The sequence below is a fragment of the Chenopodium quinoa genome, unplaced genomic scaffold (genome assembly GCF_001683475.1).
Source record: "Chenopodium quinoa cultivar QQ74 unplaced genomic scaffold, ASM168347v1, whole genome shotgun sequence".
Taxonomy (NCBI): Eukaryota; Viridiplantae; Streptophyta; class Magnoliopsida; order Caryophyllales; family Amaranthaceae; genus Chenopodium; species Chenopodium quinoa.
The window spans coordinates 3,270,963-3,415,141 of NW_018743691.1; the positions used below are offsets into that span (position 1 = coordinate 3,270,963).

Sequence of the window (144,179 nt, forward strand, 5' to 3'; positions counted from 1 at the left end):
TTCCTGGTATGTCAATGAATTTGAGTATTGGTTTGCAACTATTAGTAATATTTATATGATTCATTATTATGCACATTGAGGAGGACGAAGGCGTTCATTCTTTTAGGTAGCCTCCAGATGATTGTAGATACATTTGTTCCCTTCTTGCTACCCATGTTGTTGCCTTGAATTTTTGTTGTTTTATTAGCCACATTACAAGCCTATTTTGCCCCATTGGTTACTAGTCCCAAGCTTGGCTTGGGGGAGCTATTAGTGAGTGAGGTGAGGGAGTTTGTAGTGTGCTTATTATTTGCACAATTTGGGTGGGTTTTTGAGAAGTAGTTTTGAGAAAAAATAAAGCATGATGTTATGAAAAAAGAGAAGTTCAAGGAAAAAAAATGAAAAAGGAAAAAATAAGTGAACTTCAATAGGAAAAAAAAAGCAAAAAAAAAAAGAAAATAATGTGCAATGTTCAAATGTTCTAGCTGGAGGTTGATTCAAAAGAAAAAAAAAAAAAAGAACTTCAATGAAAAATTCAAGTTTGGAAATAAAGTTTGTTTATTCACTCCACTTCTTCATTATTATATTTTTATGAGTGATATGTAAGTGTTGGGATTGTTTATTATGATTGGAGTATGTTTGGTGGATTTTTGTTAGAGTTGGTTATGTAGGAGATGTTGATCATTATTTATTTTGATCATGGGTTTTATTAGGATTTGCTCCCTTAATGTAGGGAATATTTCAAGCGTTAATCCCCTAGCTTGAACCCCATTGTGATCATACATTAAAGTACCGTGGCGTCCAATGGGAAAGAAGATAGAGCAAAAGAGTCGCCAACAAGTTTTAGGAACTTGTAAACCGTTCACGAGGTGAAGGTTACACCCCTTAACGATCCAAGAGATCGTCAACTCCATAAGGTCTTGAACCAAATAAGGGTTCGGGGATGAAGGTACAAATCCAACCTAAAAGAGATTGAACCTGCCCTAATAATAGGCCTCTACTTTATTCTGATCGTATTCATGTGCGCTTTCTGACTAACATACAATCAATAGGATTACCCTAAACCTGTTTATCTATGTTGGTTGAATTTAATGCACAAATAAACTATTATTGGCGATCACTTGAATTATAATCAAATTAACCCTAACAAGATTATTAATTATCTTATTAAGCGTGATTACAAGTACCAATTCCCTTTAAACATGCATAAAAGGTGTGATCAAGCAATAAAAATAAATAAACATCAAGCAACATAATAATAATCATCATATTCATTATAACAATTATAATCATAATTAACATAATCATGTTAAAGCATAATAATAGCAAGATCCTAGGCATGATACTAACAAGATTAATAACAAATCAAAGCTTTAATGTCACTAAGCAATAAAAATCAAAGCTTTAACCCTAGCAGGATACTAACAATCATAAATATTAGGAAAAACATAAAAGGCATCATAATAATCATACTTGATATTAAAATTACCCTAGACATGATACTAGGAATATCATAAAAACAACCTAAACATGATTTCTATATCTTAACCTCAATAAAAATCATCAAAATACTTACTTTGATGCCTCGTACCTCTTTCTAATAACAAAATACACACGTTAGTAACTTCAAGGAAAATAATAAAACAACAATTAAATTAAATAATAATTGAAATAAAGATTTGGGAAGGCAACTTCGAATATGGCTAGGTGTATCTAAGTCTTGCGAATGCGGAATTTTTATATTTGAGAGAAGCTAGTTTAGAAAAGAGAGAGAGAGAATAAGAGTAATCAAGAAAATCTTGATGAGAGTTGGTAGATTGTAGATGAAAACTGATGATTGTTTATTGATGAAAATTGGTAGATTGTAGATGAAAACTGATGATTGTGGATGAATGAAAACGGAGTTTTTAATACGTTATTTATAAAGAAAATCAGCCAAAAAGATAAAATGTCAAAACAGAGTTCTGGCACAGATAAAATCTGATTAGCGCCAACCCTGGCTATTGGCGCCAGACGCCAACATTAGCGCCAGGCGCCAATGCTAGCGCCAGGCGCTACAGCTGGCGTTTAGCGCTGATTCAGAAATTCACGCGTTTTCTTAAAATCAGATAAAAATTGCCGTACAGGAGGATAAAATCATATCTTTCCTCAAAAAATGTCCTTTGATTTTAATTAAAGCTCTGAAAAGTCAACAAAAGTCAATTTATCAATGCTAATTAAATTAGGAATGAAAAGAACCTTCTAGAAGAATCTAGAAGACTAAAACCATTCCTAATTGCATTAGGAATGATAAATCTATATTAGGCCCTCCCCTAGATCATTGGGCTGCATATAAGGCTCAAACCAGACCCAGTTTAGTAAATTGGCCATAACTTCCTCAATATTCATCGGAATTGGGCTTATAATATATCGTCGGAAAGCTCTTGTCAAGCCCCATCCAAATACACTACTATTGACCCATATCATGCACCAACCAAACTGGATTTGCTGTTTCCTTAAAATAAGTTTTCAAAAACAGAGAGAAGAGAAAAGAAATTAAAACTATCTGCAACACTAAACTTTCCACACTTTCGCTTCATTCTATTATGATTCGACGTGAAAGGTACTCATCACCGGGTTTGGTTTTGGGGAGACACAAATGGGTGTCTACACTTAAGCATAGCTTTTCTCTCACTTGTTCACAAATGATTCCTACCCTTTACCCTAGCCTTACATTACAAGCTTTAAAGACCTTCCGACCTTTGTGCATAGAATTGTATGAATGTGAAAGTGTTGTTTATCAATGCAAGTTATGATTTGACATATTTCGAGTCGACTAGTAGGATTGAGCGTTCGTTGTTTTATACACACGAGAGTGTGAGTTGGGAGGGCATTGTTCACATAAAGGGGTTGGATGGAGAGCGATCGAGTACATCTTTTACTCGCCACAAAAATGAGAGTTGAGTGTGTGAGCACTAGTCTTGAATTCTATATGCTCTTGTGGTTTGCTCTGTTTGACAATTGTTAAGGAGGAAAGATAACTGTCTGGATTTGATTGGTTGATTTTGAAGCATGTTTATTTGATTTACCCTGAATCATTTGTGCTTGATTTTTACTTTTTGGGGTGAAGCATATTTATTGATTCATTGATGAGATCTTTGCTTAGGGACAAGCAAAGGTTTGGCTTGGGGGAGTTTGATGTGTCTATTTTATATATTATTTTACCCCCGTCCCTTGGTCATAATTAGTAGTGTTTTTGGCTCTTTAGAGTCACTTTTATTACTAATTGGTGTTTTCTAGTGTTTTCGTAGATTTGGTTGACTTTTGCAGGGATTTACAATTTTGGAGTATTTTCCCGAGATATTTTGGAGCAATCACGAGGATTGGAGAAGCACGACCAGACTTTATAGCCCAGGATCGGTTAGAGCCATCGAACCGGTGATTAAGGGCTCGGTATAAGTGATACCGGGGCATTTGGACCGAGTAATCAAGACCCGAGGAGGAAACCCAGATTGACCCGAAGAATTGGAGCCCAATCGTAGTTCAATTAGTGGCCCAAGAGAGCCGCCCGGCCAAAAAGGCTGGCGCCCGGAGGCGCGCCCGGCCGGGTGGGAGAAGCAATGGTCGGCGACCGGTGACGCGCCCGGCCGGGCGCGAGATTCAACTTGAAGAGCAAAAAGGCGCGCCTGATCGGGCGGTGCCTCGCCTGATCGTGCGCGTGTAATTATTAGGAGACGATTAGCGTCGTTTTAGTTTGTTTTAGTTTAGGATTTGTACGGAGTATAAATACTCTTCCGTAATACGATTTTAGGATCTCTCTCTCTCACTCTCTCTTTACTCTTTCTTTACTCTCTTAATTGTTTTCATAGATTTTCTCTCTATTAAACCTTTGTTCTTAATCCATTCTTAATTCCAGATTCGTTTGGTAACTATTTCTCTTCCCTTAATATTAGTTGTTTATTTTATTCCTTTAATTATGTCTTGCTTTATTGCTTTGATTTGTTTAGTTTTTATTATGTGTGAGTAGTTTTATTTCTAGGGTTTATGGGGATCCATAAATAATATGAAGGGGTAATTTATTGTTGTTAATTATCAATGCTAGATTAATTTCCTATTGATTGATTTAATGCTCTGTGACTAGATTAGGCCTGATCTTTTATGCATGAGTTTGACAATATTGATTCGAGATTCGACATATGAGAATTGATGTTTAGGTCTAGTTTCAATAGGCAGGTTAATTTATAAATGGTTAGGTCGAGATTCGAAAGATGAGATTTAATACCGGTAAATTAATTGTGTGATTATAATACGTAGCGAAAGCCCTTTGTAATCTGATAATATATGCATTGATGAATTATTATTATATTCTACCCTGAAATATTATTTATTGGTGAACCTATGCCCCAAATCCTTTTATATATTATTTTCTTCCTATTCTTGATCTCCGTAGTTTAGTTTATTACTCTAAATATAAATATTGGTTACTTCATAATCTAGATTATATTAGTTAATTAGGAATAGAAAGACTTGTTTCCCTGTGGAGTTCGACTCTACTTCCCTATCTACTTTAGTTAGAGGACTTATGTAATTACTTTTGATTAGGGGATACGACTTTACCCTGTCATTTGCTCAACTCCGAGTTTGATCTTTGAATGTGTTATTAAGAATCTGATTTGAGTGAGGAGCGAAAATATAAAAGTTGAGGCATGGCATTAATATACAGTATTGCTGCAAGACAGATTGCCCAGCCTTCAGTGTTCATTGTTGGTATGCCTAACCAACTGAAGAAACAAATGTATTCTTCTATATTTTCCATGGTACATAAAACAGCGAGTGGTTTGGTGGGGAATATGCATGCCAAAAAATTGACTTAGATTATGGATATAAACTCCCCAAAAAATTTAAAAATCAGTAAAAGTTAATTTTACGCGAGAGAAATACTCCATAATTTTGTTAACAAGAGTAAAAAAAACTCGACAAGTCAAACTAAGCTTCATAATACTATCAAAAACACATGCCAACAAATCAACATCACTTTTTTTCCCTCTTTTTTTTTTGTACTAGTATTAGTGAAAGTTCGTTTTCGTTTTTTTTGGAAACCGAACCACATATTTCGTTTCTTATTTTGCAAACCACACCGCACCACTTTCTTTGAAACCAACCGAACCAAACCACCTAAATTTCGGTTTCTTAAAAAAACCAAACCGCACCGAATTTTCCTATCAAGCCTCATGAACATCAAATTTTGCAAAAAACCGAACCGAACCAAACCAATTAAAACCGAACCAAACAAAACCAAACCAATCCAGGTATTAATTATTACCATCCCACCTTATCACCACCAACACCCACCCACCACCCATCACCCTGACCACCTAAAACCCACCCACCACCCACCCTAACCTACCAAAACCACCGAAACTCACCACCCATCCCCCAAAACCACCCGAAACCCACCCGCCATCCACCCTAACCCATCAAAAACCACCCGAAACCCACTCATCATGCATCAACCCGAATCCATCAAAAACCACCCCTCCACCCACCAAAAACTAAAGAAACCCACCATCCATCCTGACCACCCGAAACCCACCCAAAACTACCTACCACCACCACAATTCAATCATACACCACCATAAAAATAAAAAACTCAAACCAAATTAAAAGAAAGAAAAAGAGGACATACCTCACATTCCACCGAAAAACCTCGAATTTGGGTTTTAAAGGTCAAATTCGACCATGAAAACACTAGATCTAGTGTTTTCATGGTCGAATTTGACCTTTAAAACCTTTAGAATGTGAACACTGGTGCCCAGGTGGTCGTCCTTGCCTCCTTGGTCGTACTGTCGAAGAGGAGAAGAGAGTGAAAGTGGAGAAGAGATCGAAGAGGAGAGAGAAAGGACAGAGTAGAGAACTAGAGATTGGAGAAGATAAGAAGAGGAAAGGAGAAAGAGAGAACCGAGAGGGAGAAAGCTCACAAATGGAGAAAAAGAAGAGAAGAAAGGGCGAAAGAGAAGAGGAGAGATGAGAGGCTGAGAAGAGTGATTAGGTTTTTTTTTTTTGCTTATATAGTATGGCGAAATTCGTTCGGTTCGTTTCATTTCCGAAACCGAAACCGAACCATACAATTCGGTTCTTGATTTTACAAACGAAACGAACCACTTAAGAAAAAAACCGAACCATATTCCTAATTCGGTTCGGTTTTCGTTCGTTTGTTTTAAACCAAATTTTTTCATACTATATATTACAATAATGCTGTCATTCATGAAAAAGCAACAATTAATTATATCATTTTGTCTTTAATCAAATAGCTAAAGACAAATTAAAGTTCGTAATTACTATATTAACTAATATATAGATGGTGGTCTGTGACATAATTTGGCCATACTTACTGACATTGTGATGTATAATACTTGAATGAGAATATAACTAAACTGCGTGTACTGAGTTGGTGGCGCGAAAACAAAACCTTATCTGAAGATCTGAGGTCTACTGTGAAAAGGGATGTCAGCAGTTACAATAAACAGCGTTGCGACATTATTTCTTAGCAGCAACCAGCTATAATTTGAACTTCTTAAACTAAAGGCCAAAGCAATAGCTAGCACAGCAATCGTAGCAACACACCAAGCCTAAAGTATAACATGAATGCAGAGAACTAGTAAAACCCTAGAAAATTCATATCAAAAACCCATAAAATTCAAAAACTAGAAATCAAAAAATTCATATCAAAAACAATAAAATTCAAAGCCTATAAAATTCATATCAAAAACCCATAAAATTCCAAACTAATACCCTAAAATTCGCCATAAAAATCATAACAAAAACCAAAAAACTACTGACAAAAATTTAAAAAAAAAACATGGAAACCATGGATTTGAAAACAGAATTCACGAAAAAAACAACATAAAAAGAAATTAAATTATCTAATTAAGGGCAAAAAATTTCCTCGCAATAAGAGATCGATTCTTGTTCTACACCAACTCAAAATCGAAGACATGCAAAGAATAATGCCCAATATAAATGAAATTTAGAGAATTGTGAGTTATTAGGGTACCAAAAACGATAGTTATATACCTAGCAACAATATTGTATAGCAAATTGTAAGTTGATACCTGAAATTATTGAAAGCGACGAGCAAAAAACCCACAAATTCCTTGAAGTTTAGCAAGAAAAATTGTGAAAATTCTTTTGTCACTGATCGATGAAGGAGTCGTGGGTTTAGAGGAGATGAGCAATTGAGCAGAATGTGGGCGGTTTAATTGGGAATTTGGGGAAAATACAACCCGCTATTATTTTCATTAATAATTTCGAAATTGCGAAAACAATAACTCACGTGCATAGCACATGATTTTCCCGAGCTTTTATGTGTCGGGACAATCTTCGACCTTAAAAAGCGTCGAGAAAAGGCAGTACCAAAAATCATACGCTAACGCCACATCAACAGCGTCGAACCAAAAGCGTCCAAAAAGTACGCTTTTTGTAGTAGTGGATGGTTGTCAATAAGAGTGGGGGTTATAGGCAGCGGCTCGAATAGGGAGGGGGAGGGGGAAGGGGTGGATGGTGGTGGTTTTTGTTTGGTTATATATATATATATATATATATATATAGTTAAATGAGAGTTAAAAGTGTAATTGAAATTATAGGTTAGGAATGTCAATTAGGGGTTTTTGGTTGTCCTTAACAAAAAAAAATTTACAATTTGATTTTTATTTGCCAAAATAAATTTATAATGTTTTTTTCCAACAAAAAAAGTTGTTATAAATGGTTTTTTTTGACAAAATTTCCTAAAAAATATAGAACAAAGATAATACTACTCCCTTCGTGTTTTTTAAAGTGTTACAGTTTGACCGGCACATGGTTTTAGGCAATTTAATTAACTTAAATAAAATAAGAGGTAAGTGAGGTAGTTAGAGTATTAAAAAATTATAAAAGAAAGATAATGGAATTAATAATTTATTGAAAAGTAATAATAAATGTGATATGAAAGATATAATAAAAAGGGAAATTCTCATTGGTAGCCTCGTACTTTTGCTTATTTCCATTGGTAGCCACTTTTTATATGAATTATCTTTGGTAGCCTCGAACTTTTAAAATTTTACTTTCGTAGCCATATTTAGCTAAAACTGCTAAGTCACTGTTAAGTTTAACTGAGATTAGTTTTATAATAATTAAAAATACTTAACTAAAGTTAGTTATTTCATAATTGAATTAATGTTAAATAAATAAAAATAAAAAACAATTTCCCCTAACCAGCCCAGCCATCCCCTCCCGTCTCCACCTCCACTGCCGACGACAGCGCCGGTGCCCAAGCTTCCCCTCCTATCGGTGCCCAATTCCCGACAACCCAACCCTAATTCACAACACCCCAACCCCAATTCCCGATACCTCAATCCTGATTCTCGAAAACCCCAGGCCCAATTTCCGAACACCTCAGCCCCTCCTCTCTTGCACACTAAACCGGCAAACCCCTCAACACTAGCCAGCCAGCAAAAACCAAGGTTTTTTAATGTTAACTGAGTGACTGATGGAGATGGTTGGTGAGGACGAATGGTGATGGTTGAATGAGGTAAGATCGTGAGCAGCCAAAGAAAGGAAAGAGGAACATGGTTGGTTGGTTTTGAGGGTTTTCATAGTAAGTGGGAAAGAGAAAAAAATGTGATTTTGTGGTGTATTGGAGGTTGTGGTGGATTAAGGGGGATGGGAGGGACGACTGAGGGTGGGGAGGGTAGCGGCGGCGCCGGAAGAGGAGGATAGATGAAGATGGGACCAGGTGAGGGAGATGGTCAGATGGATAGGGCCTAGTGCGTGACTGCGTGGGGAGAAGGGGTGATTAAAAAAAAAAAATTAAAACCAAAAAAATTAAATTAAAATTACTTTAGTTAAATTTTAACACCCATTTAACAGTTTATAGTAAATATGGCTACGGAAGTAAAATTTTAAAAGTTTGAGGCTACCAAAGATAATTAATATAAAAATTAGCTACCAATGAAAATAAGCAAAAGTACGAGGCTACCAATGAGAATTTCCCTAATAAAAAAGTAGTAGTAGGTTTGGGTGGGAACCATGAGAGGAGAGATTTATAATATTTTAATGTAGCTTTTTGTCAAAAAAAAAGTGTAACACTTAAAAAAACACAGCCACAAATGAAAAGTGTAGCACTTAAAAAAAAAACACAAAGAGAGTATATGCTTAATTAAAAAATTTATATGTATCCAATTTGCATACCAATTATTCAGACTGCAAGTATGTACGGAGATCAGGGGATGAAAACAACTTCACAATTTTTGTGGGTTACATAAGTTTGGAAATAATAAATGCATTTTTATCTTTTTTCACAAAAATGCATTGACTGTACGAGTACTTATTTGTCATAGTGTAGTTTGACAAGGAAGTACTAATGTAGGTTTGATATGTATGTGCAAATACATATCAAACATTAAAATATTGAAAAGTATTGTAAAGCACATGGGGGTGGGAGAAAAGGGGGAGAGAGATGGGCATGTGAGACCAGTTTTAAATGTACCACTGAAAGCTTATATAATATCATTGATTATGTAGTGATTCTATTTGTACACGTAGTTAGTACCACTGAATGAATATATAGTACCATTGAATGAATATATAGTACCATTGAATGTTCAATGATACTATTTGATCATCTAGTGATACTATTAATCACCCAGTGATACACTTAAATTCAGCACATGGGGGTGAGAGAAAGGAGGAGAGAGATGGGTAAATTTCATGCGAAATGTCTCTTATACCCCTTGATATGTATGTCCAGGTACCTATCAAACCTCCCTTTGGAAGGTCTCGTAGTTTAACTAGTTTCTATATACACAAAAGTTAAAAAAAAATGCAGGTTTACAATAATTTAATGAATGGCGGTATTGAGCATGTGAAAATTCTACGAATACTACAGTTTCTATTTTTCTCAAACCTTATTGGTTTCTATTTGATATTTTGTTTCTGCTCTTCTTCTCTCTCCTCTAAACTTGTTCTTCTCTCTTTCTCTCTCCTTTGTTCTTCAATTTCCTTCTTTTTTTTTTGACAATTTATCTTGATTTTGTAACATAATTTTCCTGTTTTGATTAATGATTCATCTTTCTACATCCAATTTCTAGGTATGTATGTTCATCTAATTTTTCACCCACTACGGAATCTACCGCCGCCGCCACCATTGCCGCGAGCTTGAGCCTCGTTAACGCAGAAATTGAATAGAAATTGATAGTTTATCTTTCACAACAGATCAAGTAACAATAGTAGCAATAATAACATATCAAAGTAGTAGAAAATTCGAATCAAAGTAACAGAATATGGGTTACTTTTGAAAAAACAAAAAAAAAAAACTAGTGAGATTTTGATACTTTGTTTTGCAAGTTGCATGCGTAACTTAATTATTTTTGTGATAAAAAGGGTCACTTTTGTGGAAAAAAAATGTCACTTTTGTGAAAAAAGGTCATTTTTGTAAAAAAAAAAAAAAAAAAAAAAGGTCACTTTTATAAGAAAAAGAAATTACTTTTTGCAAAATCTTCGATATACAATAAAATTTTTATAAACCGGGAACATGCAAAAGGTTTTGTTCTATATATACCTTGGCTCTTCCACATACAAAGTATTGCCCAAAAAAATCCTACAATATGAAGGTAAGAAAAGCTTGCGAAGCTTTGTAGTCTTTTAATTTCTAAATTTAAGTTGCTCAATTTGCCAATTTCTTTTACTTGCCTCAATACTTTTTTTGTTATTATTATTTTTGTTTGAGGTTTTAGAAATAAATAATTGAAAACAAGTAATAATTGAAGCAAATTAACTAAGACAAAGAGGATATCATGCTTATTGCTTTAGTATATTGCCATGTTTCTTTCAAGTTTTAATATTACAAGATTTACAATGTATATGGCAGGAGAGTAACAACGAAGAAAATCAAGATCAGGACTCTATCTTCAAAGGGGTAAGGACAACTTCTAAGTATGATAGCTTTACAGTTTTTTTTTTTTTTTTTTTTTTTTTTTTTCATTGCCTACCCTCAAACAGAAAATTAGGCAAAAGAAGTTTTGCAAAAGACAATAAGTATATAGAGTATTGCAGATATAAGTGCTTTCCACTTGATTATAGACAATATTCTAGAGTTATGCTACTATAGTTTTGATGATAGTGCTTGATCTTTTGTTAAGCATATTGACTAGAAATTTCTATAGTGCCCGTTTGAAATATGAGTACCGTAATGTTTTAAGGATTATGTAATTCATAATTGACATATTTTTCTCCAAGTAATTAATTACTTTATTTTAATTTTGCTATAAAATAATATTATCAACATTTTTTTAATTATCAAAATTTTAATTTATGTAATTTTAATTCTTATTTTATAGTTTTTCAAAAAATATTTATTTTATGTTGGATTACAATTTTCAAAAATTATATTTGCATTGTAGATATTAGAATACTGATTGTGTCCAATTTATAGTGTAAAAAAAAAAATTGATTGCTCATATTGTTTATCATTAAAATAATATGGTAGTTATACTCCCTCCGTTTTTAAATACTTGCTCCATTTCTATTTTTTGCACTATTCATTTGTTCTACTTTGACTAATGTTTGTGATTTATACACAAGAAAAAATATAACCTTGTGGGTATTTGTTGGAATCATCTCAATGAATAGAGTATTAATTTTCAATTGTTAGAATTTATACTTATTGGTAATTAAAGATATTAGTGATCAAAGATTAACATCGGCATGCGTGTCCAAGAGAAATAAAGTAAAAACGGAGTGAGTATTTTAAACGACTGTGGTAGAAAGACCAATATATCATCACTAATATACCACCATGAACACTAACTTCATCAGATCACCCAACAATCAAGAACTAACAAGAATGGGAGACAAAAGAAAGAGAGAAGAGGATAGATGAGAGGGAAATAAAAAGAAGGTTATAAAGAGGGGGAAAATGAGGATTTTGGTAATAGAAAATATTTACTAATGGTATTGCTTTCCTCCTCTTCACAAACCAAATTAAAATCATAAAATATTTTAAATCAGACCACACAAGGACAGAATCTAGTAATGCATTTATTGTAATATTGACACATATGTTTTTATACTTCCTCCGTCCCTAAAAAAACAACCCTTTTGGGGAGTTTTTTACGGGTATTAAAAAACTTAAGTTGGAAGTGTAAGTGTATAGGAAAACTAATAAATGTAAATTGAAAAGATAAATTTATATTGGGTTTGCAAAAAAGTAGATAGAGAAATTTGTAGAAGTTTATGGAAATAGAAAAATTTACAAGGGAAAGCTAATTTTACACAAATATTATTGCAAATTGGAGAATATTTTTATGCAAATGGGATGAATATTTTGGGACTAAAATATAGCCATAAGAATCGTTCTTTTAGGGACGGAGGGAGTACTATTTTTGAAGAAAGTCAGACTTAATTAGGGTCTGTTTTGATTAACTGAAATGAGCTAAACTGAATTGAACTGAATTTATTTGAGCTAAACTGAACTGAACTTATTAGAGCTGAACTGAATTGAACTCAACATATTAGAGCTGAACTGAACTGAACCGAACTGAATATTTTATAAGAGAAGGAAATTAGGAGCTAAACTATATTTATTAGAGCTGAAGTGAACTGAAAATAATCGTATGAGAACAATCCCTTAACTATTAGGTTTCAGTCTTGAGGAACTCTTTCCTAACTTTGTTTCTTTCTTATTTAAAAAAAAAAAAATTAACAGTATTATCGCGTCAAGGATTCCAAATGGGAAAAGTCCCCTCCATTATTAGTGAATGCATTGAAAGCAGCAGCAGAACAACAAAACGTAGCAACATTTCACTTTCCTGGACACAATAGAGGTCAAGCAGCACCATTGTCATTGATTCAACTAATTGGTGATAGACCTTTTCTTCATGACTTACCTGAGTTAGATAACCTTTCGACTCCAAAAGGGCCTATTTTGGAAGCACAAAACCAAGCAGCGGAGGTTTTTGGGGCGTCGAAAACATGGTTTCTTGTAGGAGGTACAACTTGTGGCATCCATGCTGCTATAATGGGTACTTGTAGTCCCGGAGATGCCCTGATTCTACCCCGCAATTCTCACATTTCAGCAACATCAGCCATGGTTTTATCTGGATTGGTTCCGAAGTATATATTTCCTGAGTATGATTTTGATTGGGATTTACCTACTACAGTCTCTCCATCTCAGGTAAGCTTATACTTTTTTTTTTTTAATTTTTTTTTTACTTGATTCGCTTTGACTTTTACATTATTCACCAGTCCACCTTTAACCTTTATAATTTTTATTTATGAAAAATTAAAGTTATTGATAATTAAAGTTATGTATTGACAAGTGTGATAAATGAAACAGATTAAGTAAAAGAAAAAATAATAAAGAGAAAGTAATATTTTCACTTTTTTTTTATATGTACATTGTTACTATAAATTGTTGTATGTTTCTAGAGAAGATAACATATAATAAGAACTTAGATAAAGTTGAGTGAGGTTAAAGAACAAAATAAAAGTATGAAAAAAGTGGACAAAATAAAAGATCAAGTGAGCAAATGTGTAAAAATTGGGAGTTAAAGGGGTTAAGATATTCCAAAAATCGTAGTTATTTAACTACAATTATTCAAAAGCCTAATCCTCAAATCACATTCATTATTTAGCTTTTTTTGTTTAATATCTAATTTAATAACTTCAACTTCTCACTTTTTTAAAAAAATAATTTCCACCTTTTTTTTTTTCTTTCTAAATATACATGCTACGTATAATATGTCATGTGAAAGCATGGATACACTCTAATTAAGTAAATTGAGAAGTAGGATCATAAAAAATGATTAAGGAAAATTTGTCGGAAAAAGTCTTTTAAAGCAATCTTTTTGTTGGAAAAAACCTTTTAAACTTTTTTTTGGCAATCTAAAACCTGATTCTAATTTTTTTTTGTTGAAGCAACCAAAAACTCTAATTACCCTTATTATCCTCTAATTTTCCTTTATTACCCTTTTATCTCTCAATTAATTATTTAAAAATTATATTAATTAAAATAACATAAAACACCAAAACCCCCACCACACCACCAGCCAGACACCCCTCCCCTGCAACAGCCTTAAAGGCCAAATTACTGTTTGCGAGGCAAAGAATATCTTGATTTATGGTTTCAAATGTGCTCCACCAATCAATTAGGTCCTGATCCGGATGTTGTTCAAATCCAAACTTTACCGGTGGCCTTGGTGGCGTATTGCGTCAGATTTGGGGGTTTTTTGGTTGCGAATTTGAGGAGGGGAGGTTAGATTTTTGGGGCGTTGTATTGGGTGAGGCATTGGAGCGAGGATGATAGTTTTCGGCGGGGATGGGGGAAGCTGCTAGGCGTCGCCGACCGCCAGGGGTGTCTAGATCGGGGATCAGAGGCTGGCTGGATCAATTTTTATTTTAATTAATATATTTTTAGAATAATTTTTAAATAATTGAGAGTTAAAAGGATAATTAGGAATTAGAGGATAATTAGGAAAAATTAGAAGATAATTAGGAAAAATTAGAAGATAATTAGGGTAATTAGAGTTTTTGGTTGTCTTCAACAAAAAAAATTTAGAATCAAGTTTTAGATTGCCAAAAAAAAATTTAAAAGGGTTTTTACAACAAAGGGACTGGTTTAAAAGGTTATTTCCAACAAATTTTCCTTTCTTTAATATACACTAGGTTAATTCCGTGCGATGCACGGTTTTATAATAAGAATTGAATTCTAAACTTTTAACACATATTGAAATAAAATAACTACTTCCTCCGTTTTCCTAGTTAATTTTTGATTAAATATGAATATACAATTCTCAAAGGTGCATAATTTTCATATTTAATTAGGAAATTTCAATTAAATTATATTATTAACTATTGTTAACAAATCATAAATAACTAAATAACATAATATCTATAGAAAACTAAAAATTTAAAATTCAAATGGAATTTAATTTTCAAAGCAATGTTAAATAGGGTAGCTTGTAAAGGAAAAATATGACATCATTCATGTATTTTGAAGGGAAAAAATAAAATAAGAAAGTGACACGTAGGCAGTAATGATATCACCGGTTGTTACTTTAGTGTATATATATATATATATATAGATAGATTGCATCAATTGTTTACTTATTATATTTCATTTTTTATTTTTGTGTGTGTACATTTATTCATTTTTTCTTTATATGTAGAATTAATTTACCAACTATTGATTAATTTGTATTGGGCAATGGGCATACATAATTTTTTTAGCTGTAATAGAATGCAATATTTCATGATAGGTAAAGAAAGCAATTGAAGAATTGGAATCAGAAGGCCTCAATCCAGGTGCAGTTTTTATCACATCCCCTACATATCATGGGATATGCAGCAACCTAAAGGAGATCTCTACACTATGTCACATCCATAGCATTCCACTTATCGTCGACGAGGCTCACGGCGCTCACTTTGGCTTTCACCCATCGCTTCCGTTACCGGCCCTCCAACAAGGTGCCGATGTAGTTGTACAATCAACACATAAAGTGCTACTCTCTCTAACTCAGTCATCTATGTTACATGTATCGAGAAATAGCATCATAGACCAAGATAAAATCAGCAAATGCCTTCAAACCCTTCAAACAACTAGTCCAAATTCTTTACTTTTAGCTTCACTAGATGCAACTACAGCTCAACTGAAAGAAAACCCATCAACTATTTTCGACAATGCTATTAATTTAGCAATTGAGGCTAAACACACAATCAAACAAATCCCAGGATTCGTCGTCCTTGATTATCCGTTCATTGACCCTTTAAGAGTTACTATTGGAGTCTTTAATCTCGGTTTTACTGGCTATGAAATTGACGACTTCTTATATAAGGAGCAAAGAGTGTTATCTGAGCTCCCTGGATCACGCTTTATCACATTTCCATTCGCTCCAGGAACATGTAAAGAACATGTAGATAGGCTAATTTTGGGGTTTAAGAGCTTTATATTGTCACCAACGTTCATCCAGCGTCATCATCAAAGGTCTCATACTCTCTCACATTCAATTATTAATCGCGTAAACCTTGAACAATGGAGTGATGTTAAGATTAAACTCACTCCACGAGATGCTTTCTTTGCAAAGAAGAGATATGTGGGTATCAAAGACGTCGTTGGAAAGATATGTGGGGAATCGATATGTCCATTTCCACCCGGTGTTCCGATAATTACACCGGGTGAAGTGATCTCTGAAAGGGTTGTACAAATTTTACAGCAATATAAAGCTGATAGTACTACACTAGTTGGAGCTTCTGATCCTCTTTTGTCTTCAATGCTTATTTGTGATGTTTAACTGTATGATTTAGCTTACATAGTATCTTTTATATGATATTTATTTATTAAAGATGATAGTGAGCTAGAGTTAAGAACAGACATGTATTTTTAGATATCTTTAGTTGTTTTATTGTAAGATTTTGTTCTTCAATGTTATTTCATCGCATTGCTCATCCAAAAAATGGTGGTGGTAAACATGTTGCTCATACATATTCATTTCGATTAGGATAAAGCTATATAGGTCGTATTTTGGTGGTGATATAATTTTTCTAGTTTGATTTGCGTGAGTGTGTTTTTTGGGTGAGGACAGTGCTCGTATTATGAGGGAGAATGTCGCCTGAGATAATTTTATTTATCAAATTGTCGCTTAGGAATAACTTTTTTTATCAAATTGTCGCCTGAGTTAATTTGTTTACCAAATTGTCCCTAAAGGGTTTTTATATTTACCAATTTGGTCAATTGGCCGGGAGAATGTTAAATAAATCTATCATAAAATGAGATTTCCTCTGTTCTCTCTCTAAAACCCTAGCCTCCATTGTTGAATTTTGAAGGGGCTTTTATCGGATTTACTGGTGGAAAGCCCCAATCGTTGTTTCTTTTGTGCCTTTTCTCTTGCTTTAGGTTTATAATAATTCTTCCTCTTCGAGGAGGAATATTTCTCCCTTGAAAGACAGGGTTTTTCTTCCTCTTTAAGAGGATTTGGCTCCTTCGAAAGACTGGGTTTTTCTTCTCTCTTTTGAGGGAGGATTTGCTTTTTTATTTCATGGATTGCTATTGAGTTGTTTCATTGGTAAAATTTTGTGCGGGATTGAAAAAGAGATTAATATTTCAACAACAATCGAACGAATCAGACGGAAATTTTCTGCACGGCTACAACAGATCGATAGTCCCCCTCGCCGAAGAAGGCTGTGAATCACAGCGATATGAAAGAGGGTATGAAGAATATACGATTTGCAACAACGATCGTAGCTTTGCTTACATAATGTTTTTATTTGATTCAATTATTATGTATTTGTTAGATCTAAATCTCTTTGTAGATATCGTATGAATTATTTATGAATCAATTTTATTTAAAAAAAAATGAGATTAGTGAAATTTAACTTTTAGCTATACGTTTGAAAGGACTAAAGCTAACATACTATTCTAAATTTAAGACTATCATATTAGTAAATCAATTGTATACTGGGTGTGGTAAAACTAATTATATGATTGCTGTTGATTTGCCTATCTAAACTTGCATCAAAGAATAATATGGGATATGAGTATATGACTGACCTATGACCCTAATATTACAAGGCTTAAAACTCTTAAGTGGTAAAGTTCTTCTTTGATGTGGGCTTGGTTTAGCCCAATGAAGAGTTTCATGATATCCTAGCAAGTTATATATGCTCCTAGCCATTATAGAAGTCCCAAGTCCCAATAGGAAGAGTAGAGATTTTGCAGTGTGCGATTCCTACAGGCGTGGATACCTTACATCGTACCATTGTTTTCGCAAAAAGAATATATTATATAAATGTAAAGAATATATAACTGTAGAGAAAAGAACATACTATTATAATGTAAAGAACATATACCTAAAGTAAAAAAAAAAAACATATTTGCACCTAAAAAGAGTGAATAGAACATATGTCCATGTTCTTTGATTGTTAGTGTAATGAACTTTTATTTGTGATATAATGTTCATTGCTTATTGTGAAATGTTCGTTGAATTTTGTCTTAAAATTATGGTAGAGATATATATATAAATGATGTTCATTACATAATATCTTCATGTTTTTTTCATTTTTTTTTTACAAAGTAATATCTTCATGCTCTTTATTAATATTATATTACAGATATTCTTTAGATATACAAAAAAAAAAAAAAACATAAAATTGGATTTTTTTTTTACAAAACTGATATATGCTCTTTAAAAAACAATAGTATGATCGATACAAAACAGCTACATGTTCTTTCCACACTTTTTGTTTGTACCATGCAAGGTACAGGCTGCTGTACCTTAGAATTTTCAGATATTTTGAAGATTAGTTTGGAAGTAAAGACCAACAAAACTGACCTTATGTTAGTACTCCCTCCGTATTTAATTTAAATAAATGAAACGTTTTGCCTTTTACGGAGTTTTAGAAAGTTAGATGAATCTATTTAAATAATAGGTAGTAGGGTATAAGTTTGAAAAGATAGAAAAAAGGAAGAAGTTTTGTAGGACCATTAATTAGTACGGAGTAGAATATTATTATAAAAAAAAGAAGAATATTATTAAAAAAAATAAAGAGGAGTTACTAAAGAAAGAAACTATATTTAAACATGTTTGAAAGTGGAAAACGTTTTGTTTATTTAAACACGGAAGGAGTAGTTCAAAAGTACAGAAGAAGGTTCAATGAAGGTGAAAATAAAAGGAAAGGTAATTGTCCATACTGTCCTAATCCAATACTTAATTTGAATGATACCGTAAGCTTATACTTCCTATAATAGAGATTTATAGTCTATAATACTCTCTAGGAAATTTTGTGTAGAATTACCCAAAAGATAGGATCATTTGTGAATGACTAACCTTTAACATAGATTTATAGTCTATAATACTCGGCCCCTTAACATAGATTAAGTCTTGGCGTATACCACCTATTGATTTCAGCGCATATAGGATGACAATTTTGCAATTAAAAAGTACTATCCAGATAACTTATATTTTAGTGGTACATTATACATGTATAATGGTATATAATGATACATTATAATGTACCCTAGAGAGGTTAGCTTTTTCTAGAAGTTGAAACTTATAGGATGGTAAAAAGTACCACTATACTCGTAATAGTCCTCAAAAAGTATTATTCGGACAACTTATACTTTAGTGGTACATTATACATGCATAATGGTACATTATAACATACTATTAGAGAATCAACTTTTTCTAAAAGCAAAAATTAAATCAGCGGAAATCACTTCCTTACCCTCCTATTTACATAGCTCGCCCAGACTCACTCCTTATGTTAACATAACCCCACAACTCCACAAGGCCACAACCACAGGCCATAGGATACGGGGCTCTGGGAAACAGATAGATAACAAAGCGACCTCCTTTTTTTATTTTATTTTTTTTGAATATCACAAAGCGACCTTGCTAAGCTAACACAAAGGTGCTGCAATGGCTTCCACTTCCTCGTCTTTCCCCCACTTCGTAAGCCTTCTCTATCCCTCTTTCTCTCTCCATTGATTTACTGCTTTTAATTTCTGATACTCATTTTCTCAACAGAATTTCTCTTTCAAATTCTGCTCCAACAACTCTTCAGCAAGCCGTTCAACTGTAAAAATACATTCTAATTCCAAGGCAAGTTGTCATTTTTCATCATTTTCACTACTTTAATCGCATAATTACTTGCTTTCTTATTAAATTATTATCTCAGTATTTGAAATTGGGCTCTGTAATTTGTGGGTGTAAATTATAGTGTTCTGGGTATTAACATGTGTTCTGGGTATTGATTAGAATTTAGGCTTTTTTATTGGTACTATTACACTTGTTTTGTAGTCAATTGTACCAAAAACACTCTAATTAGTACCGATACGAGTCGATTTTTAGACTTCTTATGTGACATTTTGGGTGTATAGAATAATAAGCATTATAATCTGTCAAGTACGAATTTAACCATGTGTAACAACAATTCAGTCTTTGAGGCTTGTGACATTAGCAAGATTGGAAATGTGGTTTTAGGCTTTTAGCTTAGGTTGTTGATACTCCTCAATGAACTTAAAATAATACATACAATAGTACCCATGTTCTATGTATATTGGCTGTACAACTACTCGTACTCGTGAAAATTTTAAGATTGAACTTTTTTTTTTTGGAAGAATTTTAAGATTGAATTTAATTCGAATACTAAACGAGCCAAACTCCAACTCAATGATTGTTAGAGATATGAGATATTTATATTGGAAAATATATGTTTAACATAAATAAACCTAATTATATTATTCTCTGAATGATATCTACGGAAAATATATTTTTCGATATCTCATATCTCTAACAATGATCCACCTGAACTCGTTGATCCTAATAACAATGATACATGCTTTATGACATAAATAGCGGAAATGGCTGGTTTTGATGTAGCCATTCTTCCACGGCCTTGGCAAAGTAACTTCTTGGTTAGTAAAGTGGTTTTATATTAGCATTTTTAGGGGAATGCAGCTTCCCTGAGCCCCTGATGGTGTTACCTGTATGTGAATCAAATTTAAAGTTTGCTGAAATATGTCAAGAGTATTAAGTAGAGTTCCGTGCAAGTGAACTATATTGATTTACATGTATCCTTGACCTCAAGTGTAACTTGCAACAGGCTTTTTTATAATTGCAGATGCTTTATCTATCTTTAGGCTTATTAAAGCTTAAGAGAGTTTAAAATCATGGACTAGTTTGCTGAAACAAGTCTAATAACTTATTCAGATAATGCAGTGAGAAACTGCATGATTAAAGGAGAACAATATTTGGCGTAGAACTTAGGTTTAAGACTGTTAGATGGAGACAAAGTAAAGCTGTTATTTTCGATTATTGATGCAGTCCTTCCTTTTATTTCATCCAGAAGCTCAAAGTTACTTATCTGTTATTATCTTGCAGGAAAGTATCATCCTTGAGCAAGAGAGTAAGCAAGTTGAGTTCAAACATGGAGAAGTACGGACAACAACAAACAATGACTCGATGGTTTACCATCCTCGTATGGGTCACCAGCAAAAGCTGCCCCCACTAGTTACTGCCTTAGAAGATGCTGCTGCAGAGGATGCTGCAAGTTTTCATTTTCCTGGACACAACAGAGGCAGAGCAGCTCCATCCTCATTGACTAAGCTCATCGGTCAAAGACCCTTCCTTCATGACTTACCTGAACTACCTGAGCTTGACAATCTATTTGCTCCGGAAGGTCCTATTCTAGAAGCACAGAAGCAAGCGGCTGAAATCTTTGGGGCATCAGAGACTTGGTTTCTTGTTGGAGGTACAACCTGTGGAATTCAAGCAGCTATCATGGCTACCTGCAGCCCTGGAGATACACTGATTCTTCCTCGGAATTCCCACATTTCTGCAATATCTGCAATGGTCTTAAGTGGAGTGGTACCGAAGTATATATTTCCTTACTATGATTGTGATTGGGACATTGCTTCCGCGGTTTCTCCATCAGAGGCAAGTTCAAACTGGTGCTAGGAACTTTCCTGGTAGGATTTGAAGTAGTTCAACTGCATCTTTCTTTTTTTAAAGGTTGATTATTTTTTAACAAGATGCTGTTTTTATGACAGGTTGAGAAAGCAATCAAGGAATTGGAATTGGAAGGTCAAAAACCAGCAGCTGTATTTGTCACTTCCCCTACTTATCATGGGATATGTAGCAAATTAAAGGAGATCTCTGATCTGTGTCATTCACGGGATATTCCTCTGATTGTAGATGAGGCTCATGGAGCCCACTTTGGTTTTCACCCACAGCTTCCTCTTTCAGCCCTCCAACAAGGGGCTGATCTGGCTGTTCAATCCACTCATAAAGTGTTGTGCTCTCTTACTCAGTCATCAATGTTACATCTATCTGGAAAACTTGTTGATAGGGAAAAACTCTGCAGATGCCTTCAGACCCTTCAGAGTACTAGCCCAAGTTACCTGCTTTTAGCCTCACTGGATGCCGCTGCAGCTCAACTAAGAGAGAACCCATCAACGGTTTTTGACAATGCAATCCATCTGGCAATCGAGGCCAGAAAAACGATGGAACAGATCCCAGGCATCTCGGTCCTTAAATTTCCTAATTATGCTGAGTTTCCTGCCATTGATCCATTACGGTTGACTCTTGGCTTCTATGACCTTGGTCTCAGTGGCTATGAAGCTGATGACTTCTTGTTCAAGGATCAAAGAATAATTTCTGAGCTCACCGGGTCTCATTCCATTACATTTCCATTTACTCCAGGAACTTGTAATGAGCATGTCAACAGGCTAGTCTTAGGGGTCAAGAATTTATCATCATCTTCCCTCTTGCGTTGGAGGAAGAAGCAGGGAATGAAGCACACTGATCTGAAGCCCTATAATGATATCATAATGCAATTGAATCCACGTGAAGCCTTCTTTGCCAAGAAAACACGGGTGAATATCAAGGACACTGTTGGAAAGATATGTGGAGAGTTGATATGCCCGTATCCACCTGGTATTCCAATAATGATTCCTGGTGAACTGGTCACGGAAGGATCTTTAAATCTCCTACTGCAAGCTAAAACTTTAGGCGCTACATTAAGTGGAGCTTCTGATCCTGGTCTTACATCAATGGTTATCTGTGATGTTTAAAGCAGGCCTTGACTCACTTCTCAGATGCAAAGTTAAGTAAAATATTCTACTGTTACGGTAGACAAAGTTCAGTTCAAATTGAGTTATTGTAGCGTCTTCTGCAAAATAGAAAGCTATGCATAGTTGTACAAAGAGAAGTTATGTGGTGCACTGGAGCAACTGGATGGAACTTACAGCTCGAGAAGCAATTTGAGTCCCTGTCGTTATCAGCTGTGTAGATTATAGACAAAGTATACATTAGTTAATGGCATGTAGCAGGGTTACATCAAAGTGACCTAGATGATCTGGTATGGTAATGTCGCTTACTGATTACAGGACCTATTTGGACAAGCATCTGCACACTCTCCGTCAGGGACAGTCATATTGGCTCTAAATGTCAAATGTAGTAATCACAGCTCAGAGCTGATTTTTCAAGTTGTGTTGATTTACAAGATTCTTTGAATCCTTGCTAAAGTTCTCTCAATGCTGCATAGTTCTATAGAGTTGGTTTTGTGCACAAGATGCATACGAATCTTCTCTTAGATCTTTCCCTTAGCTAGACTTGACCAAAACCAATTTGTATCCATTTACAGACGTAAACTAAACTGTACCTAAATTCGAAATGTAAATTTGGAAGTTCATGCCTTGATGTTGTCTTGAGCCAATCTTGGCCATGTGACCTACATTGTCTTTATAGTAAAAGTTTTGAATACTCCTCATTTTTCTTGGCAGTTTTTTCTGTTACCTTGATTATATTGAAATAGAAACTCCCTTCTCTGTTTTTGTCATAAAAAAAATCTGTCTCAGCTCTCTTGTAAGAATTACTCTAGTCCATAAGTGGTTGTAGTTGCTTACAGTCAATTTTAACATCTTATAAACTTATTCATGTCAGTTTCCGGTTAATCTGAGTATGCAAGATAGCCGACAGCAATCTGAAAACAAATCAAAAAAAAATATTTACATTTTCATATCTACATTCCTTTATACTTGTACATTTAGTATTTTACAAACCCCTTCTCCCGAGAAAAAAAAACATTCCATTTCCACCGTTAGTTCTAATACAAATATTACTATACATGAGAGGAACAAAGTGACAGAAAAATTTTGAATTCTGTTTAGCATTTCATGTCTATTATACACTCGTGACTTGAGAAGCAGCAAGTTTTAAAAATATTCATTGGACTTAAGTTCATTGCTGCTCTGAGGATACAGATTCTACAACTGGGGCAGAACAAAATATTCTCTTGAGCTGGAAAAAAGAATGGAATGTAGACAAGAAGTCTACATCCCAGACAGTTGTTTTTTTGTACCTATCACACCACTCTGCATATCTTTGTCTAGGAGTGTTTCTAGTGACCTAGAATATCTTCTTCTCGCTTTCCCTGCTTCTTTCAGTAATTCTGCCAACCTCCGCTTTTCCTCATCCACAATAGGATCAGCTGTTCCGAGCTTCTCTTCTCTCATCACCACCACGAATTCTAATAGCTCAATTGCATCATCACATCTGTTTTACATCCAGGAAAATGTCAGAGAAATTACATATTGAAGTTTAATTCAAATGTAGATAGAAGCTATTAATGAAAAGAATGTTTTGAAAAAAAAAAAAAAAAAAAAAAAATTAATTCCCTTAGAGATGAGAAAGCCATTATCATACTTCTTTTTGTGGTGCTTTATTAACTAGAATCCTTGAAAATATAATGGTAGTTACCTGCTGCTTCAATCCTATAGTTTAACAATACGTCTACTACGAGTCTGTGAACCATATATATAATGGCTGATAACTTGTTTCATTCTTGCTGATTCTAGTGTCAGCATAATTGAAATGTCATTTTTAGATGGAAACTTCAATGGCATTAGAGAATGATTGCCAAGGTGAAACTACTTTTACAATGACAGAACACTAAAGTGAAGAAATACAGGTTACTAAAGCGAAATTTGTCTTACCTATGGGCTCTAGCAACTACAATGGAAATTTTCCCGAATAAATCTAAAAATAAAAACCAATGTTGTATAGTATGCAGGAGAGGGAGGATCGATACATACCTACCAAGGGCATCATAAGTGCCTGCAAGATTACTGTAAACCCCTAGAGTATCAGGGTGAAACAATCCATATTCTTGCTCTAAAATACTCATGGCTTTGTCGAAGAGCTCAGCAGCCTCAGAAATTAGACTGAGCTGTACACAGGTAAGGCCTAGTTGATTCAAAGTGATCGCGTAAAGGGAAGACTTCTTTTCCCCTGAATCCTCAAACTTCAAAACAGAACTTTTAAGGAAATTATATGAATCGGAGTAATTCCCTAGCATATAATTTAACACCCCCATTTGAGCTTCAATTCCTGCAATCTTGCTCTTCTGTGATGCCTCATCACTGTGTAGTTCTAGTGCCTTTTTCAGTAGTTTAATGGACATATCAAGCTCATTCATTGACTCATATATAGCAGAAAGATCCGTCAAACCATTTGCAATATCCTCCACATCGGTTCCCTTGGGTGGTGGCTTAGAATATATCTCAAGGGCTCTTTCACAATATGATACTGACTCACTGAATTTCCCTATCTTACAGTAAAGCTCTCCCAAACGAACAAAGACTGAAGCAACTGTTGGATGGCTCTTGCCTTTGCTAGACGCGAAAGCATTAAGTGCTTTTTTGTAAGTGAAAATTGCATCATCATATCGAGCCAAGGCTAAATATGCATCTCCAATGTTACAGTCAACAGCTGCAACATCTGATTCCTGCCCATTGCAATGCATAGCCATGCTTGCTAATACATAATGTTCTAGGGCAGCTTCATAGTCGCCCTTTGAATCACAAATTAAGCCCATCAATCTTCTGTCTGCAGCTTCTTTGATTGAAGGGGGACAGCCATTTTCTTTATGGATATCCAGAGCCAGTTTACAAAGCTTCCCGGCCTCATCAAATTCAAGTATTTGAAGATAAGCCTCTGCCACATACCGACAAGTCTCTCCAAACCGGGGGTCCTTAACTCCAAGAACAGTTCTCTGAATCTCTAAACCAACTTTATAGAGATTAATTGCCTCCTCTATTTGACCCATCATTGCATAAACGTCACCCAACTGCATACACCCCACAAATTTAGCAAGGGCATAGCTTTGGCCTAGCTCAATGTTAGGAATTTCTATGGATTGTTCTAGAAGAGGAATGGCTTCCTTGTGTTTTCCTGCAGCACAATGCATTGAAGCCAACATTTGCAAACAACTTACATAATCCAAACTCGGCCTCTTATCAGAACTAGCACAACTTTCAAATGATTTCTTTGCTCGAAGGGCAAACTCAAATGCCCTTTTCGGGTTGTCTCCCAATGTATTTATATCCCGAGCTTTCTTCAGTAAATATGGCCCTAAATCCGGGTTGTCAATTCCTTTCTCCACATCTCCTCGACCAGTTCCATTATGATTCTTAAAAAACTTATCTTCACCTGAAGAGCCTGATATCGATCTTCTTGAGGCATTCCTCTTGCCACTAGGAGGCTTCTCACTAATTATTTCAACATCATTATCCTTCCACTCCACTTTCCTTCCCTTATTAGCCTTCTTCGGCTTCTTCTTCTTCTTCACACTTTGTGGTGTTTTATCATGTTGCTCTTCCACAACAACCTCCTTTATATCCTCCTCAGTATCCACAACATTATCAGCTCCCACAAGATGTCGAAGCTCAGAATCAATCCTCGATTCATTACCATAGCTTGTCACGCTATGAGTTGATTGGGATTCATCAGAGCTCTCCATATCACAGATATTTTGATACAACTGTTCTATTGAGTTGTCAACAACATTAAGAATTGCTAGATCAATTGAACCAATACTAGCAGAACCAGGACTCAGAGGACTTATTGGTGATGCATGTTGGTTCTTATGGCTTCTTTTGAAGTTATATAAGCTCCCATTGTGGCTCGAATTCTTCTCTATATCATCATTCATATCCGATCCAGGCATTCCTATTTCGAAAAATCGTGTCAATTCACATTCTAATATACAATGTGCAATTAAATTCAAGAAATACCAAAACACTTACCTTAAAAATGAAAATTCTACCCACATTTTGTTCCTAAATGAAGGTCTTGTTTTACTCAATAGTCATAATCCATATCAAAATCTCATTTAGTTTATTCATTCACTAATAATTTATCAAACATGGTTTTTATATCATTCATTTTTAATCAATCAAACCTCACTTTAATTAAAAATTTAATTTGCCTTTCTTTCAAAAAAAAAAAATAATTTGCCTTTAACCAACCAAACCCACTAATTTCATATCTTATACACCTTTCATAAATGTTTACAAAAGACAAATGAAATTTTATTAGATATCAAAGGAAGTACAACATTTCTCTTTTCTCCTTTCAAAATAGAAAATCAATGAAACAGAGCATATACAGAGTTCTATTATGCAAAATCCAAAATTACAAATTTCTGTCCACCAACACTTAAAAAAACACGAATTCCACAATGGAAAAGTCCTAAAAACATATGGAAATGTATATAATTTATTTAAACAAACAATGAACCAACACAAATTCAATAAAAATCTACAAATATAAAACAAACAACAAAAAATCATATACATTATGCAAAAATAACAAAAACACCCACATTGCTTACAAAAACATGAAAATAAAAACAATTACACACCTTAATTAATAAGAAATCTTCCAAAAGCTTCCCTCGAATGCAAGAATGAATCTTTTTTCTGACCCAGAAAAAAAAATTAATTTGAAGAGGAAATGTAGGTATGAAAATGAACCAAAAAAATGTAAAATTTTGAAAATAGAAATATAATGGGTAATTTATATTGCTAATAATATTATTTAAAAAGAGGTTAGCAGAAGAAAGGGATGGAAGGGTAATTAAATTTTGAAGCAAAACAAAGAAGGTGACCTTTCTCCCACCACCATTTGCAATTTTTTTTTTTTTTTTGGTTAATTTAATTTTCTATTTTGAAGGAAATAATTAAAATGAATATTTTGGGTGGTTTGCTTAGATTACAGGTTGGCGCGAATAACGAAATTGTAAGTGTGGGAAAATGGAAGGACATTCATTCTTGTTGAGTGTGAGAGTTTCAAAGTCTCTGTATGTGCGCTTGTATGCACATGGACGGACATTACTTGTAGATTTTATCATCTCTTTGAGGTTTGTTTTGCTATGTTTTCGGTTCGCCCATGTGTCATCCACTTGGATTTGCTTCGTCTTGGGACTTGTGAGCTCGAGGTGAATGAATATTTAATGCAAAAATTCCAGAAGATAGAAGAGTAGTCTCTTAAAATTTGGCCCACAATTATTTTTAGGGGTTGTTTGGTTAGTGTATTTTTTGGTTTGAAGGTATGGTAACAATTACTTCTTCCGTGTTTTTTAAGTGTTAAAGTTTGATCGGTACATAGTTTTAAAATATCGTTATTGTGTGTTTGGTTTGAAGGTATGGTAACAATTACTCCTTCCATGTTTTTTTAAGTGTTACAGTTTGATCGGTACATAGTTTTAGGAAATTTAATTGACTTAAATAAAATAAAAGGTAAGTGGGGTAGTTCAAGTATTAAAAAATTGTAAAATAAAATATAGTGGAGTTAATAGTTTATTGAAAAGTAATGAATGTGAAAGGAGAGATATAATAAATTAAAAAAAAAAGTAGTAGTGGGTTTGGGTGGGGAACATAAGAGAAGAGAGATATAATATTTTAATGTAGTTTTTTACCAAAAAAAATGTATAACACTTGAACATGCCAATAATTCATAAAAGCCGGTGTGAGTTGGAGGAAAACTTACATAGATCAGGAATATGGATGAAAAGAGCTTTGATTTGCAACAAATTAAGCGAATTCGGTTGAGAAACGAATGAGCAACGATCATTTGAAGTTTCGACTTCTTTCGAGCAGCGTTCGCAACAAACCAGAGCACGAAATGAACTGAAAACGGGAATTTAAAGTGATTCCCGTGCTGGCGCCAGTCCCTAGGCATTGGCGTCACATTCTGTGCTTGGCGCCAGACGCCAATTTCAGCGCATGGCGCTAATGCCTTTCAGCGACGCCAAAGCAGCCAGCCACCTTTTGGGGTTGTGCTAGCCTTCTGCAATATATTCTGGGTTCCTTGGTACGCCAGTTAGCCCCTCTAAGAAATTTGACATGATTAGGTAATCGGCTTGATTACATAAAGTGATCGACCTAATGAAAAGATCGTCTCACTAAGCTTAAAAGCGCCTAAGCATTGGCTCATTAGCAAAAAGCATCGACAAACAGGTTCATTAGCAAAAGGCACCGACATATAGGTTCAAGAGCAAAGAGCGCCGACGTACAGGCATAGCAAAAGGCAAGTTCAAGCGAACTTTTATAGATCGACGGGCGTGGATCTTTGGTATTTTCCTTTGGGAGATTATCGCATCAAATGAGGATGACTTCAAGAGAAGATGTCTTCGACATCATTCCCTAGCTTGCGGAAAGTTATCACAAACAATTGAAGGTAATTTCAGGCGAAATTTTCTTCGATCATAGTTCCTGAGGCATGGAAGATGATCATAATGCGGATGAAAATTATTTCAAGAGAAATAATTTTCGATGATATTCCCTTGGACGTGGAATATTATCACAGCGGAGAGGATAGTTTCAGGCGAAGCAATCTTCTAATTTGGAAGCAGTTACAAGGTGTAGCGGTTTTCAAGCGGGATGGCATTCTCTAGCTTGCAGGAGGTTATCAAAACAAATCGGTTACTTTCAGAGACGTGTGCTCGACGGTGCAAGATACGCGTTTCTTAACTCTTCTATCTGTTTAACTAATGCTAGTTTTGCAGGTATCGACATTATAAGATTGATTTAGGATCGCATAACGTTGTGAATCATTCTCCGTCCCTATCGATACTTTGACTTTCGTTTTCAAAACTTGCGTTTCTCCAAACTCAGTTAAAGTGGGGGCTTCTGTAGACACCCATTTGTGTCTCCCCAAAACCAAACCCGGTGATGAGTACCTTTCACGTCGAATTATAATCGAATGAAACGAAAGTGTGGAAAGGTCTAATGTTGCGGAAAGTTTTATTTCTTTTCTTTTCTCTTCTCCCTGTTTTTGAAAACTTTATTTTAAGAAAACAGCCAATCCAGTTTGGTTGGCCATGATATGGGTCCAATAGTGGTGTAGTTGGATGGGGCTTGCAATGATCTTTCGAACGATATATTATAAGCCCAATTCCGATGAATATTGAGGAATTTATGGCCAATTTACTAAACTGGGCCCGGTTTGAGTTTTAAGTACGGCCCAATGATCTAAGGGAGGGCCTAATATGATTTATCATTCCTAATGTAATTAGGAATGGTTTTGGTCTTCTAGAACATTATAGAAGGTTTTATCATTCTTAATTCAATTAGGATTCTTCAGTGTTTTAATTAGATCAAATAACATTTTCGACTGAAATTATATTATTTTATCTTCCAGTACATTATCGGATTTTCGAAAACGCGTTAAAATCCGGTTTGGCGTCCAACCCCAGGCCTTGGCGCCTGGAATCAGGATTGGCGTTAGACGCCATCCATTGGCGCCTGGCGCTAGCCACTGGTCCTAGCGCCAATGAGCCAGGGCTGGCGCCAAATTAGTTTTTCGATCTTCAGACTCTGTTTTGATAAATTATCTTTTTTGGATGTTTTTCTCTATAAATATCGTATCAAAAACTCCGTTTTCATTCACGGATTATCAATATTTATTCATCATCTTCATCTATCGTTCACCAATTTTTTTTATTCTCAAGTTTTAATAAACTCCGTTTTCAATCCTCTTCATTCATCTTCAACATTCATACATTCTTTCTGAACTTTGCTCTTTAATACAAAATTCCGCATTCACAAGATCTTGATACACCTATCCATATTCGAAGTTGCCTTCGCCCTAGACGTGAAAGGTTTTAATTTCTGAGGGTTTGGTCCCAAATCTCTCTTTCAATTATTTAATTTAATCGCTTTGTTTATTTTTTTCCTTGAAGTTACTAACGTGTGTATTTTGTAATTAGAAAGAGGTACGAGGCATCCAAGTAAGTACTTTAATGGTTTAATTGATTTATAATGTAGATATCATGCTTAGATTGTTATTTATGATTCCTAGTATCATGTCTAGGGTATCTTTAATATTAAGTATGATTTAAAGTATGATGCTTCCTATGTTCTTTCTAATGTTTATGATTATTTATGATTTATTATTATTGTTTATTATGTTGCTTGATATGCATGTTATTTCGTATTGTTATTGCTTGATCACCTTTATTGCAGGTTAAAGGGAATTTGTATTTCCAATCACGCTTAATAAGATAATTAATAATCTTGTTAGGTTAATTGTGATTATAATTCAAGTGATCGCTAATAATAGTTTATTTCTGCATTAATGTTCAACCAACATAGATTAAACAGGTTTAGGGTTGATCCTATTGATTGTATGTTAGTCAAAAAGCGCACATGAATACGAGCAGAATAAAGTAGAGGCCTATTATTAGGGCAGGTTCAGTCTCTTTTAGGTTGGATTTGTACCATCATCCCCGAACCCTTATTTGGTTCATGACCTTATGGAGTTGACGATCTCTTGGATCGTTAAGGGGTGTAACCTTCACCTCGTGAACGGTTTACAAGTTCCTTAAAAACTTGTTGGCGACTCTTTTGCTCTATCTTCTTCCCTTTTGGACGCCACCGTACTTTAGTGTATGATCACAGTGGGGTTCAAGCTAGTGGGATTTTTAAAGGCTTGAAAATTTTCCCTACAATTGGTGTGAGTTTTGAGTGGTTATATTACACATTGATGAAGTGTTTTGTTGTTAGTTACCCTTTATAATGGTTATCACTTATCAACAAGTAAATTTTTTTTATTTTCCCTCTATAATCATTAAACGCCCAATGCAAGGAGTCAAGAGTTGGTTCATACTGAATTTCCAGCACCCAAACTTTAAAGGTTAAAATCTGAAAACCCATTGTCCTCGTTCTACACATATGATTTAGTTACCTCAATTTAATCTTTCTCTAATTGCATTCATAAATATTAAAGCACTACAATTCACTTTAATGGATACTCCACCAAAAGTATTGATGAGCAATTTCGTGTCTATGTTCTCAGCTTGCTTTAATATATGTATGTATTTTTTCTGCATTTTCAATTTCCTAAAGGTTTTGAATTTACAGTCAAGTAGAGCATATTTCCCCCCATTTTCTGAACTTAACCCCCCCCCCGTTTTTTTCTTTTTAATCAGTGTGATTATCCAATCTTTTGTGTACTTCTGTATTATTAAGTCCAAAGTATTATTTTCTAATTTCTTTGAAAGACCTAATAAAGACAAAGACATACTTTCCTTATCTCTAGAAGTTCTTCCAGTTTTGACTTCTGATTGTGTGACAATCACTGTCCAAGTAAGAAGAACCTTTAGAGACAAAGGGAATATCTTATTGGGACTATTATGGGTTGATGAATGAACTTATAATTCTTCATGTCAATGGTATTTCTTATTGAAATCATTGTGGTCCTGAGTGGTAAAAAAATTTAGCAGCAAACTTGTTAGAGAATATGTTTCATTTCCAAATATGCTTTTTACATCTTGTCCAACGTCTAGCAATTGGTTCTGCGCGGTAACTGCCATGTATTTCATTCAGCACTAATAAAGAGATCAAGATTGATAATGCTGGGCCTAATGGACACCTATTGCATCTGTAAATATATTGTTTAAGCTGTAAACACGTTCAATTTGCTCATGCTTTACTTAAGATCATAATGGCCAGATTCGTTAATGTTAAATGTATGATCATTAGGATCTGGTACAGTCTTGTGCTATTTTGATCTTAAAGGGGCTCTTTTTAAAATCATTTGCTTTTTATGCAGTTGCCAAAATTTTGTTTCTGGATTTTCCTGCTTGAATTGGCTTTTCATATTTCGACACTACATCTGATTTGCTATCTCATGGAGACAAAAGAACAGGTATTACTCTGTCTTTAACATATACGACGTGGAATTTTATATTTTTTAAAAATAGAATCATTTATGGTTATACACTGTTCTTTCTATGTATTTCAGCTTAGGAATCCTTGAAGTTTCTGCTGGAGTGGATCAAACGGTTCCTACACTATAAGCGGAGAGAATTTACATTTTAGGAGAGAGCTATGGAGGTATTCCTTAAATTAGGGCTTATTTGCACCGTTATTGTTGAATTCGGTTTGGAATTTTGTTTATTATTATGTATTCTTTTGTTAAATCAACTTAAGCAACTTCTGAACTTCTCTCTCCATTGAAGCAGCTTGACAGGTAATTTGTTGATTCTCCGATGCCGTTATCTCTGATCTCCGGGTATAATTTTCTCTCCTTTCACTTTTGTGCTCTAATTTTAATTAGTATTATTAATTTGGTTGGGGGGGGGGGGGTGGTTGATTGATCTGAGTTTAGTGTGATTATGACTAATTTTATAGTTGTAATAAGATTGAGTTAGTGATGCTTGTGTTATTTTAGATTTCTTTCTTACATTCAATAGTATTGATAATTAGTGGCCTATTTTAAATTCGGTTGAAAATTTGCTATTTTTTTTATTACCTTTTGTTCTTCTGACATTGGGTTATTGTTCTAGAAAATAGGAATATACATGTCAATGAATAAGTGAAATGTTAAAGTTTGAATCTATTTGATTGTTGTGTTTGTAGGATTTTGTATAGTTTGTATGCAAATGGCTTTTAAATTTTTTATGCACAGTTGCTCAAATCTGTCAGCCCAGCCCTGATACAACTGAGTTGTAGTTCTCAGTGTCTCGCCTGCTCGCCCTGCTTCGTTGAGTTCTAGGGGAAAAAGAGGAGGAGATCGAGAAGATCAAAGATAATCTCAGAGAAGTTCTCAAGCACTCTGTGCTTTTAGAGCTCCGAACTTCATAAGTATCTTGAACTCTTTGAGTGACTTCTTGCTTTTATGCGAAATAGAAATGTTACCAGAAACCTAATTTTAATAATTGTGATCCCGCCTAGACGATTTTTTGGCTAATCAATGTATTTGAGATCCAATGTATTGATCATTCTTTATATTCATTTGTGGTTGTTGGATTAATGTTAATTTGTTTTCTATTGTGCAACTTAACAATGATAAGAGCCCTTTTCAGAGAACATTTGTGATTCAGGTACCTTTTAAATGCCTAGGTAGCTTTTTTGTTTTTGTGTATGTACTTTAGAAGGCTTCTTTTAAGTAATGCTCAAGCGGCTAAGCTTATGAAAAGATGCAAGAAGCAAGGAGCTGTCTACTTGGGGGGACTTTTCCTTTTAAGCTTATTCTAGGCATTGATAGTTGAAAATGAATTCAAATTTGTCATCCCCACTTCTCTAATTATCATTTGTGGCTATGTGTTACATAGTATGTTTATATACCCTTGTTTTATGATTTACAAACCTCCTTTATTATATTTACTTATTTATTTTCTATTGCGAAGAAGGGAAGGAATAAGATAACAAGGTATAGTGCTGAGAGGACCATCCCAAAATTTCATTGGCTAGGCCTATAGCAAAAAAAAAAAAAAAAAAAAAAAAAAAAAAAAAAAAAAAAAAAAAAAAATTAACGATTGCAATGTGTATTTGATTAAGAAATCTAATCCTAGAGTAAAAAAGAACATATTTTATTTCAATTTTATATAATATATTTGTGTAAATATCTTTTAGAATAGGGATTATCCTCATTTCAGTTTCCTAAAATTTTCTTTATTTGTCTGCTATATGCATGCCTTGAGAGGCTGAGATTCATACCCTATGACTGACTAACATAGATTTCAGGCTACTGTTCTTTCAAATTTCTAATATAGACACAAATGGTATTTCATATGATTGAATTATGATTGCACGTGAAGCAATGTGCAAAGATGTCAAGATAAATAGGCAAAACGAGGTTAGATGTAATGTTACTACATTCCTAGATAAGTCACACAATCACACTTGGTTTGGAGATTAAGGACATTTTGTTCATCGTGAATTAAATTTTTAGAAATGGGTGTAGACTATAGAAACAAACGAAAGGGATAAAGCACATAGAAGGTTGATGATATAGGGCGAGAAGAGGAGAAAATAGAAGTGTGACTGTGTGAAGATTATATTGGGTCTTACATATTAAATCAAATATTACAAGTATCCTTATTAAGCTTAAAGAAAGAATTTATAGACTTGCATATTTCAGAACATTTAGACTAATATGAATGCTATAATAATTAACTTTGTTTTTTCCTTCATTGTTTCATGAAGATGGTTGGGCTTTATAGTTACTTTGATGCATGTCCTTAACAATAAAATTAAAGCTATAGAAAAATGAAGTTAATTACTTCTATCTTTATTCATGTTGAGATAATTTTTAGTATAGTCATGCGCAGGAAATCTTTGGAGTGCCAAGATGCTTCTCTGGCTCTTTATAAATTCCTATCCCCTTTTTTATTTTTTTTCCCAATTCTAGAATAATGATGTTAGTGGGTTTTATGGATTGGTTTTGGGTTTATTTCTTAAGATATACTGCTTTGGTAAAACCTCTCATCTTCTTATGCTTTGCTTTATACAGTACATTTATATTTAGATTAGAGAAATTGGCAGCACATTATTCTTTTCAGCAAACATGATAGATAATGAACTTGGTTATTGCTTGTATATGTTAAGCCTTTTTGGTTAGTTATTGACATGCATTTTTTTATGGCTGCTCGCACAGGCTCTCATGGGAAGACCCACAATTTTCTATAGAATGCTTATTGTGTGATTTCTTATAGTGTGCTACAGTTGTCTTTTGGAACATTTAGATGTCTGGATATGCTCTACTTATAATTGTCTTGCAGCTGGTTGTATTAATGTGATTAATATTTTAACCGGAAAATGTATCTATAGTGGTTAACATCAGTATTATCCAAAGAGGAAATTAATATTGGAGGTCGTATAGGATATCGACAAAGAAAGTTCAACAATACAAATTTTTGGTTAGAATGTATGCTTTTTTAAAAAAAAAATTATTTATTTTTTTGTGAATCCACTTGTAGCTCCACCACTTGGCCCTGGTATCCATTCTTTAGTGGATGGGGTTGGTCACTGTTTTCATTTTTTATCTCAGGGCCAAGTGTAGCAGTTGGCATTGGTGGTGGATTTGACCTCCTTGTCTTGTTCATGGTTATTGGAGCGGTTTCAGCTGTTGTTTGGAGGTTACTTAGACCCAGCTGTTGTTTGTAGATGATTATTAGAGCAGAAGATAGCCAACCAAAGGACTCTGTGAAGTTAATGTATTTGTGTCTAACTGATGTTTTGCTACTCAAATAGGCAAATTACATTGTATGTAGGTGTAATTATTCCTGAAATCCGATTATTATCCAAAGATTATAAAATACGAGTATTGTTTTAATTCCACTGTTTTGACTTTTATTGCTTTGAGATGAGCTCCTAAAAGGAGATTATAGACGTACAAATCCATACCTTTTGCAAGGAACTTCCAATGCGCTCATATATTCTTATTTTCGTTTTTCCCTTGCATACATATTTTCCATGCAACTTTTCTTATTTGTAAAAATGCTTATACCTACTTATAACACAAGTAATCCTATTATAATTTTTTTAAAAAAACAAGTAATCCTATTATAAATAGTAATATAAAAACAAAATAGAAGTCATATAAATAAGGATTTGAGAGTCAATTTGGACCTTTGAGGGTTTAGTTTTTAGTCAAAATTTGCATAAAATTAACAAAAATCTTCAGCTTGCATAATAAAAATATCTCATGTGTTGAATAGTTCTACCCATAAAATAAAAGTTAGAGAGGAGGAAATGGGAGTAAGAAGGTAGTGGTGATAAGGATAAGTTTAAATTTTAAATATGCCTTTTGGAATTCCTTGACTTTATAGTATTTTTTAAGAGTAACATTTTAGGGATATTATTACAAAGAAAAGTATTAAAGGTATAGAGTAGCATCCACTGTATGTCTGTATCCACTACATAGGTTAGATGAAACTACTAACCTTATTAATCAAATTTCAAATGCTCTTTCATCTATCAAATTACATGATCAAATTAATAAGATTGATGTGATTAGTTATTTGATATAATCATCTAAGCTACTTAGATGACTAGATGTGATCAACCTAACATATATAGTATGGTTATATCATGTTTCTTAAATGGAATTTTTTTTTTTAATTTGCATCAGGATTACAAAAACTAAGAAGTTTTTCACCAGAGTTCTATTCAACGTATCCTTTCACAGTTTTTATCAAGGCTTATTATATAATTGTCTGATATTATTATTGTAAAACTATTTAAAATTAAGGTTGATTATTGTCTCAATATTTGACTTCAACTTAGGGCCTGTTCTCTTACGTTGAAATTCAATTCAGTTCAGTTCAGCTCAGTTCAGTTCAGTTTAATTTAGTTCAGTTCAGCTCCTAATTTCCTTCTCTTATAAAATAATCATTTCAGTTTAGTTAAGCTCAGTTCAATTCAGTTCAGCTTAGTTCAGTTTAGTTCAGTTCAGCTGATTTCAGTCAATGAGAACAGGCCCTTAATCATAATTTTTTCTTGTAAGCACACCATAAACAAGTAAGATGGAGAGATGAGTCAAAAGAAAACATATACAGTATATTTTGTTATAAATTTATAATCATATATAGTATATTTTGTTTTAAATTTAATCATATATATTTTATTTTTAAAAATTTATAATGTTGTCGTCTTTAAGTAAGATGTTCAAAAGAAGACAACATACAATTCAATAATGACCCTAACACCTTGATTATATGTATATATGTTTAAATTTTGATAAATTAGTATGTTTTGATTAAATATTTAAACAATTACAATAACTAGGGGCACCACCAAAATAACTTAATATTTGTAGCACTACATAGTACACAAGCATTTTACAAGGATCATGCTAGATCCATCAATAAGTGCTCTTTAAAAAAAAAAAATTGTCTGTATAACCATAGTATGTAATTAGCTTTAAAAAGAGATGGGGGATGGAGGGAGATGGGAAGAAAGAATGATAGGGAGAAAAAAAAAAGAAAAGGAGAAGGAGAGTATAAGAGAGGGATGGAGAGAGAAAAGGGAGAAATAGAAGTGAGGGAGAGAGGGGGGAAGGAACCCGGGAAAAGAAGGGTCAAGAGATAGAACCCGGGCGGAAAAAATGACAGAGCGTGTCAGAAGAAAGAGCGAAAGGGAGGACTAGAGAGAGGAGGTCTAGAAGACAGTGAAAGAAAGTAGAGCCATGAGAGAGGAGTTAGGAGAAAAGAGAAAGAGAGTGAGAGTGAGAGTGAGAGAAAAAGAGAAAGAGGGCTAAAAGAGGGAAAGATGAGTCAAAAGAGGAAGCAGTAGCACAAAAATAGATAAAGGGGCCTAGAGAGAGTGGGGAGGTGGGAGAGAAAAAGAAATACGAGGGGCCGAAATTAAGAGAGAGATCGAGAAAAGCTAAGAAAGATAAAGAGGCCAAGGGTAGAAGGAGAGCAAGTGCAATACTTTGTATAATTTTTCAAAGCCTTTTTAAAGATAGAATAAGGACAAGAGAGATTACAAAAGAAAGAGAGATTAAGAGAAAGAGTTTCGGCTAAAAGAAGAAATGAGTGAGACGAAATAAGGAGATAAGGCCAAGGGAAGGGAAATAGAGGACGGGCTGAAAAAGTGATAGAGCAAGTCGAGAGGGAAGGGGAGAGCAAAAGGGAGGACGAGATAGAGGAGGTCCAACAGAGAGAAAAAGAAAGAGGGACTATGAGATAAGAGTAAAGAGAAAAGAGAGAGAGAGACAAGGGCCTAAGAGAGAAAGAAAGAACGAGAAAGAGGACTAAGAGAGGGAAGGAGGGGTCAAAAGAGAAAGAAATAGAACGATAAGAGACAAAGGGGGCCTTGAGAGAAAAAAGAGAGGGGGGGCTAGGAGAGAAAAAGAGAGGTGGAGGCAAAAAGAAAGAGAGATGAAGAAAACTGGGAAAGATAAAGAGGTTGGGAAGAGAAGGAGGATTGAGATGGAGAGAGAAAATGCAACCTTTAATTTTCAAAGCCTTTTTAAATATGGAACATGAACAAAAGAGATTAGAAAAGAAATAAAGATGTGAGAAAAAGATTTTCGGCCAATAATAAAAGGAATGAGTAAAAGGGGAGAAAATGCGGCCTACATATTTCAAAGCCATTAAAAATAAAACATTAATAAAGTGGAAACGAAGAGACAAGACCAAGGGAAGAGAGGGAGAGAGAGAGAGAGAGAGAGAGAGAGAGAGAGAGTATAGTCTCACTTCATTTCAAAACAACTTAACTCATCTCGCTCTCACTTGATTCTTTTCTTTTCTTCCTCATTAACATCTTTTCGTAATCTCTAACTAATACTTTGAACATCATTCATCAACTTTTGCTAGCCATGATCGATTAAGATACCGATCCAACCAATCTAGATGAATGTTGTACTTAATCATTGCCCTGTCTTTGCAACTAATAACCTTGATGTTAGAAGAACACCCTTCAATATTGTCTTCCATGAATAAATTAAAGTCAAGAATGAGAAAAATAGTTGCAATGTACAACTTACACAGATTTTTGTGCTTAATAATGTGCTTAATAATGAACGCTAAAACAGAATTATGTATAGAAATGTTTGTCAATGAAACAAGAGCTAAATAGCATACAAACTTATGTATTTTGTGAAGGGTCTTTCGATTCTCCTAAATTCCTCATCTTCAACTTTAAAAGCAATATATTTTGAAACAGTCAACACATTGATCTATTTGCTAAATGAGTGCCTTCTCATAAACTACATTTTCAAAACAACAATACAATTCTATATCTTTTACATTTAATTCATTTTACATAACCTTAATATTTAATATTACATTTTCTTATTACTACTCCTTTTTATCACAGTCATTTTAAAACAAAGTTATTCGATAATTATTTAGGTAATAAGAAACCGTATTGCGTTTTAAAATAATATCTTAAACAATGGTTTAATTTAATTCAAATCTTTAGATTCTAACAAATTCTAGATAACCTCACTTTTAATAATTGTTTTTTCATAGATATTTCCCCATAGAAAACTTATTACTACTCCTTGTTATCACTTACAAATTCATGTATCCTTGCAATTATAAAACCCGAACGCAATCACGAATATTACAAAACCCAAGTACTACCACGATATTTATATATCTTACCGTCGGGGGGCACGCGCGTAGCGCGTGCTCCAACGACTATTAAAAAAAGTATTCATTCTTTTATGGCGCTAAACAAAGAGGACGGAGTGAGTATGGGTCAATCGCTAACTTAACTCAAAATAAAGCGAATGAATCTAAAGTGACTTGAGTCATAATTTGCTTTCCATAGGATATAGATTGCTAGTTGGCCGGATTCGACTTGGCACAACTGGTGATCACCGGCTTTGGACCCGATTCGACTTGGCACAACTGGGGGTCATGTATGGTTGTTTTGTGGGTCCAAATTTTCCATTCCAACTCATTTGGACCCAAACCACATAACCCGGTACAAACTATCACAACCCACTCAACCGCAAACCCACGACCCGTATGACCCACTGAGCACACAATGGTACAATACACAACTTATTAGCGAAGTATTTATCGTATCAATAATTGTTGCAGGGCTTTTTGTCATGACAGCCTTATCCTCTTTAAAGGCCCAATCATCATTGTCATGATAGATCTTTTTCTTTGATGGTCCAATCCTATTTGTCAAGCGTATTCACCTTTTATGGTTATTTCAATTAGAGCTCAAAACGGAAAGCCATTTTTGCACCCTAACATGCCGTAAATTTTACTGAAGTGAAATTATTTTTGATGAACTGAAATTAAATAAATGACAATACATATAGAGTTATAGACTATTATTGTCTATGCCGTAAATTTTATCTCATGGAAAATTAGGCCTCGTTCACTACATCTTATTTTTTATGAAATGAAATTATTTTTACTGAAAAAAAATTATATTTGCTGAACTTAAATTATATATACTCAACTTAAATTAATTTTACTGAAGTGAAATTATTTTTGATGAACTGAAATTATTTTTACTGATTTTCTATTATAATTCTTCTTTAAGAAAACTGAATTTTACTGAATTGAACTTATTTTTACTGAACCGAATTTATTTTTACTGAACTGAATTTATTTTTACTTAATATTATTTTTTTAAGGTGAAGTGAACCGGGCCTTAGATGTAAAACAATTACTCGATCAATTATAACATATTGTGATACATCAAATATCACCATATTTTTACCATCTTTAGAAAACATAGTTTTGATTTTAACTATTACTCTGTAATACTCTTTTTTCATAAATTAAAATCTTTTTTCATATATTAAATAATTAATAAACAAAAATCAAAGAAAATTTTGAAAAATACCACCAGCAATTATACTTATTTTTTATAAAACCACCAACAATTTAATTTAATCTTTTTTTATTTTTACCACCAACTATTTTTTAAACCTTAAAAAAATACGACCTCTTTCCCAAACCCACTAACATGATGTCACCGTGGGCCCCACTAAGTACTTTCTCCTTAATTTCCCTCCTTTTCCATCTTTATTCTCACAATTCTCTCCCCTGTTCTCCCCATTACTTCCCTCTCTCCTCATTTAACAAACACGTACTGTTGAATTCTCACCATCCAAATTGAATGTGAAACACTACATTCATCACTTCTTTTTTCATTCTCTCTCCTTTTTCTTTCTAATATTAGGGTTTCGGTACTTTTCTCTGTAAAACAATTGCAATGGAGGGACCAAAAGTGCAGCCAAAACAACTTCATTGGTGTGGGGGAGGGGCAAGGGTTTAAATTTTGGTGTTGAAAGTCAGCGAGGGAAAGGACAAAATCGAGGTAATTTTTTTTAACTGATTATAGAAAACCCTAAAACAAATGATTCAAACAAAAAGGAATGAACGGGGAACTATATTTTTACAAGACTTCCAAAAATGCAAAATCGAGTGAATAATCGTGTTATCAGAAATGTATATTCGATTAGGGTTTTTGAAATCAATTTGGGGTTCATTATACTCCAATGACATTGAAACAACTACCACAATAATAATAATAATAATCTCAATATAGATGAAACAACGATAGATGCATATTTGCGATGAGATTTCAGCAGACGTCAGCGCAGCTACAGCCGCGACCTTGAGAAACCCTCCCAGCTCCGTCACATGGATAACGTCCGGGTGTATATGAGTGTAATATGCTTCTATAGCATTTTACAGCTTCTTGTTCGTTAGTTTCCTCTTGGCAACGATTCTTAGTTTTACGCAAATATTTCTTTGCACATTCAATAAAAGCAGCAGAGTTGAATGTAGGGGGTCGATCTTTGCAAACTCCACCTAGCGTGCGCTCAGCCTTGCATTCTTGGTCACATTTGTTGTTGTCGTTGCATTCTCCTTCAAAATTCTTACTTGTCTTGGAGCACACCGTTGCTGTTGAAATTATAAATGTAGAGATGAGAGAGGGGAAATAAGAAGAACTTATTAGTTGCAACTTTAAAATATTTTATCTCCTATAAATATTACCTAAAGTTGTAATTCACTCTTGCAACTAATATGCAACAAAGGTAGTATATTCAATTTAATTTATAAAGTGACTGTAACTAACTCTAAATAGACCAACAATCCTATAATAATGATTGTTATATTTAGAAGACGGTTAAAATTGACATTAGTATTGCCAAATTTGAACTATCTTCTCAATATAATAATGATATCAACTTTTAATTAATATGGAATAATCTTAATCTTTATAGTATCTTCTTAAATTAATTTGATTTTTGTTTTTCTTTTACGCAATTGTCCCAACTTGGAACACCGCCAAAGCATAAAAAAATATATGCTATGTTTGGTCACCTTATTTTTTCTTATCCAATCTGGTATAAACTTATTTTTTCAATTTTGTTCTGAACATTTGATTTGATTGCCTAATGTGAACAAACTTTGAACTTATGTATATGCTAATCTATAAGGAAAAAATATATCAAACGAGGCCTTACTTAATTTTTATATCTGTGTGCTTTGTACTTTTTATAATGTTTTCATTACGAAATTAAAAATATTTAGCACTAAAATCGAATATAGAACAATAAAATAGATATTGCATGAATTTATTTTTTAAAAATCTAATCTTTAACTTATTTTTTATAGATCTAATTTGAAATGTAAGAATTAGAAATAGTCTAAAAGTTCAGATTATTTTGAGGAGGTTGCCCTTAAAGTTGACATTATATGGAATTAAATATAATTGGTATTATTGAAAAGATGAGTAAAAGTTGGGATATTCTTGTCAAATTTTCCTAATATGGAGTATTAATTAAGATTTATATACAACACTGGCTAATTTATAATAAATATTGTTATTACTTGTGAAATTGTATAGCACCAAAAATGTTGAATATGTGTGCCTATAGATCGATTTATGTGATTATTTTTTTTAAAAAAAAAATTGATAAAAATAATCTCAACTTTCACGTAGTCGCTTTAATCAATCTCAACTTGGATCATTTTCAATACAACTAAACTTAGGGTGTCATTCGCTTTTTTGGTCCCACTTGACTGGTAACCTATTATATATGTGGGTATTTTTTTTTTACCAGTTTGACCCCAAGTTGACCTCTTAGCTTTTCAAAAGTCCTTCCCCTTTCCCTTCCCGTCCTCCTCCTCCCTGCACTTAGCCAAAAAATCTACAGTTGTCCCTTCCTTTTCTTTTCCCAACCAACACCTTTCCCTCCTTTGTTTCGCTATCACCTCTCCTCATGTCTCCACTGTTTTGATTGAGGCCTGAGCGGGAGGGAAGGGGAATGGTTTTTTGCGGTGGAGGAAGGGAGGAGGGAGGGTTTCGTTGGTTCGATGGGGAAGGGAGGGTTTCATTGGTTCGGTGGTGGTTGTGTGGGGATAGGGGTGGTTTGAGTGATTAGTGTGGGGAGGGGTACGTTTGTTTCGGTGACTTGTGTGAGAAGGGGTGATTTTTAGTGGTGAATTGGTGCTTGTGGAGCATGGAGTGGTCGACGGTGGGGAAAGTAAGGGGAAAGGGTTTTGATGGTGGGTGAGGAAAGGTTGGTCGACAGTAGTTGTTATGATGAGACAATGGTGGCGGTGATGGCTCGAGAAAGGGTGGGGGTGGTGGCTGGGTTAGGGAGGTTTTACAGTTTTTTTTGGACCAATCAGGTGATGATAAATGTCCAAGTAATATATTATAACATGTTGATAATCGATTGAGATCAAAGTAAGCAAATGACCCCAAACTTCGGATTATTTAAAATAATCTGAAGTTGGGATTATTTGTGAATGGGTGAAAGTTGGGACTTGGGAGTATTTGCAAATGGGGAGAAAGTTGGGATTAGTTTTAATTAATTTAATAATGTTCCAAGATTCTTTCATAATGTATGTAGTGGTACTCAATCAAAACATGAAATTAAAACTGTTGTTTACACATATAATATGAATGTAAAAACCCTTAAATGATACTGTTCACATAATTACCATAGTTTGTTAGTAGGAAAATTATAAATAAATAAATAAATAAATAATAATAAAAAAAAGAAGTCCGAGAGAAACTGCAAACAAAACCTGGAGGATGTGCTTATACATTACCTTGTGAAGCCACAATGACCAAAAGAAGTCCGAGAGAAACTGCAAACAAAAGGGTACTAGGGACAAATTTAGCCATTGCTCTCTCGAAAACCTAATTGTTTACCTTTGATGTATGTTAAATGATTTGTTTGTGACTTTGCTTAACTTCATTTTTCTATATTTATACACACTTTTATGCCGCCTTGTCGGCCTTAATTACATACATGAGAATATGAGATTAGAGGCCAGCATAGACTCATCACGATTAATGGACAGGCCGGACATATTATTTAATAAATCCAAGGAATTTTTTTTATAAGACTACTTTATTTTATAAAGACAGAAACTAGTGAGTGTTTTCGAGACTTTAGATAAAAGAATTAAAAGTAAAAATATTAAATTAAATAAACATAAATTGTACTGATTGACGTGTGATTTTAACTTACATTTCAAACTTAATACAATTTTAAATTAGATAATATATTAATTAGTTATTTAAGTAATTTAACGCCTAAGAACATCTGCTAGCAAGATCCATATAAAAATCATAAAGAATTATTTTCAAAAATAAAATTTACCTGGAGCTAATTTGTGTATCATTTAATTGATTTAATTGGTAAATTTTTAACGACGATCTTCAATTAATTGAGTCGATAGTAATAAGTTGATCATTTATAATCATCATGTGAGGAGTGCATTTTCAGAAAATTTGGTAACATAAAGCACTGTCTCCATTTTCTTTTGATGTAATCATGTTTTTTCATACTTTTCAATACCTTTTTAAATCGTATACTACATCTCCAATTTTTTTATTACAAAAAAATTATAAATAAATTACTTTTTGAATGCGTCTATAAGACGATTTTTACAAGACCCTACATATTATTTTCACCTTACCTCCTACTCCCTATGTTTTTGTTTAGGTACATTGGTTTGCTTGACACCAAAGGTAAAGCCAGGAATTTAAAAGTAAGAGAGCTGACTCTTACATATTATTAAACAAAATCATTAAAAAATTACTTTATTCTCCTTCTATCCCTTAATTAGATGCCTACTTATTTTTATTATGCGAGTAACGGATACTATAAATAGGCATTTAATAAAGGGACGGAGAAAATATCAATTTTTTTTAAAAAAATAATATACTGTAAAATTTTAGATATTAGTATTATCAACACTCATATGCTCATTAATTTAAACAATTAATACACAACTTTATTCCTTTTTTTTTTCTTTAACCACTACTCCATATTATGAAAAAATATACAAATATTAGAAAATTTTAAATACATGGCGTCCGGCTAAGATTTGAAACTCATATATATGCTCATTAATTTAAGAAATAACTATAGTGTGACTCGGGCATTGTCCCAAGATTTTACTTCGCTTAGAGTAATCTCCTTTTTTCGTAAAGGATTTGGTTTTTTTTTTTTTATATTATTAAAATATATAGAGGACAACAATAAATTTGTAAAATATATTTGAAATATAATGTTAAATAGCTAAGAAAAATTAAAAGTTTTATGATTTTCATTTGTTTTTAGTTTATTGGAAGGTTTTGTTGTACATATAAATATATTTAATTAGGTGGATAGCATTCTTTTCAAGGAAATGTGGATAGCATAGTTTAATTTCTAGCCATGATGGCAAGAAGTGCAATTTTCATTTATTGATAATGTTAGGAGTTAAAAGCTCTTTTTATACGTTTTTAATGAACATCGACATAGATTATTAGATGGTGATGTGGCACAATTATAATGCAAGAAGCATACGCATGACACAAAGCCTTCTTAGAAATGTTTGTAATACGTATATAAAAGAAAAATTATATATAAATTACTTTATATTATGAGATTTTGCTATACACGTTATACCCTTCAATAAGTTTGAAAACATTTAAACATCAAATGAAGGACAAAATATTCTAATAAAACGTTACGAGTAATACAAAAACGTGCAGGCGACCTGTATCCTAAACTTGTCCGTAGATTAATGCTACCTGGCTGCCAGCAATTCATTCGTTCAGTCGTTCCTGTAAATTTGGAACCCACGAGAGAATTATTTTTTTTTAAATTTTTTTATTTTTTTATTTTTTTTTTTTGCAAAAACTTAGCTCAATTTGGATACTTTAGAGCCAAGATAACCCCTAAAACATTTTAAGGAACAATATTTTAAGCACGAAATCGGGAAAAAATAAAATAGATGTAAAGTTGGCTCCACTAACGACAACATGTAACGGAGGGTTAATGGCAAGGTTACAACGTAGTCAATAAATGGACCTTTAGGTTACAACGTGGAACTTATAAAAGGAGGGGGCCGGGCACAGCGTAGAAAAGTGAACACCTGAGGGTTATTGTATAGAATTTCCCTTTTTTTAGACGGTAAGATATGGAGTGTCCTTTCTATCACAGAAGGGAAAGGGTTAGGATCGTACCCCGGGATGTTATTGTCTCTGCGCATTATTGACACATTTTTAAATCTAATATTTTAGGGTCCTTTATCTATTCTTAAATGGAAAATTTGTCTAGAATTACCCTATAGATAGGGTCATTTGTGAATAACTACTTGTTTTATTTATTCATTTATTTATTTGTTTGTTTGGAACCATCCGCAAGTTATGAAACGTTTGGGTATCACTACCTGATATTGTTTTCTGTCCAACCAAACACTTTATAACGCTAAAGGGCTAAATCTCCTATAGCCACATATTTGTGATGAAACCTCCTTTGAACTTTTGAAGTGGATTATCTCTCTTGGTTTACGGGTGCAGCTCAGACCCGTATTTAACATTATGACAGTCTTATACTCTTTATAGGTCCAGTCATCATCATTGTCTTGATAGACGTTTTCTCTTTGACGGCCCAATCCTTTTTGTCAACCGAGCATATTCACCTTTTATGGCTATTCTAATAAGAGCTCAAAATGGAAAGCCAATTTTGCACCAAAACAAACCAAAATGTAAAAGTGAAAATAAATTATAGTACATGTAAATTGTAAATATCTATGCCATAAATTTGATCTTATGAAAAGTTAGACCTATAAGAATTATAAAATCATGTCCACAAAATCTCGTTTAATTGATTCATAAAATACCAACGGTCAAGGGATTACTCTTATTGCCATATAATTTTAGGATGAAAACTTCTTTAATATTGTGAAGTAAACCTCTTTTGTGTCGTTAACAGATGCCAAACCCGTATATAAATACGTAACATGCTTAAACATCATATATAAGCATTGAAGACAGAAGAGGATCACAACTCCCAATTATTTTAGCACCATCAACTATAGATTGTTGCAAAATATCTACAACTCTTTGTGATATAACTTCACCAAGAGTTATAATGGGAAATCCAGGTGGATATGGACATATTAACTCACCACATATTTTTCCAGTTGCATCTTTTATATCTACCTTCTTTTTCTTTGCAAAGAAGGCCTCTCTTGGTGTAAGTTTCATCTTGATATCACTCCAAGGCTCAAGATCAACACCCACTCTTCCGTTCATTGAATTAAATTTGATAAACGACGATGATGAAGATGATGATGACAAGTTCTTAAACGCCAAGATTAACCTATTAACATGCTCTCTACATGTTCCGGGAGAAAATGGCAATGTTATAAATCGCGATCCAGAGAGCTCAGACACTACCCTTTGATCCATATATATGAAGTCATCAGCTTCATATCCTGAAACACCGAGATCATGAACTCCAACAGTGACTCGTAAAGGGTCCATGTAAGGATGATCCAAGACGGCGATACCAGGGATTTGTTTGAGTGTGTTTTTAGCCTCAATTGCTAGATTTATAGCATTGTCAAAAATACTTGAAGGGTTTTCCTTCATTTGAGTTGTAGTAGCATCTAATGAAGCTAAAAGTAGTGAACTTGGACTAGTTGTTTGAAGGGTTTGATGGCATTTACTGATTTTATCCTCGTCGATAATGTTATTTTTAGATGAATGTAACATAGAGGATTGAGTAAGAGAGAGTAGAACTTTATGTGTGGATTGAACCACCAAATCGCCCCCCTGCTGGAGGGCCGGTAAAGGAAGGGATGGATGAAATCCGAAGTGAGCACCGTGAGCCTCGTCTACAATAAGAGGGATGTTGTGTAGGTGACAGTGTGGAGATCTCTTTTAAGTTGCTGCATATACCTTGATAAGTAGGGGAAGTTATGAAAACTGCACCTGGTTTGATGCCTTCTACTTCTGATTCTTCAATTGCCTTTTCTTACCTGGGATTGAATTAAATTATATTAGCATACAATTATCCAACCATGAAAAAATGTTGAGCATAATTCATTATAGCATATTGTGATACATCAAATATTACCTCCTACCCAAAAAAAAAAAAAAAAAAAAAAAAGAAAAAGAAAGAGCTTATATAATGGAAAATTTGTCAAAAAAACTTATATGTTCATTTTTTTTTTTTTGTGAGGAATGATCTTATAGGTTCAAAGTGGTAAAAAAATTCCTTATAAGTTATTTGTGTTGTAAGGAGGACTTTGATGCTGAAATTTGATCGTTGACTTCTGATGTGTCTATTTTATATAGTATTCTACCCCCATCCCTTGGTCATAATTAGTAGTGTTTTTGGCTCTTTAGAGCCGCTTTTATTACTAATTGGTGTTTTCTAGTGTTTTCGTAGATTTGGTTGACTTTTGCAGGGATTTGCACTTTTGGAGCATTTTCTCGAGATATTATGGAGCAATTACGAGCATTGGAAAAGCACGACCAGTTTCTATAGCCCAGGGCCGGTTAGAGCCATTGAACCGGTGATTAAGGGCTCGGTATATGTGATACCGGGGCATTTGGACCGAGTATTCAAGACCCAAAGAGGAAACCCAGATTGGCCCGCAGAATTGGAGTCCAATCGTAGTCCAGTTAGTGGACCAAGAGAGCCGCGCGGCCGGGCGAGAGAAGCAAAGGTTGGCGCCCGAAGACGCGCCTGGCCGGGCGCGAGAAATGTACCTGATGGAAAAAGGCGCGCCCTATCGGGCGGTGCCTCGACCGATCGGGCGCGTGTTAATATTAGGAGTTAATTTTGACGTTTAAGTTTGTTTTAGTTTAGGATTCTTACGGAGTATAAATACTTCTCCGTAAAACAAGTTTAGTACCTTTCTTTTAGCTTCTTTTACTCTTTCTTAATTATTTCTTAGATTTTCTCTCTCTACTTAGCTTTTAGATTAGTTTCTCTCTCTTATACTTTGTTATTAACTCTATTCTTAATTCCAGATTTATTTGGTAACAATTTCTCCTCTTAATCTTAGTTATTTATTTTATTCCTTTGATCATGTCTTGTTTTATTGCTTTGATTAGTTTAGTTTTTATTATGTGTGAGTAATTCTATTTCTAGGGTTTTTGGGGATCCATAAATAATATGAAGGGGTAATTTATTGTTGTTGATTATCAATGCTAGATTAATTTCCTATTGATTGATTTAATGCTCTGTGACTAGATTTGCGCAGATATTTTATGCATGAGTTTAACAATATTGATTCAAGATTCGAAAGATGAGAATTAATGTTTAGGTCTAGTTTCAATAGGCAGGTTAATTTATAAATGGTTAAGTCGAGATTCGAGAGATGAGATTTAATACCGGTAAATTAATTGTGTGATTGTAATACGTAGCGAAAGCCCTTTATTATCTGATTAATGTATGCATTGATGATTGATTATTATGTTTTACCCTGGAATATTATTTATTGGTGAACCTATGCCCTAGATCCTTTTAATCATTGTTTTCTCCTTATTTTTAATCTTCGTAGTTTAGTTCCTTTTGATTATAATATATTGGTTACTTCATAATCTAGATTATATTAGTTAATTAGGAATAGAAAGACTCGTTTCTCTGTGGATTCGACCCTACTTCCCTATCTACATTAGCTAGAGGATTTAGGAATTACTTTTGATTAGGGGATACGACTTTACCCTGTCAAAATTTGGCGCCGTTGCAGGGGAAACGGTTTTATTTTTATTTCTGATTTTTTTTTTTGTAGTCTAGGTTATTTCTTTTTTTGTCTCAGAGAACGTTAGTTCTTTGAGGCAAGTCTCATATTTGCTTGTAGTTTTTTGTTTATGCCTAGGTGTTCCAGATCAGGGTACATCCCATTTGATTCTGAGATCGAACGATCCTTCCATAGACAGAAGAATTTTTACAAGCAAATTCTGGCGGATTCTGGTGATAATAATAATCACCGAGATCCTCCAACTGGTTCTAGCGATTCAGAGGTATCATCAGATCCAGAATAAGAGATGACGGCTCCAAAGAAGCTTAGTGATTACTCACAACCAAAGCTTACAGATTTTCCACATCTCACTCCCACTCCGGCTCTTGATGAGGTACAATTTGATATTAAACCCCAATTTATAACGATGATAGAGAGGAAGCAATTTAGTGGAGCTAAGGGTGAAGACCCAAATCTTCACATTGCAGAATATTGTCAGTATTGTAATACCATCAGGCAAGCCAAGGTCACACAAGACCAAATCAGGGAGATTCTCTTTCCTTTCTCTTTAACTGGAAAAGCCAAATTATGGTTTAATGGTTTAAATAGAACTGCACTTGGTATAACTGACTGGGAAACTCGTGTTTTGAATTTTTATAATAAGTACTATCCTGCAGAGAGAACAGCCGTACTACGGAGTGCAATTCAGAACTTTGCCTAAGAAGCCGACGAAACTTTATATGAGGCTTGGGAGAGGTTCAAGGATCTACAAAGAGAATGCCCCCACCATAATTTGGCACAATGGCAGTTAATCCAAGCCTTTTACAATGGCATTGGAAATTCATCTAGAATAATTTTAGATTCTACAGCTAGTGGGAGGTTTATGAATCTTAATGTTGATGATGCAGGTCAGGTTATTGAAGATATGGCGATAAATAATTCCCAATATGGGAATCCTAGAGGATTTGCTAACAAGGGGAAGCATAGTGTTGACTCTGTATCCTTTTTGCAAGCTCAATTAACCTCTATCTGCTAAAAATTAGATAATCTTAGCACTGCTCATGTAGCTAATGTTTCTGCAATTAATAATAATGCTAATGAGGCTTTCTGTGAAAATTGTGGAATTTTAGGTCATTGGAAACAAGATTGCAGGAGTTCCGTAGAGCAAGTTAATGCCTTTCAAGCTTATAGGCAAAACAACCCATACTCCAACACCTATAATCCTGGGTACCAGAATCATCCATACCTTTCCTATCGGAGCACTAATGTTCAAAATCCACCACCACAAGAACCACATGCGCCACAACAACAACAGCAGAAATATTACCACCCCAATGATGGCCAGAAGAACCAACCACAACAACCCTCCTCATCTTCCGACCCTGCTTTGGTAGAAATTAGAGCGATGTTGGTTAATATGCAGTAGCACATGGAGAGTAGAGATGCACAAATTTATTCAATTCTAGCACATAATAAAATTGTAGATAATCAAATTGCGCAACTTTCCGCTACTCTACAAGCCCGCCAATAGGGAGCTCTGCCAGCACAACCGACCAGGCCTACGGATCAAGCCTATGCAATTACTCTAAGGAGTGGTTCAAACTATGAATGGCACCCCCTATGCCCAGAGTTGATGAACCTGTTTTGATAAATAATGCTAATCTTGATTCCTTAAACCAGACAATGCAGCTAAAACCCTGCAGAGCTAAAGCATAGTACTAATATATCTGATTCTACATTGCAGGGTACGACTCCAGAGAAGGTGGCCACTCCAGATAAGAGCAATAATGCTCCAAAGCCAGTTATCAAACTTCCATTCCCCAATCGTCAATTGAAAACAAATTTGGATAAGTAGTTTGGTAAGTTTCTGGAGATGGTAAAAGATTTGAAGGTAACAGTTCCCTTCACTGAATTAATCACACAAATTCCTGCATACGCAAAATTTATGAAAGAAATATTGACAAGAAAAAGGTCTATTAGTGAGGTACAGACAGTAGCTTTCACTGTAGAGTGTAGTGCCGTACTTCAAAATAAATCTCCACCTAAATTAAAAGATCTGGGTAGTTTTTCCATCCCTTGTCATATTGGCAATCTAATGATTGATAATGCATTGTGTGGTTTGGGTGCTAGCGTTAGTGTTATGCCATTATCTGTGTGTTCCAAGTTGAATATGTGTAAATTAAAAGCTACTAATATTACTCTACAAATGGTCGACCGTTCTTTCAAATACCCCTTAGGTGTTTTAGAGGATGTTTCCGTTAGAGTAGGTAAATTTTATATACCTGTTGATTTTGTTGTTCTTGATATGGATGATGATATGCAAACCCCAATCATTTTGGGTAGACCGTTCCTTAACACCGCAGGAGCAATTATAGATGTGAGAAGTGGTAAATTAACACTATCAGTAGGAGACGATAAAATTATTTTTAATCTTAATAATACCCCTAAAAGCCCCATGACAGAAGGGAGAAGTGCTTTAGTGTTAATGTGGTTCATAATTATTCTAACAAGCCCCAAGCTCTTGAAAAAGATCCCTTGGAGGCGGTATCTTGTGTTGAAAAAGAGCCCTCTACACCTATCGGTCTTGATTTTGAGGACGAAAAAGTGGAATCAATCAAGCAAGTTGTGGAAATTGAGCCTACGGTGAGTGTTCCGCCAGATCGAGTTGCAAGTGCTAAATGCAATGACAATTTGAAGCAACCCTCGATCAAAGTGGGATCTTTAGTGCGTAGCATTGAAGAACCCCCATTCCAAGTCAAGGAGGATCCACCAGATAAGGTGAATTGGCGTCCCACAGGGTATGTTAGGAAGCCGCGTCGTAGCCAAAACAATGCTCGACCGGGTGAGAAACCGCCCGAACAAGCGTTAGGCCAAGGGTCCTAGTTCTTAAACTTGGTAAGAAGGTCGTGCGGGACCTAGATAAACCAGCGCTTTACGGGAGGCAACCCGTATTTTAATGCTTTTTTAGACTAGTTTTTTTTTCATTTTTTTTTCTTATGAGAGGAGAGATGAGGGAATTTAATGAGTTTTATGAGTTTTTATACAGGTTTGAAAGAAAGAGTTAGCCAAAAATTGAAGAAAAGAAAAAAGCAAAAAAATTCGTTAATTAGCCTCGGGCCCGACCGGGCGCGAGAGTTGGGTTAAAAAAATCGAGTGTTTTCGCCCGACCGGGCAACTGCCGCCCGACAGGGCGCGAAACTCGTCGTATACGGACATTTTTGATCGCCCAACCGGGCGCGAGAAGAGACGAAAATTTCAGCATCAGATTGCCCGATCGGGCGAAGGGCGCCTGATCAGGCGCGAGAGTAGACGAATTCGGTCACTTAGATCGCCCGACCGGGTGAAGTGCCATCTAACCGGGCGCGAGAACGTAGCAGAAAATTAAATCAGATCGCCCGACCGGGCGCGACTGACATCCGACTTCATTTTTTTTTCTCTTTTTTTTCTCATTTCTACCTCTTTCCTCCATAACTTTCTCTCTCTAAAAACTTAAAACCTCTACCTTCTCTCTAAGTTTTCTTCTCTATATCTCAACTAAATCCAAATATTTTTACATTTTATTAATCCTCTCTTCATCCTCTACAATTCTATATAAAAATTTTCGAATTTCATTCAAATCAATTTTCATACCCATTTTTACCATGGCTTCAAAGAGGGCTCGATCTATTTTCGGTAGGATTTCTAGCTCGAGGGAGGAGTACGACCCGGATTCACAACTCCCGTACTAGCCAACGATCCGTATTGCTATCCAGGAGCAAAAGGAGTGGCTAACACCTAGTCGGGCGCGAGGTAATTCCTTCACAGTGGTTACACCGCCCTACTTTAGAATCGTATGGTTTGTTTGATTTTGTTAAACGATTTTTAAATGACATAGGCATGAGAAAATTCGTTGATATGCATTATCCTACATACCGTGAATTAACTTGTGAATTCTTGACTTCTTTAAAAGTTGTAAACAGTAGAAATGGTCCGAATTTAATTTTTAGGTTGAACAATAGAAATATTAGTTTAACATATGTGGAATTTTGTAAATTGTTTGAATTAAATTCTGAATTACAATACCAATGGCATGCTGATTACAAAATGGATTACATTTATCATGCTCTTACCATACCAATGGCATACTGGTTTGCCTACCCCCGACCCCCAAAATGCTAGTACCAAACCTATTCATCACCCTATCCCAAAAATTTGACAAAGATTTGCGGGTTTGTGTTTTCTGGGTAGGAATGAGCCCCATAACACCCAAACCATCGAACTAGCTGTTATAGGACACTATGTGTTTGGGTTTGGGAAACTGAACATGGGTAGGTACATAATCCACCATTTGATCAGAGATGCCACATCCAGTACCCAGTCTCGCACCCCCATTTGTATAGGAGGCCTTATCACTAGAATAGCAGTGAAAAAGGTCGGTTTTGTTGAGGGTGGACCCACCAACTGACCAACTGTGGACCGGATACCTATATGACTGCTAGGTATTTTGAGGAGTTGGAGTGGGTACGACTGGACAGTGAGAAGACACCCCACTGGTGTATTAGGACTGGGATCGAGCAGCCTTTGCCCATTTTTTCCCTACCTAGTCCTGACTTGACCGCTTTTCCCCCGGGCAACCATCCTACACGTATGACCTTTTAGTTTCCAACGCTAGGGGGCAAGCACCACCAGTACCACCACCCCAGCCTCAGCCCGAGGTAGCGTTTTCTCCACCTCGCATGTCTTACCCCGTCCCTTATGTTGACTCTGACTTAGTTTGGGACCTTCAGAGTATAAGTCAGGCTTTAGGCAGTATCGAGCATTCCCACACTGACCTTAGGAGGATGGTAGGCTCCATTGACCAGAGGTTAGGGTACTTGGAGAGGAACCAGGGTAGATCTCTCTACCCTATGTACGATGATTATACTCGTCGTGGCAACATTCCCGATGACGCTATTTGCCCTGACTGGTTTCAGCCTCCACGCTAGGGATACGATAGGGATCCCACGGCCAGGACATTCCTTTCGGGGGACCGGAGGGGGGGAGTTTTTATGCTGACTATTTTGGTGGTAGCTCTTCTGGTGCAGGTGGTGCAGGTGGCAGTGGAGGTGCAGGGTTTGGCTCCATGGATGAGGATGATCAGGACTAGCTATGCTGGGCTAGTTCCCGAGCCAATGAAGACATTGTCTGATTCTGGCTTGGGGGAGATTTTGGATTTGGTATCTTTCTTTTTCTTTTTCTCTTTTCTTTTATTTTTGGTGTGTTTTCTTAGTTTAGATTTATTGCTTTCTAGGTTAGTTTATTTTCTTTCTTATATATGAAAAATACAAAAAAATTGAAAAAAAAAATCCAAAAATACGTTCCAATGAATTATAAATCATGCTTCCCTGTGCCCCATACTTGAGAAAATTTGTTTTGATTCTTGGTATATGATGATAAGAATTGTGGATTATTTGATCATGATTTAATGTTTGATCGCCTTGGAACCTTAACATGAGTCAATTTTGCAAACTATTTGTGAATATAGTGCTTGACTAGTTGATTTGGTTAGGAATGTGTGATAGTTCCTGGTATGTCAATGAATTTGAGTATTAGTTTGCAACTATAATTAATGTTTATATGATTCATTATTATGCACATAGTGGAGGACGAAGGCGTTCATTCTTTTAGGTAGCCTTCAGATGATTGTATATACATTTGTTCCCTTCTTGCTACCCATGTTGTTGCCTTGATTTTTTGTTGTTTATTAGCCACATTACAAGCCTATTTTGCCCTATTGGTTACTAGTCCCAAGCTTGGCTTGGGGGAGCTATTAGTGAGTGAGGTGAGGGAGTTTGTAGTGTGCTCATTATTTGCACAATGTGGGTGGGTTTTGAGAAGTTATTTTATTCTTGATCATGTTTATTTTTGATGAGTTTGAGAGTTATATTTTCTTGAAAAAATAAAGGATGATGTTATGAAAGAAAAAAAAAAGAGAGAAGTTCAAAAAAAAAAAAGTGAAAAAAATATAAGTGAACTTCAAAAGAAAAAAAAAGAAAAAAAAGTGTTCAATGTTCAAATGCTCTAGTTGGAGGTTAATCAAAAGGAAAAAAAAAATAGAGCTTCAATGAAAAATTCAAGTTTGGAAAATAAAGTTTGTTTATTCACTCCACTTCTTCATTATTATATCTTATGAGTGAAATTGTAAGTGTTGGGATTGTTTATATTGTTTGGAGTTGTATTTGGTGGATTTTTGTTAGAGTTGGTTATGTAGGAGATGTTGATCATTATTTATTTTGATCTTGGGTTTTACTAGGATTTTCTTCCTTAAGCATAGCTTTTCTCTCACTTGTTCTCAAATGATTCCTACCCTTTACCCTAGCCTTACATTACAAGCTTTAAAGACCTTCTGACCTTTGTGCATAGAGTTGTATGAATGTGAAAGTGTTTTTTATCAATGCAAGTTATGATTTGACATATTTCGAGTCGACTAGTAGGTTTAGTGTTCATTGCTTTATACACACGAGAGTGTGAGTTGGGACGGCATTGTTCACATAAAGGGGTTGGTTGGAGAGCGATCAAGTACATCTTTTACTCGCCACATAAATGAGAGTTGAGTGTGTGAGCACTAGTCTTGAATTCTATATGCTCATGTGGTTTGCTCTATTGTTAGGGAGGAAGGGTGATCGGACGGATTTGATTGGTTGATTTTGAAGCATGTTTATTTGATTTACCCTGAATTGTTTGTGCTTGATTTTTACTGAAACATATTTATTTATTCATTGATGAGATCTTTTCTTAGGGACAAGCAAAGGTTTGGCTTGGGGGAGTTTAATGTGTCTATTTTATATAGTATTCTACCCCCGTCCCTTGGTCATAATTAGTAATGTTTTTGGCTCTTTAGAGCCGCTTTTATTACTAATTGGTGTTTTCTAGTGTTTTCAATTCGTAGATTTGGTTGACTTTTGTAGGGATTTGCACTTTTGGAGCATTTTCCCGAGATATTATGGAGCAATTACGAGCATTGGAAAAGCACGACCAGTTCCTATAGCCCAGGGCCGGTTAGAGCCATCGAACCGGTGATTAAGGGCTCGGTATATGTGATACCGGGGCATTTGGACCGAGTATTGAAGACCCGAAGAGGAAACCCAGATTGGCACGAAGAATTGGAGTCCAATCGCAGACTAGTTAGTGACCCAAGAGAGCTGCCCGGCCAAAAAGGCTGGCGCTTGGAGGCGCGCCTGGCCGAGCGAGGGAAGCATAGGCATGCGCCCGAAGACGCGCGAGAAATGTACCTGATGGAAAAAGGCGCGCCCGATCGGGCGGTGCCTCGCCCGATCGGGCACGTGTTATTATTAGGAGTTAATTTTGACGTTTAAGTTTGTTTTAGTTTAGGACTCTTACGGAGTATAAATACTTCTCCGTAAAACAAGTTTAGTACCTTTCTTTTAGCTTCTTTTACTCTTTCTTAATTATTTCTTAGATTTTCTCTCTCTACTTAGCTTTTAGATTAGTTTCTCTCTCTTATACTTTGTTATTAACTCTATTCTTAATTCCAGATTTATTTGGTAACAATTTCTCTTCTCTTAATCTTAGTTATTTATTTTATTCCTTTGATCATGTCTTGTTTTATTGCTTTGATTAGTTTAGTTTTTATTATGTGTGAGTAATTCTATTTCTAGGGTTTTTGGGGATCCATAAATAATATGAAGGGGTAATTTATTGTTGTTGATTATCAATGCTAGATTAATTTCCTATTGATTGATTTAATGCTCTGTGACTAGATTTGCGCAGATCTTTTATGCATGATTTTAACAATATTGATTCAAGATTCGAAAGATGAGAATTAATGTTTAGGTCTAGTTTCAATAGGCAGGTTAATTTATAAATGGTTAAGTCGAGATTCGAGAGATGAGATTTAATACCGGTAAATTAATTGTGTGATTGTAATACGTAGCGAAAGCCCTTTATGATCTGATTAATGTATGCATTGATGAATGATTATTATGTTTTACCCTGGAATATTATTTATTGGTGAACCTATTCCCTAGATCCTTTTATTCATTGTTTTTTCCTTATTTTTAATCTTCGTAGTTAAGTTCCTTTTGATTATAATATATTGTTTACTTCATAATCTAGATTATATTAGTTAATTAGGAATAGAAAGACTCGTTTCTCTGTGGATTCGACCCTACTTCCCTATCTACATAAGTTAGAGGATTTAGGAATTACTTTTGATTAGGGGATACGACTTTACCCTGTCAACTTCATTTCTCTGGCGTTGACTAGGGGTGAGCATGAGACGGGTACCCGTACCGTTGGTACTAACGGTTCGGGTTCCCGATAACCAAAATCACTAAAAGTGATATCCATATCCCGAACCGATAAGTTCAAGTACCCGGACTTCGGGTACCCGGATTTTCGGATCTGTTATCGGGTACCCAATAAGATATCCAATAATGATAATTAAACTTAATTATGTAGTTATTATGATATAATTTACAAATAATTAAAAACAATACCATATGATCTTGACCAAATTATTAATAATATTACTAATCATTGATATTATAAAGTGATTATGAAGTAAAGTAAAAGTTTAGATTTATATTCATAGATTTAACTTGGGAAAAAAAGCAAAAAAAAAAAAAATGCTTATTGGATCGGTTCGGGTAACCGTTAATTTTAAAATGATACTCATAACCTTACCCGATAACAAATTATCGAAACGGGTACCCAAACCGTTATGGTTATCGGATCGGGTACCTTAATTTTCGGAACGGTTACGGATCGGTTTTTCGGATTTTCCGTTTTTCAGATTTTCGGTTTTGCTCAGCCCTAGCGTTGACCATTATGTTTGTGGCACGTGATATTAAAAAATGTCTTTTCCTTAATTTTTTTTCCCACATTTTCATTTATGGTCTTCTTCTATCCCCAAATTTTTAAATACTTAAAAATTGAATTGAGATTTTACAGGTGGTATAAAAATTCCTAATCTACAACTAATACTAAAATAGAAGCCATTGACCTTATCATTGTTCAAACTATTGATAGCTTTTCATTAATTCTTTATCTTCCATTTAAATAAATTTATACTCTATTTTACTCTGTATTTTTATTCAAAATACTTATGACTCTACACTTTTCCGATCCACACACATTTATTGCAAAATTTCTACAAGTAATTTCCAAACACTCTCAAGTGATTTTGCTTATTTAATCAATACTTCCTCTATATATTCCGAAAATTCCGTATAATAAATATAGTAGTTGTAAATTACTCCTTCCGTCCTTTTATTAGAGTTCCATTTCTCATTTATTTTTTTACGAGAATTAAGGCTTTTTCAGATTCCATAAATCGTGTGATTGGAAATACAGAGTATAAAGTACATTAAGTACATTAAATAACAAGTGGGAGGAAAAGAAAAAAGTGGTTAATAAATGCCAAAAAGAAGAAGTACCTAGAAAGAAGAAGAAGAAGAATGAGGAGAGAAAACATATGTTGGTGGATTAATAAATGTCAAAAATATTTAGCACCAAAAATTAGTAAAAATTGAGGATAATTTGAGGATTAAATTACGAGAATGAGGTTAAAATTGTAAAAAACCACTTACTAAAACGGGAAAGATTATAACAATGGGACTTTAATTTTGATTTGCCAAAAAAGGAATAGTGGACACTAAGATAAGAACGGAGGGAGTAAATTCAATTTATAAACAGAGTTAGGGCCTGTTCTCATTGACTGAACTAAGCTGAACTGAACTGAACTGAATTGAGCTGAACTGAACTGAACTGAACTGAGTTGAGTTGAGCTGAACAGAACTGAAATGAATATTTTATAAGAGAAGGAAATTAGGAGCTGAGCTGAACTGAACTGAACTGAACTGAACTGAACTGAATTTCAACGTAAGAGAACAGGCCCTTAGTTTAAACATTGTTTTTATCTTAAAGTAAATATACTTAAGTAAAAGATCTACTGTAAAAAACACAAGTGAAAAAGACTCAAAAGAGTGGATGATTCTATGGTGTCATTTTTACAAAAATGACACCATAACATGACGAGGTGTCATGTTATGACTGATCGATTTTTGATTTTTTTTAAATACTTAAATATACTATACATGTATATATAATTGTTAATACGTGTATTTTTTTTATAGAATACGTAATTATAGTTTTTTAAAATCTATTTTAAACTTAATAAAATCATTTTCAAAAATTATATTAGAATTACAATTTAGCAAACAAAAAATCATCCACTAGGTGAAATAACAAAATTGGCACCGCCCTAAGGCCACCGGTTCTTAAGAACCGGTGAGGAAAAAAGTGGGAAAAAACAAGGGAAGGGAATTGCCACCGGTTCAAAGAGAACCGGTGGGTAAAATACTAAACCCACCGGTTCAAACCAGTAGCTTTACTATTTTTTTTTAAAAAAACCGCCCCATAAATACCCAAATAAACCCTACTCTCCTCAGCTGCTCTACTTCTCTTTCTCTCTCCTCATTCTCTTTCTCTCTCCTTCTCTCTCTTCTCTGTTCGTCTCCTTCTTTCTCTTTCGATCTCATCTCCTTCTTTCTCCTGTTCTTCTCCTTTGTTCTCATCTCCTTCTCTCTCTTTTTCTCTTTCGTTCTTCCCCGATTCTCGTCCAGTTAATTGAATACCACCTTCGATCTCATCCCCTTCTTGTTCGATCTACATCAACATCAATAGCAATTTCTGGGTATTTTTCGAGGTCAGGGTTTAATTTTTGGGTTTAATTCGATTTTGTACTTTTTAGGGTTTAATATAATTGATTTTCGAAATTGCTTTGAGCAATTGATTATTCTGGGTTAGATAGGTTCAAATCGATTTTCTTGGATTTTAGGTGATTTCTGGGTTGTTTTATTTTTAAATTGCTTTCGATCTCATCTCCTATTGAAGATGATGAAGATTTTGAAGGTGTATTTATTAACTTTGCCTTTTTTGAATTTTATTTGAAATGTTCTGAATAATATTCTGAATTAAGTTGTTGTTTCTGTACATTTGTTTGTATGAAATTTGGTTAGTATGTCTATTTAAAGATATAATCTTTATGCTTCTTGCATTTATTTGAAGGTGGAAATCTTATATTGTTTGATTTATTGTGAATAATATTCTGAATTAAGCTTGTTTTTGGTCTTATGTTATTTGATTTATTGTGAAATTGGCTTCATTGTCATTGGATTGAGCATGCATATCGAAGTGGAGTATTGGCAGAAACTATCTTAGATCATTAATTTGATAGAGTGAACAATTGAAGCTTTAATGATTAATTGAATAGTTTCAGTTTCTGTCATATCTGATTTGGATATTGAAATTTGATTGTGGTGGATATTGGAGCCAATTCTCTACCGAAGCTGTAGGAAGTTAAAGTAATATTAGAATATTAGCAGATTGAGAATGTAATTGACAGATTGAGGTTGAGCATGTCAGTAGAATGCTATATTGATTCTTTTTAGTTTCATGCATCCATATGCTTCTTGACTCAAATTATTGCTTGCTTGAATGTGTTGCACTTTCTCTTTGTGCAGTTTGGAGACTACTTTGAGAAATTATTTATGCTTGACCTCTAGAGACAACATCATGGTGGCATATAAAAACAAGAAGTATTACGTTGACATTATTGAAACAAAGCCCTCTCATGCAATCAGTATAATCGAGACAGACTGTGAGGTGGACTTTGCCCCTCTTCTTGATTATAAAGAGCCTGAAAGACCTGCAATATCTGCTCTTGGCAAGGCACAGCTCAAGGTTTGCACAATAACTTTACTCTCTTTTCCTTAGTTAGGTATCAAATAGTTCTTCATGTTTTGTCCAGTAATTAGAAATGCATAAATAAATTGAACTATTAGCCAATGGTAGGAGCTACTTGATGAGAATCATGAAACAGCAGTAATGCCATTGAAGCAATTATTTTGTATTATTTGGTTAACATATTGTGAATGAGCTTGGTCCCTTTAAAATTTTCCTAATAACAATGATTTTGTTGTTAATCTATACAAGTAGCTTAAAACAATATCAAATCTCTTTGCTGTTATCTTCTTGATTTTCTTTGAGAAACTTATAGCTTAAGCGAATTTGGTTAACATATGGTGAATATTGGTTTATTTCTTTTCTTTATGTTAGGATTATTAATTCTATTTTTAAAGAAAGAGGAATTAAGGTTACAAATACCCCTGTTGTTTTGATTGATGATGTTGCAGATTTGTCGATTGGGCTTAGCTTGTTGTATTGCTTTGCTTTGGTGTTAATTCTATGATTGTTGGGTTATTAATTCTATGATTGTGTTGAAGTGGGAATGATTTGCTTTGGTGTAATTTGAGTAGAAAGGAACTAATTTCAAAGTGGATTTTAAAATAGGTTTTGATTATATTGTTTGGGGGTGGTAATTTGAGTAGAAAGGGATCCAGTATCACATTGAATTGTTATGCTTGGTGTAATTTGACTCTCTTGAAATTGAATTGGTTATGCTTTGGTATAATTTGAGTTGAGTAAATGCCAATATCACATTCAATTTGGGCTATCATTTTATTGTTATTTACATGTGTTAATGATGCATTTTGAAATTCTGTTAGCTCTGTTGATTTTTCTATTGAGTTTTGTAGAAATTACTGTAATTTGAGATAAGATACTAATTCTTGCTACTTCAGTTTTTGGTAAAAAAAAATAAATAAAAATTATTTTGCTGAATTCGCTAAAATCATTGGGTGAATTTGCTGACTTAGCTACTGTCGCCCTGCCGAGGCTACCGTTGCAGCTGGCCTGGAAAGGTTGTAGCTACTGCTGCCCTGCCGAGCCTGCTGCTGCAGCTGGCCTAACAAGGTTGCAGCTACTGCAGCCCTGCTGAAGCTGCTGCTGCTGGCCTCGAAAGATTGCAGCTACTGCTGCCTTGCCAAGGCTGCTGTTGCAGCATCCCTAGCAAGGCTGCAACTGCTACTACTCTGCCAAGGCTACTTGTTATGCTTGATTATTAATCTATAACCTTTGAGGAAAGCAAAGTAATGGATGGAGGAGGAGGAGGTGGGTTATAGGAGAGGCTGAATAAAAAATTAGGTTGGTCATTTCTCCATGTTAAGAATCTTTTAGAATATGAAAATGTATTTTCCAAGGCTTTTCTTCTCGGTCTTCCTCACTGCATGTATATATGGTTGAATTTAAGGTAGTATTGCTCTGCTTGTTGTCTTTGATTAATACACACTTCGAGATCTCTTATCTTTGTTTGTTGATGCAGGTGGCTGTCGGAAGATGTTATCTATACGCAAGGCTGTTGCTGCCTCGCCAAGGCTCGCTGCTGCAGTTGCTGCCTCGCGAGGTGTTACATTGGTGATTTGGTGTGACTTTGTATTTAACAGTGACTTGTATTTTTTTTTTGGACCAAAATTGTAATATTACGACCTTTTTTTAATGAAAATATGTAAGTTTATATATATGTTAGTGTTTATATATCAGTTTAATTGAAAAAATGCAAAAAAAAAAAAAAAAATGGCCATTATTGGCACCGGTTTTGAACAGGAACCGATGCCAAAAACCCCTTTAAAAAAAGCAGGAATGGGTTTTTGCCACCGGTTAACTGGTGGCAAAAATAATTATTGCCACTGGTTAACCGGTGGCAATACTAGTTATTGCCACCAGTTTTAAACTGGTGGCTTTGCATCTGACTATTGCGACCCCCAAATGCCCACCGGTTCAAAACCGGTGGCATAGGGGGGTTTTGAACCGGTGGCCAAATGCTATTTTCGCCTAGTGATCATTGTTCTTCGTTGTTCTTCATTCCGTCTACAATTCCGACCAAAATTCCGAACACAATTCTGACCACAATTCCAACCACAATTCCGACTAATTTCCGACCAAATTCTGACCAAAATTCTGTCCAACCCCATCCAAATTCGGGTACAAATTTCATTTAGGATTTGATGATGATTTTGATTGATGTAAAAATCAATTTATTTGATAGTTTTGAGAATGGAAAAAGCCTTAATCGTGTGTAATATGATGATGTGAAATGCTTAATTTTCATTTTTTTAACGTCATTGGATAACAAGAGTTTGCTCTTCAATTTAAAATTCGAGTTTTTTTTTCGAACTGTTTGATCCAAAATTGTCGTTTACGATTTTTGTTATATGTTTGTGATTAGGTAATTACCTGTATGTAGTTAGGTCACTACCTTTATTTATGTAGGTCATTACCTTAAAGTTTTAGCTATAATTAATTAGGTTATTATTTGTAGTTGGAATATGCTTGTGTGTAAGGCATTCATTATTACTCGTTAGTTTTGGTCATTAATTAAAAAATTAAGTTTTATGTTTTAATTGGAATCTGCTCGTTCTCAAGACATTTATATGAATTACCTAACAGTGCGTTTAGTAATCATAATTTTATGCTAATCATATAAAAAAAATAAAATTGATTTAAGGAATTTTTATCTTATCATTTTTGCAAAAAAATATTTATGGTATCATTATCATATTGTATTTTAAAAATAATATTTTTGAAAATTTTATCATAACATTTTAGCAAAAAAAAATTTATGGGATTATTATCTTATTATATTTTGGAAACAATATTTTTGAAATATTGGGCATATAAATTAGTGGCTATAATTTTGGGATATTCCTAAAGTATATTGTTCTTTATCAAATCCTGCCACGTTCATAAGTAGAGTTTTACTTATTTTTCTTTTTTCACGTTCAATTGTAGAATCATAAGTCCTTCGATCGAAGTTGGTACTGCTGAATTTCAATCATGGTCAAGAACGCATATGTAAGTGTGCTCACCTAACTGACTTTTTACGTTATTAAAAAAATTTACATAATCATACTTGCAATTTCATTTAAAACATGATTTTTAAATATAAAAGTAATTGATTCCTAAGGGTTGGGTAATAGACAAACTACATAATCATACTTGCAATTGCATCCAGAAGTCTTCAATGAGACTACCATGACTGAGTTCGAGACAACGCGAAATCTCAGATTGACAATGCCTCTGATGTTCATGACCTAGGTAAAGGTATTCTTCGAATTTTGATATTGAATTGCTCAACTGTTTTGATCTAATAAAATTATCGTTTAATGGATTAACTCTGTTTTGATCTTGAATAACACTGATTTTAAATGGAATTGTCCTTTTATTGTTCAGGTTACTACCTATTACTTTTTATAATAGTACAGACAACTATCTTATTTACTTTGTAGTTGACCTTTTAGTGTTAAGATTATTATCTATTAAATTCTATAAAAAAAAATTCAAACAAGTCTCTATTTACCTTTAAATAACGTTTTACTGTTAAGGTCATTACCTTTGAAGTTTTTATCTAATACTAACAAGTATTTGTTTTACTTTGGAATTGACTTGTTATTGTCAAGGTCATTACCTGTTTCTTCTTTCTATAATCCAGAAAATGCTTTTGTTTTATTTTGGAGTAACCTGTTACTATTAAGCTCATTACATGATGTTATATATTTCTGAACAACAGTTACATCCCAGATTAGTGCGGGAATTGACCTTGTGTCTTATGGAATATTACCAATTGCATTTTTGTTTTGTATGTTTTATAAAGTATATGTTTGCATATCCTACATATACTTTTATAAAAATTGATTGTCTTTTAAAATTGGTGAAGATATTGGCAATAACAATGATGAAACAAGCAGCCGTAGCATTCCCGAAGATGGGTATCAGTCTGGACGTAAAGAATTCAATGATTAAGATAATTAGAAGATATAATATATGTGTTTAAATGACTTAATTTGTAATTACCTTTTAAATCCTTTCTTATTATGGTTTGACTTTTGCAACTTATCTAAACAACATTGAACATCCCACATAAATACCTTGGTTTGTTTTTTTTTTTTTTTTCTTGCTTGAACTCAGTTTGTTTAGCTATGCTTTTGACAGGTATTAAAGACGCTATAAATTTTTTGGATATATCCATTTTATATAGTAATTTACCCCCGTCCCTTGGTCATAATTAGTAGTGTTTTAGGCTCTTTAGAGCCACTTTTATTACTAATTTGTGTTTTCTAGTGTTTTCGTAGTCTTTGTTGAGTTTTGTAGGAAATTGCGCCTTTGGAGCATTTTCTCGGGTTTTTCATGGAGCGACTACGGGAATTAGAAGTGCACGACCATCTTTGAAGCCCAAGGCCGGTTAGAGTCATCGAGCCGGTGATTAAGGGCTTGGTAATTGGGATCCCGAGGCATTTGGACCGAGTATTCAAGACCCGAAGAGGAAATCCGGATTGGGCCGAGAAATCAAGCCCAATCGAAGTCCGAGCCTCAAAGTGAAGCAAGGGCCCGATCAGGCAAGAGGTTGCACGATCGGGCGTGGCGCGACGTTGGTGCTGTGCGTGCTTATAGCGCGCCCGATCGTGCGAGCGTCTAGCACGATCGGGTGATGCTGCGGAGAAGGAACGCGAAGAAAAAGGCGGGCCCGATCGGGCGCGTGTTTTTATGAAGCCTGATTAGTTTAGTTTTAATTTTTGTTTTAGAAAACGTTTAAGTACGATTTTATACGGAATTGAGATTACCTTCTTTCTTAGACTTTCTCTCTCTACTTAGAATATTTCTCTCTCTTAAATTCTCTCTCAACTTTTGTTCTTAATTATTTCCATTAATCCAGATTTCTTTTTGGTAACAATTTCTTCTCTTTTAATTTCAGCTATTTTACTTCTTTGTTTATGCTTTTATTTATTTATTTAATTAATTTAGTTATGATGATGTGTGAGTAGTTTTATTTCTAGGGTTTATGGGGATCTAATAAATGATATGAAGGGGTAATTTTGTGATTGTTAATTATCAATGCTTGGTTGATTTCCTATTGGTTGATTTAATGCTATGCAATTAGGTTCGGCCAGATTTAATTGTATGAGTTTAGCAATATTAATTCGAGATTCGGCAGATGAGAATTGATGTTTAGGTTTAGTTTCAATAGGCGGATTAATTTATAAACGGTTAAGTCGAGATTCGACAGATGAGATTTAATACCGGTAAATTAACTCTGTGATTATAATACGTAGCGAAAGCCCTTTATAATCTGATTAACCAATGCTTGATGATTGCTTATTATGATTTGCCCTGGAATATTGTTTATTAGTGAACCTTTGCCCTAGGCCTTTTAATATTTTATTTTCTCCCTACTTTATTCCTTTCGACCTTATTCTCCGTAGTTTAGATTTTATTCACAAAAAATTTAGTTACTTAGATAATTTGGACTATAATAATTAATTAGGAATAGAAAGACCTGTTTCCCTGTGGAGTTCGACCCTACTTCCCTATCTACTTTAGTTAAAGGACTTAGGTAATTACTTTTGATTTGGGGATACGACTTTACCCTGTCAAAATTTGGGCCGTTGCCGGGGAGACGGTTTTATTTTTGTTTTTAGATTTTATTTTTGTAGTCAAGATTATCCCCCTTTGCCTCAGAGAACGTTAGTTATTTGAGGCAATTCTCATATTTGTCTTTTAGTTCTTTGTTTATGCCCAGGTGTTCCAGATCAGGTTACATCCCATTCAACCCTGAGATCGAGCGCTCTTTTCATAGGCAAATGAAACTCTATAGACAAATTCTGGCGGGTTCTGAGGAGGACAACAGTCGAAGAGATCCTCCCTCTGATTCTAGTGATACATATATTCCTTTAGATTAAGAATCAGAGATGATGGCCCAGAAGAAACTCAGTGACTACTCGCAACCGAAGCTCACAGATTTCCCGCACCTTACTCCCACTCCGGCTCTAGATGGAGTTCAATTTGAGATCAATTATCACTATGATAGAGAGGAAGCAATTCAGTGGAGCTAAGGGTGAAGATCCTAATCTTCACATCGCAGACTTCTGCCAATATTGTAACACCATTAGACAAACCGGGGTCACGCAAGACCAAATCAGGGAGATTCTTTTTCCTTTTTCATTATGTGGCAAAGCTAAATTATGGTTTATTGGTTTGAATAGAACTGCACTTGGTATTACTGACTGGGAAACTCTTGCTTTGAATTTCTATAATAAATACTATCCTGCAGAGAGAACAACGGTGCTAAGGAGTGCTATTCAGAACTTCGTTCAAGAGGCCGACGAAACGTTATATGAGGCTTGGGAGAGGTTCAAGGATCTACAGAGAGAGTGCCCTCACCACAATCTAGCACAATGGCAATTGATCCAAGCATTCTATAATGGTATTGGAAATTCTTCTAGATCAGTGCTAGATTCGGCAGCTAGTGGGAGGTTCATAAATTTAAATTAAATATGGACGACGCAGGACAGGTTATCGAAGACATGGAAATACACAATTCCCAATATGGGAATCCGAGAGGGTTTGCAAATAAAGGAAAACATAATGTCGATTCTGTATCCTTTTTGCAAGCTCAATTAACGTCTATTTGTCAAAAATTAGATAATCTTACTGCTGCTCCTAACTCTGTAGCTAATGTTTCTGCTGTTGCTAACAATGAAGTTTTTTATGAAAATTGTGGAATTGTAGGTCATTGGGAGAAAGATTGTAGGAGCTCTATGGAACAAGTTAATGCCTTTCAAACCTATAGGCAGAATAATCCCTATTCCAATTCTTACAATGCCGGTTATAAAAATCTTCCTTATCTTTCATACCGGAGCACCAATGTACAAAACCCTCCACCTCCACAACAACCACAACAGCAAACCCCACCACAGCAAAAATATTATCATCCTAATTCTGATAAATTGTTATTTGGTATGATTTTAGGGTACTTTTGAACCTTGTTTTCGTGATTATTCGACATCAAAGTTCATTATTTATCCTATTTTTATACAAATTTTGTACCATCCATGCTTCACGGGTTGTTTGTGTTTTTGATGTAATGTAGCTATTTTTAGCACTATATATGGACGTGATCAAGCATGAGTGAACAAGGAGAAGGGAAAGCTTAGTTGATAGAGAAATTAAGGAAGAAGGATGAGTGCCTTAAAGAGAAATGAAAAGCTTTTGGAAAGTTTTGGGAGGATTTTTGCACTAAGGTAAAATTCAACTGACCATAACTTTTGTTCCACTCAAAATTTTGAAGTGATTCAAATTGGAGATTAAATTTCATCTTAAGATCTTTCCAACGACTGGTCACATTCCTTATTCCGATGAGTAACGAAGAAGTTATGACCTTCCGAAAATAAGTTGTTTCGCCAGAAAAGAGCTGCACGTCTGTGCCAATAAGTGGCACGTCTGTGCAAGTCACTGCACGTCTGTGCCAATAAGTGGCACGTCTGTGCAAGTCACTGCACGTCCGTGCCAAATGAAGCACGTTCGTGCAAGGTCAGGCAGTAGCTACTGGTAGTATTTTAACAGGTCTGCACGTCCGTGCAACCTTTGGCACGTCTGTGCCGACCTGTAGACGGGTTGTTTCCTCGTGTTCTCCGTCCTTTTACTTGGGGGTTATATAATACCTCTTTGGCTTCATTTGTAAATGAGGATCTTCTTAGTGTAGTTTTAGCTTAGGTTAGGTTTTTAGAGAGAGAAACTCTCAATTTATAGAGAGAGAAAGTGGGAAAAACTTGTTGAAAGCTTGGAATATGAAGAATTGAAGGAAGGAGACTTGAAGATTTGATTATTTCTTGCATTATCAATGAGAATTTCTTACTCTCTCTCTTATTTTATTGCTTTAATTGCTTATTTTTGTATCTTTTCTTGTTTTATTACTTGTTTATGTTAAATTAGTGTTTGATTTAATGTTCTTAGTTGTTAGTTATTCATTTAGTTTTGCAATTTATTATGATGTGAGTAGTTCTTTTACTTGGGATGGTTGAAACCATTGATAAATTCACACATACTTGTTTGCATGTGTTGATTTAGCTAATGTGGGATGTTAATTAGTTAAGTTTAAGTGGTTTCATTGTTAGTTCTTGTAAGTGGCCATTGCTAGAACTATTTACCTAAGCTTTCTCGACGAAGGATCGAGAGATGAACTTGAGTTAGCTCCCTTATGCTTAATTGACTTGAAATGCCATGAGAATAGGAATTTCTAGTTAAGGGAATGTTTATGTCATCGTGATAATGCTTTAACACTTGTTTTATGCTTTGTAACCACGAGAGTAGGTTGTATTCATAAGTCAAGTAATCCCTCTAGCTTGATAGAGTAGCTGGGTGCCTTAGATGACTTCCCCTAATTTATCCCCAAATTGCTATGTTTTATATGTGAAATTGTAGTTTGTGAATGACTTAATTGGTGGATACCTTCCCAAGATCCTTTTTATTATTGTTTGTAGTTTTTCATTATAACTCAAAACCCAAAAAGACTTTATTTAGGTTATCACAAATCGATACTTGTTAGTGCTCCCCTTAGTCCTTGTGGGATCGACCCTTACTTGCCCTTTCTACCCATTAGAGAGACTAAGTTAGGTTTTTATATTTGGTAGGCTCAACGACGGCCTATCAAATTCAGGCCAGAAAAGCTAAGCATCACCCTCATCATCTTTCGACCCTGCCATGACAGAAATTAGAGCAATACTTGCCAATATGCAAAAGCACATGGAGAGTAGGGATGCATAAATTGATTCTATCCTAGCCCATAATAAAATCATGGACAATCAAATTCACAACTTTCATCTACCCTACAATCTCGTCAGCAGGGGGCTCTACCATCACAACCTATCCATCCTACAGATCATGCCAATGCAATCACTTTAAGGAGTGGTTCATATTATGATGGACCTCCTATGCCAAAGGAAGATTGACCAGTTCCTGATCTAGATTCCTCTATACCAAACGCTAATCTTGCTAGCCCTGCAGGGCTACAAATAGATACTAACCCTACTAATGTTTCTGTGCAGGGTAAATCGCAGGATAAGGGAGGAGATGCGCAGAGCCCGGTTATCAAACTTCCATTCCCTAATAGACAACTGAAGAGTAAGTTTGATAAACAATTCGGTAAGTTTTTAGAGGTTGTGAAAAACCTGCAGGTAACAGTTCCTTTCACTGACTTAATCACTCAAGTTTCTGCTCATGCTAAATTTATGAAAGACATTCTGACTAGGAAAAGGCCCTTTAATGAAGTAGAAACTGTAGCTTTCACAGAGGAGTGTAGCGCTTTATTGCAAAACAAATCCCCTCCTAAATTAAAGGATCCCGGTAGTTTTTCTATCCCTTGTCATATTGGGAATGTTTTTATTGATAAAGCTTTATGTGATTTGGGTGCTAGTGTCAGTGTCATGCCATCGTCTGTCTGCGCTAAACTTAATATGGGGGAATTAAAAGTTACTAATACAACTTTGCAAATGGCAGATCGTTCAATAAAATACCCCTTAGGTATTTTAGAGGAGTACCTGTCAAAGTTGGTAAATTTTTTATTCCTGTTGATTTTGTTGTTTTAGACATGGCAGAGGATACACAAATACCCATTATATTAGGTAGGCCTTTTCTCCATACTGCAGGAGCAATCATTGATGTTAAAAATGGTAAACTAACCCTTTCTGTAGGTGACGATAATGTTACTTTTAATTTAGGGAAGGTTTTGAAAGGGCCTATGTTAGAGGAAAATTGTTGCTACATTGATATAATTGATATAATGGATGATATTTGTGATGATAGCTTGCCACAGGTTCTTGCGAAAGATCCCCTAGAGGAAGTTCTCTGCGGGAATTTATCTAGAGACAATGCAAGCGCTTGGGGTAATGAGGTACAAGATATTGAAAAGGCTCTTTCCTTAAAAGAGTTAAGCCCCAAGGAAACAATGAAGGTAGTAAATTTAGTTCAGGAATCAAAACCTGCATAGGTCAAGAAACCTGAGCTAAAACCTCTCCCTTCTCATTTAAAATATATTTTTCTGGATGAACAGGAACTACACCCCGTGATCATCAGTACTGCACTTACTGACCTACAAACTTCCCAACTTCTAGGGGTTCTCAAAACCCATAAGAAGGCTATTGGGTACAGTATTGATGATCTCAAGGGTATTAGCCCTGACTTTTGTATGCACAGGATACATCTAGAGGAAAATTACAAGCCCTGCATTCAACCCCAACGAAGATTAAATCCCAACATTCAGGAAGTAGTCAAGAAGGAGGTTATGAAATTACTTGATGCAGGTATTATCTATCCTATTTCTGACTCCAAATGGGTAAGTCCTGTGCAGGTAGTGCCAAAGAAGGGTGGGATGACTGTGATAACAAATGACAAGAATGAATTAATTCCCACCAGAACTGTAACAGGGTGGCGTATGTGCATTGACTATCGTAGGTTAAATATCGCCACTAAAAAGGACCACTTCCCTCTTCCATTTAAAGATCAAATGCTTAAGAGGTTAGCCAATCATAAATTCTTTTTCTATTTGGATGGGTATTCGGGATTTTTCCAAATTCTGATTCACCCTGAAGATCAGGAAAAGACTACTTTTACATGCCCTTATGGCACCTTTGCATATCGTAGAATGCCTTTTGGTTTATGTAATGCACCCGCTACCTTTCAACGTTGTATGATGAGTATTTTTTCTGATTTCATAGAGTCTATTATGGAGGCTTTATGGATGATTTTAGTGTATATGGTTCTTCATTTGATTCATGCTTAATTAACCTTGCTAAAATTTTGAAAAGATGTGAAGAGTGCAACTTAGTTCTTAATTGGGAAAAATGTCACTTTATGGTGACAGAGGGAGTAGTCCTAGGTCATATTGTATCTGATAAGGGCATACAAGTAGACAAGGCTAAAATATCAGTGATTGAGCAATTACCTCCCCAGTTAATGTTAAGGGAGTTAGAAGTTTATTGGGTCATTCGGGGTTTTATCGTCGCTTTATCAAAGATTTTTCTAAAATTGCTAAACCACTGACGCAACTTTTGCTCAAGGATGCCCCTTTTATTTTTACTGACGAGTGTTTTGAGGCTTTCAATAGGATTAAGCAGGCTTTGATATTGGCACCCATCATATGTGCTCCCGATTGGAACCTTCCTTTCGAGATCATGTGTGATGCAAGTGACTTTGCGCTTGGAGCCGTGCTTGGACAGAGAAAGAACAAGGTTTTGCATGCTATTTATTATGCTAGAAAAACTTTGGATGAAGCCCAAGTCAACTATGCCACTACGGAAAAGGAGTTTCTTGCTGTTATTTATGCTTTAGAAAAATTTAGATCATATCTTGTTGGTTCTAAAGTTATTGTTTTTACTGACCATGCAGCATTGAAATATTTGATAGCTAAGGCGGAATCAAAGCCAAGGCTACTCCGATGGGTTCTTTTGCTCCAAGATTTCAACATAGAAATAAAAGATAAAAAGGGACCAGAGAACGTAGTGGCAGACCACTTGTCACGTATCAGGTATGATGAGGGTAAGGATTCTCTACCTATAGATGATTCTTTCCCTGATGACAACCTTTATGCAGTTGTAGAGCAATACCCATGGTATGCGGATTTTGCTAATTATTTAGTGGGTGGTACTCTACCTCTTGACTTGTCCTACCAACAAAAAAAGAAATTCCTTTCTGATGTTAAACATTATTTTTGGGATGATCCTTTTTTTGTTTCGTGAGTGTGCAGACGGATTGTTTCGCAGGTGTGTTCCCGAATGGGAAGTCCACGGTGTGCTTACTAGTTTCCACACCTCACCATATGGAGGACATCATGGCCCCACTAAAACAGTGGCCAAGATTAATGAGTCAGGTTTTTATTGGCCTACGATGTTTAAGGATGCTAACATTTTTGTGCAGGCTTGTGACTCTTGCCAGAGGACTGGTAACATCTCGCGGAGGCATGAGATGCCCTAAAAAAGAATTTTAGAAGTTGAAATTTTTGATGTTTGGGGTGTTGATTATATGGGACCGTTCCCTTTTCAAAAGGGAACCGTTATATTCTTGTCGCCGTAGATTATGTGTCCAAGTGGGTTGAGGCCATCGCCAATCCTACCAATGACGCCAAGGTCGTCCACAAACTTTTTAAGAAGACTATCTTTCCAAGATTTGGTGTACCTAGAGCTATAATAAGTGACGGAGGATCTCACTTTCATGAACGGAAGTTGGACACCCTCCTCAAAAAGTATGGTGTCTACCATAGGACAGGTTTAGCCTACCACCCCCAAACTAGTGGCCAAGTTGAGGTTTCGAACCGTGAGATCAAGGCCATTCTAGAGAAGGTGGTGGCAAAGTCAAGGAAAGATTGGAGCGACAAGTTGGACGACACTCTTTGGGCATACAGAACTGCATTCAAGACCCCTATAGGTACTACTCCGTATAGACTCATGTACGGAAAAGCATGTCATCTCCCGGTCAAATTGGAATGTAAGGCATATTGGGCTATTAAGGAGCTCAATCTAGATGCCAAACTAGCGGGAGAAAAGAGGTTACTTCAACTTAATCAACTCGATGAGTTTAGGTTGACGGCCTATGATAGTGCTCGAGTCTACAAAGAGAAGACGAAGAAGTAGCACGACAAGATGATCCTTCCGAGAGAATTCAAGGAGGGTGATAAGGTGTTACTATTCAACTCACGACTTAAACTTTTTCCCAAGAAAGTTAAGGTCAAGGTGGTCGGGTACTTTTATCGTAAAAAAGGCCAACAAATTCGGTTCTGTGGAAGTTTTCGACGAACATGGTAACGAGTTCAAGGTTAATGGCCAAAGACTCGAGCTATATCATGAGGGGGCTACAATTGATGCAGTTGATATACTTCACCTAAGTGGTTCCGATTCACCCTGAGTTTCACTATGGTAAGAGGGTCGTGCGGGACTTAGATAAACCAGCGCTTTACGGGAGGCAACCCGTATTTCTTGCTTTCTACACTAGTTTTCATTTTTCTTTATTTTTATTTTTTATTTTTTATTTTAGAGAGGCGAGGAGAGCGAAATTTTACCGTTTATAAATGTTTTTGTACAGGTATAGGTTTAAGAGGTCAAAAGACTTAGAAAAATTTGAAGACGAAGAAAAAGCTAAGGCCATTTGACTGGGCACGGGCCCAATCAGGCGAAGCTCGCCCGATCGGGCACGCAACCAAGGGAAAATTTTAGCTTTAATTTCGCCCGATCGGGCGTGGCTGCCCGATCGGGCGCAAAAGGAGAGTTCGCGCCCGATCGAGCAGAGCTCGCCCGATCGGGCGCGCAACTAAGGTTTGGAAATCAGCATAATTCGCCCGATCGGGCGCGCCTAATTTTGGCCGACCTTTAATTCTTTTCCCCTTCTTTCTTTCCTCACTTTCTTCTTCTTTCATCTTTTTCACCATTACTTTCTCTCTCTACAACCTCCATTTTTACACCTTTAAACTCACTTATTCTCAAGATCTTCTCCAATCCTTCCAACAAAACTCAAAAATTTTTGCATATTTTTAATCCTTTCATCTTTCTCTACAATCTACACCTAATTTCTACCACTTTCTCTCAATTTTCTCTAAACCCTAAGAGAGAGAAAGTCTTCAATTCCCATATTTTCTAATCACAATGGCTCTCAAGAGATCAAGAACCGTAAGGGGGGAAAGCTCAAGGCAACAAGAGGCCAGAATTGACCAGGATTTGCATGTTCCGGGATGGGAGAGGGTGGTCATCACCACCCAAGAGAAAAAACAAAGGATGATCAACCTCACTTCGAGGCAGGTAATTCCCACTCGTTTTATTCATCACCCCACCCTTATTAGATTAGGAATTGATAAGCATGTAGAAAAATTGATCAAGGGAGTTGGCATGAGCGGTTTCTTTAACATGCATTACGATGTTTATTATTACTTAACCTTAGAATCCGTTTCTAGTTTTAATGTCATAAAATCTAATGCTTTAATTTCTCATGTTCAATTTCGATTATTCAATAATGATGTTAGATTGACATTGAAAGAATTTGGTAAACTTTTTGAGTTAAACTCGGATAGGTCACTTGAACCGCCCCAAGACAACATTGTCGTTGTCTATCAATCCCTTATGGGGGATCCTAATGTAAACCTCCAACATGCCAAGGCACTTGGATACAACATCCCGTGCCAAAGCTTTGGCAACGGTTTGTTGGCCTTACCATTTTTGGAAGGCATGAACCCGCTAATGTGAGGCGGGATGAGCTTGAATTGCTAGGGTCATACATGATCCCTAGAGTGAAAAGCTCAACATAGTCCACAAAATGGCCAACCACTTCCAACGGGTGGCCAATGCGGCCGAGGCAGGTAGGTCTAGGGTACCCATTTATTTTGGTGGCCTAGTTACACACATAGCGGTCAAGCACCTTAACTTTGTCCCTAACGATGACGGTAAGGTATCCGGCCCAACTATTATGGACCTACCCTATTTAGGTGGCCTTAATTGGATTAATGTCATGGGAGGAGAGACTTTGTGGGGGATCCAACGGGAATCGGGTAGGAGGGATAATTCTTTCACATTACCCAACCCCACCTTGACCAAATTTGAGAAGGGGAAGTCTTCTTACACTTTCGAGATCAACGGTCAAGGTGAGGTTCAACCACCTCACCCTTCACCTTAACCTCACCAATCTCCCATAGACCACTCACCTCATCACCATTTACCACCTCCACCCTTTACATATGATATTCCCACTTCCTCAACCAACTACAACATTGACCCCAACGCCCCTTATGACTTCTCGGCTTTTAGGAGCCAATTAGATAGGATTGAGAGGGGGAAAGGGAGAGTTGAGGGTATGGTTAGGGACTTGGACACTAGAGTAGGGTCTCTAGATAGAAGGGTGGGTATGTGGAGATGAACCTAGGGAGGGGTTTATACCCCATGTATGATGATTACGCCCGTCGGGGGGCTATTCCCCCCGATTCACTTGTTCCCGATTGGTTCCAATATCCGCAAGGTGGATATACGAACCCAAGTGCCTACGGTACCTATGTCTACTACTCATCGGTCCATGGTTATGGGACCGATGTACCTTTTGGTGGGCTTGGGGGGAATGTGGACCCTAACTACTTTGCAGGTGGTTCGGGTTATGGAGGTGGTGGCTCTAGCCATGGAGGAGCCGATTCTAGCCACGGAGGGGGCTATTCAAGGATGGATGAGGATGAAAAGTAGGCTACACTCCCAAGTCAATGAGGGCATTGCTTGATTTGGCTTGGGGGGTGTTCTTTCTCTTGGTAATTCTCTTCCTTTTCTCTTTCTATTTGCTTTCTAGTATAGTTTTTATTGCTTTCCTAGTGTAGTTTTTATTGCTTTCTTATATATGAAAAATACAAAAAAATTGAAAAATAAAAAAAAATTCTAAAATACGTTCCAATGAATTGTAAATCATGCTTCCCTGTGCCCCATACTTGAGAAAATTTGTTTTGATTCTTGGTTATTGATAATGAGCATTGTAGATTTGTTAGTCATGATTTGAAGTTTAATTGCTTGGATTCCTAAACATGAGTCAATTTTGCCAACTATTTGTGAATATAGTGCTTGACTAGTTGATTTGGTTAGGAAATGTGTGATAGTTCCATAATTCCTGGTATGTCAATGAATTTGAGTATTGATTTGCAACTACGAGTAGTGTTTCATGACTTATTATTATGCACATGAGGAGGACGAAGGCGTTCATTCTTTTAGGTAGCCTTCAGAGTTTTAGATACATTTGTTCCCTTCTTGTTACCCATGTTGTTGCTTGTGCCCTTTTATTGTTATTTAGCCACATTACAAGCCTATATGAGCCCCATTGGTTACTAGTCCCAAGCTTGGCTTGGGGGAGCTATTAGTTGGTGAGGTGAGGGAGTTGTAGTGTGCACATTATTTGCACAATGTGGGAATAAAAGAAGAGTTATTGTTCTTTGATTTTTGATTGGAAAATATTGATGTTGTGTTTCAAAGTTGAAATTTCCAATATGAGTTAAAAAGAAAAAAAAAAGAGCAAAAGAAAAATTTTTATGCTCAAATTTTCTCTTTGAAGGTTGTTCAAGAAAAAAAATTCAAGTTGAAAAAGAAAAAAAAAGGGAATGAATTCAAAGTTTGTTTTTCACTCAAAGGTCTACATTATCATATTTTTATGAGTGATTATTATAAGTGTTGGGATTGCTTATGATGATTAGAGTTGTATTTGGTGGTTTTTGTTGGAGTTAGTTATGTTGATGGAGATGTATGATCATAATTTATTAGGATTTGGCTCCCTTAATGCATAGCTTTTCTCTCACATAATCCCAAATTTATCCTACCGTTTACCCTAGCCTTACATTACAAGCTTTAAAGACCTTCCGACCTTGTGCATAGAAGTTATGTAAATGTGAAAGTGTTGTTTGTCAATGCAAGTTATGACTTGGCATATTTCGAGTCGACTAGTAGGTTGAGCGTTCATTGTTCTTATACACACGAGAGTGTGAGTTGGGAGGGCATTGTTCACATTAAAGGGGTTGGTTGGAGAGCGATCGAGTACATCTTTTACTCGCCACATAAATGCAACTTATCTAAACAACATTGAACATCCCACATAAATATTTTGGTTTGTTTTTTTATTTTCTTGCTTGAACTCAGTTTGTTTAGCTATGCTTTTGACAGGTATTAAAGACGCTATATAAATTTTTGATATGTCCATTTTATATAGTAATTTACCCCGTCCTTGGTCATAATTAGTAGTGTTTTTGGCTCTTTCGAGCCACTTTTATCACTACTTTGTGTTTTCGTAGTCTTTGTTGAGTTTTGTAGGAAATTGCGCCTTTGGAGCATTTTCTCGGGTTTTTCATGGAGCGACTACGGGAATTAGAAGTGCACGACCATCTTTGAAGCCCAAGGCCGGTTAGAGTCATTGAGCCGGTGATTAAGGGCTTGGTAATTGGGATCCTGGGGCATTTGGACCGAGTATTCAAGACCCGAAGAGGAAATACGGATTGGGCCGAGAAATCAAACCCAATCGAAGTCCGAGCCTCAAAGTGAATCAAGGGCCCGATCGGGCAAGAGGTTGCACGATCGGGCATGGCGCGACGTTGGTGCTGTGCATGTTTATAGCGCGCCCGATCGTGCGAGCGTCTAGCACGATCGCACGATCGGGCGATGCTGCGGAAAAGGGACGCGAAGAAAAAGGCGGGCCCAATCGGGCGCGTGTTTTTATGAAGCCTGATTAGTTTAGTTTTAATTTTTGTTTTAGAAAACGTTTAAGTACGACTTTGTACGGAATTGAGATTACCTTCTTTCTTAGACTTTCTCTCTCTACTTAGAATATTTCTCTCTCTTAAATTCTCTCTCCTTTTGTTTTTAATTATTTCCATTAATCCAGATTTCTTTTTGGTAACAATTTCTTCTCTTTTAATTTCAGCTATTTTACTTACTTCTTTGTTTATGCTTTTATTTATTTATTTGATTAGTTTAGTTATGATGATGTGTGAGTAGTTTTATTTCTAGGGTTTATGGGGATATAATAAATGATATGAAGGGGTAATTTTGTGATTGTTAATTATCAATGGTTGGTTGATTTCCTATTGATTGATTTAATGCTATGCAATTAGGTTTGGCCAGATTTAATTGTATGAGTTTAGCAATATTAATTCGAGATTCGGCAGATGAGAATTTTATATAGTATTTTACCCCCGTCCCTTGGTCCCAGATTTAATTGATCGTGCTTTTCCAATGCTCGCGATTGCTCCTAAATATCCCGGGAAAATACTCCAAAAGCATAAATCCCTGCAAAAGTCAACCAAATCTACGAAAACACTAGAAAACACCAATTAGTAATAAAAGTGGCTCTAAAGAGCCAAAAACACTACTAATTATGACCAAGGGACGGGGGTAAAATAATATATAAAATGGATACATCAGGTATCAGTCGCTTAGTAATTTCCGCTGCTCCCTAGTGCTCTGTTCCACCCCTTCTTCTCTTCTTCTCTTCCTCTTTCTTCTCTTCTTCTCTGTTTTTCACAGTAAGCATGTCGGATAACAAGTCCTCTTTCCACCCGACTTTTACTGTTTCCAACATTAAGAGTAACATTCCAATTTCTCTTGAATTGGACAATGTTGCATACTCTACTTGGGCGGAACTTTTCAAAATTCACGCTCGATCTCACAAGGTTCTCAACCATATTATTGCTCCGAAAAAGAAGGTCGATGCCCCTTCAACCGATGAGGAAAAGGAGCTATGGTCGACATTGGATAAATTGGTTCTTGGGTGGATTTATTCGACCATTTCAAAGAACCTTTTGCAAACAATTATTGAACCAGATTCTACGGCAATGGAGGCTTAGGAAAGATTGCGTGATATTTTCCGAGATAATCAAAATTCTAGAGCCGTAACCCTTGAACAAGAATTCTCCAACACAAAAATGGAGGATTTCCCTAACGCCTCGGCGTACTGTCAAAGGCTCAAGAGTCTTTCTGACCAATTGAAAGATGTAGGGGCAGCGGTCGACAACAATCGTCTTATGCTTCAATTGGTTGCCGGTCTCACGGAGTCCTACCATGGTGTTGCTACACTCATTCGACAAAGCACTCCCCTCCCTCAATTCTATCAAGCCCGATCGATGCTCACTTTGGAGGAGGCGGGTTTGGCTAGAAAGGATGCTCACTCCGCTACGGCAATGGTGGCGGTTTCTACTCGAGACACTGATTTTGGGGCTAATTCGGGTTCGGTGCGTGGCAAGAACAAAAATCCGAAGAAGAATGGTGGTGGCCGAAAACAGTCCGGCGGTGGTCAGAGTGCAGGGGGTGGTCGCGGCTCCGGTACTGGCGGCGGCCAGACGTCTGGTGGCAGTCGCGGTGGTCCGGGTCAGCAGGGTCAGCAACAGGGGTGGTCATCGTTTCCTCCTTCATGGCAGCAACAATACCCACCTTGGGGTTGGGTACCTCACTGGACACCCCAACCTTGTCCATACCCAACTTAAGGTTGGGCCAGACCTCAAGGCCTAATGAAGTAACAGCAGTCCAGCATACTAGGGTCATGACCTCAACATGCTTATGCGGCTTCCCAACAGTCTTATACTCCGACGGATATCGAATCGGCTATGCACACTATGACATTGAGCCAACCCGAACCCTCGTGGTATATGGAAACCGGTGCTACTTCGCACATGACATCCTCCAATGGTAATCTCTCATCTTATTTTAACTTGAGCAATCATTATAATGGTATTATTGTTGGTAGTGGTCATTCAATTCCAATTCGAGGTTGTGGTCATACGAATTTGCCTTCCCCAAACCCACCCTTGTCCCTTTCTAATGTCCTTCATGCACCTAAACTCATCAAAAATCTAATATCTGTTAGAAAATTCACAACTGATAATTGTGTGTCTGTTGAGTTTGACCCTTCTGGTTTTTCTGTGAAGGATTATCGGACGGGGATACCAATAATGAGATGTGATAGTCAAGGAGATCTATACCCACTCACTTCCACCACTTTACCCTCCTCTCCATCAACCTTTACGGCTTTAACATCCTCTCTTTGGCATGATCGATTGGGACATCCGGGGTCTTCCATTTTAAAGGCTCTTAGTAGTAATAAACATATTGAATGTACTCATTCCTCTAGTTCTAAAATTTGTCACTCTTGTAATAAACACATTAAGTTGCCTTTTATTTCTTCTAATTCAAATATTGTTTTTCCGTTTGATATTGTTCATAGTGATCTATGGTCTTCTCCTGTTTTAAGCTCTTCGGGTCATCAATATTATGCTTATTTTGGATGATTTTTCAAAGTTTTTATGGACCTTTCCTTTGCCTAGAAAATCTGATGTATTTGATAAGGTTTTAGCCTTTCAATCTTTTGTGCGCACACAATTCGACCGACCTATTAAAAATTTCCAATGTGATAACGGGCGGGAATATGATAACGAACCTTTATGGGCTTTGTGTGAGTCTAATGGTATGTCTTTTCGTCTGTCTTTTCCACATAATTCATCACAAAATGGAAAAGCTGAGAGAAAAATTAGATCATTAAATAATATCATTCGCACTCTTCTTGCACATGAATCTCTTCCACCATCATTTTGGCACCATGCATTGCAAATGGCAACTTACCTTCATAACATCTTACCGAGTAAATTACTAGAGTACAAATCCCCTCTCCAACTTCTCTATCAAAAGGAACTGTCTTATTCTCATATACGTGTTTTTGGGTGTTTGTGTTATCCCTTAATTCCGTCCACCACAATCAACAAGCTTCAACCTCGTTCTAGACCATGTGTTTTCTTGGGGTATCCACCAAATCATAGAGGTTATAAATGTTATGACTTATCTTCTAATAGGATCATAATTAGCCAGCATGTTGTGTTTGATGAAACGATTTTTCCTTTTGCTAAATTACACACACCCACTTCACATACATATGATTTTTTGGATGATGGTTTACACTCTTATGTGATTCATCATATGGGCGTGCCTGAGCAGCCCATTTCTCCTCTTTCGGCCCAACATAGGTCTGCCTCATCTAGCCCACACTCTATTTCTCCTCTTTCGGCCCAACATGGGTCTGCCTCAGCTAGCCCACACTCCTCTCCACCTCACCGGGCTAGCCCACACTCCTCTACACCTACACGGACTGGGCCGTGTCCACCTGTCTCTCCCAGCAATCAAGTTCCGCCACTCTCTCTTCCCAACAATGCTGCTGTTAGGCATAATAGGCCACAGCAGGACCGTGGGCTTACGCAGTCAGCCACGGCCCAGCTGCAACCTACCCAACTAGCTAGCCCCTTTGCTTCCTCTTCCCAACCAACTCCAATTCCCACTCCTCACCCAACCATTGTCACTCGTAGTAGAAATGGTATCACCAAGCCCAACCCAAAATATCACAATTTCAATACCATGGTGTCCAATTTCTGCTTTGCGTGACCCGAATTGGAAAATGGCAATGGATGATGAATATAATGCTCTTATTAAAAATAAGATGTGGGAGTTGGTGCCCCGTCCGCCTAATGTGAATGTTATTCGTTCTATGTGGATAATTACTCATAAAGTGAAATCTAACGGTGATTTTGAGAGGCATAAAGCCCGTCTTGTAGGTGATGGGTAGACACAACAGGTGGGCATTGATTGTAGGGAGACTTTCAGTCCGGTGGTGAAACCGGCTACTATTCGCATTGTTCTTAGCTTGGCTTTGTCTAAATCTTGGTTAATTCATCAACTTGATGTTAAGAATGTATTTCTACATGGTGAGCTTAATGAGACAGTCTATATGCATCAACCTCTTGGTTTCCGTGATAAGACACACCCTGATTATGTTTGTTTATTGCAAAAGTCATTATATGGTCTTAAGCAGGCACCCCGGGCTGGTACAAGAGGTTTGCATATTTTGTTGCCTCTATTGATTTTACTAATAGCAAAAGTGGCAATTGTCTATTTATTTATCGGCAGGGGTCAAATACGGCTTATTTATTATTATATGTTGATGACATAATTCTTACGACTTCTTCTCATGCTCTGCGTTGTTCTATTATGTCTCTTCTTAGCTCGGAGTTTTCTATGAAGGACTTGGGTCCTCTTAATTATTTCCTTGGCATTGCCGTGACAAGACATAAGGGTGGATTATTTTTGTCACAACGCAAGTATGCGGAGGAGATTATTGAGCGAGCCGGTATGTCTTCATGTAAGTCCTCGGCTACACCCGTTGAGGTGAAACCGAAGGACAACTCTTTCGGTTCTCCTTTTGCCGACCCCACATTGTACCGTAGCCTTGTAGGGGCTCTACAGTACCTCACTTTTACGAGGTCGGATATCTCATATGCAATCCAACAGGTATGCTTACACATGCATTATCCGAAGGATATTCACATGTCTACTCTTAAGCGGATAATTAGGTACATACAGGGTACTCGATCTTGACCATGGTTTAATTTGCACCTTTATCCTTCTTCTATTTCTACACTTATATCCTATACAGATGCTGATTGGGGTGGGTGTTTCGATACGAGACGATTTACCTCTGGATATTGTGTATATTTGGGTGATAATTTGATCTCTTGGTCATCCAAACGCCAGACTACTCTTTCTAAGTCTAGTGCAGAGGCAGAGTACATGGGTGATGCAAATGTTGTTTTGGAGTCTTGTTGGCTTCGAAATTTATTACTTGAGTTACTTTGTCCGATTAAAAAGGCTACATTGGTTTTTGTGACAATGTGAGCGCTATTTACCTTTCGGGTAATCCAGTACATCATCAGCGTACCAAGCATATTGAGATGGACATATTATTTGTTCGTGAAAAGGTGGCTAGGGGTGAGGTTCGGGTTCTCCATGTTCCTTCAAGGCACCAAATTGCGGACATATTCATGAAAGGACTACCACGTGTACTTTTTGAAGACTTCAGGGATAGTCTAAGCGTTCGTCCTCCTCCCGCTAAGACTAATGGGGTGTGTTAAGATATATTACTCGTAATATATCGTTTGACTTTGTAAACATTCAGTTACCTAGTTTATTGCTCCAGGATATTCTGTACATAGTTTATCCTAACTTATAGCTTAATTAGTGGCTTAATTGTAGGCTTGAGGTAAGTCTTGTAATGCGTATATAATCACAGTGAATAGCAATGAGAAAACCACGGAATATAATTCCTTCAATATATACTTTGGAACCAATCTAGATAAAACCATTGCAGATGTAGCTGATTTATGTGAATTGCGAGGAATAATTAAGGTGTCTCCAGGATTACAAGCACCCATTATAGCAGCATGAATTCCACAAGTTGTACCTCCTACAAGAAACCATGTTTTCGACGCCCCGAAAACCTCGGCTGCTTGGTTTTGTGCTTCCAAAAATGGGCCTTCCGGGTTACTAAGGTTGTCTAACTCGGCTATGTCATGGAGGAATGGTGTTTTGCCAATGAGTTGAGTTATTGATGATGGTGCTGCTTGACCTCTGTTGTGTCCTGGGAAAATAAAAGTTGCAACGTCTTGTTCTACCGCGTTTTTTAAACCATTTACTATTGTAGGGTTTTTTGCCATTTAGAAGCCTCGATATGATAGTACTGTTTAATTGTGATGATCAAAATTGTGTGTTAGCAAACGTGTTATGGAGAAATAGAATGAGTAGAAAATTCACGAATCTAGATACAATAAATTATGCAATTATTCTTAAGTTGTTCTTACATACCCCTCCTTTTAGGAAACCGTTTTGTTGATTCTTTGTGTCATGGTTGTTACATTCCTGCAAGAAATAAAAATAGAGATTTAAGGGTAAAATGTGATTATAAAGCAAAGTATGTTCATCTAAGCCAATTGATTTCGATCTCTTACCTCCATACAACTCAATATCTATTTGAAGCAATATGCGGAAAAATGAAAAAAAAAATAAAAATAAAACGTGTTGCAAAAAATAAGGGACGCTGCTACAGAAATAGTTTGGCTTAATTCAATAGACTAACTATATAAATACAACTTACCTACTTATAAAATATATTGAGATTTAAATTTAATTAAAAAAAAAAAATCAAACGTAATTTAAAGCATTAAAAGGACAATAATTATACGGAGTAGCTATAATAAGTGGGGAGTGGGTTGAACTTGTAGAGCCTCAAATCTTTGAGCTAAATCTCCAACTACTTCTAGATATGGCGGGTCCCAAATCTAATTGAAGATTATTGAATTATTGGACTTAAATTGCTGCCGCCCAAAAATAGTCTGTAAAATTCTCAATGCAGGGACTTCAACAACTTCATTAATGATGCTGGTCTTATGGATCTTGGTTCTATTGGAAATCCTTATACTTGGGAAAATGCCGGGCATGGGAGGCTCTTAATCAGGGAGCGCTTGGATAGAGCCATAGCTAATGCTGCATTTGTGGAGATTTTTCCTCAGGGAACCAGGGGTCGCAAAAACAAGAATTCAGATGGTGCTGGACCCTCAGTTGTTAGAATTCCTTGCTGGCGCCCTCCTCGACAGGGTTGGATGAAGCTCAATACTAATGGTGCCTAGGTCTCCAAGGATGAGGTTAGAGGAGGAGGTGTTTTCAGAAATGATAAGGGTGAATGGTTTTTTTTTGGATATTCGAGCAAATACAATGCCCCTAATGCTTTGGGATCCAAACTGTATGCTCTTAGGGAAGGTCTAAATTTTTCTCAAGCTATGCCTCTCCAGTACTTGGAAGTTGAGACTGATGCTCAACACATCAAGACCTTGCTCAACAGCGAAGGGGATCAAATGCACAATGAGCTAGCTGCTGTTATTATTGATGTTGCAAGAGCTCTTAATAACAGCAAGATGGTTATTGTTCTTAACACTACGCCAAGAGAGCTGAACTCTTTAGCTCATTACTTGGCAAAATATGCTATGACTATGAGTCTAGGCCATACATCCCATTATGTTGTTCCCACCAGTGCTGTTGTTGCTTATGAGGAGGATCTCAAAGGACTTCAGGATCACCCAGCTCTTTAGCTTGTTTGTTTTATGCTTAATCTATTTCAGTTACTGAACTCTATCTTTTCTACTGTTTTTCTAAGACTCTGCATGGTTACTATGGTTGTCAAGGTGTGCATTTTGCATCACGCACTACTTTGATTGTTTAGGATGTAATTATTAGGGCTCTGCCCTTGTAATATATGCTTCTTTTGTGTAAAAAAAAAAGACTTGTGTGCCTGTGTTGGTCATGTGGAATCACTACTTTGTCCATCCCAATCCCAACACTTTAAAGTCTTTATTTATTAATACTCTTCTACTGTCGCTTGAATTAAAATAATTGTTATCCTAGCGTATTTTCTATGTGGCTTGTTGATGAGTGTCATAAATGGCACCCATTTAATGAGGCAAGGTTGTTTTTACCGTCTTTTCATAGCTTAATTTTCTTCTTAATAAATGCTTAGTTTTATGCTTTAGCTCTTTCTTTTACCTCTTCTCTCTTATTATGTGACTTTGTGCATTTTTATGGTTTTTCAAGTCTTTTCTCCTTTATTTGCTCTCTTTTCATGGTTGTAGGTATTATACGGACCGGGTCTTTATATTGGTGGTTTACTAAGTTGGAAGATGCTTTTGGAGAAAACTCATAGCAATAGGAAAGCTTAAGAGGCAAGGAAATGGATTCTCCAAGTTCTAGCTCTTGCGCTCTCTAGCCGTGCTCTCATGAAGATGCGGTGTTGAACCCACCATCAATCTCCTTTGGATCCGCCTCCTTGGTGCCATCATCATCATTCAGTGCGCTCATTCGAAGCCATTAGCGAACGCACTAAGCCTCAAGAAGAACCGAAGGAACCTAGAGAAGCGCGGGCGCGCCACCCAGGGTCCCTGTTTTGATCAGCTTTATTTCGCGCCTCCTATTTATATCTTGTAACCCGATTTTTGGGAGAAGAATGAGAAACAGTGACAAATAATCTTTGATCATAATTTTAGCTTAGTTGAGAGCTTCTCTCTCTAATTTTAGGGTTAGTTTAGGAGTAGATTTAAAGAGAGAAAGTGAGGAATTTCAATGGTGATTGAGAGATTAAAAATCAAGGGTGACAATTGTGTTGAATATCTTCTCTATTATCAATGAGCATTTCTAACTCTATCTCATTTTATTGCTTTGTTTAATATTCTTGTTTGTTTGGATGATTTTGATGTTTGATGCTTAATTAGTGTAGTTGTTCTTGATGTATTGTTTATTCTTGATTTCCTTAGTTGTTTGTTGATTAGATGATGATTCTTGAGTAGTTGTTTGGCTAGGGATTGGGTGAAACTTGGATGATTGATTGATTGTGCTTAATTTGAAAATTATGTTGATTAATTGTTGAGATTAAAGTGATTAATGGAAATTGTGCATGTGTGTAATTCGATTAGGCCTTGAGAATTATGCTAGATTGCATTGTGAGTCTACATTGATACGGACCATTGATTTGTAGCTCACAATTGTCGATTGAGTTCGGTTAGTGATGTTCCTAGTTAGAGTATCTCGTCGTTGACGCTAGCTAGACCTCTAGGAGATAGCTTGTCGAGCTTAGGCACATAATTGAAAACACTTGAACATAACCGTTCCTAGTGGTTCGACCCTTGACTTACCTCTATCCTTGTATTTAGGTTTGTTAAATGATTATAAATTTAGTTTGACCGAGGGAGGATTAGTCAACGACCTAGTTTTCCCCTCGTCAAATGGCGCCGTTGCCGGGAATAACGTCTATGTTTAAGTGTTTTTCATTGCTTGAGTCTAAGTCTTTGTATATACTTTTCTTTTATTTAAATTTTGTTTGTTTTGTAAAAAAAAAAAGGCATGTCTTTCATTTCCTTAATATGACAATGAGCCTTTTTGTGAATATTTTTATAGACTTGAGGGAGTTTTGGATTATAATTGTTGTAATCTTTGGGAAGCTTGTGAAATTTGTTATTTTGGTTTGAATGAGAAAACTAGGAATGAAGTTGAATGCGTGCATAATGGTGAATTTAGAGCATTGTCAATTGATGATTCTTGGGATTTCTATGTTTGGTTTGCTTGGGATGTCTATCATAGGGGTAATCATGTTTCTAATATTGATATGAAATGTCTTGATTCTTCTTATATTAGCATGAATTCCCATGAATTGTCATATAATCCCATTAGTGAACCTAGAATAAATGATTTCAACTCTATTTCCTCTTTTGTTCATGATGATGAGGTGCATGCTCAAGCTGATACTAATTAATGGTATGTTTCAACTTTCTCCATTATTATTTGCCATGTCTTCTTGTGATGTGCTTCGTTATCTCAATAACGAATCTCATATACTTGATTGTGGCCCTACTCCCCAATGTGATGTATATGCTCATGATCTTAATGTTGATTCTTCCAATCTTGGTTGTACTTCTTCTTCTCTTGTTGAGCCTCAACCTTCTACGCCTTTTGAATCTCTTATTGATACTTTAGAAACTCAAATTAGGCATATTGAGCTTAGTAATGATCTTGGGCCTAATAAGGAGTCGATTCTTAATTCTTTGAGAAGTTAGTTGGAGATGATGAAAAAAAGTGAGGAGTGTCTTGAGGAGAGAAGAAAGAGACGTAGAGAGCTTGATAATCAATTGTCATCTTTGATGCTTGTTTGTGAAAATTTTAAACCCAATGTGTGTATTGAAGATGATGATGATTTTGAGAAACCAAGAGAGGGTGAGGATCCTATTGGTGAGCATTTGAGGGTTGAGAGTGAAGATAGTGTTAATTTCGAAAACCTCAACCCTTATTCCCATCTTTACGAGTCTCTTGTGCATGATTGTGATTCTTCTATCCATGAGTATCTAGACTCATTTGAGGTTATGTCCAATACGTTCTTTGAGAGTCATAAGAAAACCCATAGCCTTTTGAATGAGTTCATTGAGGATGATTCATGGGAGAGAGATGAGTTTGAAATGAATTTTCATACTTTCATGTATGGTTTTGAGACTTTAGGCTTAAAGGATGTTGAGGGAGTTATTGTTCATTGTTGTGATGGAGGAGATTTTGTAGTTCCTCTTGGAAGTTGGTTGTTTGAGGAAGATGAAGATCATGAGTGTTCTTCTTTTGAGGATTCTATGATTGATTTCCATGCTTTTATTGGTGATGTGAGGCATGGTGGTGAGGAAGAGTTCATTTGTGAGACCATACCCCCTATTCCCTCTTCTCATGTCCCCTTTTTCAAGGAAATTTCACCATATCCCCTACACTCCTATATCCCTCTCTCCCTTTGTTGATGAGTCTATTGGGGACCCCTTGTCTATGATGATTTATATGTGCCTCATTTGACCCCTATTGAGGAAAGGATGATGTTGCCACCCAAAAATATTACGAGGAGAGTTTGCCTTCTTCTTCTTCTTCTTCTTCTTCTTCTTCTTCTTCTTCTTCTTCTTCTTCTTCTTCTTCTTCTTCTTCTTCTTCTTCTTCTTCTTCTTCCTCTTCTTATTTTTTTGAGTTTTCTTTTGATTCTTCTTCTTTCTCTTGGCATCTCTCTCCTCATAGGTGTGCACTAAGCTTGTTGCATGCCTTCTTTTTGTCATGTGCACACTTACTATCTTACGAAATGTGTAGTAGTGCATTTGACAAGCTCTTGCGTGCGTTGAATTATTATTTTCTAGAGAGGTCAAGCTTGGACCTTAAGCAAGCCTTTCTCAGGAAGTAACCCGACCCATGTTTTATTGCTTTCATTTTTTAGAATAGATTTTCTCTTATGGAAATGTTCGTGTGCCTGTTGCTAGGTGCATGACTTGATATACTTTGGCGCATTGGTTTGAATCAAGAATCAAGGAAGATTAACTCCTATTTTGCTAGCATATGGAAAACAAGATTCAATGATAGATGAACTTGGCTTTTAAATGTTAAATTGGGTCATTTGCAGGTATTTACACTCACCTAAATCCGGTAATATCTTTCCTTGCTCTTTCTCTAATGGTTGATGATTTGTTGGACATAGTTGGTATTGTTGGTTTGATTTAATTTCTTTATTTTCCCCTCCCATGAATTATATGATTTATGATTTGAGTGTATTGTCTCATTCAAGCTTGGGGGAGGGTATCATGTTTGGCGGGATTTTTATTCATATATTCCATGCACAATTGTATATACATTTCCATGTCTTTTATCTTAAAAAATTCCAAAAAGATTTTTGTTTCTTTCAAGGCAAATTTGCAATGTGTTTTGTTTTGTTCTTGCTTTGGACATAATACTTTTGGACTTGTATAGTTGAATGTTTTTCTTCTTAAATGGTAATGGTGTACACAGTTTGAGAGTATCTTTGGTTGATTCTAGGATAGAGTATGCTAACGTAGTCGTTTATAACTTTTGGGACCTTGAAGCCGAATTTTATTATTTTTGAAAATTTGCAATTGCTCCCCTTTGGTGAATTTGAAACTAATAGTGAGTTATTGCTACAACCATGTGAGGTTTTATTTCTTCTTGCTTTCAACATTTCTTGATTGAGCGGCACATGAATCCTTGGCTATTGTATGCTTTATCTAGAATTTGACTTTCATCTCCCAAGATCGCGACCGAGCCATTTAGGAAGGACAAAGGCATTTTTTCGAGGTGGTAATTTTTCCCTTTATAGGATAGTTTTCTTTTCTTTGTTTTGGGTTTACATTTTCCTACTTGCTAACCATTTAAGCCATATACCCTTCTTTTAAAGCCACATATTTAGATCTTGAGCCTTTTGTTTCATTCTTTTTCCTATCATTGGTTTTTGTGATGGATTTTGGTCTCTTTTGTTGGAGTTTTGGTGGATGAGAATGATTGTTTGGTTCTTATAATGAAAACAAGTTTGTGTTGTAAATATTTTGTGAATAAAAAACAAAATGCAAATTTGAAAAAGCCTTCCATAGCTAAAAGAGGCGAGGACAATGAATAAAGTGAAAAAATGAAAAATTGGAAAAAGTGAGAAAATGCAAAGCAAATTCAAAAAGCTTTGGCAAAATTGAAAAAAGTGAAAAATGAAAAGCTAAAAAATATTTTGATGTAAGTGTCTTTCTCCCTATTTTAAGCATTGAGGACAATGCTTTGTTCAAGTTTGGGGGGAAGCTAAGCGTTCTTACGCTTTTTGTACATATGTTTGTGATTCTTAGCTTTGAATAAGCTTGGGGGTGATGTGTTTTTGTTTGGTGTTTACTTGGTTTTGGTGTTAAAATTTAGCCAATCTTTGCTTCACGATTTAGGTATACCACCAAATTTCAAATTTTAGTCTACCATCACCTTTCTTGCCTTTACATTACAACCCTTTCCAATACCTTTTGACCTTTGTGGTTGTGTCACTAGTCGGTGGAGGGAGATATCGGTCAAGTTATAAAGCGGTACGCAATAGTTGAGACGTCGAGTAGCCTCAAATCTCTTTCTTTTTCCGGTTCCTTCAAGGAACCATTGAGATGCTCGCTAAAGGTAGATTTGAAGCTAATTATTAGGAGAATGTGCTAAAATGTTTTGAGATGAAAGTGAATTTCATTTCATTAGTTCTCTATGCTTAGCATATCCTATGTTTCAATCAACCTTAGATATCTTAGAACGTGCACTCCCTTACTTGTTTAGAAAGATTTGCATTCATTTATGCTTGTACATTTGCCAAAAAAAAATAAAAAAAAAAGAGTCCATTCATGAACATTTGTTTTCTTCCCTTTTCTTTTCTTTTTGCTTCTTTTTCGTGCTTTGCCTTGTTTGTTTGGTTTGTGAGAGTTATAGGTCAATCTCATAGGAAACCCTTACGAGAACATCACTCGTCCTCAAGGGCGATCTAAGGGTTTAAATGACTTGTCTTTAGTTGTTAAATTGATCGTGATTCCTACGAAATTGAGTTAGTGTATATTCTTGTCTCCTCTATTCTTTTGGTTTGTTAGAATAAGCTCATCATTTTCCATCTTTAGTTTTGTTTTGCTCGAGGACAAGCAAAAGATAAGCTTTGGGGTATTTGATGGGTGTCATTAATGGCACCCATTTGATGAGCATTTAGGTTGTTTTTACCTTCTTTTCATAGCTTTCCTTCTTAATAAATGCTTAGTTTTATGAATTAGCTCTTTGTTTTCCCTTTTCTCTCTTATTATGTGACTTTGTGCATTTTTACGGTTTTTTTTTTCTTTTCGTGGTTGTGGGTATTGTACAAGGACCGGGTCTTGATATTGGTGGTTTACTAAGGTGGAAGATGCTTTTTGAGCAAGCTCATGCAATAGAAAAGCTCAAGATGCAAGGAAGTGGAATCTCCAAGTTCTAGCTCTTGCGCTCTCAAGTCGTGCTCTCATGAAGATGTGGTGTTAAACCCACCGTCAAGCTCCTTTGGATCTGCCTCCTTGGTGTCCATCATCATCATTCGGTGCGCTCATTCGAAGCCATTAGCGAACGCACAAAGCCTCAAGAAACCGAAGGAACCCAGAGGAGCGCGGGCGCGGATACGCCACCCAGCCGTGCGGGCGCGCTCCTCTAGGTCCTTGTTTTGATCGGCTTTGTTTTTCGCCTCCAATTTATACCTTGTAACCCGATTTTTGGGAAAATAATGAGAAGCAATTAGAGATAACCTTTAATCATAATTTTAGCTTAGTTGAGGGCGCGGCTTCTCTCTCTAGTTTTAGGGTTAGTTTAATTGTAGATTTAGAGAGAGAAAGTAAGGAATTTCAATGGTGATTGAGAGATTGAAGATTCAAGGGTGACAATTGTGTTGAAGATCTTCTCTATTATCGATGAGCATTTCTATCTTTAACTCATTTTATTGATTTTTTAATATTCTTGTTTGTTTGGATTGATTTTGATGTTTGATGCTTGATTAGTGTAGTTGTTCTTGATATATTGTTGATTCTTGATTTCCTTAGTTGTTTGTTGATTAGATAATGATTCTTTAGTAGTTGTTTGGTTAGGGATTGGGTGAAACTGTGATGATTGATTGATTGTGCTTAATTTGGGAATTGTGTTGATTAATTGTTGAGATTAAAGTGATTAATGGAAATTGTGCGTGTGTATAATTCGATTAGGCCTTGAGAATTATGCTAGATTGCATTGTAAGTCTACATTGATACGGACCATTGATTTGTAGCTCATAATTGTCGATTGAGTTCTGTTAGTGACGTTCCAAGTTAAAGTATCTCGTAGTTGGCGCTAGCTAGACCTCTACGAGATAGCTTGTCGAACTCTTTTGATTGCTCTTACCATTAGTCTTCGCAAACCATTGATTTGCATGTTGTTCCTGAATTGCTACAATTGTCATGATTACTTGTTGATCTCCATTCTCTAGTGCTTTATTTGTTTGGTTCTTTGTTTACTTCGACCTAGATTAGGCACATAATTGAAAACACTTGAACATAACCGTTCCTAGTGGTTCGACCCTTGACTTACTTCTATAATTTTATTTAGGTTTGTTAAGTGATTATAAATTTAGTTTGACTGAGGGGGGATTAGTCAATGACCTAGTTTTCTCCTCGTCATTTGTCACACCGTATGATTAAGAGTTTGTTCTGATTAACTAGACTTAATTGAACTAAACTGAATTTATTGTAGCTGAACTGAACTGAATTAAACTGAACTGAAAATTTTATGAGAGAAGGAAATTAAAAACTAAACTGAAAATAAGGTGAAGAGAACGGGCCCTAACTGACTGAACACGATGACATTAGTAACTCCTAAAGTCCTAATCGACCAAGTAATCCTTGACTGACAGAGTAACCGATTAAGTAACCTCTGATCAATTACCCTCATCCACAAGATGTGACCATCCACATATGAAACTTTAATTTGTTGTTGTCCTTATAAAAGATAATTAATAAAAATATAAAATATGTATTTTATTTTTTGATTGTCGTCTATCATGTATGTCACAAATTCTTATATGTGGTTGGCCACATGGTGTGATTTGTTGTTATGGGGTTATTTCGTTAGTGTTATAAGAGTAACTCGATTAGTGTTACAAGGGCTAATTTGTCAGTATAATAGGGGTTATGCAATTGATACGTGTTTTAGGTGTTAATTATTCGGTTAGTATTACAGGAGTTAATCAATCAGTATCATATGAATTACTTTGTTCTATTAATACTAAGCGGAGCCGCACACAAAATGCATTCAGCATATTTTTCGGGTGAGCAACTATTATTTACTTTTTACTTATTGATTGTCTATCACTTTAGGTGATTATGGACAAACATGTTCGCAAAAAACTAATTTAACTATAAATTTACGGATCAAAACAGGGCTGTGAAAAGAATTTGAACAGTTGTCTTCTTTGATTGTCCAATCGTAAAAAATACCATTAAATGAGATCAAATCTCTGTAACGCCGGTTACCATGAAATATTCAAAGATCTATGCGAATTACTCTACCTTAATATTGTTCTAGAAATTTTGTATAAAATCCCTAATCATCAAATTTTGAAATAATATTTGGACACAATTAGTCTTCTAATCATTAGGGCCCTACTTTTGTTTGGAAATTTATATATCAAAATATGACAATGAAAAATAACTACTATATTATTTTGAAAAATTTGAAAATTATCACCATCTATAGTAGTCAAAATTGACATTATTACTACAAAAGAAGTCCTTCGCGTAGGGTTTGAAAAGTCCCTCTCCCAGGGTTCGTCGTTTTTTCCTTCGTTTGTCGACCTTCGATTCCCTGGATTTCCTCAATTACGTCTCTCTTGTTTGTTTTTGTTTCCCCAATTTCAATCTCTATATTCCTGCGGTTTCTTTTTGTTAGTCAGAATTCCTTTTTTTGATCTTCTCTTTGGCCGCCTTTCAGTCTGAGGGGTTCAAGGGAGAAATTGTGTGGTTTAGTTCGAATTATCAAAGGATGGAGAATGCTTTTCACTATATGGTAACAGCGGTGGTTGCATTGCAACCCCGTGAATATTAATGATTGGCCTATCGTGGAACTGTCGGGGGTTGGGGAGCCCTCGTGCAGAGAATGCGCTCAAGGGTGTAATTCAGCTCGAACATCCCCATTTCGCCTTTCTCTTCGAGACGAAGTTAAAAGGAAAAGAATGGGAGAGTATTAGAAGGAAGCTAAATTTTGAGCACTTCTTATGTGTTGATTGTAGTGGGGCAGGAATACATAGAAGTGGTGGCTTGGCTTGTTTTGGAAGGATGAAATAGACCTCACTTTGAGGTCTTCATCTTTGAATCATATGGACTTCACATTGAAACAAGATGATAGTAGTGTGTGGCGCCTAACTAGAATCTACGGCTTTCATGAGGAAGGGATAAAACATGAGACTTGGAAGCTTTTAGAAAATCTGGGAGAAGGGAATGTGTCACCATGGTTATGCTTCGGAGATTTCAATTGTACTCTGATGCATTGCGAAAAACAGGGTGGTAATCCCAAAAACCAGAACGAAATTGATGGCTTTCGAGAGTCAATGAACAATTGTCACCTTAGGGATTTACATTTTGTAGGTCCTTCCTTTACGTGGAGCAATAACCGAGCTGATGATGAAAACATTCAAGAGAGACTGGATCGTTTTGTCGCTACGGAGGATTGGATCAAATTATTCCCCTGCTCAATGGTTGAACATCTGCCTCGCCGCAAGTGAGACCATGTTCCTCTTAAAATTACCATTCAAAAACAATTGGTAATTCACAGGAAAAAGAAGAAAAGAAGGAGGGGTTTTAAATTTGAAAAGGAGTGGCTCCGTGACGATGAATATGGTAACATTATCTCGGAGGCATGGAATTTGGATCCGGATAGCAATGTGAAGCAGAAAATTGAAGCGTGTTCTGCCAGGTTGCGCTCATGGAGCTCAAATAAATCAATTGATTTTACCGAGGAGATTAAGTGCCGTAGAGAAAGAATGGCAGCCTTAATGAACCTTGAGCCAACAGATGACAACATTGCAGAAATGAAAGAAATTGACAAGGAGATTGATGAGCTAGAGGGGAGAGAAGAAGCATACTAGGCACAACGGAGTCGCCAAGATTGGCTCCGTGATGGTGATAAAAATACAACTTTCTTTCATAAAAAGGCTAAGGAGAGGCGACATAGAAATACTATCAAGGGTGTTTTTGATGATGGTGGGAATTGGATGAAAGATGAGAATGAGATTGAGGCAGTTTTTGAGAGTTACTTCAAGTCACTTTTCTCCTCGGACGGCAATGTTGATATGCAACAGGTTCTTGATGCGGTTGATGTTCGTGTATCTGAGGATATGAATGCAATGCTGACACAGGGATACACAAGGGAAGAAGTAACCCATGCTCTTAAACAAATGCATCCTACGAAGGCCCCGGGCCCCGACGGTATGCCTGCTCGATTTTATAAAAAAAATTTGGAATACAGTATGTGATGATGTGGTTTCTCACGTGCTTGATATTTTGAACAACAATGATCCAATTGATACTATTAATCATACCCACATTGTTCTTATTCCCAAGAAGAAAGAGTGTGACTCCACTAAGGATTATCGGCCCATTAGCTTATGCAATGTCCTCTATAAGCTTGTGTCAAAAGTGTTATCAAATAGACTTAAGGGAATTCTTCCTGACATTATTAGCGAGAATCAAAGTGCCTTTGTGCCGGGGCGATTGATAACTGATAATGTTCTTGTGGCATATAAGATGTTTCATTTCCTCCGAAAAAAGAAGTCTGGAATCCGTGGTTACATAGCTTTGAAACTTGACATGATTAAGGCTTACGATAGAGTGGAGTGGAGTTTTGTTGAGGGAATGATGAAAAAATTGGGTTTCGACCATAACTTTGTGTCATTGATCATGAGATGCCTGTCAACAGTTTCGTACTTGATTCTGATTAATGGCTTTCCCTCTTCAAAATTCGTGCCAAATAGGGGACTTCGCCAAGGCGACCCTATTTCCCCCTTTTTATTCTTAATATATGCTGAAGGATTTTCCGCTCTCCTTCAGAAGGCCGAGCAAAATCGGTTGATTCATGGGGTAAAACTTGGTAGGAATGTTGAACCTATCTCCCATTTGTTTTTTGCCGATGATAGTTTGCTCTTCACTAGAGCAAATGATATTGAGGTAGAGGCGATCCTTGACATCCTCACCACATATGAGCTTGCTTCAGGTCAGAAGATCAATTTGGAAAAATCAGAGGTATCCTTTAGTCGTAATGTTAGTACCAATATGCAGGAAACACTTTAATCAAAGTTGAACTTTACAAAAGTTGAAAGACATGAAAAATATATTGGTCTCCCTACTTATATAGGTAGATCCAAGAAAATTGTTTTCCAAGTGATCCAAGATCGAGTATGGAAAAAGGTCAAGGGGTGGAAAGAGGTACCTATCAAGAGCAGGACGTGAAATCCTTCTAAAATCAGTGGCCCAAGCAATCCCGACGTATGCTATGAAATGTTTCAAACTCCCGAACTCCGCCATAAATAACATCAATGCAGTTTGCCGTGATTTTTGGTGAGGGAAAAAGGATAGAGAGAAGAAGTTAGTGATGATAAGTTGGGGAAAAATGTGCAAGGCAAAGAAGGAGGGGGGTCTTGGTCTTAGAGATATGAAGGCCTTCAACATGGCTTTGCTTGCAAAGCAATGTTGGAGGATTATAGAGAATCCTACCTCCCTGGCAGCTAGAGTTCTTAAGGGGAAATATTTCCCTCGATCCTCATTTTGGGACGCCAAACTCCCTCCATCGGCAAGCTACATTTGGAGATCCATTTTGAGTGCTAGAAACCTGGTGAAAGAAGGTTCGAGGTGGGTAATAGGGAATGGCAGATCTGTGAAAATTTGGGGTGACAATTGGGTTGATGGTTTACCTGGCTCTCGGCTTTTATCTCCTCCAAACTCTGAAGAAATGCAAAATTTGTTGGTTGTTGTATGGATTGAAACGAATGAAGAAGGAATGAAGTTCTGGAATGTAGGACAAGTTTTATCAGAAATTGAGTATCAGGATATCTCCAATATTAGGCTGGCCCAAAGTGAACAGGATGACTTTTTACAATGGCATGGAACAAAAAATGGTGAGTTCTCTGTTCGCTCCGCTTATCATTTTGAAATGCAACGTAGTAAGTCATTTGTGGGATCCTCTCATGGTGATGTAAACGCTCAAATTTGGAAGAAAATTTGGGAAGCGAAGGTCCCTCCTAAGGTGAAATCAGTGCTATGACGTGCATTGAGAAAAGGGTTGTCTGTTCGAGAGGAACTGTGCAAAAGGGGGATGCAAATTGACCCTATTTGTCCACGTTGCGGAGAGGATCATGAATCCTTAATGCACATGGCTGCCCTATGCCCTGAAAGTCAGATTATATGGAAGCTCTCACCTTTGAGACTTGACACTAGAGGTTGGGAAATGGCATCTGTTGAGGAGTGGTGTTGCGATATGGCGAAGAAACTCTCTTGTGGAAACAGTTGGGAATTATTCTTAATGTTCTGGTGGAAGATTTGGGAGGTGCGTAACTTGTGGCTGTTCGAGAAGAAGAAGTTGGAGGCCCCTATGGTATGTGCGAAGACCCTTAGTCTCCTTGGTGAGTATGAGGCGGCGGCTATGCGTGAGTCTAGTGTGGTACATCATGAGGAAAATGGGGATAACCATTGTTGGAAGGCGCCGCCCCCTAACAAATTCACTTTAAACACTGATGCTGCTCTCTCTAAAGACGGAAAAATCGGTCTGGGAATGGTTATGCGTGACCACCTCGGTGATGTTATGATGGCTGGTGGTAGGGCTGTCACGGGTGTTTGGAGTGCCTGCAATGCTGAAGCTGAAGCTATGCTTTTTGGTCTTCGATATGCGTTTGATGCTGGGCTGAGGAGGCTGCTGGTTTCATCTGATTGCTTGAACCTCATCAATATGCTGCTGTCCAAAAATAGGGAAAGAACTCCCACCCAACTGCTCGTGGATGATATTTTGTATGCTGCTAGTTTGTGTGACTTTTGTACTTTTAATTTTCAGCCTGGAACTTGTAATAAGGTGGCCCACTCCATAGCTAAATACTCCCTTACTTTGTCTGGTGAGCAACTATGGATGGAAGATTGTCCACCTCTTTCTTTACCCTTTGTTATCTCTGACAAAGTGGCCTTAATATAATCATCTCTTGCGGTTTGTGTCAAAAAAAAAAAAAAAAAAATTGACATTACCACCTCGAGTTTTTTTTTAAATAAAAAAAAAAAATCTTACCACCTAGTTTTTTCCAAAACTTTTTAAACTCCCACCAGTTTTACAAATGACGTCAGCATGGGTCCCACTTTTGCGTTTTCCCTCTCTTTCCCTCGAATTCCCTTAGACCCGGACCCATATCCGTTTACCTGTTCTTAAATTTTCCTATTAAAAAAAAATTAAAATTGTTGGTTTTATATTAAAAATGTTGATGATGTTAGTAGTGATAAAAATTAGTCCTTTCAAGAGATGAATTATGGATGCTCATATCGGATACATCATCGTTGTTTTTTCACTTGCTCATTTGTAATATCGTACTTTTTTCGTTGTTTATAATATTTATTTTAAAATGTAAGTGTATAAGTTATTGGTTACTTTGTGTTTTTAGATTAGTTGTAAAACTTTAATTTAAGTTGAACTTAATAACCCCCAACGAAAGTTTGAAATGCATTTTGTGACCCAAACATTACATTTTTTGCAAAATATTAAGAAAAATATATTGGACCCGTTTTGGACTCGGATCCAGACCTGGATATGTTGTACCCGTCGGATCTGGATATGGGTCTCCATTTTCCAGATCCGAGGGATCCGGGTCAAATCTGGATCCTAGATACAAAAACAGATCTGGATCCGCGTCCATCTCGACCCAGTCCAAATCCGACCCGTTGCCATCTCTAATTACGAGTATATACTTCATTAATAGGTAAATCATTTATTCTCAAATCATCAACTCCTTTCATATTTATTTAAGTGTTAAATTGATCATACTCTGTTAATTGTTATTTGCATGCAACTTTGAATTTTTTTTTATATTTCGAAAATTGTGCCCTAGTTGCAGATAATTTATTAAGATTTATAAAATGTTGATCGGTTTAAAATGTAGTACTGTATAACTCTTAATTAAAAAAAAAAGTAATAGTCTCTAAACTAATGCTGACTAGACTAAGTCCGGACTAAAAGTACACAAATACAAAAATTAAGGGACCGTATTTATGCTTTCTAAAAAAAAAAAGTCAACCATGACTCCTGAGTCCATAAGCAGCTCATCCCGCTCTGTTGCAGATAACAAAACATGAACTCATAGAACAACACTACATTATAACAACACAATTGCACCCATGGCCAAGATCAGCAGATGACAGCACAGTTGCACCCGCGACCATGAGCAATCCGACCAGGTCCGATGCAATTTCTTCCCGCTGGAGATGCCATTAGCAATATCGAGTTCATTTGGTTTCTCTAGGCATGGCTTGTACGAGTCCATATTGCTAAAAAGAACTAGATTTTTCTTCGCGCATTCATTAAAAGCAGAAGTGTTGAACGTAGTCGGTCGATCTTTACAAACTCCACCAAGTGTGCCCTCAGCCTTGCATGTTTCATCACATTTTTTGTTGTCATTACATTCTCCTTGGAAATTTTTACTTGTTTTGGGACACACATCTGCACATACGCCCAAAATTTGACCATGCAAGTTCAAAAGTGAGTATCAAAATTAGGATTACATAACAATTTTAATTATGTACATCTTATTCAAATTTTAATTTCACAACATTTATTCAACTAACCTTAATAAACAAATTACAACGTATGTATCTCAATTTTTTGTATAGTTGTTTCTGCCAAATTAGATAGATAGAGATGAATCAAATAATACCCTGTACATGAATACGATTTTATGTATGAATCACAATATGCGATAGTGGTGCAAAAGTTATGATACAAATGAAGCATGACTTTTACGAGTATAAATTTTGAAGATCGAAACATTGTTGCGTGATCAAGATACTTATCAATAACATCCTACACATATGTATCTACAATAATAATAGTACTACATTACCTTGAGAAGTTGCAGTCACCAAAAGCAATCCAAGAGTAACAGCAAACATAATGGTGCTGAATTTAGCCATTATTGTTACAATAACACAAAAGAATGTACGTAATTTTGCCCCAAAAACTTAATGATTTGTTTGGTACTTTGTTTTTGATACAAAATGTCAATACTTAAATACACAACAATTCTGCCTTGCCGACTGCCGGGCCGGCCTTATATTATACACTTATCAATTTATGGTAGGCAAGAACATATATAGTACTCCGTATATATTTATGATTGTATTCTAGGCAACAACTTACATAATTTAATTTCCCATTTTTATAGGAAAAAAATTACTGTACAATATTTTTATTTGTCCATAAATCCTAGATAGGTTACATTCCTCCATTTGTACATGATCTTAACTGGACAAATTGCTTTTGAAATTAAAAGAGGACAAAAGCCTAATAAGATACTTCCTCTGTTATTTTTACTTAACCTGTTTCTTTTATCACGCTTGTCAATGCAAAACTTAAACAGTCAATAATTTTAATTCTCCATAATTAAAAAATATAAAAGTTATATATTCTGATAATACTTATTGAGACGAATTCAAAATGATCCAACATAGATATATTTTTCCTTACATATTATTCACAAAATACGGTCGAAGAAGGGGTGGTGAATAGTGTAAAAGTCAAAGCGGGTCAAGTAAAAAAGAACGGAGGAAGTATAAGCTAGCTATATACATTTTAGGGAGATGCATGACATATCGAAAAATTTGCTCTTTTGGATGGTAACTGAATGTAGGAACATTATGGACATCCCCTATCTGGAAGATCGTTCTAATTAAGCTAGTACAGTACTTCATTCATTTCTCATAATAATTTGATGACCCATTTTTCTCCCAGTCTAATAAGCTAAGCATTCACAAGACATTTTGCTAGGTGGCTCATACGCCGGTCAGACGGACAAAGCTATACTAGTATATTACAGTTGAATCTAAAAATGAATATCAACTAGTTTAATTAGTTAAAAAAACTGGGGTTGTATCCGAAACTTTAGGTCGAATCCCTTCTACGACACTTAGCTATCTTGCTGCTCTCTTTACGGAAAAAATAATAAATTATTGCAAGTCAAAAGTCTTTATTTATAAGTTTAAACGAGTCAAACTTCAAGTTACAAGTTAGAATCGTTTACCAATTTAAACAAGCTTAATATTTTTTTTTCCTCGGAGGATGGCAACCACTAAAGTGCTTGATTAGATGATTTTTGACAACTAACCCCAAATAAATGATTAAGCAAAACGTGCTGGCTACTTGTTGTGTCATAAATTAGTAAACTTGTCTATATATTAGTGCGCGCTGCCAACAAATCATTCGTTCATATTATATGAGAGGCCTTATGTTGGGGAATAAATTTCTTTGAGAGAAGGCCTGACCATCAATCCCAAAAGATTGTCATAACATATGCTCCGTAGTACTCCAATGCTTAATTGTTGCAATAATTATTTTATAGTGGTCATTTCATCATTTGATATATGACCACCATATTATTTCATATAAAAAATAAAGTAATTTAATAACGACATCAACAACAAGATACAATTCTTTGGAGTTACAAATTCATATAAATTTATTAACCAACACATGTTAACTGCACTTCAATCTTTATCAAGCAAATTCAAACATTTAATAATAATCACTACCATACATGTTCATTTAGACCTCACACACTAAAATAGATGACAAATTAGGATCAGAAGCTCCAGTAATTCTAGCACCATATGCTTTAGCTTGTAACAATATATTCAGAGCCTTTTCTGATATCACTTCACCTGGAATCATAACCGGAACGCCCGGTGGATAAGGACATATCAGCTCGCCGCAGACCTTCCCAAGGGTGTCTTTTATATCTACCTTCTTTTTCTTAGCAAAAAATGCTTCCCTAGGAGTAAGTTTAATTTCAATATCAACGAATGGTTGTATTGCAGCGCGCTCAATCCCCTGCTTCTTAGCCTTCCTGCAGGACGATGACAGGTTCAAAAACCCCGTGATAAGTCTAGTAACATGCTCTTTACGGCTTCCTGGAGTAAACAAAAATGTAATGGCACGCGATCCAGTTAAAACCGGGACTACCCTTTGGTCCTTGAATAAGAAGTCCTTTGCTTCATAGCCAGAAACATTAAGATCATGTACACCAACAGTCACTCTTAAGGGGTCTGTGTTAGGAAAATCAAGGACTGATATGCCTGGAATTTGTTTCAGCGCGGTTTTAGCTTCTTTTGCTAGCTGAATCGCGTTGTCAAAGACAATTTCCGGGTTTTCTTTTAACTGAGCTGCAGTAGCATCAAGTGAGGCTAGAAGCAGAAAACTTGGGCTAGTACTCTGAAGAATCTGAAGGCATCTGTTGATTTTTTCCTTGTCAACTAGTAAACTTTGTGATACATGTAACATTGATGATTGAGTGAGTGACATCAACACTTTGTGAGTTGATTGCACAACTACATCGGCGCCTTGTTGAAGAGCTGAAACCGGAAGCTGTGGATGAAAGCCGAAGTGTGCCCCATGAGCTTCATCTACAATCAAAGGTATACCCCGTGAATGACACAATGCAGCTATATCTTTTACATTACTGCAGATTCCATTGTATGTTGGGGAAGTAATGAAAACTGCAGCTGGTTTTCGGCCTTCAATCTCCAATTCCTTGATTGCCCTTTCCACCTTTCATAAGAATTATACAGGGTATCCCATAAGTACTTTTGTTATATATAAAAAGATCAGGTCAGATAAGCGCTAATAAGTTCAGATAAGAAAATATCGAGGTGTACCAATGATCAATTTCGATATGAACATACCTCTGACAGAGAGACTGAAGTTGCAGCATCCCAGTGAGAATCATAATCAGGGAATATATACTTAGGAACAGCTCCACACAAGAACAATGCAGAGATTGATGATATATGACAGTTTCGAGGCAGAATCAACGTATCCCCGGGATTGCAAGTACCCATAATAGCTGCAAGAACACCACAAGTTGAACCTCCTAGAAGAAACCAAGTCTTTGATGCACCAAACACCCCTGCTGCTTGCTTCTCTGCTTCTAAAATCGGGCTTTCCGGGGTAAACTGGCCGTCGATTTCTCCCAAGTCGTAGTGGAAGGGAAGTTCACCGATGAGTCGAGTTAACGTTGATGGAGCTGCAAGTCCTAAATTATGTCCTGGAAATTGGAAACTTGCATAGTTTTCTTGGATTGCATTTTCAAGTGCTGAAACTAATGGAGTGATCTTTTGTTCTTTTGGTATCTCAATTGGGTAAGTCATCAAATCATTGTTCGAAGTTGGCCATGTTTTCGCATTTTGGTGTTCATCTTGGTTAGTTCTACTTAGTTCAAGATCGTTACTTTCCTGCAATAAGATGTTTATAGCAAAATTCAGATAAATTTCTAACTAATAATGAAACATACAGTTTCTCTTAATTGATGATTTGGGTTATATTTTATGTAACTTAACAATCATTTACATACTTACTCGCAGTAATAATTTATTGTGATTTGTAATAAAAAGAATTCACCAATTTTTTTTACAAAATTGTCATTGGAGTAAATTTTTTTTACCAAACAGTGTTAGGGGTCATTTTTTTTATATACCAATTTAGTTAATTGGCCATCACTTGATGGTTTTTTTTTTTTTTTCAAAAAAAAGTCTTTTAATCCTTAATTTATTAGTCAATAAATCAATGTACAAATTAAGCACTATATATCACTAGTCACAATCAAATGATTACAATGGCTACTAAATTATTGTAATCATTGTAAAACTATCCCTTAGTTTTGAACACCAAACCTCAATAAATAAAATTTTGATACATGAACATCTTAACTAGAAATAACCCATGCTCTATTAATCCATACAGATATATATAAATACATATTGGAGGGGAAAAAAATCTTCTGTCCCACTTTTCATGTCTCATTTGTATTTCGCTTATTAAAAAAAACAAATCTCTAAACTAAAAAAATAAAATAACAATAATAATTATTATTATTCACAGTAGCGCCTTAAGCAAAGCCCAAATTTCACATTAATTAATGATTAAAATATGCTTACAAATGCAATTTAAAATTATTATTACTAGTAGATTAATCTCAAGACATCAATGTTTTTGTATTAAAAAAGAGAGAAGATCAAATCCAAAATGCGAGATAAGACTACACGAGTATGTAATACTCCGTAATACTGATCATATTTAATGTTTATGTACTCGGTAAAGTTGATTTGATCTAATTTCATTTTCTAGTTGCGTCGTCCCATTAAAGTCCATATTAATTATTTAATTTCCACGTGCTTCCCTATTGTGTGGTCAAAATTATTATTTTTCCATTTTTTTTAATTATCATTGTGGATGTTTAGGGGTAAACACCATTTGCCTAAATTATTTGACTTAATGTACACCTAAGAAAATAATACGATTATGTGAGGTCATAATAAATTAATTTCAAAATATATTTTCCAAAGAAAGCATAATACCTTGTAGGGTCACATTTTGCCACTAAGAAAAAGAACCGATAGTCATAGAGGGGAATAGTTAGCAATGTTACATCCTATTTATTTAATGTATGTTTGATAACTTTGTGTGTTGTTAATGCCGAACTTTAATTAATTTTTAATAACTTTAAAAGTATACTAAAGTAAATATATTTTTATTGAAAAAAAAAACAATGTGATGTGTCAAAAAAACAATGTGATGTTAGGAATTATTTATGAATTTAACAAGAACGAACTTGCATGATTATTATTCTTTAATTACAAACAATTAAAGACGGCCATACTAAAAGATGTGAATAGTGAGAAAGTATTTTTGTACTCCATAATATCTAAGATTATTTTAACTTACGCTTCCTTCTACAAACAAAGGGTATCTGTTATAATTTTTTTTTTCTTATCATTATCTCACTTAGCAAATCAAGAATAATAAATGTCATGCATGTTCGTTATAAAGTAATCTAGTCTATAGCTAGCTATAGAAAATTAGCTTAACTAAATTACACACATCTAACTTATAATTAAATGATAGATAATATATGCAGAATATATATATATATATATATATATATATATATATATATATATATATATATATATATATATATATATATATATATATATATATATATATATATATATACTCGATCCTATCATGAGATTCAATAAATGTTTAGGTGTTTTTTTTTTTTTTTTTTTTTGAAGATTTATGTCCAAAAATGCATGCATGTACAATGTGTGTGATAGAAATTTAGGTGCCTTTTTTTGAAGATTCAAGCACGCATTATATATTTATATTAGGTGCATTCTTTTGAAGATTTATTTCTAAAAATACATGCATGTAAAATAATGGGTCAATTGACCATATTGGTATATAAGTTAACACCCTTATGACATATTGGTATATAAGTTATTGCCGGCGACATATTGGTATATAAATTAACAAATTGTGACATTTACCCCTATTTTTTCTTCGGATGAAAGAGCGTGTTGTATACTTCAAAAATTTGTTTTAATTACTTTTGCAATCTTATTTATTATCATAATATACTTATTCAGCACCAAATAATAATTTTTCCCTCTTCCCTTCCAATACAATAACTTTAATAAATAAATCAAACGATAAAACCCCAAAGAACTAATAAACAATAAACAAAATCTCAATATTAATTATTTAATTTCAAAACCAATTACTAGTAGACGCTAACTTTCATTATTACTTCATTTGTTTAATTATACCCTCAATTTTGTAAATCAACAATATAATAAGAAAATATATATATATGAGTTTTTTTTTTAAAAAAAAAAAAAAAAAAAACAGAAGAATCTACCCTTGTAATGCTTCAATGACTAATGCCCTCAATACATTCAAGCTTATATCCCTTTGCTCAAGCTTTCCTATTCGTTTTCCTCTAGCTTCTCTCTCATCACTTTTGGGCTTTCAACTTTTTTTTTTGGATTTTTACTTCATAATTTTTTTAAATTAATATAAAAAGTAGAGAAAAGTAAAAAAAAAAAAAAAAAAAAAAAAAAAAACAAAATGTCAAATAAAAATTATTTGCACTAAAATTAAGCGCGTGTCATACGCATATCCTCCGAAGAGGGGGTAAATGTCGCAATTTGTTGACTTATATAACAATATGTCGCCACATGTTAATTTTTATACCAATATGTCGTCGGCAATAACTTTTATACCAATCTGTCACAAGGGTGTTAACTTTTATACCAATATGGTCAATTGGCCTAAAATAATGTGTGAGAGATATATAGGAGTAGAATTTGCTTACAAAATGAGGTGACGAGGATGAAGAAGAGAGAGAAGCATTTGCCATTGTCATTGCCATTTTTGTTTGTCAAAAGCAAAAACTAGCTTTTTTTTTTTTTTTTTTTGACAAGAAGCAAAAACTAGCTGAAACACTTGGGTTTTTATTTGTTTAAGTATTAAGAGAAGGGAGAGAGGGTCAAATTTATATGCAAACTATAACGCAAGAAAATACAATTGTTAAAGAATTACTTCATTTGACTACTATATTGCCAGCACAAATTCATGTACATACTTTATTGTCTGCATCACTACATGCATCACGTTATAGTAAATATTGATGATACTATTGGCTCCAAGAAATATTTGTACAATAGTACCAGTCTCTAGTCGATCTATTTCAAATTAATGATGTTTGATCTATGTATATAAAGTAATATTTAAAATAAATAAAAAGAAAGAAAGAAAATCTAACGTAAGGAATGAGATCAACAATATTAAATGTCAAAAACTAACTATAATAAAATCTAAATTTTTTGAAAAACTACCTACTAAAAAGTGTTGTAAAAAACTATATATTTAATAAAAGATAAAATAATGTTCAAAATACTATTAATAACCGGTTTCAATTGTTGACCTGATTTTTCGGAATTGACTCACACCATGACGAAACTACCCTCCAGCCCCCAAACCACCACCTCTTAGGCTCTTACCCCAAATACCAAGCCACGTACAATCCTTTATTTTAAGCTTTTATAGTAACTTAAAATAATTAAATATATACTTGATAAGCCAGAAACTCTAATGTTATGCTTAATTCAACTTGTTTAAGTTGATATTTGCTTATTCAGTATTGTGTTATTTTATTTGCATTTAGTTTTTCTTAAATATCTTTAATTGTGTTATTACAAAATTATAGACTTCCATATTTGAAAAGATATTTTTTTCATTGAAACCATATTTGGAAAGATATTAATGGCTTCTCATTCGATATGTTATTTCTATTTTTATTTTTTTTAATGGATTAGTGTACATATAAGATCAAATTTGCAAACTACATCAAACCAAGTCATATCTAATCAGAAAATTTTAGATCATAATGTAAATGGAGCAAAATAAAAATAAATCATCAATTTTTTAAAAATTAAAAAAAAATGATTTATGAAGAGGAAAGAAAAACTTGCCTTAGAAAGAGAAATCACCCTTAAGCTTCTATCCTTGGTTGAGGAGCTCATACGAGAAAAACCAGAGCCCAACTTCTGTTCCAAAGAAGGAAGAAAGAAATTATTATGAGATAAAGATCTAACGAAGCAAAAGCATGGACTTAAACAGCATAATTTTAAAATTACGAATTTCTTAAATGATTATATAAAGAAGTTATAATTATAAAAGTATACTATTCCGTTCATTACACTACAAAAACTATATCCCTTCTAGTGTACATTTTGCCACTAAGAAAAGGAATTGAGAGAGATAGTTTGCAATGTACTTCCTTCATTTAGCTTATTTAATTTATTGTATATTGTATTATAATAATAAGTTAATAACTTTGCTTGTTTGTTAATGCACAATTTATTCCTTATTTATAAATTTTTTTTTTTTTTTAGGCCATTCCTTATTTATAATTACATATGAAGTATAAGTTTAAATTATAAATAATAGATATTAACTAATACATATTAATATGAATCTATCATGACAAGAACTTTATTAAATTACATGATTATGATTTTCCTAATATACGAATACACATTAAAGAGCTAAAGATGTGAATAATGCTATACTGAAGTAAATATGGGGCAACTAAAATAATTTTTAAAAAATTAGCATCAAAAAATTAACCAAAGAATATATATTTTTGCACATTTATATAATATTTATATAGGATTTATATAGGATTCCCTAACTTACCCCCAACTCATATATGAAACAATTGTATCTGTTTTTTTTATCATTATCTCACTTAGCAAATCAAAAATAATAAATAATGTCAACAATCTATATTTATACGAGTCTAGGCTAACCATATTACACACTTCTAGCTTAGAATAAAGTGGTAGACAATATTATATGCAAAATACTTGATCTCTATCATGACTCATGAGATTTTAAGCATGCACTATATATAAGGTACATTCTTTTGAAGATTCATTTCTGCAATGTGTGTGAGAGATAAATAGGAATAGAAATTGCTTACAAAATAAGGTGATGACGATGAAGAAGAGAGGAAAGCAATTGCCATCGTCATTGCCATTTTTGTTTGTTTAAAGCAAAAACTAGGTAAATTGCTCCTCTCTCTATTTCTTTCACACTTGCTCTTTACTATTTGTTAGCTTATGTAGAGAAAAGGGAAAGGGTCAAATTTATACACAAACTAGATCACAAGCAAATACTATTGTTAAAGATTTATTTGATTATTATATTACCTACACATGCATATTCATGTACATACTATATTGTCTACATGTATCACGTTGTAGTAAATGTTGATGATATTATTGGCTCCTACAAAAATTAGAAATAGACTATTTAGTATTTACTACCTGTCACTAGATGGTTTGTTTCAAATTAATGATGTATGATTCACTTAAGGAATGAAATCAACAATATTAGAATTGTTTGCTAAATTTTTCTAAATCTGTTCTTTTACTAGTATCTGTGTCTCGTTTGTTTTTTAAGTAGTATTTGTCTCATTTGTTTTTTGAATGGTCACTATTGCATATCTTTGGTGGGCAACAATATGTCTAGCTAGACATGCTTAATTTGAAATTTTAAAAACTCTTATATTTTTACACCAATAAAAATTTAACAAGATTTCAATAATGTGACTATAACTATGTTTTGTTTATCTAATCTGATTTAACTTTCTCAATCTGATCTGAATTGGATATTTTATTTGCAAAATTAGCTTTGACTTGTAAAATTCTGCCATTGAAAGTGGGAACAAACTTACAATACATACAAAAGAAAAATAATTTCACCCATAACATCTATGTACGGAGTAACTTTTTGTATGAATGCATTTAATTCAAACTTACTTTTTAGATGATCCCTTTAGAAAAAGTTATTCTGACAATCTTTCTAGTTAGTTTGCTCTCTATTTCTAGTGTAGAGAATTCTAAGGAAATGTATTTTCTTTTTAAACAAAAACAATGCAAACATGTAACATGTTGGTTGAAGGCTCCAGTAACCAATAAAGTCATCATTTTTGTACTGGCCTGGTCTATTATGGTTAGATTTATTTTATACGATTTGATCATTATCTATGAAATAATCAAGTATAATTTCTTCCCTACCTTTTCATTGTTTTCAAAAAAAATTGAAGTTATTTTAGAAGTTAGTTTTATAAGGTAAAGGATAAAATGCAAAAAATTTATCATAACATAATCCTATATTCAATTTTGATATAGTAAAAGACAAAAGATTTGTTAATTTTGATAAAATCCAATTATTGATCAATTAAGTAAAGAGGGATACCTAGTCAATTATCTTGGGGTATAATTGTCTTTTCAAGTAGCAGTGGATGGGTATATGCGTCTTTTCATGTACTAGTTGAGGGGTACATATGTAATTTCCTCATCAAATAGTAAAAGCAAACAATAATTGGACAACTCACCAAAAGTACTGAATAAATGACCCTGCTTTTTTAATATATTTACAAAAATGACATCAGATTAACAAAAATTCGTTTATCTAGCAGATTAACTTGTATTTCCCCTTAAGTAAATCATCATATATCCTTCAAAAAAATTAAAAATAAATAAATAAATTATCAAACACAATTAATTTCCATATTATGCATAAAGAAAATTCAACCACGTATTAAATGAAAAATCCGAGCGTAGCTCGGGCATTAACTAGTAATCCCTTTGTTTTTTTTTTATTTGTATCACTTGCAAATGCATGGAGTTTTAGGAGAATGAATTTTAATATAATAAAGTGAAAGGAATAAGGATGAATAATTTATTATGGTAAAAGTAATATGGGGACCATGAAAGTTAAATTATGTGTGAGAGAGTAGTAACTAGTAAGGACCATGAGATTAAAAATAATAAATTAATTTGAGTGGGGTTTGAAATAAGAGAGAGAAATAATAAATTATAGTATAAAGTTAGCATACATAGAAGTGATGCAAATAAAAATAAAAAATAAAAATAAATAAATAAAAAACAATTATAAAAGAAAAGTGATACAAAAAAAAAAAGTGTAATGAAATCATATAACTAATATATAAAACTAAACTTTTAGTCACGTCACGAGACAGCGACGCTTGGCATTCTAACTTTTCGCCAAGTGTCGAGCCACGTTGGATAGATTTAAATACACTTCATAAGATAAAAAAAGTTAGTTTAGAATTCTATTTTGAATCAAATTTGGATAGAATTTTAGGATAAAATTGTTAATTTAGAGTTTTATTTTCAATAAAATAAAATTTGAGTGTCGCACCACGTTAGATAGATTTAAATCGACTTTATAAACAACCCGGACATTGCACGGGGCACAAAACTAGTAATAATAATAACCAAGAGAAATCCGACAATGACCCACGACGTGATATATATATATATATATATATATATATATATATATATATATATATATTGATTTTTCAATTTAAATTATTTAAATTATACTTCTTCCATTTTCTTTTAGATGCAACACACCCTTTAGCGCGGTAATTAAGAAAGGTTGGGTTTACATAATATAATAAACTTTAAAATAGGATGAGTGGTTATCAGGAGTGTAATTTAGTAGGTCATATGCTTTAAATAAGGGAAATAGTATAGTTTTTTTCTAAAGTAACTTTCCTTTTATAGTGTGTTACAAGTATTGTGACATTTCCTTTTTAGGGAAATGTTGCAAGTAAAAGAAAACGGGGGAAGTATGACATTATATTTTGATATCAAAAATTTAATCTAAATATATAACAAATTTTAGCAGATAAATACATACATATAAAAAAAATTATTTAAAAAAAGAAAAAATTTAAATGAATCGTGTATCGCATGGGGATTACAAAAGAATAAATTTAAAATCTTATTCCACTAGAAGTTCATTAAAATAAATTTAAAAATAAAAAAACTTCTCCCTCCATCGTCCCTTTATTAGATGTTTATTTCTAATATTTAATTATTATTACTCACATAATAAGAGAAGTGTAAATGATGTTTATTTCTAATATTTATTGGAAGTACTAATTAATGATAAATTTTCGCTGTAAAAAAATGATGCGTTTTCAAGTTGTCGCATACTTAATTGTGTTGCAAAGTCGTGTAGCTCGTTCCCATATAGATATCAAATCCCATAACGTTTAAAGCATTGTGTTGGTAGAATGGTAGGCCCTCCCAATTTCATTTTGTTGTCGTATCAATTTGCAATTAGTCTAGTTAATATTATAAACTAAATGATATTATATGCTCCCTCGACATAACTTTGTTAGTTGCTCCTTTGACTTTTAAAGGTTTTTTCCAAGATGTATGTATTAGATTAGAAATAAAGGGAGAATTAATAAGGAGTAGAAACAATTTGTTTAATTTTGACACACTTAGGTCCTGTTCTGAGCTGCTATGCTCTTTTCTGCTCACACAAATCTCTGCTATGCTAAAATCAATTTTGCTCTGCTCTGCTCTGCACTGTTCTGATTGCCCATAATCTCAAAAGAACAGGGTCTTATTGTGACAGCACTATTTTCAATTTTGTCATATCATAGTGAGCCAAAATTAATTTTTGGTGTGATTAAATCAGTTTCTATATGTTGTAAAATAAGATGCTTTCAAGACTATAAGAAAGAAATAAACAATTAGATCGAAAAGTTGATTTTATAATTTAATCAATGAATTAGATATGATGTGTCATGGTTCAAATTATTGACTTCAAAACAAGATTATGTTTCGGCGTAGCCGTGGTGCTCATTTGTATTCTCTGGCACATTCCTCAAGATTCACACACTACTCTCACGTGAAGGCACTTTTAGGTGAGAGGTTTGAGTCATATAAACGTAATATGCCCAAAAATAGGAATGTGTTTAGCTTAATGTAATCTTGTAATCTGATTTTCCCAACCATAAAGTATATAATGAAAGATAGGATAATCAAGAGTTGAAGAGTCCAATGGACAAGGCCTTAATTAGAAAAATAAGGTGTGTTAACAACCTCTTAAATGTCCCATTAACTATGGGTGTTAAGAAGGTGTTACGAATAAAAAGGAAGAGAAAAGTCATTGGTCTGCTGATCGATGCCCATCCGCACCTGTTCATGTGAGGTTTGCCCCTATCGGACAAGAGTGATATGCAATCTCAACTTGCATGTGCGCGCGACCGGTAGAGCGAGGTCCGCCCAATCGGGAAAACAAACGTATAAAAAACACTTGTAGCCAAGCCCGATCTGGCGAGCTCCGCTTGAACGGGCTAGAGTGCAACGGTCAGCTATCTTTCATCTCTGTACTCCAACACTATACACTACGTATTAGATTGGTTTAGGTTAAGAAAGAGCCATCTCGAATCTCGATTGATGATTTAGTAAATCAGACTCGATAAAACAAATATTCAATCGGTTTTTCTGCATTTGGATATTTGTTTTTTTAAAAAAGATCTAATATTTTAATTTTGAAAAAAAAAAGTGAATAAATTACAAGTGATACATAAACAATTTTCATCAAATAAGTTCCAAAAAATTCGGATATCTAAACCATATATCTTGGGTATTTTATATATATTCATTTTATACCGATCAATTTCAAATTAAATTTATGTAACTATATATTTAAAAAAAATCGATCTTACAATAATTATTGAACACTTGTTGTAAAATTGTCCTAAAATGATAAAAAGTTATCCATAAAAGTTAACTCAATATATGTAAAAGTTATCTATGGTTTATGGATAAAGTTACACTCTTCAAATAACTGAAAATCAAATTTCAATGATTGAAATTAATTATATCATATCATAGGAAATTTTGACATTTTCTACCAGGAAAAACACCTCGATTCACATTTTCTACCATTTAAAAAAAATTACTTTGCTACCACCTAAATCAGAGTTTGTTAGAAATTACTACCCGATGCCTTACAACGTAACTAATTCCGTCAATGGGGCCCAACCACACTAGTAGAAAAATTGCAATAGGCAGCCCCCATATGGCACCGGTTCAGGCCAAACCGGTGCCCAAAACCGAGCTAGAAATGGGCGGGATTATATAACAAGAGAAAAGGCACCAGTTTGCCCTGAACCGGTGCTAAAATTGTAAAAGGCACCGGTTTGAACCGGTGCCAAATGAACCGGTGCCTAATTAAAAAAAAAAAAACCGCGTCTTTCCTTCTTCCTTCTCTTTCTCTTTCTTTCATTTTCGCTGTTCCATTCTCGTTCTCTTCATTGTTCCATTCTCTAAACCCCTCACCTCACCTACAAAACCCCTCACCACACCTGCACTCTTGCCGCAACAGTCGTCGGCCACCATCACCGCCGCCACCCCTGGCCTTCTCTTTATCCCCTGGCATTCTCTTCTCCCCTGTCGTGGTGTTTCTCCCCTCAGCTCAACCCCCTCCACGCCGACCTCATCTCTTCGACGCCGCACCACCGCCCTGCTGAAGGTTGCCGCCGCACCACTGACCACTAAAATCTCAATTTGAGTGTTTTAGGTATAATTTTTTTTATTTATTCTCAATAATTTCCCATTTATGAACTTATATTAATTTGTTTTGCATGTTGAAGAATTGTTAGGTAAATTAAAATTTAGGTTAGAATATAATTTTACTTCAATTTGTTTCAATAATTGGTTTTTTTTTATTGGGAAATTGTGAAAATATTAGAAATTAGTAACTTTGTTACTCATTTAGTAGGATATTAGTATGTTTTAATGGTTAATTTAATTTGTTTTGATGTGTAATTTTGAATAAAGTAGAGAATATTAGCCTTGTTACTTAATTAGTTGAATTTTGGTTTGGTATAATGGTTAGAGATTAGTAACCATTTTAATTTAGCAATTTTGAATAATTAAAATGAAAAAAATTAGAGATTAGTAACCTTTTTAGTTTAGCAATTTTGAATAAAAAAATGAATTTTGAACAAATTAAAGTAGTGAATACATAGTTTAGCAATTGTTAGTTCGATGAATGATGTGTTTTAGCTTAGAAATAAATTAGTGAATTGACATGTTATGAGAAGTACATACATAATATTTAACCTAATTTTTGTTTTTTGTTTTTTTAATATATAGATTCATATGTGAATTGAAGCACGAGTTTAATTAGCTTGAGGACTACATATTGAGCTCAAGTGGGTAGTTGCTATATTGGTATGACTTATAAACTTTACTTAGCTATATTTCTTTCTATTTTATCCATTTAATAAAAGTTTATTCATGAAATTGCAACTTGTGTATTGTTTAATTACAAATAAATACAACAATATATAGAATACTTGCATCATCATATGCCTAGATACCCGTTCAAGGCTTTCTCATTTGGAGAAAGTCTTGAATAGTCCCCGGTTGGGACTGTTCTTGAATGTGTACTCTCACTTAGGCGGTGAATGTATGTTTTCTTTTTGATTTTAAGGAACATCTTTGCTTACCATTTCCTCACTATGTTCTCTGGGTACATATGTGGGTAATTAATTATCTACATCGTGTACTTGGAGAACTAGGGGGAAATGCTGCCGGATTTTCCTTAAAATTGGAAAGTTGACATACATTCACTAGTGAGAATAGACATTCAAGGATGGGTTAGGTTGGAGTGATAAGGACCCTTTGGAAACATGCATTTTTTCACTATATGAATGGTATATTCACGTTTTGTACTTGAATTTGATTTACATAAAATATGTAGCACTTACACATTATAAATTACTAGGTTAGATTCCGTGTCATGCACGGTTTTTCACTCTTTATTAGGGTGTATTAATTAAAAATTATATTTAAATATGATAAACAATATGGTCTAAAATAAATTTCTTATTTTATAATCAACCAACTTAAAATATTTTTTCTCTATCCTTTAGGATTGCATGTTTTATTTTTACATTCAATCTTAATTATATTTTGTACCCAAATGGCATGTTATTTTTTATTCTATGTTTGAAAATTTGTCATTTACTAATTATTTTAGCTTGAAAGATATATATTCATGATTTTTTTTTAAATAAATAATCACTATACATTTAAAAGTAATTATTTATACAGGAATTTAAATAAAGATATGGTTAAATATCTATGTTAGTAAATATATTATTTTGTGATTATTTTTTCTTAATTTTAGAAGAAAATATTTGCATATATTCTCTATCAGTTGTTTTTCAATTATTTTTTTAAAAATATACTAAGGACACACTAAAAAATGACACATGTCATTGATGGTGTGTCTTTTAGTATATAATTATTGATATGGTGCTATATATGTTTAGAGACAATTTACTAAATGGAGAAGGATCGTGGTTGGATGTATGGTAGACGCGATACATTGGAAGTTTGGAATGGGGTTCAAGAGTTTTGCGAGAGGGCTTTAGCTTATCAATGCAAACTGGGAGGCAAAGGCCTTTATTGTCCTTGTGTTGATTGTAATAATGTGAATGTGGTCGATAGTGTTGAAATCATTAGAGATCATGTATTATGTCGTGGATTTAGGCAATTATACCATGTGTGGATTTGGCACGGAGAAAGTGGAGAGTACAGTGGGGATCTTGATCGGAATGATGTGCATGTTAGAAGCAATGATATTCATGTGGACGAGGAATACGAGAATGATGAGTATATTGTTGATAATGGTGAGGATGGAGCCGATGAAGATCAGGCAGATGAGGTCGAGGATGAACAAGTGGATGAGATGTTGCATGGTGTTGAAGGTGAAGTGTTTGAATTATTATCGGAGGCTTCCAAAAAGCCTTTGTATCCCGGGTGCAAAAAATACTCCAAACTATCGGTCGTGATAACACTTTTCAACATTAAGTCGAAGCATGGGTGGACAGACATCAGTTTTACTTCTTTGTTGACCACATTAAGTGATATGTTGCCTAATGGGAATGAAATTCCTAAGTCTTATTATTACGCAAAGAAGCTCATGTGTCCCTTTGGTTTGGAGTATATGAAGATACATGCATGTCCTAATGACTGTATTTTGTATCGAAATGAGTATGAAAAACTGCAGGAGTGTCCACGATGCAAGCGGTCGCGGTACAAGCGCATGAGTTGCAATCCTGGCACGGAGGGACCTCCTGCTAAGGTGTTGTGGTATCTTCCCATTATTCCAAGGTTTAAGCGTCTGTTCTCAATACCAAAAGACGCTAAAAACTTGAGGTGGCATGCAGAGGGAAGAAAGAAAAACAGAATGCTGAAGCATCCAGCTGACTCTCCACAGTGGAAGAAAATTGATTTGAAGTTTGAGGAATTTGGTAATGAAGTCAGAAATTTAAGGCTTGGGTTGTGCACGGACGGGATGAATCCATTTGGCACTCTTAGTACCCAGCACAGCACATGGCCGGTACTTTTAGTGATTTATAATTTGCCTCCTTGGCTGTGCATGAAACGTAAGTATGTAATGCTTTCATTGCTAATAACTGGTCCTAAGCAACCTGGAAACGACATAGATGTTTACCTTGCGCCGCTTATTGACGACTTGAGAAAGATGTGGGACGAAGGGGTTTCCGTTTTCGATGCTCATCAGAACGAGATGTTCACATTGCGTGTAGCCCTTATGTGGACCATGAATGACTTCCCTGCATATGGAAACTTGTGTGGGTACAAGGTCAAATGGAAAAAAGCATGCCCCATATGTATTGATGACACATCAAGCGTATACCTGACTCATTCTCACAAAGATGTCTACCTACGGACTCGAAGGTTCCTTAGACGTGATCACCCGTATCGTAGGCAGAAAAAGGCTTTTGATGGAACCGTGGAAGAGGATACTGCGCCTAGACCATTGACTGGTGCTGAGATTAGTGCTCGGGTGAAAGGGATACGAACGGTGTTTGGAAAATCAGAAAAAACTATGGTCTCAGGTGCTCTGTTTAAGAAAGAATCAATCTTTTGGAAGCTGCCGTACTGGAGAGAACATAACGTTAGGCATTGTCTTGATGTGATGCATATAGAGAAGAATGTGTGTGATGCTCTTTTGGGGACGTTTATTAATATCCCAGGCAAAACAAAGGACGGAAAGGGTGCACGGTTAGATTTGAAAGAGATGGGGATTCGTCCAGAATTGTGGCCTCAAGAAAAGGTTAGAAAGGGGAAGGAGCCGAGAATAGAAGATGAAAATGTTTCGAAAAAAGGGAAGGAGAAGAGCAAGGGAAAGGGAAAGGCCAAAGATGCGTCAAAGAAGAAAGTTAAGGATAAAGGGAAGGATGAAAAGAATTATTTACCCCCGGCTTGCTATACATTGTCAAGGGTAGAGAAACGTATGTTTTGTGCATGTTTGTACGGCATTAAGGTTCCATCAGGGTACTTATCTAACATGAAAAGATTTGTAACCTTAAATGGAGAATTGAAGCTGACAAGTATGAAATCCCATGATTGTCACATTATGATGTAAGTATTCCTACCGATTGCAATCCGTGGTATTCTACCGAAACACGTGAGGGAAGCGATTACAAGCCTTTGTTCGTTTTTCAATACAATTTGTAGCAAAGTTCTTGATCCTTGTACACTAGATGCTTTGCAAGAAGATGTGGTTGTGACTTTGTGCAAATTTGAGATGTATTTCCCACCCTCATTTTTTGACATAATGGTTCATATGGTTCTTCATTTGGTGCGTGAGATTAAGTTGTGCGGTCCAGTGTTCATGAGGTGGTGCTACCCTTTTAAAAGACACATGGGTACATTACAAGATAAAGTACGGAACCGAGCTCACCCTGAAGGAAGTATAATGCAAAGGACAGTGGGTGAGGAGATAGGTAACTTTGTGGTGGACTACATAGCCCTTGCTCAACCTATTGGTCTTCCTACTTCTCGACATGAAGGTAGACTTGATGGTCATGGCACAATTGGGTCGAAACGAATGTCACCAGACCGAGATCAGTTCTTACAAGCATACCTTTATGTGTTGCACCATGTTTCAGATGTGCACCCATATTTAGATGAGCACATGGCTAGTTTGCATGCCGAATTTCCATCCAAAGGTGAAAGGGCACTTATGCAGTTGTATAATAAGAAATTTGTTGATTGGTTTCGTGATCGAGTAATGAGTGGATTGAATGATACTAATGTGACCGATACAGTACGGTGGCTTGCGTACGGTCCTAGGGATGATGTCCGTTCATTTGAGGGATATGACATCAATGGGTACACTTTTTGGACCGAGGCTCGTGATTTGAAATCTTCCTCCACCCAAAACAGTGGTGTAACTCTTGTGGCATCGTCAAGGGAGTTTGCAATTTCTAAGGATAAATCACCTGTCGATGCAGAGTTGTCATACTATGGTCGAATTCAAGAAATATGGGAGCTTGATTATTGTGACTTCACGGTTGCTCTTTTCAAGTGTAAGTGGGTTGATAATATCAGGCATAACGTCAAACATGAGGACTTTACTCTTGTAGATCTTGGCCACTTGAATGATAGTGCGGAACCATTTATCCTTGCATCTCAAGATAAGCAAGTGTTCTACGTAACTGACCCGATGGATTCAAAATGGTCTATAGTGCTAGCTGGCAAAAGAAGAATCCTAGGCATTGGAGATGTTGAGGATGAGGAAGAATATGATGCGTTTGATGATTCAGCACCTTTCACTGTTCCTAGACCTGTTGTACTAAATGACATAGACAACGAAGCAGGTTATATGCGATCAGACCACAACGAAGGAATTTCAGAATGAGGTAGTTTGATTAAAAGTTAGTAATGGTTTCATTGCAAATATAGTTTAGTTATCATGTATATAGGAGCATAAGTAGGCAAAAATGATATATTTGTAGTTTGAAATTGCCTAAGTGTACTCATTATCATGCATATACAAGGTTATAGGACCATAAATAGGTGAAATTGGCTTAAATAGCTTCTACTTAACCCAATTCTTTTGTTTTGTGTATGAACTAAAATTTATTCATTCTAACAACCTACATTCAATATATTTAACATGTTTGTAGTTTGAAATTGCCTAAGTGTACTCATTATCATGCATATACAAGGTTATAGGACCATAAGTAGGTGAAACTGGCTTAAATAGCTTCTACTTAACCCAACTCCTTTGTTTTGTGTATGAACTAACATTTATTCATTCTAACAACCTATTTTCCATATGTAGATTGAAATTGGCATTTTGTACTCATTATCATGCATATACAAGGTTATAGGACCATAATAAGTAGGTGAAAATGGCTTAAATAGCTTCTACATAACCATAATAACTATCATGCATATACTTTACTATACACTAATATTGTTTTATGATTGCTTTGACAGGTGCTTATATCTCATGGCGGACGATCATGATCCTCATTTGGTAGAGGACATTGACGATGATGAGTATGAGGACGAGTACGAGGATGACGACTCCGATGATAGTGATGTGCCTTATGATGTGAATAAGGAGGATGACTTGGGTGAGCCAGAGGATCAGGCTCAAGATGAGTTTGAGCGTAGGCTTGACGATTTTGAAATTTCAGCTGAACGTGCACCGACCATTGTAAATACAGCACGTGAGATTGTTGGTGAGAACCCGACTCCTGAAAGTCAAGGCCAAGGACAAGATGAAAACAACACAGGTGGTGGAGGGGGGAAAAGGCACCGGCTGAAAGAAAAAGAAGGGGTCCGACGAGAAGCTTTAAGAAACCGGACGGTCCCATGGTCTTGGAGTATGACAACAAAGGCCAACCTGGGCCCAAATGGCGTCGACAATATGATAATCAAGTTGGCATATGTTCGCGGAAAATCCCCATTACACTTGTAATGCGACAAGTACCTCCGGGTTTGATTCAAGCATTTTGGGATGATACAAGGGTAAGTGTGTTTTTGGCACATTTAGACAATTTAAGATACCTTAACCTTATGGTTGTTACTAAATAGAAACTAATAATCGGTTTTAATTTGTGCTTGCAGAGGCTGTTTTCTATTCCTAATGATCCCGAGAAGAGAAGGGTATTTGAATCTTTATTAGCGGAAAGATTCAGAGGCTTTAAGACCAAGTTGACTAATCGGTGGATCTACAAGAAGAAGAAGGTGAAAATAAAGAAGAAGAATGCCAAAGAGGATGACCGTCTCCCGTGGAAAATATGGCCGACCGTGTCAAAAGATGATTGGGAAGAGTTCATTAGAATGAAGAGTCAAAAGAAAGCCATTGTAAGTTTGTGTAAATCTGATTTCAATTGAATAATAGCTTGACACTTTTTGTAGTAATGAGACTAATATTTTTTGTTTTGTAGGAACTTCGAGAGAAAAATCAAGCGAATGCAGAAAAGAAGGAATACGTCCATCGTATGGGTCCTAAGACTTTTTGTAAAAAGAGACCTGAGTGGGTCGGTTCGGGTTTATACCCTAAAGCGCTTCTAGTGGCATCGAAGGAACCCTCTAGTTCCACGATCACTACATTGGTGAGTCGTGCCGATGATTTCTTTTGTTCTCTCCATTCATTTGATAAGAAAACCGGAAAATGAGTCATCAAGGGTCCGGAAGCCAAAAAACTGGAGGATAAGCTTGTAAGTTACCTATGAATTGTTGAAATTAAGTCACTTTTGCATCTAAATCACTGTACAAACCATTAACTGTTTTACTGACCTCATTTTTCCTTATGCTATAGCTTGAGCACACTCAAGAGATGGTGGAGGGCAAATTTGAACCAAGTGTGGAGAATGACCCTTTCACCATGTCTTTGGGAAGGCCATACCATCCAGGACGAGTAGTAGGTTCGGGGGGGTCATTGCTTGGATGGAATAAGGTGATGGGTCCCGAATACACAAAATCAGGTAGATCTCGAGCCAGTGTTAACTCACCGGGGGAGTTGGATGCCAAGGTGGCATCAATTAAGGAACAAGTACGCAACGAGTTAGTTGGTGAATTGAATGCTTGGGGGAAGCTGATGAACTTACCGACTTTTCCGTTCCTCACGAGTACCCCGGTCGACTCATGTTCTGAACCAAAAGGACAAGGAGAAGGTGATAGACATGGAGGAGATGAGATACGTGGTGAAGATGTGCCACCTGAGGTAAAATCAATTGGGTTATTAAAAGTTTTAAAATACTGAGTTAATTGAGATTTGAGGTGCAATGATTGATGTACTGTTGCAGGTTCCTACTCCTACACATGCGGACTCGAGGGAGCTTGAAAATCCAACACCGCATGAATTTCCAGAGTTACAGGTGATTTGTAACCCTCTACCTTAATGAATTTTGTTATATTATCTATGTTGTTGTAAAAGTCCTATTTAACTATCCTCTTTTTATATATATACTTGTGTAGGAAGACACCCGGTGTGCACTTCTAGCCCCGGGGCATGCAAATAGTACGGCGTTGAGTTTGGTGGCGTATGGTAGTGCCCAACCAACGACGGGTGCTAAGGCGGGGCCACATCATTACTCGGTTGGGACCGATTCAGTGGTTGCGGGGTTCGAAGACATCCCACTACCCGTACCGATAAAGGAGGTTGAGATAACAACGCTTTGGCAAGCTGTAGGTAGCTTCGTTGTTTGGCCACGTGCATGGGTGAAGTTGATTAATAAGGAGGTAAATTATTTAGTTCTCAATTTTTGTCAGTGTTAAACCTTTAGACACTCTTAAAATAAAACCGCCAAATATATTTTTTTTGTCAGTGTTAAACCTATAGACACAGCAGCCCCGACAGGTGGCTGCCAAGGCTGTAGCAGCCACGGCAGGTGGCTGCCAGACTGCTGTAGCCTTGGCAGCAGCCTGCCTGGGCTGCTGCAGCCTCGGCAGCACCTGCCTGTGCTACTACAGCCATGGCAGCCGCCTGTCGAGGCAGCAGCAGCCTAGGCAGGCTGCTGCCAAGGCTGCAGCAGACTGGCAGCCACCTGCCGTGGCTGCTACAACCTTGGCAGCCACCTGTCGGGGCTGCTGTGGCCTCAGCGCGGGCTGCCTTCGCTGTTCCGGCAGCGGGGGCGGCTCCCTCGGGTGTCCCGGTGCGGCGGAAGTTGCATATTTAAAAAAAAAAAAAAATTTAAGCAATTTACTTACTTGAGCCGAACTGGCTACTTGCCTATTTTCTTCATTTCTCAACTTATAAACTCCTTGCATCTCAAAACAACTCATAATCACATATTTATAAGTGTTGATTTCAAATGGCTCAAAATTTTTTTTTTACAAAAATATGCAGGTTCTGCCGCCCCGGGATACCCGAAGGAGCCGCCCCCGCTGCCGGAACAGCGAAGGCAGCCCGCGCCAAGGCCACAACAGCCCCGACAGGTGGCTTCCAAGGCTGTAGCAGCCATGGCAGGTGGCTGCCAGACTGCTGCTGCCTTGATAGGTGGCTGCCATGGCTGTAGCAGCACAGGCATGTGCTGCCGAGGCTGCAGCAGCCCAGGCAGGCTGCTGCCAAGGCTGCAACAGACTGGCAGCCACCTGCCGTGGCTGCTACAGCCTTGGCAGCCACCTGTCGGGGCTGCTGTGGCCTTGGCGCGGGCTGCTTTCGCTATTCCGGCAGCGGGGGCGGCTCCCTCGGGTGTCCCGGTGCGGCGAAAGTTGCATATTTAAAAAAAAAAAATTAAGCAATTTTCATCATTTCATCAAAATCAAGGTCATTTGAGCCGAAATGGCTACTCACTTGCCTATTTTATTCATTTCTCAACTAATAAACTTATACATTCTCAAACCATATCATAATTACATATGTATAAGTGATTGTGCGTTGAAATTGCATAAAAGAAGCAAAGTTCTAATTTTTTTGGCGCATTTCACCAAAATAAAGCCAATTCGAGCCGAAATGGCTACTTACTTTCCTATTTTCTTCATTTCTCAACTTATAAACTCCTTACATCTCAAAACAACTCATAATTACATATTTATAAGTGTTTTTCATTTGAAATTACATAAAAATCGCCAAGTTCTAAGTTTTTGGGTCCAATTCATCAAAATAAAGCCACTTCGAGCCGAAATGGCTACTCACTTGCCTATTTTCTTCATTTCTCAACTAATAAACTTATACATTCTCAAAGCATATCATAATTACATATGTATAAGTTATTGTGAGTTGAAATTGCATAAAAGAAGCAAAGTTCTAATTTTTTTGCCACATTTCATCAAAATAAAGCCACTTCGAGCCGAAATGGCTACTTAGTTGCTTATTTTCTTCATTTCTCAACTTGTAAACTCCTTGCATCTCAAAACAACTCATAATCACATATTTATAAGTGTTTGTTATTTGAAATTACATTAAAATCGCTAAGTTCTAAGGTTGTGGGTCCAATTCATCAAAATCAAGGTCATTTGAGCCGAAATGGCTACTCACTTGCCTATTTTCTTCATTTCTCAACTAATAAACTTATACATTCTCAAACCATATCATAATTACATATGTATAAGTTATTGTGAGTTGAAATTGCATAAAAGAAGCAAAGTTCTAATTTTTTTGCCACATTTCATTAAAATAAAGCAACTTCGAGCCGAAATGGCTACTTACTTGCTTATTTTCTTCATTTCTCAACTTATAAACTCCTTGCATCTCAAAACAACTCATAATCACATATTTATAAGTGTTTGTCATTTGAAATTACATTAAAATCGCTAAGTTCTAAGGTTTTGGGTCCAATTCATCTAAATCAAGGTCATTTGAGCCGAAATGGCTACTCACTTGCCTATTTTCTTCATTTCTCAACTAATAAACTTATACATTCTCAAACCATATCATAATTACATATGTATAAGTGATTGTGAGTTGAAACTTATTATTTCTCAAACTATTTCAGATTTCGAATGGAAGCAAAACTTCAAAGAGATAGAGGGTGGAGAAGCCTAAAAGAATTGATCAACCTAAGAAGAAGCTAAGTGAACAACGGTCCAAGAGGGAACAAGCGTCGAAGTTGCACTCTTCGAAAGGTTCACCCATGCCACCTACTCCACTTGTTGAAGACATTGTTCTTCAATCGCTCTCTGCTGACATGACCTTTCTTCACAACCGTGCTTGTCATTTGGTCGATCCCGTGGAAGTTGCACTTCCTAAGGCAATGTTCCACTATGATGAGGATGCAATTGCATGGATCAGCAAAGAAGATTTGAAGGAATTTCTACGTGGTACAAAGCTTAACATTTCCCTCATTCAAACATTCATGAGGTACTTCAATGCCTACATAATCTATACTTTTTTCAAGTTATTCAAATTGATGGTGATTATCCTACATCTGATAAATTATTCAATGTTCATGCACGCAGAGCACTACAGGAGCACTTAACTGACACTGATTCTCCTTGTAAAGTTGGGTGGTTATGCCCCGAGCAGTTATCCACTACTAGAATCATAGGCAACCCCCATGACGTGTTGTACTATGTTGAACAGAGTATAAGGGAATCAGCGCGTGCGGGAGACAAGTTCATATTCGCCCCATGTTATAGAGAGTAAGTCTAACCATGTCAAATTCAATCGATTTGGCCTCATTATATGTTGACTCCTAAATATTAATTACCTTGTCTATTGTGAACTTATGTAGGGAGCATTGGAGCCTCATGGTGATTTGTAATTCCACTAACACAATTTATCACCTTGATTCAGCTCGATCATCGGAGAAGTGGCTCGTGAAGTCTATATTGCAAAAGTAAATATATATAGCAACCTAGTGATGATTATTGCTAACAATAACTAATTTAGTAATCATACGACTAATCAAATTTGAATGTACTTTTTTTTACTGCAGTGTTATGAAGAAGCTACATTGTCGTGCTCCAAAGGGTCCAACATGGAAGACACCGTTGGTAATTTACATGATATTGTGATTATCTTGAAAATCTATGTTAGTAAATATTTGCTCATTTCCTTTGCATTTTTCACTGATGTGATTTGTTTGTCATATGCTAGTGCGCACAACAAGAGAATAGACTTGATTGTGCTTTGTATGTGATGAGATTCATGCTTCACATTGTGACTCATTGTACGGATACTCAACAGCTTGATGAGGTAAGTCCTAAAAATTATTGAAATGCTATATTGATGTGATTTCTAGCCTTAGACACCTAATATTACCCAACAATGACATGTTATGTGAAACAAAAAGGCTATTTCACAAGAAAGGTAGAAAATGGGTTGAATAGAAGTCATATGGGCCATATTAGGGCCATTTTGTGTTAATATGCTCTTTTGATGTGATTTCTTTCCTTATACACCTATAACTAGATAATATTGACATGTTATGAGATAAATAAAGTTCATTTAATAAGAAATGTAGGAAATGGGCAAAGTAAAGTCATATAGGCCGTATTCGGGCCATTTTGAGTAAAAAGCGTCATAAACCTTAATAAAATGCTCTCCTATACAATTTTAGGGCTTACACACATACAACTACCCAACATTGACATGTTATGAGAAAGAAATAGTTCATTTGACAAGTAATGTAGAAAACGGGCTACATAGAAGTCATATAAGCCCTATTTGGGCCATGTTGAGTAAATGCGTTGTTAAACTTATTGAAATGTTGTATTGATGTGATTTCTAGCCTTAGACACCTAATATTATCCAAAAATGACATGTTATGAGAAACAAAAAGGCTATTTCACAATAAAGGTAGAAAATGGGCTAAATAGAAGTCATATGGGCCATATTAGGGTCATTTTGTGTTAATATACTCTTTTGATGTGATTTCTTTCCTTATACACCTATAACTAGATAATATTGACATGTTATGAGATAAATAAAGTTCATTTAATAAGAAATGTAGGAAACGGGCAAAGTAAAGTCATATAGGCCATATTCGGGCCATTTTGAGTAAAAAGCGTCATAAACCTTAATAAAATGCTCTCCTATACAATTTTAGGGCTTACACACATACAACTACCCAATATTGACATGTTATGAGAAATAAATAGTTCATTTGATAAGTAATGTAGGAAATGGGCTATATAAAAGTCATATAGGTAATATTTGATAAAATACATATTGTTTTGCCTAATTAATTATTTTTAAAATAATGTTTTTGTATTTCAAGTTTTGCAAGGTCCAAAAGGATGGTCCGTTGACAATCAAGGAGCTTAATGAAGTTCGTGACATGTTGGCGTCTTTTATCACCTTCAACATGTAAATGGCATTGTAATTGTAAATTATTTATGTTAACTTTTGAACTATATAACTTATTATTCATTATATATGTACTTACTATTATTTGTATATGTAAGCAACTTTTTTTTTTTGTATTGCGTTTGGGAATATTTATATCTATATATATAATTGAATTCTTGTTTTTAATATTATTTTTGTATCTTATTGTAATAATTAATAATATTATTATTATTAGTTATTATAATAATAATATTATTAATTATTATATTTAATATAATTGCTGGAATTACAGGTTATTATTATTGCTGGAAACAGGTTTTTTTTTAAATATTATTGCACGAAAATTGGAAAAAAAAAAACAAAAAAAAAATTGGTGAATAGGCACCGGTTAGGCAGCAACCGGTGCCTAAAATATCTACCACCAAAAAAAAAATTGGCGGGAGAGCATTTTTAGGCACCGGTTAACCGGTGCCTAAGTGGGCATATAGCACCGATTAACCGGTGCCTATTTTACCCTATGGCACCGGTTTTGAACCGGTGCCAAAAAGTTGGTTTTTGGCACCCCTCACATAGGCAGCGGTTCAAACCGGTGCCTTAGACCGGGTTTGAACCGCTGCCAAAGGCCTTTTTTCACCTAGTGCCTACGTCCAGCCACCCCCTCCCCATGCTAGCGGCCGACGTCCAAAGCTAAACTTGTTTATTTATTTTTTTTAAATAAACTTAACGGAATCTGTTTCCATTAAGTGGTAGTAATTTCTAACAAACTCTTATTTAGGTGGTAGGTGGTTAAAATAACATATAAATCATCATACCAATTAAACTACAATACCGTTGTTTTTCACATACTTCCTCCGTTTTTTTTTTATATAGTTGCAACTATTTGACTTTTACACTATTTATGTGTTTCACTTTGACTAGCTTTGACGATTTATAAATAAATATAAATATGATCATGTGGGATCTTGTTAGATTCGTCTCGATCTATACAATTTTAATATTTTAAATTTATAATTTTTACATATTGGTAATTACAGATATTTACGATTGAAAACATACATCGCCAAACGTGAAAAGAGAAGTGTTGCAACTAAAAAAAAGGACACAGAGGAAGTATATATATGGAGTATGCTTTTATAATATTCATTAATAGTATCCTAATCATAAGTCATAATGGATTATGTTTTATATAAAATATGATTTGTAAATGAAGTATATGTTAAGAGTGGGTATTGGCTCGGACAATAAGATTATCCTAAAATTCAATAAACTATCCGAGCATCGTCCGGACACAACACTAATTACTCTTATAAACTTATCACGTTGCTTATTTACAAGAAAATTGTATCAGATTTAAAGTTATTCCAAAAAAAGCTAGAAGGTACCCTAAATTAACTAAAAGTTACCTTAATACTGCTCGATTTACATTAATATTATAGTACACCAAGTATACACAAAAGCTTTGTTTTTTTATCAGATACTACCTTTCGTTTCTAAATAATTGACAAACTTTGCTTTTGCGTTCGTTCCTGAATAATGACACATTGACGCTAGGCTTACCAAAAATGGCAAGCACCCACTAATGACACATTGACACTAGGCTTACCAAAAATGGCAAGCACCCACTAACGACATTTAATTGTTTTTCAATCTTACACAATGTCCCATCACTTTTAAGGTTTATATCAAGTACGTAGATACAAATCTTTTATCAATAGTATCTTCAATTATCAATAAACATAAATTACTACCTCCGCTTCGCATTACTCGCAACAAAAGGGTATTATTTGTGGAATATAAAATGTTCCTTTGTTGCGAGTAATGCGAAGCGAAGGTAATATAGCAATTGAAAATTAATAATACTACATTCATTGAGACAATTTTAACAATTACTCGCAAGACTGTATTTTTTTCATATGTATAAATTATAAATATTAGTCAACTAAGTCAAATAAAAAGTGTAAAAACTACAAAGGAAGTACAAAGTATGTAATTTAATAACTCCACTCAAATATTTCTTAAGCCCCGTGCCCATTTCAATAAAACGAGAAAGTGAAAATGGAGGGTTGTGAGACAAATGCAATTGTCTCACAACCATTAAAATAACATAAAAGTAAAAAGAAGAGAGAGAAAGAAGGAGAGAGATAGGAAGAGTGAAAAAGATGGTGTGGGTCCCACTAAAACTTTTCATAAATGATTTCACGTGCAAAAAACGACAAAAAAAAATTGGGACCACAACTACTGAGAGTATATTTTGTACAACTGAAGATTTTTATAAGTACCACTAAAACCGCATTGAGTACCACTAAGAGTGTATTTTGTACCACTGAGCTGTAATGGTATTATTTGACTGCCTAATTAGACATTTGAACCTTTTTTAAAATACCACTAAAATTACATTTTGTACCATTGAGAGTGTATTTTGTACCACTGAATTTAAAATGGCAAAATTAAAATCCCGCATGAAATGACCAACCTACCCCTGCGAGACACTTCTAAATATCTTTCAACCCTCCGTTTATATAGCCTCCAATAAAACTACACCCACTTAAATATTTATACTGTAATCCCTCGTATTTTTAAATATTTTATAAATGAAAATTTATTTTATTTATAATATTTATTTGTTATTTTTCATAATTTAATTTAAAAAGTTTCAAATTATTAATCTAGGTCGAAAATTATTTGAACAAATTATTTTATGCACATTTACTCTACAATTTATGTCCAATCACACAAGCCTAACCCATTTGTTTACTTAATCGACCCATTATTTTTATGAGGCCCAATCTTTCTTTTTACCCTACAATAATTCTCTCCTATAAATACCCCATGAATCTCTAAAAATTTCCCACACAAAAAGGTTAGTCTTATTTTCATCCTCCTTTGTTTCATTATTTTTGCTTAATGTTAATTTAATTGTTTTGGGTTTTGATTTTAGTATAAAGATTATATTTTTAGTATCAAATTATATTTTAATAGTATAAAGATTATAAATTTCAGATTATATTTATGTTATAAATTTCATATTTTATGAATTATAAGCCTAAGGTTTCAATTTATTGAAAATCATGATTTTAGGGTTTTTATGAACAATTGATTTAGGGCTTTTATAGTAATGATGTTTTGAAATTTTGGTGATTATAACTACTGATTAGTTTAACTTAATTCCAGATTATTTTGAACACGCAGATTCGTGTTTTAATTTTTAGATTTTCGTTCGTTAATATTAATCTCGTTTTAATCCCGATCAGATTCTGAACTCATCCGATTTTGATGAAAAAGTAGTGTTTTCCACGTGGAAACAACGTTTTAAGAAAGACTCACTACCTTGGATAGTGAACACCACCCTCTCATGGCCAAATTCAGCCTCTAAATATGATTTTCGGACAGTTTTTGATTTTAACGAAGTTTTTTTATACTTAAAATATTATCCTTGAGTTTGATTAATAAAATTAATTATGTTTAAAGTTAATTAAGCATAAATATATGTTTTTGTTGAAGTTTTAAGTGTTGGAAATAGTTTCTAATTACTACTTTTGATGTTTTATAAAGAGGGTTTAATCACCCATTAAAAAGGGAGATTATTAGGGGTTTTTATATAATTTTCAGATTTTTATTAGACTTTGAACTTGCTGTAATTTCATGTATAAGAGTGTATTTTAAGGTTTTTATGAAGAAAATTTAAAGAACTATATATAAGCCTTTAATTTTAACTAAAGGGAAGGTTTTAAGGTGTTGTTTGATTTGGATTTTGAAGGTTTTAAAGTAAGTTAGTATTGCTGTAAATTTGATTGATTGGGTATTGATTGAGATGTTATTATTTGGCTTAGGAGAGGAGTTTATTGAAGGTGATTTCTAGTTAGTAAAGTGGCACACCAATTCGTTTGCTCAAGGTACGTACAAGTTACGAAACCTTTCTTTTAGGTGCATGTTTAAGGACGACGGATCGAGAACTTAGTATCATGTATAGGGATGACTGAGTTAAATTGTTTGGTTATATACATTGTGAATTTCGTATGACGTGCACTATTTTATATTGCAAGTATTATTTGTGCTCTAATTATGCAAGGTGCGCTTAGAGGCAAAGGTATATGATTGGTGTAATGATTAATTTATTACTCATTCATGATTATGCAAGTAGGATGAGTAAAGGAAGAATTTAAGTCTTCTAAGGCGAGGTTAAGGTTTTAGGGTGCCTTATGCACTCAAGGTGTTTCTACACCGAGGTAGTAAAGGAATAAATAATAAATGTTGCTTGCCACTAAAAAATCAAGAATTGAAATTGAAAAGTTGTTTTACTTGATTGAATTGATATTGGATTGATTGTATTGTTATGCATATGAGTCATCACCAAGTCAAAACCTGTAAATCACGTAAAGTGCAAGATGGATGAGCAATAAAACTCTGGATTGGTGCAATTCTGGAATAATGACAATCAGGTGTTGGGGTACATGGGGTATTAGCCGTGTACTTTTCTCGAGGCCGTCTGATCTACGAGTCTCTTATTTAAAATATTTTTCAAAACTAGGAGTTAGGTGAGATCTCATACTAACTACGGTCATGGAGTCGCGCCCGTGGTCGTTGGATGTTTATTGATGTTTCCGAAAGGAGGCATGGGGTTTTTCTTTTATTGATGTTCCAAATGGAGCATGGGTTGGACAACCTTGTCTATTGCGTAATCCAATGAATAAAAATAATGATTTACCTATTATTAATTAATGGAGTCTTAGTAATATAAATAGTTGAGTCGTGTGTTGAGTCTATAATTTAATGATGCATGATGATTGATTATTAGTAGCATGTTATGGATTTTTTAATTTATTTCGCAGCTTGTATGTACTCAGCTTTGCTGATTGCGTGCTTTGTGTGTCTTTCTTTGGTCATGGCCTTCGCCTTTCAATGACCCTGTGACGATCCAATTTTTACACTTGTAATATTGGGGAGCAGAATTACCACAGGTTCTTACACTTGCAGCATTCATCAGGGTTGTGGGATCTTGAGTAGAGAGTTGGTTGTTTACATTTTATTTCTTTTGCAAGTTTGAATTTATTTTAATTCGATTTTATTCGACACTATTTATTTTGGGTTTGAATTTATTTGAACACTGAATTTAATCACTTACTACTTTTATTGGGTTTTGAATAAGGGTCTTAATGGTTCTAAGTTGTATGACTTAATTTGGTTTCATTCGTTGGTTTTGAAACTTATTTATAACTTATTTAGTTTTTCCGCTGCTATTTTCTGATAAAGCCTTAACGTTTGAACACGTGGCGGTAGCACGCCAGTAATTCTTTTGAATATTGTTCAGGGTCCACACAGGTTTAAAGAGAGAATTATTGGGGTGTTACATATACCCTGTGGCCTGTGCCCATTTCAATGTGTAAATTAATGAGAGTGCATATAGGCGTATAGCACCTATTTATTAAACATGTATATAGGAGGGCGTTTTGAAGTTTTTATTTTTTTCATTTGATGTTTTTCTATATTGATACATTTATGTGTACTATTATGCATGTATAATGTACAAATAAAATATAAGTTATCTTAATAGTACTTTTTGTGTACTATTATACACGTAGTGGTACTTTTTGCTATCATATTTTTCCCCAAAAATCCCTTCCACTCGGTAATTTATTGGCCCAGGCCACTTTCATTTGACAAACTTCAACAATGTCATCCTATATGTTAGCAAACATATAGGTGGTATGCACTAATAGTTTTTCGGTTTACAATGGTAAGGGTTGTCAAATCAGATTTTCCATTCGATTTAAAGAATCATACACTCCATCTGTTTTCATTATTTGAATAACTATAAGCCCATAGCACCTATATGTTTGCTAATATATTGCTGCTAGTACTAATATATTAATGGAAAAATTGCCCAGAATAATTCCACCTTTGGGGCGTCCGCAAAAAATAATCTCACCTTTGGGATATTTTTAAATAATCTCACCTTTGATATTAATCCGCTTTACATGGTCCCAACTGATTATGTAACTTGTTATAAAAAGTTACTTGACACGTGTCGACCTGTGATTTGTCAAAAAAAAAATTTTAAAAAAGTTAAATTTATTTAAAGAAAAAAAAAATTAATTACAAAACCACCCACCAGCCCAAGCAACCACATTTCCCAACCACCAGACTCCCTTGCCCCGTGGCTGCAGCCACCTAGACCCCCAACCCTAGTTGTAATACCCAGTATTTTTATACGTAATTTAATTTAAATAAGTATTTCTTGAATTATTTAAATAAGTGAAATGAAATATTTATTAGGTTTTATTAATTTAAAGAATTTTATTAAAGGTCCAATTTATTTATTTAATAATTTAGAAATACTTTATTTTATAATTTAAAAATAATGGGGCTATAATTTTATAATAAAGTTAATTTTTAAAATTCAATGGTATTTACAGGAAAGTCAAATAGTAGTTGGAATAAGAAAGGGATCATTAAAGTTAGAAAAAGGAATTTTAAGTATGAGGGTTATTGAGAGAGGGTATAAATACCCGTCATATGAGCAAAATCAAACTTTGCCTAAGGTGGAAACTACCCAAAGGTAATTCTCTCTATCTCCTCTTATTTTCTCTTTCTCTCTCTTATTTTTCCCCTTCCCCTTTATTTTTTTTTATTTTAATTCACCACCACATACAACACCACTGCCAGCCACCACCATGGAAGTCGTCGACCGAAGGCCACCACCACTGACACTCGTCGACTGCAGCAACCACCAAGTGGCACGGCAGCAGCCAGCCGCAGTGGTTGCTGTGCATCGCACTACAAGAAAAATAACTTTTTCGTAGCGATTAATTTAACCTTTAGTATCGATTGTAATTGTAACAAAAAGCTATCCCAACGAATGGTCATTCGATACAATATCCGCCGTTGCCTTAGCCTTTAGTAGTGGTTTTCAATATCGTTAGGGTTGGCCTCAATAATCGATACGAAAAAGCTATATTCGATCGTGGTGATTATTGTATCGATTATAATCGCTATAAATGTTGAACTCATTTTCTTCAAAAAAAAATAAAAAATCATACATATGATCTTTACAAGATTCGAACATACAAGATTCGAATGCAACCTCAGATTCTTATATTAAATGTTTCACCAATAAGGTATGACATATTTTATGTATTTTTTGTCAAACAATATTTATATATCTAGTGTAGAAAATGCTTTTCGTATCGATTTTTGGGATTTAGTGGCGATTGTAAATGATACGATTTTTCATAATTTTATAAATGTGAAAATATAGTGTTGATATGTATTATTATTTTTTCGTATCGATTTTATATAGGAAAACCATGGCGATTGTAAAATGATACGATTTCCTTAATTATTTCACAAACATACTTGCATATTGTAGCGAATGTACAATTGCTACAAAATAATCGCTAAGAAAAGACAATTTTCTCTTCTCTCTCTTATTTTTCCCCTTCCCCTTTATTTTTATTTTTTTATTTTAATTCACCACCACATACAACACCACCGCCGACCACCACCATGGAAGCCACCAATCGAAGGCCACAACCACTGACACTCGCCGACTGCAGCAGCCAGTCGCGGTAATCGTTGGCGTCGGTGGTGTTGTTCGAAAAAAAATTCTTTTTTTTTGTTTTTAATACTAAATCTAATTATTGTTCTTGGGTTTTGTGATGATTTTATGGTATTTGATTATAAGTATGAAGCATATAAATTTTTAGATTCGATTTTTTGAATTAAAAAGCCCCAAATTTCAAACCCTGAATCTCTAAGTTTATGTATATTGGTGGAAATTGATTATGGGTGATTTAAATGATTGAAATAGGAGTTTTAAAATATATTTATAGCAAGTTTTGATGATTCATAAAGCTGGAATTTTTGTATATAATCCATAATTAAGGTTCTTGAAAGGATTTTTTACTACCCATTAATTAGGGATTAAAGTAAGGGTTTTAAATTAAATTTCAGCTTAATTTAAATGATTAATGAGTGATTTAAGAAGTGTATATATTGCTGAAAATTTGTATGGAATAGGTATTAATGCCTCTTTGTAATTTTGGATTGTAGGAGATTTCCAAGTGAGTGATTTTGTGTAGTCGTGGCGATTTTGAGATCGTATTCAAATTACGTTCGCGTATTTAGCAATTATTTGAATATGTAGAAGCATGCTAGGCTTTGATTTATTAATTCCAAGTAGTATCATGATATATTTATTGGAATTTTGGATTGATGTAATATTGGTGATTGAATGGTGAAGTATGGATTAGTTGTGGTGATTTGATGATTGGAATTAATTTTATTGGCATGTTGAATATGAACAACACTTTTATTATTGGCATGATTGAGAGCATGTTTAATTAAAATAAATATTTAATTTGGTTTGGAATATTGAAAGAGAATTTTATTATGGTTCATGTATTTTTTATTGATGCTATGAGCATGAGGAAAGAGCACTTTAAGTGTCTAATGACACGGAGATTAAATTACAGGTTTGGTGCCTAAGTTCACTTAAGGTGTTTCCAATGCCGAGGGTAAGATTTGTGGCGCATTATGCGTTTAAGGTGTCTTTGACATCGAGGTAGATTAAAAAGGGTTCAACATTAAAGATTATGTGGTCACTAATCATTCAAGAATTAAATAAATATACTTGGTTTCTTGAATGGTATTGAATATTGTTATGGATATGGTTTGCGTGTCATCACCGAGTTAAATAATATGTAAATAACGTAAAGTGAAAGAGATTACACACCAAAACTCTTGGAACGTATATACCTTGATTTAGAACATATAAAGGGAATTTTGCGACTTTATATTTGACCATAACTTCTACTAGTTCCTTTTTTAATTAATGCACAAGAATTTCAATTCGCCACTTGCGAGTGGTTCTTTATATTGGCACGGTTAGCTCTCGTGTTAATACCCCTTTATTGGGGCCGGTTAGGGGGAAATCCGTTCGATGCATAATCAAGTTAAATAAATAATTTAGTTATATATTAAATGTTCATTTGTTATGTTGTATGCTTGTAAACAGGTGCAACAAGGCAAGTTATGTGATTGATAGGACGAAAGCATGTTAGTGTGTTTCATTACGTTTATGTACCCAGCTTTGTTGATTGTGTGTTTGCATGTTTGTTTGGCTTTGTCTTTACCTTGGCCATACGACGACCCATTTCTAATGAGGAGTAGTGGGGACAAGTAGAGAGAAGCTTTTCAGGTGATGAAGCATATTTATGATGGGCATGAGTGAAGAGCGAATCATGCTTAGTTCTCATAGGAATATGATGTGTTTCGTTGCATTATTATTATTGTTTATTTATCGTGCTTGCAAACTAACGCAAAGGTTTGGTATTTCATGGTTTTAATAAGGGCTTACAATGGTTTCAAGTTGTAGGTTGACTTTGTTTGACTTCGTTTGACTTTGGTTTGATTTTAATTCCGTTGGATTTTAACTTTAAAGATGACTAGTTTTGAAAGGTTTTAAAAATAGTCTTCCGCTATGTGCCTTTGATAATTGCCTTAGCCGTTTTCACGGTGGTGGTAATATCTTAGATTTTCTTATTTCGTATTTTAAAGGAAAAGAAATTCTAGTGTAGCGCTTTTCTCTGGCGCCGGCACCGCGACTGATCCCCCTCCCCTGAACCACCATTTCACCTCCCTCCCACATGAAAACCCGCACCTATTTTATTTTTCGTTTCTCGACAAAAACCCACCATAATCCGTCGTCGATCCACAAATCCACCATTAACGGAGGGCGTCGAAGCTCGTTTAGGCCAATCTTCTAGCCGTTACGGCACAACCAGCGACATCTCTCCCTTTCCCTATCCCTATCCCTATTCCAGTCGCACTCCCATTTCCTGGCTCAAATTCGACCTTCCTCATCGTCCCTCACTCCGATTTCGGCCTCCTCACCTTCCTTCGTCCCTAATTCAGCCGCCCAGACCTTCCTTTGCCCCTAATTCAATCGCCCAGACCTTCCTTCGCCTGATTTTAGCTTCCTCACCTTCCTTCGCCCCAGATGCTGCAATTTGGCGAGCTCCGATCTGACGGTTTTTACTAGTTTCGATCGAGTGCGGTGGCTGGGGTTGGTGGAGGGGGTGGCTGACTCTCCTTTTTTTTCTTAAAAATCATTTTTTGTAATTTAAAATTTTAGACAAATTGTATAGTGACATATGTATGTAATACTTCGTATTTTTTGTTATATTTTTATATACTACCTCCGTTAATTATTATATGCAACAAAGGGGTATTATTTGTGAGACATAAAATATTCCTGTGTTGCAAATTATAATTAATGGAGGTAGTATATACATTATTTATTTTGTTTATTAAAATGATTCATTTTATTTTAAAAGAAATTAATTATTTAAATAATATGTAAGTGTGTATAAATTAAATGAGTCGTTAATTGAGGCTTTCTCTTTATATTAATTTATTGGGAAGTTAAGAAACTTGAAGGCCCAATAAGTTTGCCCCAAAGGAAAAGTTAAGGTGAGTAGGATTTAGTAATGACAATGTTGTAATTATGAGTTTTTGTTTTAAATGGGGAGTATAAATACTTTAAAACCTCAAGATTTTTCCACTCAAGATTCATAATTGTCAGATTTCATAAAAATTTCAAAGGTTTTCTCTTTATATTCTCTCTCCTTTTTCTCCTTATTTTTCCCTCTTATTTTCCCCTTCTTTTTCTCTCTTCACTTCCACGCCTCTTTCTCTCTTCTTCTTCCCCTCATCGGCGCCACCACCACCACCGGCGGCAGCAACAGCGCCGGCATCCACCAGCGTCGGCCACCATCTTCTCCTTCTGTAATCCCCCATATTTTCAACCTAATTAAAGTATATTTATTTATTATTTATACAAATACTTTTATTTTAATTTTATAGTATGAATTATTTTGATGTAAAAGTATTAATATTTTTATTATTAGTAAGATAAAATTATTAAGTTTTTAGTCTAAATTATAACCCTCTTTTAGTTAGTAGCAAGGGTGGAGCTAGGGGGCTGGTGGAGACCCGGCCCCCCTGGCCCAATTGCCAACTCCTTTATTTTTAAATCTGACCCCCCTAAATAAATAGTATAAATGTTAATTTCTGCGTAGTTATAGTGATGTTAAGTTATTAGCTCAACTGGTTATACCCCTATACTCACCAACACTAGACCCAAGTTCAAATCTTATAAGCCTTAATTGCCTTTTTTTTAAACCCATTTTTTCTTCTTAGCTTACGTAATTACATTTTTTTATTAACTAGTAATTTCAATAATAAAAGCAGTATATACAATTATACATTACTGTTTTACTTAATATGTAGTATATGTCTTGCCCCCCCTAAATTTTATTTCCTGGCTTCGCCCCTGGTTAGCAGCTCAATACTTAAATGTTATTCAAGCCCAAACAACAATCCTACTCCTACATACTTCGATTAGGAAAGTTAAGCCCATACCCTTACAAAAACATAAAACCCCAAAAACCCTTACTTTCCCTCACTTCTCTTGCTCCTCTTTCACGGCATTCACAAGAGAAAAAAAATTCAAAACTCCTCACTTTACTGCCGGCCGACGCCCACCTCTCCGGCCACCACTTGCCAACAGCTGCACGCCACCAGGTAGCCTCCCACCTTTGACAGTCTGCCCTCCTCTCTCTTCTTTCTTCACTTCGCTTTGTTTTATTAATTTGATTTAAGTTTCAATCTTTGATTAAATTTTGTTCTAAATTATCATTATTATGATTTGATTATATACATTTGATTAAATTTTGTTCTAAATTATCAATATTATGATTTGATTATATACATAAGTTATAAAATATCGTGAATTTATGAATTTTGATATGTTTAAACTATAATAAAAAATTTCAGATTTGTTTAATTAAGAAAATAAGGGTTTGAATATTGATTTTTCATATTTTAGGGCTTGAGAACGTGTTAAACAAGTTACCAAATCATACTAAGTTTAAATTACGTTAAAGTATAATTATTTTGATTATTTATAAAATTTCAAATTATTAAAGTTTCAATTTTTATGAACAAGTTGTGTTAATTTCATATTTTTATGCTTCTAATCTTATAAAATAATGTTTTGGGTATTTCATGATTAAAAAGCCTTGAACTTTAAATTCTAATCTCAAGAATAAATTTTCAGATTATATACTTTTTATATTGAAGCCTCTAACTGCATTGAATTGATATTTTTTGGGTTTTTAACATACTAACCTGCTATATAATGATTATTTCAAGTAATTATGTTTATGGGGTTATTTTAAATACTTAACCAAATTTTTAGATTATTCACTTACTTTAAAGTCGCTGGAATTTTATGTTATAAGCTACTGTATATTTTTATGATTAGAGCACATAAAATTATAGTGAACTAATGAATTATTAACTTTGACTATTGGGAGTAATTTAAAAACATTATTTTGATGGTTTAAGAGTTTTTAAAGTAGTTTGGTATTGCTGTAAATTTACTTGCTTGGGTGTTGATTTAATTCTTGTTGTTTGATTTAGGAGAAAACTTTGTAGAAGACAACTTCTAGTTCCTAAAGTGGCCAGTCGAATCGTTTATACAAAGTATGTACGAGTTACGAAACCTTGCCTTTAGATGCATGTGTAGGGATGTATTGAGAACTTAGTATCATATATAGAGAAGACTGGGTTAAATTGTTTGGTTATACATTGTGATTTCCATATGTTGTGCACTATTCTATATTGCAAGTGTTATTTATGCATTAATTATGCAAGATGCGCTTAGAGGAAAAAGCTATGTGATTTGGTGAAATAATTCAATCATTACTCATTCATGATCATGGAAATAGAATGATTAAAGAAAGAATTTAAGTCTTATAAGATGAGGTTAAGATTATATTGTGGGGTGCTTTATGCACTCAAGGTGTTTATACACCGAGGTAGTAAAAGGAATAAATAATAGCTTGTCACTAATAAATCAAGAATTGAAATTGGAAGCTTGCTTTACTTGATTGAATTGATATTGGATTATTGTATTGTTTTGCATATGAGTCATCACCAAGTCTAAACTTGTAAATCACGTAAAGTGCAAGATGGATGAGCAATAAAACTCTGGATTTGTGCACATCTGGAGTAATGTCAATCAGGGTTTGGGGTACACGGGGTATTAGCCGTGCACTTTTCTAGAAGTCGTATGATCTACGAGTCTCTTATTTCAAATTATTTTCAAAAACTAGGAGTTAGATGATGAGATCTCATACTAGCTACGGTCACGGAGTCGCGTCCGTGGTCATTGGGTGTTTTATTATTGATGTTTCCAAAAGGAGGCATGGGGTTTTTCTTTTATTGATTTTCCAAATGGAGCATGGGATGGACAACCTTGTCTATTGCTTAATTTAATGAATAAAATAATAACGATTTACCTACTATTAACTAGTGAAGTCTTAGTAAATGACAGTTGAGTCGTGTGTTGAGTCTATAATTTGATGATGCGTGTTGATTGATTATTAGTAGCATGCTAGGGATGTCTTATTATATTTCGCAACTTGTATTTACTCAGCTTTGCTGATTGCGTGCTTTGTGTGTCTTTCTCTTGTCATGGCCTTCACCTTTCAATGACCCTGTGACGATCTAATTTTTACACTTGTAATATTGTGGAGCAGTTAACCACAGGTTCTTACAAATGCAACATTCGTATCTAGGTTGTGGGATCTTGAGTGGAGTGTTGGTTGCTTTTCTCAATTTATTTGCTACTTATTTTGAAGTTATTTAAACTCGATTTCATTTTTATACTAATTCTACTGGTTTGAGTTTTGAATAAGGAACTTAATGGTTCCAAGTTGTTAGACTTAATTTGGTTTTGTTCGTTGGTTTTGAAACTTATTTACAACTGATTTAGTTTTTCTGATGCTAATTTCTGATATAGCCTTAACTTTGAACACGTGGCGGTAGCACGTCAGTAATTCTCTTTGATATTGTTCAGGGTACTCACAAGTTTAAAGAGAAAATTATTGGGGTGTTACACCTTCTCTCTCATCCTTGCGGTTTGGTTTTAATAAAAAAAATTATTTCTCTTCCTAATTTAATCCTATGGATTTATTGTTTTAAAGGCATGATCTTAATTATGTTTTGGTATTGATTTTAGGATTATGATGTTGTTAAATTATTGATATAAATTTCAGATTTTTATTAAATCAAGAACCCTAACTATGAACCTTAGAAATAGGGGATTTTCTGTAATTGGTTAGGGATTAATTAATAAGCAAAGCTTATGTTTATTGAAATGAGCTAAAGTTGCATTTATTGAGCATAATTCATGATCTTATTCTCACCAATTTATTATTGAGTTGAGTCAAGAAAGTAAGTTTATTTATTTACTCACCCACATAAGTTGAGGTCGAGTCAAGAGTTAGTTTATTAGTCACTCACGTAGTTGAGATTGAGTCAAGGAAGTTATTAGTGCCTTTTATGCACCAATGTAATAATCGTGTAATTTTGTGCACAAAATTAGGCCAGGAACCTTAATTAAAATAAATAGTATGTGCTCACTAATTAGTTCAATAATGAATTGGAAGTATGTGTTGAATGTTGTTATGTTTATTCTTGATTGATTGGTTGGAGCCATCACGAGTTTAATTGGTAAATCACGTAAAGTGTAAGAGGATACGCACAAAAACTCTTAGAATGTATACACCTTGAGTATGAATACATGGGGGGAAGTTCTGTGATTTTATATTTGAGCATAGCTTCTACAGGGGTACAGGACGCTGTGATTTATTTTATTATTTATGCGCTGAAATTCCGTCACCAAGTGTGACATAGTAGGTGCCAATTGGGGGGTGACTCCCTGATTGGAAGCTCCATTTTTAATGGCTATTTTTAAGGAACGAAACTCGTTCGATACGTAATCCAAAGCTATTATTTAATAATTAATATTGTTAGTTATGAGTTAAAGGTAAGTTGACTTGTGTTGTATGACAAACATGTTTTATTTATTTAATTAATTAATTATTGTCTATTACTAAGATATTCATGCTAGTGTGATCATTCCTATTGGTGCATATGCATTAAACTTTTGCTGATTTGTACTTTTGTGTTTGTACTGTTTGACTTTTCTTTGGATTGACCCTACAATTACCCATTTTATATGACTGAGTAGTGAGGTTGAAATAAAGAGAAGTACGGGTAGAAGGAGCATGTCAAGCATGGTTGTATTGGATTATTTACGTAATTGTGACATTAACGTTAATTATTGTTTATATTTTAGTTTGGTTTTTAAGGAGGGAATTTAATGATTCCAATTTATCGGTTTAATGTAAGTTGGTTTTAAAGTTGAGTTTGCTTTTAATAAACTTTATTTTATTTGAGTTTTAAAAGTTAATATTCCGCTGTGTGACTTTGAAAATAGTCTTAGCCGTTATCACGATTGCGATAATACTTTGAATATTTCCTAAAAATGAGTTTTATTTGGAGTAAGAACGTATTTTAAAGGAAGAGAATTTTCAGGGTATTATAGTGTAGGGCTGAGCAAAACTACCCGAAAAACCAAAAACCCGAAAATCCGTTCCGTTACCGTTCCGAAAATTAGGGTACCCGATCCGATAACCATAACGGTCCGGGTACCCGTTCCGATAATTTGTTATCGGATATGGTTATTGGGTATCATTTTAAAATTAACGGTTACCCGTTCCGAACCGCTAAGCAATTTTTTGTTTTTTATCCTACTTAAATCTATTTTTTCCAAAATCTAAACTCTTACTTTACTTCATAATCACTATATAATATTAATGATTAGTAATATAATTAATAATTTAGTCAAGATCATGTTGTATTGTTGTTAATTAGTGTTAAAATTTATCATAATAAATAATTTATTAAGTTTAATTATCACTATTGGATACTTTATTGAGTACCCAATAACCGTTCCGAAAATTCGGGTACCCGAACTTATCGGTTCGGTTTATGGATATCACTTTTAGTGATATTTGTTATCAGGTACCCGAACCGTTAATACTAATGGTACGGGTACCCGTCCCATGCTCACCCTATTATAGTGTACTTCAAACCCAAAAAAAAAAATTACCTTATTAATAGATAATAGGTCACCTGAGTCCATTGGAAACAGATTAAGGGTAAATGTACAATTATTAAGGGTATGCAATTATTTATAAATATCCAAAAATTGAGATTATTTTTTGCGGACGATAGGCAATTTTTCCTACTAGTATATTAATTGTGGGTCAGATTTGGTAGCGCTGCAAAGCCTGCAATGCAAAAATATTTCAAAATAGTTGTCTGACTAAACTCACGTTTTTCATAAATTTTCATAGGGTACGGTGAATGTGGATATAATTAAAAAATGTTTTAACTTTTTGGCTTCAATACAAACAAGAAATAACAAAGAAGCAACTCAATGTGAAACTTCTTGTTTTTGTATTTTAGGTGTAATTTCCATGAAAATTTATATTTTATGGGAATTAAATACTTATATTTAACACCTAATAATTGTCTAAACTTGTTTAGTTAAGATAAAGGAAGTCGTAAATTATAAGAATTTTGAGTTACTTAGGGGGGTTTGGTAATTAAATTCCTATGTTTTGTGGAAAGTCACAATTCCCATCAATTTGCAATTCCCCCATTTATATTTTTTAGTGTCACCAAACAACTCACCCATTTGCAAATTCCCATGACTTTCCACTTCTCCCATTTTCTTTGTGCAACCAAACAAATCCTTCCTTATTTGTTGGGGAC

The 144,179-nt window shown here is 35.1% G+C and overlaps 12 protein-coding genes and 1 long non-coding RNA gene across 13 annotated transcripts; 8 read left to right on the plus strand and 5 right to left on the minus strand.

Moving 5' to 3' along the window:
• The first annotated feature begins 10,434 nt into the window (after window positions 1–10,434).
• On the plus strand, window positions 10,435–16,364 carry LOC110683781 (arginine decarboxylase-like). Its single transcript, XM_021860190.1, has 4 exons — window positions 10,435–10,604; window positions 10,862–10,909; window positions 12,698–13,165; window positions 15,249–16,364. Exons 1-4 carry the CDS (start codon window positions 10,599–10,601, stop codon window positions 16,278–16,280), a joined length of 1,554 nt encoding a protein of 517 aa, XP_021715882.1. The 5' UTR covers window positions 10,435–10,598; the 3' UTR covers window positions 16,281–16,364.
• Window positions 16,365–19,148: 2,784 nt separating this feature from the next.
• On the plus strand, window positions 19,149–23,376 carry LOC110683783 (arginine decarboxylase-like). Its single transcript, XM_021860193.1, has 4 exons — window positions 19,149–19,436; window positions 19,512–19,586; window positions 20,868–21,422; window positions 21,536–23,376. The coding sequence occupies exons 1-4, from the start codon at window positions 19,404–19,406 to the stop codon at window positions 22,556–22,558; spliced, it is 1,686 nt and encodes a 561-aa protein (XP_021715885.1). The 5' UTR covers window positions 19,149–19,403; the 3' UTR covers window positions 22,559–23,376.
• Window positions 23,377–23,470: 94 nt separating this feature from the next.
• Window positions 23,471–28,053, minus strand: LOC110683782 (protein KINESIN LIGHT CHAIN-RELATED 2-like). Its single transcript, XM_021860192.1, has 3 exons — window positions 27,190–28,053; window positions 24,581–26,495; window positions 23,471–24,041 (listed from the first exon to the last, which is right to left on the minus strand). The coding sequence occupies exons 2-3, from the start codon at window positions 26,491–26,493 to the stop codon at window positions 23,819–23,821; spliced, it is 2,136 nt and encodes a 711-aa protein (XP_021715884.1). The 5' UTR covers window positions 26,494–26,495; window positions 27,190–28,053; the 3' UTR covers window positions 23,471–23,818.
• A 4,522-nt stretch (window positions 28,054–32,575) lies between these two features.
• Window positions 32,576–34,344, plus strand: LOC110683684. The gene is made up of 3 exons (XR_002503658.1): window positions 32,576–32,665; window positions 32,794–32,843; window positions 33,240–34,344. It is a non-coding gene; the product is annotated as an uncharacterized LOC110683684 (long non-coding RNA).
• A 6,920-nt stretch (window positions 34,345–41,264) lies between these two features.
• Window positions 41,265–44,215, minus strand: LOC110683685. The gene is made up of 2 exons (XM_021860076.1): window positions 44,107–44,215; window positions 41,265–41,943 (listed from the first exon to the last, which is right to left on the minus strand). The coding sequence occupies exons 1-2, from the start codon at window positions 44,180–44,182 to the stop codon at window positions 41,621–41,623; spliced, it is 399 nt and encodes a 132-aa protein (XP_021715768.1). The 5' UTR covers window positions 44,183–44,215; the 3' UTR covers window positions 41,265–41,620.
• Window positions 44,216–47,302: 3,087 nt separating this feature from the next.
• Window positions 47,303–47,932, minus strand: LOC110683891 (arginine decarboxylase-like). The gene has a single exon (XM_021860297.1). It carries the CDS (start codon window positions 47,930–47,932, stop codon window positions 47,303–47,305), a length of 630 nt encoding a protein of 209 aa, XP_021715989.1.
• Window positions 47,933–54,117: 6,185 nt separating this feature from the next.
• Window positions 54,118–63,434, plus strand: LOC110683892. The gene is made up of 5 exons (XM_021860298.1): window positions 54,118–54,161; window positions 54,262–54,445; window positions 60,465–60,721; window positions 61,539–61,758; window positions 63,239–63,434. The coding sequence occupies exons 1-5, from the start codon at window positions 54,118–54,120 to the stop codon at window positions 63,332–63,334; spliced, it is 801 nt and encodes a 266-aa protein (XP_021715990.1). The 3' UTR covers window positions 63,335–63,434.
• Window positions 63,435–79,765: 16,331 nt separating this feature from the next.
• Window positions 79,766–80,080, plus strand: LOC110683893. The gene has a single exon (XM_021860299.1). It carries the CDS (start codon window positions 79,766–79,768, stop codon window positions 80,078–80,080), a length of 315 nt encoding a protein of 104 aa, XP_021715991.1.
• Window positions 80,081–80,158: 78 nt separating this feature from the next.
• Window positions 80,159–80,716, plus strand: LOC110683894 (keratin, type I cytoskeletal 9-like). Its single transcript, XM_021860300.1, has one exon. It carries the CDS (start codon window positions 80,159–80,161, stop codon window positions 80,714–80,716), a length of 558 nt encoding a protein of 185 aa, XP_021715992.1.
• A 3,576-nt stretch (window positions 80,717–84,292) lies between these two features.
• On the minus strand, window positions 84,293–84,763 carry LOC110683895 (arginine decarboxylase-like). Its single transcript, XM_021860301.1, has one exon. It carries the CDS (start codon window positions 84,761–84,763, stop codon window positions 84,293–84,295), a length of 471 nt encoding a protein of 156 aa, XP_021715993.1.
• Window positions 84,764–95,307: 10,544 nt separating this feature from the next.
• LOC110683896 lies at window positions 95,308–96,075 on the plus strand. The gene is made up of 2 exons (XM_021860302.1): window positions 95,308–95,708; window positions 95,763–96,075. The coding sequence occupies exons 1-2, from the start codon at window positions 95,308–95,310 to the stop codon at window positions 96,073–96,075; spliced, it is 714 nt and encodes a 237-aa protein (XP_021715994.1).
• Window positions 96,076–98,354: 2,279 nt separating this feature from the next.
• On the plus strand, window positions 98,355–99,164 carry LOC110683897. The gene has a single exon (XM_021860303.1). It carries the CDS (start codon window positions 98,355–98,357, stop codon window positions 99,162–99,164), a length of 810 nt encoding a protein of 269 aa, XP_021715995.1.
• Window positions 99,165–102,638: 3,474 nt separating this feature from the next.
• Window positions 102,639–107,436, minus strand: LOC110683898 (arginine decarboxylase-like). The gene is made up of 4 exons (XM_021860304.1): window positions 107,380–107,436; window positions 107,259–107,291; window positions 103,907–104,455; window positions 102,639–103,772 (listed from the first exon to the last, which is right to left on the minus strand). The coding sequence occupies exons 1-4, from the start codon at window positions 107,434–107,436 to the stop codon at window positions 102,771–102,773; spliced, it is 1,641 nt and encodes a 546-aa protein (XP_021715996.1). The 3' UTR covers window positions 102,639–102,770.
• Window positions 107,437–144,179: the final 36,743 nt, after the last annotated feature.

What these genes read in the sequence shown, in the direction of transcription:
- LOC110683783 (XM_021860193.1), top strand. Translation starts at nt 19,404, where the DNA reads ATGGCTTCCACTTCCTCGTCTTTCCCCCACTTC. An exon ending in CCTCGTCTTTCCCCCACTTC is followed by an intron (nt 19,437 to 19,511) that starts GTAAGCCTTCTC and finishes TTTTCTCAACAG; the next exon opens with AATTTCTCTTTCAAATTCTG. An exon ending in AAATACATTCTAATTCCAAG is followed by an intron (nt 19,587 to 20,867) that starts GCAAGTTGTCAT and finishes ATTATCTTGCAG; the next exon opens with GAAAGTATCATCCTTGAGCA.
- LOC110683897 (XM_021860303.1), top strand. Translation starts at nt 98,355, where the DNA reads ATGGCTGCCCTATGCCCTGAAAGTCAGATTATATGGAAGCTCTCACCT.
- LOC110683892 (XM_021860298.1), top strand. Translation starts at nt 54,118, where the DNA reads ATGGATTACATTTATCATGCTCTTACCATACCAATGGCATACTG. An exon ending in ACCATACCAATGGCATACTG is followed by an intron (nt 54,162 to 54,261) that starts GTTTGCCTACCC and finishes TTTTCTGGGTAG; the next exon opens with GAATGAGCCCCATAACACCC. An exon ending in ATTTCTGGGTATTTTTCGAG is followed by an intron (nt 60,722 to 61,538) that starts GTCAGGGTTTAA and finishes CTCTTTGTGCAG; the next exon opens with TTTGGAGACTACTTTGAGAA.
- LOC110683685 (XM_021860076.1), bottom strand. Translation starts at nt 44,182, where the DNA reads ATGGCTAAATTTGTCCCTAGTACCCTTTTGTTTGCAGTTTCTCTCGGA. An exon ending in GGTCATTGTGGCTTCACAAG is followed by an intron (nt 41,944 to 44,106) that starts GTAATGTATAAG and finishes TAATTTCAACAG; the next exon opens with CAACGGTGTGCTCCAAGACA.
- LOC110683894 (XM_021860300.1), top strand. Translation starts at nt 80,159, where the DNA reads ATGGAGGATTTCCCTAACGCCTCGGCGTACTGTCAAAGGCTCAAGAGT.
- LOC110683898 (XM_021860304.1), bottom strand. Translation starts at nt 107,436, where the DNA reads ATGGCAATGACAATGGCAAATGCTTCTCTCTCTTCTTCATCCTCGTCA. An exon ending in TTATTGCCGACGACATATTG is followed by an intron (nt 104,456 to 107,258) that starts GTATAAAAATTA and finishes ATCTTATTGCAG; the next exon opens with GAAAGTAACGATCTTGAACT. An exon ending in CTTCAGTCTCTCTGTCAGAG is followed by an intron (nt 103,773 to 103,906) that starts GTATGTTCATAT and finishes TTCTTATGAAAG; the next exon opens with GTGGAAAGGGCAATCAAGGA.
- LOC110683781 (XM_021860190.1), top strand. An exon ending in AGGACTCTATCTTCAAAGGG is followed by an intron (nt 10,910 to 12,697) that starts GTAAGGACAACT and finishes AAAAATTAACAG; the next exon opens with TATTATCGCGTCAAGGATTC. An exon ending in CTACAGTCTCTCCATCTCAG is followed by an intron (nt 13,166 to 15,248) that starts GTAAGCTTATAC and finishes ATTTCATGATAG; the next exon opens with GTAAAGAAAGCAATTGAAGA.
- LOC110683891 (XM_021860297.1), bottom strand. Translation starts at nt 47,932, where the DNA reads ATGAAGGAAAACCCTTCAAGTATTTTTGACAATGCTATAAATCTAGCA.
- LOC110683895 (XM_021860301.1), bottom strand. Translation starts at nt 84,763, where the DNA reads ATGGCAAAAAACCCTACAATAGTAAATGGTTTAAAAAACGCGGTAGAA.
- LOC110683896 (XM_021860302.1), top strand. Translation starts at nt 95,308, where the DNA reads ATGGACTTCACATTGAAACAAGATGATAGTAGTGTGTGGCGCCTAACT. An exon ending in GAACATCTGCCTCGCCGCAA is followed by an intron (nt 95,709 to 95,762) that starts GTGAGACCATGT and finishes GGTAATTCACAG; the next exon opens with GAAAAAGAAGAAAAGAAGGA.
- LOC110683893 (XM_021860299.1), top strand. Translation starts at nt 79,766, where the DNA reads ATGTCGGATAACAAGTCCTCTTTCCACCCGACTTTTACTGTTTCCAAC.
- LOC110683782 (XM_021860192.1), bottom strand. Translation starts at nt 26,493, where the DNA reads ATGCCTGGATCGGATATGAATGATGATATAGAGAAGAATTCGAGCCAC. An exon ending in ACTTATGATGCCCTTGGTAG is followed by an intron (nt 24,042 to 24,580) that starts GTATGTATCGAT and finishes GATGTAAAACAG; the next exon opens with ATGTGATGATGCAATTGAGC.